This window comes from Anser brachyrhynchus (assembly GCF_964034855.1).
Source record: "Anser brachyrhynchus genome assembly, chromosome: 3".
NCBI lineage: Eukaryota > Metazoa > Chordata > Aves > Anseriformes > Anatidae > Anser > Anser brachyrhynchus.
Window position 1 is genome coordinate 5,262,246 of NC_137696.1, and position 142,798 is coordinate 5,405,043.

The window sequence follows — 142,798 nt, forward strand, 5'->3', positions numbered from 1 at the left end:
CTGCAGAAACACGCTGGATGTTTTGGACTGAATAGTAGGTGGGTTTTGATTAGTGTAAGATGACTTAGACCATTGCAGACTCTCTAGATAGCCATGGAAAAATGAACTGTGTTCACTCAGATTTTGGCACTGTCAACAAATTTGCCAGCCAAACTCAACCAAGATACAGTTCCCTTTCTGTAACTACACGTTGGCCTTCCTTGTCTGCTTAGGCTGTGGACTTGTTGGGGCAGGGATGGGCTGCGTGCACCGAAGGGACTTTGCGTCCTTCGAGGTGCTGCTGTGAAACCAATGCCATTGGTGCAGAGGATTTGATGGGTGAGGAGAACATCTGGCTGGCACCTAGTGCATAACAAGCCAGACCCCTTCCTGCAGTGCCTTGCTCCTGTATTCACTTGAATTAGGGCTGTTTGCTCCCCTTCTGCTGATTGTCTCTAAATAGAAGCATTTTAAAGGGAATTATAAACCAATATTCTGATTGTTACCCTAATGCTTTTCTCTCTCCCCCAGATTGCTTTTCCTGATTTAACTTTTGCTACTAAGCATAACAAGAACTATTCTAGATTAATTTCATAATACAGTAATATATATAGTCTATAGGTTTCCACAGGTTTCCCACTTGGTTTCAACTGAGCTCTTCATCTCTTAGTCCAATTTTCGCTCATTCAAGTAACTGTACATGTGTGCAGTGGTCTGTCCTTCCAAGTCCTTTCTGACTGCTTGCTGTCTGTGTCTTTCAGTCAGGTCACCTCAGAGAAGGGCACCACTGAAAGGCTGCTGCTCCAGCTCTTGCTGCATCCTCCCATCCACCACAGCAGCTCTGCTTCTCAGCATGTGTTTTAGTGTGTCCACTTTCAGCTTTGATTTCTCGTCCTCTGCACCTTCCTAAGGCTTCCAGTGCTTTCCTGTCCTCCAGCTGTCTGAGCAGTGCTTCTCTTGCATGTTTGGGGGGGGGGGTTAAAATGTAATTCTACTTTAGTTTGAGGGCAGATAGGCTTTCTCTTTTTCACCTCAAGACCCAGCATGTCAGTGAATATGGGCTGGCCTCTGAGGGTAAGGCTGTAAGGATAGCCTGGGAGGAGCAGCAGTTCATTAAATCTTCTGTTTCTGCTTAGTTTCTCATCGTGCTGTAATTGAATCTAACAAACCGAAATGTGCAGTGGGCACTGAAAATATGTTTTAAGGTAAAGGCTTAAGGCTGAATGTCAGCATTATACATGCTGTTTTCTCCAAACAAACTTTTAAGCATATGTTTTCACGGGGTTTATATTGTGGCCCAGCTGTTTGAAGGGCCACCTAGGCTTTTAGGGGTCCTACACATAGCAAAAGCAGTTTGTAAAATGCTGTTGTCAGATGGGCTTATTGTTAATATCGTCAAGCCTGGGAGTACTATACAATAAAGTCAAAATAGGTATGTTTTCTTAAAGGTATTTTGCTCATGTTTGTATACTGTTGGTTTTGTTACCCAAGAAAACCTTTAGTACAATGGGATTTATGCATATTTATGCTTTGGAGCTCTAATCAACCCCCCACTAATGTGGATAAGAACTGTTTTATTCCTTTTAATGAACTTTTGATCAGTATTTAGATGGAAAACCTACTGTGCTGTAAGTGGAACTTCCAGCTGCCTATATTTAAGTTAACACTTAGCAAATTAGCTTAGGACTTCCTATAGTGAAGTTAGCTAAACCATTTCTGGTACACTATTTCATTTTAACCTTCTTATGCCAACTCGAGCTGTTATGGATTTTGGATGAAACAACCCAGCACTGGGGATCTGTCCCAGGTGGGATGAGGAAAACCTACTTCCTCTGCCTGCTTTTTAAAAACACAATTTTGAGAGCTTCAGCTTAAAATAAAATTATTTTTTGATTTATGAAATTTGGGCAAGTAAAGAAGAGTTGTTTTGCCTGTGTTAAAAAAGATCACCCAGCTGTCTCACAGAGGAGCACTGGTACCCACTAGGACTGTGGGCCAGACACAACATTTAGCAGCCTCAGCTGTTGCCATCCTGTGCAATATCTGCCCGCACTTCTATGTCTGTGCTTTGCCTTCTGTCCGCATCTGTCCCAGCACCTTTGCTTGCATCAACCTACAGACACTTTCTGGATCCTTTTGGATAGACTATCCAAAAAATTTTCCTGGCAACTTGCATGCTGCCTGCTGGGACTGACAGGGCTGAGCAAGACTTTCTTATAGGTGTTCCTCCGAGTGATGGTGGAGTGGTGTGGTGCTCAGCTGTGGAGTGGAAAGCAGGAGGCTGCTTGTTTCTCTGGTGTTCCTCCTGCTGAGATCATGGAAGAGACGGCCTGACTTGATAGCCCAGGGGTGACAAACATGCAAGTGGGTGGACATGAAGCAAGTGAAATGAGGGAGAAGGCTGAAGGAAGGCTAATTGAACACAGCTGAAAAAAAAAGAAGGAAAAAGCAATTGGATAGGTGCTAGGCGGCAAAGGAGGGAGGGAGCAGAGCTGACAGAAGCCGGGGAGAAAGGGAGAGGAGAAACGGGGTGGGACAAAGGTGCAGGATGCACTGGAGGCCGGAGTAGAAGCAGCGTGGAGGGAGCTGGAGGCTGGTCCAGGGGAAGGAAAAGGCAGTTTGAGGCTGGGACTCTCCCATGAAAGATTCCCACAGCATATATTTTATTGTTTATACCAAGGCAGCAACAACCCTGATACCCTAGTTGCTACTTTTCACTTTCAGCAAGCAGCTGTGGAGCCTACCAAGAAAAATGTGCACCCCCTCCATGTGCTGCTGACTCCTTGGCCCCTAGAAGGGCAAACCATTTACCCCATTACATGCAGTTTTTGCACAGGCAGCAGTGATCTCGGCACGCAGCCCCAGTGGCTGTAAATCAGAGTGGTCCCACTTAATTTCTTTTGATTTCCCTCATCTTGCCATCTTGACTTTTTTAATTATGAAGTACCGCTCAAAACTAAACAAATAAAAAATGCTTAGTATTTTACAATACAAACATAATCTCTCTGAATCCTCTTACACAGAGGATCCAACATCGTTTGGCAAGTGCTTTGAAAAATAAATAGCTAAAATAAACATAACCTCCCGCCCCATTAAAACATCACAGTACCCTAACTTCTCAGCAGGGTTCATCTCTTATGTCTGCATTTCTTGGAGCTATCTGCAGGTTTAAAAATACTGTGTTCTACTAACTTCCAAAGTAACTGTCCCCATCTCTTTTTAGAAAGGCAACAAAATGGTTCAGAAGACAGCAGTCACACCCTGCACACCTACGCCCACAGGCACACACAGCAGCAGTGCATATACTTAAGCTGTCTCTGACACACAATTTTCCTTATTACTAAGTGCTCAGCTCTTCCCTTTTCAGTGCCTTTAAAATAAAAGATTTATATGTGCTTATGTACATGTAGGAGAAGAAAGGGAGGGAAGAAGTGCAGGAATTGATTTGTCTGCCTCCAGATCCCCCAGATAAGCCTTGAGCAATCTCACCAGATCTGGGTCCAAATCCAAAGCCTGTGGAGATTGTCAGTTACTGGTGTGGTGCACAGAATATTTTGGAGAGTAATAGTTGCCTGGATTTCTAGAGGGTTTAATGTATATCCATAACAAGTGTGTCATGTGGTACAGGCATCTCCGTGAGGAGGTGCTTTACAGTTTGTCATGCAAACTGTGACATACTTAGTTTTCTTCAGAAGAATGCATCCTATTTAACACATAAGCTAATAAAATGTACATTTCTTTGAAAAAATGTATGCTCCTCGCTGTCCTTTAGAGTTGTCATTTCTTGTTGCATGCAGTAATACCACCAAATCTTCCAGGAATACTAATCAATTATTTTTCATGCTGTACCTTATGTCAAGTCCATGTGCTTTTCCTAACATGTGCTCTATCAAACCACCGGGTACTGAGTATGACCCATGGTTTCTTTTTGTGTGTTTGTGTCAGTCTGGAAAACTGTAACCAGCTCTTCTGAGTATACAGTTGGTGAGTTTATGCTAATGTTGGGAAGCATCAACATCCTAAAGGCTTTAAGGTTATTTCAGATAATCCTCCTTGATGTTATTTAGATCTTAATTTTTTTTAGTTTTTCACTGCTGACATCAGGCGAGGTATTTAATTAAGACATTTTTTTTGCACTGTTTATTACACTACTTACGTATTTTGTTCTGTTGAGGAATAATATTCAGGTATACTTTTGTGAGATTATTTTGATATTTCTATTTCTAGGAAAGGAGGGGAAAGCATGATATGAAAGAGGTTGTTAATTGTGCACTTACAGAGCTCAACAGAGTCTGTATTATAGTTGGGCTTCAGTTTTAATTTAAGCAAGATTTTAAGTAATCTAGTTGGGTACTTCATTCAGCTATGGCATTTGAGAATATGAAAAAAACTTCTTACAGTCACCTCAACCCAGCATGAACATGAAAATTTGGCCGTATTGTGCACAAACATTTCATGAAATTGCACTGCAAGTTTACAATTAAGTGATGGTTAATGAAGCTTTGTTTTTTCAAGCACCTTCATACTTTCTTGTATCAAACCTGGCCTTCTAGATGGCACTCATACTACAACAAAAGAAGTTGCTGATCCGAAAATATGTCACGGTCAAAGGGACATTTCTTGCTGGTAAAAGATGGCTTTACCTTTGAGAAAAAAAATGGTATGTTTTGTTTCTACAGTCAGCGTGACCACTTTATCTTGTGGGAGCTGTGATTCTGGCCCCCTGACCATCCCCTCCCTCACAGGGAGCCTTGCCCCTCCAGCAGGCAGACTTTGGGGAAGCCTGCATCGTAACATAGGGCAGCTACTCCCCTGGGGATGTGGCATGTCAGAAACTTAATGAATGGAAGTGGATTGCTCTAGGAGCAAACTGCAAAAGATCGAAGCTTTCTTTGAATTGTTTCAAGAACAATTAATCCTACAAAAGTCAATTTCAAAAACATCAGAGAAATGCAATATATTATGTTTACTTACTTAAGCCATTTCCAGCCATCTCCTCAGAGACCCTGAGTACAGTGGGAGAGGATACGAAGATGAATGCAATTTAACGTTTCAATATTTCTGTGTTTTAAACTTTGGCAAAAAGCTCCAATAGCTTGTTTTTTCATCTTTGTTTGAGACTAAAACAGATGTCGAACCATAGCAATTTCCTTCACTGCAACAGCTTATATTTTTGAGCAGCTAAAACATACTTTGGAAGTCTATTTTTCTTCAGATAGGGTACTTTCATCATGCAGATGAGAGTACCTATATTAAAATAATCATTGCATTCTTATATTTTCCTTACCCTTTTCAAATACCCTTGTATTTTTATGTTTTCATATTGACATGTTCTCCAGTACGATTACTGCCCTCCTTTCAGTAGTCTTTGACGGTGCAGAATGACAGTGCTGTCACAAATACTGGAATGCCTGAATAAACAGAATTGGAAATGGCCAGCAGATTAACAATATTTGTTTGAAGTTTACTCTTTGGATTGAAGTAGTGGGGGAAAATATTTACATAAATGAATTTTTGATAGATGCTAAAAATAAAAATCTGCTAAAGAAAATACAGCTTGTGTATACATTATCATGTGATTTTAATTATGCTAGCATTTATGTGCTTTGTATATTTTGACTTAGGGCCATGTGAGACGCATGAGTGAACTGTCACTCATGTAGAGTTAATTATAATTTGTCCATATAGGGGAAAAAAATAGGAAAATATGATAACACTTTTCATTGGCAGTAAGCATTAGTTGTTGTTAGTCCTTTGAGAAAATTATTCTTAGCAGACTGTACAAACTCTGTAGTTCAAAGTGTTCCCTGAAAAGGAGTATATTAACATGTGGCTGGATCCACTACAGGAATGAATTTTATTGACTAAAGAACTATACCCTTTTGCACCACATCATTTATTTCATTTTCCTTTCCCTTGAACAAGAAAATATATTTTGATTCAGTGTTTGGCAATCCAAGCCAGGTTATTTAAAATAATATTCTTTTTGTGCTTAGTGCAAAATGCTATTTTTAGACAAGATACTTTTCCTCTTATACAGTATTACAAACAGAAATTTCTCATAAAATTCTCATACAAAAACAGTTTGTAGAGAGTCTTTAAACCTCTTTGTGCTTCTCCTTTTACCAGTAAGCGACAAATAACTGGGTCTCACTGACACGTAGAGTAACAAATGGATAAAGCAAGCGTGGATTCTGAGATCTATAATTTTTAATAATTTTTAAACTAGCTACAAAATGTCAATCACTTCACAAACTGACAGGAGACATAAGGAATTTCATATTACATGCTGTAAATTATATTTATCTCACAGTTTATCTAGAGTTCATTCATTTAGGTTTTTTTATTATTTTTAATTAAGTCAGCTACTAAACATCTCAGCGATTTGGTGTGCATAGCTCTAGGTAAGCAACAGAGAACTGTACCGATAACAAACCACATGGGGATAGCGACTAGTAAGAGAGAGCCTTATAAAAATTACATTTCTTTGCACCATTTCATATGGTAGTCGTTTCCTCCAAAAGATAGTCTTCAAAATCAGCAGACAAACCCAATATATTACACTTATTTCTTTTTGTCTTTGACATATTTTCAGCCAAGCTTCGTTTGCTGGCAATGGCTAAATGGTGAGTGCCAAATCCCTCTTTTTTTCATAATTAAAAAATAAATAAATGATCATGATTAATAACTATATATATCAACAAGAAAAAAGTGGCACGACTGCAAACTTGCTGGTATAACATAGTCCCAAAAGAGTCCGAATACTGAGCATGCTTTTGTTGTCATTGTTGGTGTGCTACTGCCATGGGAAAAAGTCTTGTTTAAGTAGGAGTCTAAAAGTCTATTTATTCCTCATGCATAAATGCATAAATCACATCACTTTGTAGTGCAATGCTTGTTATAGTAATATAATTCCACATTGTCTAATCATGAAATCATAACAACAGATAATGGCAATGAAGAACCGAAGACAGCAGGTTTAAGTGCTTAAACATCATGATACCCAAAGACAGGAGCATGGCAGTAGCTCTGTGGAATGTCACAGTTTTACAAGAACAATACTGTATATTTAAAGGTTAACAGCACGTTTAGCATTCCAACATTGTTGTCATTCAGCAAACATCATTTAAAAAAAAGGAGGAGAGGAAAAAAGAAAAGGAATCCAAACAGAAACAAGGAAAGGAGAAATCCCAAAAAACATCATAGTGAGCTATAGCCATCAAATCAGCACTATGTACAACCTTTGGAAAGAAAGATATCTAGAAAAAAATAATTACAAGTATCATTTTTGGAAAGCTGACAAACTACACAGGACAACATTTACAATGGGGTTGATATGTGCATGTGTGCAAACCTAGTAGGTAAATACCATGATAAAAGCATGAAGGTACTGCCCTCTTGGACAGCGTTAAAAGGAAATTCACTTTGCTGCATTTAACCACTGCCGAGCATCTTTGTTGCACGCTGGTTGGCTTCATCAATCCTGGTTTTATTGGAATCGGCCTAGGGAAGGACACAGGAGACAAATTATTAAGTGTCAAAGAGCAAACGTACAATGCTTTGATGACACTCCTCTGGTGTTGGCTACATCAGCAGAAAAACTGAAGAGGAGAGAAGAGGAGAGAAGAGGAGAGAAGAGGAGAGAAGAGGAGAGAAGAGGAGAGAAGAGGAGAGAAGAGGAGAGAAAAAGAGAACTGTTGTTACAGTGGTATTAGGGACCCAAATGGAAATTACTGGTGAGCCTGGTTTTGTGATGCTTAAGGTAGCCTTCAAGCAGAGCTTTTGTGATTGTATTCAGCCTCACTGAACTCTCTTAAACACCTTGCCAGCTCTGTAGCTGGTGCTATTTGCTTGCACCATTAACAGTGATGGATGATGGCATGAAAACTGATGATCTGCCATGTGGACTTCACCAGCGAAAAGCTTCCAGTGCTCTGTAAGACTTAGATTCAGTGGACATGGGCTCCATCTGGATCTCTTGGTTGCACACGTGACAAGAAAGGAGTAGGTAGGAGTGGTGCCATTAGTCGTTTCTCTCAACAAAAAGCTCACCAGCGTAGTTGCAAAACAGTAACCTCTCATCTGGGAAGCAGCACAGACAGGGATTAAGCAAAGGAAGGGAGTCTATCACCACTTGGGATTCTACCATTATTTGAAAGAATCAAACTGGAATTTAGTCCAGCGTGGGCTGAACTGTTAATTTAGCTGTCTTCCTTGTTGTAACACTTCCCATGCTTAAAAAACGCCGCTAATGAAGCAGCACCACCTTGGAGGTTTAGGAGTGCTCTTCCAGTGGGCAGAGCCTTTCACTGTGGCTTTCTGTTGCTCTGCAGAAGTTAGTTTTGGAGACAAAGACATTGCTGCAGCTGACAAAAACTGTCAAAGCTCCCTTCAAGCCCATGTTGCTACGTCGATTTATGCTAGCAGAGGGACTAGACAGAAAATGCTTTCAGTGTTTGAAATCAGACCTGTGGGAAAGGTGAGAGTTGTGTTACTGCTTTAAAAGCATGACATCAAACAGCAAGCTCTTTTCTGTGGTTTGATGTCTTCATTTTTTAAAACTTTAATGGTTATTCCCCCTTCTCTGGGGTGTATCCAAATTGTACAGATTTATTTTAAATCTCCAATTTGCCAAGGCAGAATGGTGAAGCAACTTTCCCACATACATTTCAAAACCTTTTAAAAATGGTTATACTGATGTGCAATAAATCATTGTTAAGAATCTTGGGCTTCTCTCCATAATTGATCTGGCAAATGCTATGTAGATGTGTATTTTTAGTACAGCAGCATGTGCCAGATCCTCAGCAAGCGTAAATCAGCATAACTACTCATTATGAACCACACTTCTTTATTTTAGCTATGAATTTGACCTTGTCTATCACGGAATAGTTTCATGTGCTTTTGCCAAAAGACTATCTAAAAAATAACTTAATGGCTTGGAAGCAGTTAAGTTTGTCATGAAATGCATGCACATTGATTATTAAGTATTGATGAAACTGGATGATGTTTCATCCAAGTCAGTGGGAGTCCTTGCCCAGACCTTCCCACCTGGGTCAAGACAAAATGTTCTCAGCCCCTTCTGCTTTCCTCCCAGCCTCCCAATAATGGCTCATTTTAGGGCCAGGGTGGCTTCTGGTGATGATGTCTGGCCCATTTGACCTACTTACCACATCATCATTTTAGTTTTTCTCTTTTTCTCTCTGATCTGAGGGAAGGATAAAGCCTTTTATTTATTGTGTCCCCCATTACCGTGGATAGATCAGATTACTTTCTGCATTATGAGATTGCTCTGGTTTGGATGCATGCATCCAGTTTAACATAAGTGCTTTAGAGGCATTTGGGCTAGCTTTGTGATGTACCCCAGTGTTTGCAACGTGTGCCAGCCCCGGGTCTTTCTAATGATCACGGCTGATCAAAAGCACAGTGCTCCAGCTGGTCAGAAAAAGGAAGCCGCTCCATCAATGCCCTATTGCCTGCCACCATATCGCACTGCAAAGTGGATGTGTATGCACGTGTCGCTTCAGTATTACCCAGATTTCAGTCATTCCTGTCTCTTATAGAAGGTTTTCCTAATTGTGTTTCTTTTTCTAGTATCTCATTACTGCTCGGGCCACATGTCCTTACTCAGAGAAATTCAGTATATTTTCACTGAGACTGAAGACTGTCTTGTTTTTGTGCTGCTTTCATGATGACTGCTCTGTGTACACTGCGAGCCCATCTTTCAGAACTGTGTCGCTGGTCTTCAATTTAACAAATGGCAATAGCTTGCAGTTTCCCCATGGCTGCATGAAATGCTGTACACCTGATGCTGCAGGAACACCACACAGATGTGGAAGGCCAGTCCCTCCATTAGCCAGCTGCTCTCAGCATGCACTGCCTAGAGATTGAGCCCATGTGCTTCATGTGGGGGACCACAAAGGGCCTGGTCAGTGATTTCAGTATCGAGATGTTTACAAGCACGAATTGATAGGATAATCCTTGTCAGGATGGCTGCATTCATGCATACACAAAGCTGTGTACTCTTGTGTGCTGTGTGAGATGAGTTTCCTGCCTTTAAGACAACTTATATTTCACCCAATTCTCTTTGGTATCAAACCCTAGCAAGGAAAGTTATCTGAGTGAATCCCTGACTGCAATATTTTCTGTAATTTTTTGTTGGTGTGCTAGGCTCTGATATAATTACTTGACATGAAAAACAGGCGTGGACATCCTGCTCATGTAAGAAGGTTCGCACATGTCAGAAGGCTCAGGAGTAAAAGCTCTACCCCTTAAGGTCAGCATTAAGTCTAAGCAGCACATGTAAGTCCTTGGGTTAGATCCTCAGGTTGTGTAAATCTCAGCTGAAATCAAGTGTTGTATTGATTTTGCACCAGATGAAGATCTAGCCTGTTATATCACTTCAGCCTGGCTGTGCCTGTGCCTGGAGCTCTGCCAGTATGAATGCAGATGGCTTGCAGATCTCGGGATGTGAGGACGGCAGTGAGTTCCCAGCCGGGTTTGAAGGGTGCTGCTATCTGCTTCAGAAACCTGCAGTGCAGCCTGGCACTGGCACGGTGCTATCTGCCTTTTCAAATGGTGATTTCATGATAGAAAGACTGAGCTTTTGGACTTCACTGGGCCCATGTAGGGTCCCGATATGTGTATGCATGCTGAGAGAGCTGGTGGCTGCACCATTACCATACTGCCTTGCTTAATATGTCCCCATTCTCTTTTTGGGACTGGTCCTCTAAACAAGTGATCCTGTTCTGAATCTCTTGTGGAGTTTCTGAGGGGAGTAAAGTCCAGGAAGGTTTAAAACTTGCCAGGAAGTGCCAGGGTCCAAGCTCCACAGTTCTGTACAACTCAGGGTACTTTTCCTTTCCCAAAGCCCTTGCAGAAGGAGACTTTATTTGGAAGGGGTCTCCTCGCCAGCTGTTGTCTTGCAAAACCAACAGTGCAAGGTCAACCCAACCTGCAGGGAAGGTTACTGAAGATCCATAGCAGCAAGCTCTGCTTCGGCCCCGAGATAGGGAAAGAGAAGGGAAAGGAACTCTAGGAGCTATTTCCATCCCTAGTCCTCCTCCGAGCTGAATTAAAACTACTACTCTGTGTGGGCAGGCTGGAAGACACACCTTCTGCCCCTCTTGGGCACAGCCTGTGCTTGCAGAAGGGAAAACACAGCCCCTTTTGGGATTCTCTAAGTTCTTACCTTCTCCATGATCCTGTCAATCTGGCGATTCTGTGTGTCGATCTCGTTGCCCATGTCCAGGGCCATGTGACGTAAGTTGCCAATGATGCCACTGACCTGCTCGAGGTTTTCATCCATTTCGTTTTCCCGGGCATCATTTGTTACCCTGGGAACAAAAACCAATTATTTGAAGCAAAGAGAGAGGAAGTTCCCCCGAAAGTCTGATTCACCCAGAACCTCCTCTGCATCCTCCTTCGCTTGTCACCTGTGGAGCATGCTGCTATGCTCAGCTTTGAAGAAAAGGGATTAATAAGCAGCTAGCCTGAAAACCTTCACATGCTTATTTTTTGGATGCGGGGATTAATTGTCTGGGTTTGTCACTACTCACTCCTGTTCCTAGACGTGTTTTTGTCTGAGCTTCTCTGTTCCACTTATTACACCTCTCTGCTAGCAATGGTCCTTCTCAAAGGATGTGGTAGAGTGGAAGGATGCTTCACGTGGATCTGTGTGTGATTAGAGCACGTGGAAGTACCGGAGCATGATGGAATCAAAGCTGTACCAGCTACCTGCATTGACCTACACAGGATACCATCCAGTCCTCGCAGACTTGGGGCTCACTGAAATATTGGGCAAGGACAGCCTCAGTGGTGAAAATCCTGACCCAACGTTCTGTCTAATTAAATGTATTTTCAGTAGATGGTAGAATCAGATTCTCTCAGATTCTTTGCCTTAGTAGAAAGATCTTAGCAAAGATCTTTTCTCTCTCCTCTTAGCCCCATCTTTTACAGCTGCTTGTTTTTTAAAAGAAAAACTCACACATGGGCCAGGGCACAGTTCAGTGCTCCAGCGACTGGAGAGGCTTGTGGTGACTGGCACTTGGAAAAGCAAGGCCATGGATCCCGCTCAGAAAATCACTACTTCGAGCCTCTTGTGTAATTTGTGTTCAGAGAGGTGCCAAGAGTGTGCTACAAGCTACTCATGAAAGAATTATGGGATGGCATAACTTTTCTTCACTTCTATTCTGTTAGCATGTCCCAGCCTTTGGTTTGATGGGGCTGCCATCCAGAAATAAAAAAAAAAAAACAGTGACTGGCAGACCCAACAAACTTAAATGGCAACTCCATCCCACGCTCCAGATTGCATGACAGCATTGTTTCTATCACACTGATTTCCCTTTATCACAGCAGCCAAAAAAATAAGTGGATAATAGTTTTTGGAAAGATAATTACTTATTAATCCAGAGTCCTTAATCTTCAGAGATCAAAGCTTTGCCTACTGGTATGCCTTTATCCATTCAGCTGATGGCATTGTCATCTAAATACATGCTCTATACACACTGTAATCGGTATGTACTTATTGCTGGATCCCTATATGTTGCTGGAAGTTTACAGCTTGGTTGCCATTAGTATAGCTGTGTGTTTCAAACTGGCTTTCATCTGAGCGCACAGGGGTTGCCACTGAGGTGTCGATGTTTCCCCACAGTTGTGATCGTTCCCTGGTCAGTGAGGTTTTCTGGATAGTCATGAGCAGGGAAGTGGCTTTCTCAAAAACTATGTACCTCTGGTATAAAGTGTGCCTCAGGTGCTGCACTTGGCTCTGCTTTGGCAGAGAGCCCGAGGCTCTTCTCTTTTTGAAAAGAAAGGAAGAGGTGCTGGATGCTTTGGTACATTTTCTAGCAAGGATGGATAATGAGCAGTACATATCTTGAGGCAGTAATCATAAACCAGTATTTATCTGGCACTTCATTTCTGAAGTATTTGACAACTGTACATTGTTGCCTCCAGGGAACTGGAGTGCAGCAGACAGGGCTGACCAGCTGTGAGAGTCTGCACTCTAACATTGCTGCTGTGCAGTATGCAACTAGGTATTATTTCTATTTTATTATTGCCCAAATCTGGTCAGTCTCAAGCAGAAAGGTTTAGGACTGCTTTTTCAAGCATCTTCTGATTCTTAGGGCTGAAACTCTGACATCCAGGACTCATGGCACATCACCATCCTCTGCGCTACCTCAAGTCCCAGCAGGGCTGGGGGGAGTCACTGGCTGCAGTGGGTCCTTAGCACCTGTCCTAGTGGGTGTTGACCTGTATCTAAGTACCCACCACCCAGTGGAAAACACTGGCTTCACTGCAGTACCCAGCACCGCTGAAGGAGTTAACGAGCATCACAGAACTCATGACCATATGGAAGAAATCTAAATATATCACCGACAAGGAAAATAGAGAGAAAACAGTGGAGAAAAAGGCTCACCTGCGGATAAAGCCACCACTGATGGCCATCTGCTCCCGTTCATCTACAACACGTGCAGGCTGGCTGGCTACAACACCGTCCTGATTATTGCCCCAGGCTTTTTTGTAAGCATCACTTGATTTAAGCCTATGCAAAAAAGATGATGAGTAACAAAGCATCAAGTGGACAAGGACAAATGCAAAACTCTTTACTTCTCCAAGCTAAAAGCTGAATCAAGCAAATGAGTTTTCAGATAGAGGGTCATTGATTGTATACCGATATATCATAATCCTGAATAAAAGGATTTATTTTTTTTTTAACTTTACTGCCACAGCAACTGTGATGGTTAGAGGTTTTGTTTCCAATAGGGTGAATTGCAATTGTCAAGTCTACAACACTTCAGACAGGTTTTTGGATGTTGACTTGGTTTCCAGAAAGGAAAAGGAAAAAAAAAAGGAAAGAAAAAAAGAAGAGAAGAAATACAGATAACTAGAAAACATTATTTCATTTCAGTGACACATACATTGTGACATCAAACACAGAGAACGTACTGGCAGACAGACATAAAAACAAAACTGCCAAGTATAGTGTGTACATCACATCACAGCAACACACCCTCTTAGAGAAAAATGGATTTGGCTAAATTTTAACATTTACCATGCAGAAGATTGAGCTTTTGCTGTTAACATTTATGTGGCATAATAGGCATTTAAAGCCACTAACCTTTTCCACGGTGGTTTGGGGATGATTTTATCATAAAATTCATAGGGTTTATTAGATTTTTAAATAATATATCGGTACTTGAAAATAGTAATCATACATCGACAGTTGATGTACAAACCTTTGTCCACAGAGACAAAAAGTAAAATAGGCAGAAGTGAAATGAGTGCAGGAGAAAAGAAAAGATACAAGCAATCTAGCATCAGAAAGGGAAATTTATCTACATTTTCTTCATGCACCAGCTACAGGCATGAATAAGAAGTAAAGCATTCTCACTAAGCACAGTTGCCCCAATAGTTCATCATACTCTTAATGCATCAGCAGTAACAGCCTTCACAATAAGCAAGACACAGGCAAAAATGGATCATCACTTCCTTCAGGAGCTTTAAACCACAGGACTTTAAAATAGCCTAGCATGTCACCATGTTTATTATTTATGACGGTTAGAGTAGCTTTCAGAGAGCCATTTTTGACTGAGCTGCCGTGGACAGAAAATTAAAATCCAGGCATACCTTCAGTGGCAGATTAGCATGTGCAGCATATTTAGGGTTGCTGTCACTGGGGATGTCAGACTAGATCGAACACTGTGACAGGAGAGGGTGAGTGTTTGGGGTCTGTAGCTATAAATTCTTGGTTTTATTTGAGAAGTGGAGCAGTTTCCAAAAAGCTGTTGGGAACTGCCAGTCCCCATGGTTCCCCTGTTCTTCAGTCATAGAAACAGCCCTGTGGCTTGGATTTGGGGGGAGATACTTGGCATGCTTCTGGGGGCTTTGGGAAAGGACACAACAAACCCATCTCTGGTGTTATGTTCTCTCCATGCCCCCTGAAGCAGCTCAGCATCTGTTGAGCCTGAAGTTGTGTTGCATGCTTTGATGTAGAATTACAATACAGATGCAAAGAGGATCTTTCCCAAATATTTATCTGTTTTGTTGCTGACTTCCTATTACAATTTGTGAAGAGTTAAAAATAGGGTGCTTGGCTTCCTTTTTCTTAGTTCTCTGAAACTACACATTGACGTTGGCATTTCTAGAAATGAGTGAAAGTAGTTCTCTTGCTGCATGCACATTTACAGATATTTGTCTGCTCTTTCGACCTGCACAACTCAAAGTGACACAGTCTCTGCATTTAAAGTGAATGATTTTATACACCCAGAGCTTAATCTCTGTTTTCTTGTGGACTTGCAATTAAAACAGGTGAAGTCTGGGCTTGCTCATGGTCAGCAGCAGTTGTACTTCGACTGTAGTCTGGACAAAGTTTCATGCCATGGGCATTCTGGGTCTTTTAAGAACATAGGGTTGGACTTTACATTTTGGTATGTCTCACCGAGTTGCATTTACAAGTAGCGGCATATAGTCATACATGAAATGGTCAATCTTTTTGAAATATATGCATATAATTTACCACTGGCCAGAAGAGCATTAGGGGATCACGGTAATAGTGATGCCCAGAGCTGTATGGATTTCTCTCCCTCCTACACTCCACTTCTCAGAATATCACCTTATTTGTACCAGTTGGTTCCTGGCACAGTTCAAGGAACAGTCTCTAAAAGCATTTTTCATCCACACTTTGTTTCTAAACATGTTCACTGATTAGCAGTGCTAGTTTATGAAATCTGGCTGCAGTCTGCAAAGGTCAGAATACTGCCTTAAAGCAGGGAGGAGACACCTCTAGAAATGAACGTTGAATGCATGCAGTATTTTTCTGTTCTTGCACGTGTTGATTTTGTGATGCTGCAATCACTGTGCAGTGGTAAATGCTTTAGGGCCGCATGTCAGGTACTAACCCCATCCATGCCACAGATCTGACTGTCAGCTTAGCCTTTCCTACAGTACAGAATATTAAATCTGTTCTAAAAAAAAAAGTAAATAAAAAATCCTGCAAAATGCACGGGGATTTTTTTTGTGCTTCAAGGAAGATCTTTTGATGTATGCATATGCTAGATTTCTCCAGGAGAAGCAAGCCAACTGCCTTGGCTTGCTCCTCTTTAAGATGCAGCAGCTTTTAGAGTGTGGGAGTGTCAAAGTTTCTGCTGCATGCTCTTGTACCTGCACCTCTTCTGCTCTTGGTCAGCCTCCTGCTCTGGTGCAGAGGGAGGGCAGGATGCAGCCTGTCCAAGAGCTCATATGGCTGCAGGCAGGCCCGCTGACCAGGGCTGAGTCTGTGTGTAGCTCTTTCCATTCCTCCTCACCTCTCCCACTCTGCACACCAGGCAGTAGTATGCATAATCTGGGCAGAATATTTATCCCAGCAAAGTATTTGTGGCTGTGAACACAGGAGCAAAATGGATTTTGAAATTTAAGGCAGTGTCTGCATTGTGTCCCAAGGGAATTCGCTTCAAAAGAAATGGTGCCTGATAAGGCAGAAGCCCAGTCCTGCCCTTCCTACTCCAGACCAAATTCCTACCAAACTCCACGACTGATCTCTTTCATTTGGACTTGATAGTTGTGGTGGGATCGCCTGTGAACAAAGTTTCTGTGCCACACAGAAAGGGAGGATGATACTGCAGGACCACTGCACTCTGCCCAGTTGCCTCTGGCCAACCATGTGTAAATGGTTTCACTGAAACCTAGGTGGTAGCTGACTCACTGCATGCTGGATTTGCTGTTCCATGAGGACTTCTGGTCAGTCCACTCTGTTCCCTGTTTCCTACACCCACATAACAGCACATCACATTTTCATTTGGCACTTAAAACAAGCTTTGCATTACTTGGAGGACGGTTTCGTTCAAGAGTGATGGCATGCAAGCAAATTTGATGCATTTCAACATTTCTGCTTAGTGTACATGCTACCCAAATGAGAGAAATTTGGCATGACGTGTTTGGGTTTTCTCAAATTTGGTTGTCTCTGGCAGGATGAAAACCATTTCAAGTTGGGTTCCAATCGTGAAATGTCATGTCTCGTTCAGGCTCTCATCAAGGACAATTTCTGTTGAACAATGAAAAGAAGCATGGTTTTCATCCATAATTTTGAGTAATGTTTATTATTGCCTCTTCTGCATTTTTGAGCTACAATTTTTGTTACTGTTGTTGTTTTTTAAACTTGTTTGTGAAAATATGTTTTAAAATTTAGGGCCTCCAGGAATAAAGTAGCCCCAGTGGTTTTGTTCGTTGGAAAATGGAACCACTTAGTACACTTTGTGTAAAATGTTGAAACTTTTACCATTAAAAGGTGTCAACAGTGAAGCTTTCACTGCAGTATGCCTGATTTTAATGCATCTACAGTAATTCCCAGTCAGTTGTCTATGCTATGAGATGAATGCATTTGAACCAGAATCGTTCTTTCTGCATGCCACATGCTCATCCTGTCCATGTGCCTAGCAAGGATGAGCTTCACAAGGCCTTTGGGATCAGCCTTAAGTGCTCAAAGAGATGAGGCAGGCAGCACCTACTTGTTACATGGACAGACACAAAGACCACAGAATTTTCCTAGGTCCGTCAAATTCTTTTCTGCTTCTTTCATGTCCTTATTGATTTGGTCCATTCCCTCTTCGATGCGTTCCAGTTGTTCTGATTAAACACAAGTATTTTATCCCCACAGAATGAAGCAGATGGAAAAGGACAAAGAAAAAAAAGACAAAAACTTCAGACATTCACTGTGACAAAAAACTGGACACCACATAGCAGAGCCGGTACCCAGTACCTACTTGTTACAAGGACATATGAAAAGGCCACAGCATTTCCCTAAATCTTTTAAATTTTTCTCGGCCTCCTTCATGTCTTGGTTGATATGGTTCATGCCTTCTTCAACACGATCGAGTTGTTCTGGTCAGGACAAAGGGATGACAGTGTGGAATGAATTGTATTTTTGTTTGTTTGTTTTTGTCTTCAACAGAACGTGAAAAATGGCCATGTAGAACTGAATCAATAATGACATTACAATGCATTAATCTCAGCTGATGCATTGTTAAAAGGATGTAAGCCGTACTGGATGCCGAAGATGTTTTTTACTAATATGGAAAGAGTAAAACAAAGGAGGAAGATGTTTGAAATATATTAATTTAAACAAGATGTAATGATGTAAAAAGGAAGGGTTATAAACTTTAAGGTCCATTAACATATTACAATACATCCACTTACTAAGACACCAATGACATCCAAGAGAAAGAAAGATAAAGTGTTATTATTTTGCATTTATTCATGTTAATACAAGAGAAAAGGTATCCTTCCATGGAAAATACCAGTTACTTACGCTTACAAATACCTTGGAATTAGGTGAGATGTGGCAGTGTAACTGCTTGGGTTAGTGGGTGCCTGAGTGAGGGAGCTGGTAGTAATGGGACCAGAGATGGTGCGAGCTGTAAAGAGCCATGTCCAAGGACTCCTTTTTTCCAGAGGTTGAGGAACTTGAGACCTGCAGCTCTGATTAGCATGGGAGGTTAATCTCTGATCTGAGTGTGGCTTGGGGGCTGATTTTCCTTCTCACATGGATGCTGCAAATCAGGCATAACCCCAGCAAACATAGAGGAATTACAACCACCAAAGAAGCCTGATGCTCACTGAAAGAGGATCACTGGCCGCAATGTACATTGTCTCTGTCCCCAAGCCATTTTATGAAACAAAAATAATAGGTGAAGACTAAGGTTTTTCATTGGGGTCACTTCTGATTTGCTCTAGGGCAAGTGCCCGAAGCATCAAGCCCAGTAACCAGCCTCATACAGGCACTGCCTCTCCCGGCTGGCATCAAACAGAATTTGTCTTCTTTCCACCTGAGGCAGACAATGATGTAGGGTTTTCTTAGTGAGTTGGTAGTTCAGAATAATGTAGTGTGTTAGAGGAGCAGAACACCACAATGTAAAATTGTAGGACCAGATCCTCACTGATGTAAACAGATACGGATCCCATGGGATCAGGGATCTTACACGCAGTCTGTGGTAGCTATGGCATTTTACATTGGCGGAAAGCTTCACCATTTCTTTCTTGAAGGACAAACTCAAATAAGTATTACATGGGATGAGAAAGTTACTTGGAGTAGCAGTAAAAAATTTAACTATACCTAAGGAGTCTAAGTAAAGCAATCCCAGTAAAACACAATCACGTTCCTTTTCTCTGTACCAAGTAGGGAAAATATAAATGCAGAATTAGACTTGAGAGGAAAGGAACTAAGACAGCACTGGTTATAGAAGAAACCTAATGTCATGCCTGATATTAATTGAGCCCAGCCAAGATTTAAAAAAAAAAAAAAAAAGGCATTTTAGAAAAAAAAAATCATTGACGTCAGTATGAAACTCCTCTTAACTTGTTTTGGAACAGGAATAGGCCTAATTTCTTACTTGGGTTTCTACTAACAATTGAGGCTTACATTTTCAAAGCTGTCCAGGGGATTTGGATGCCCAATTCCCATTAAAATTAATTCTATTTAATTAATTTTAATGGGAATTGGGCATCTCACCCCTAGAGGGCCTTGAAAATCCTGTCCTAAATTATTCAAGCTGAAATAATTCAAATAGTGGACTTGTGCTGTTGTTTAATCCTTGCATGATGCTGGGCTGGGAGAAGGAGAGGTGCCATGTCAGTATTGCCAGCTGCATCTGCTCTTCAGCTGTCAGTCCTCATTCTCCTCAGCTGGATGTGCCTGTCTCCTGATACCACAGGCATTATGCATCCCAAACCCAAGGAGGATCAGAGTTACCCGGCAGTGTCCTCTAAAAGGAGCACGTACAATGTGAGCAAAGGATCAGGAACTTAATAAGGAAACCTGAGAGATTCATTGCACGTGTTCCGCCAGATAGATAAACTGCTGAGCAAAGAACCAGAAATACAAGGCTGTATTGTTTTAATGCACACGGTAATTCTACATTTTGGCCTGGAGGCTTGAGCAGAAGCTTCAATTCACGTTTGTACCCACAGATTGTGAATCTCATCAGAAATGTGAGCACATGGAAAAAGGTGATATTCTTCTAAGTGCTTGTGCTCCTCACTAGGTCAGAGTCCTGCCTGATCCTGCAGAGTTGGGCAATGCTCACCCTTGCTCTGGGAAGCAGCTGTGGCAGCGTCAGCTGGCTTTTCTGCTGGCTTATGCAGCGTGATGGGAATTGCTAATTTCCATCACAGATTCCCTCCGTCTGCTTGTGAGAACTGTGTTTGCAGAGTCTGGCTGGTTTTCCAGGCACTCAGTTAAAAGAAGGCAGTTTCCACACATGTATTTTGACACTGGGAGGGACAAGAGGAACTGACCTTTCTTCCACCAGCTTTGCTGCCCGCATTTTCCTAACCTTGGCTGTGCAATAGAAAACACCACCTAAGACCGCAGGGATCAGTTCTAGATCAGGTACCACCGGTTGGCTTTCAGTCTTGGCTTCCTTGCTCAGGTGTCTGAGGCCAGGTACGTAATAGAGCCTTCTGAACTTTCTTTTCCTGTTTCCTATTCTGCCTGAGTAGATGAGTGTTAACTGAGGATTAGATTTTACATGATTTAAAGACTTTAAGTTATTGCTCTCTCCAGGAATCTGGCTTAATATTTCCCGCTTCAGGATTTTTCTGTGATGCTTATGGTATTTCTGAAGAGAAAAGGGATCAGCAACTAATTTATCTTTCCTTAAAGGAAACCTCATCAGTGTAAAAAGCCCATGTCATGTTTGTAGCCCAGAAGTCTAGACAGCCCTTAAAACCATTTGCTAGCTGTTAATATAGTGGGCAGGATCGTTAACTTGTTTAAATCAGCGTAGTTATGCTGGCTTCATGGAGCAACACCGATTTATACCTGTCAAAGATCTGGTCCCACAGGCAAGTAAATAGATTCATGAGTCTAACCACAATTATTGAGGCATAAATATTATAGAGGAATTAACTTAACGAGGTCGCTCTGAATTGTTTTTGTATAAATGATATTAAAACCTGGCCTAGAAAGAATCATTGCTGGTAAGAAATTAGATGGCTATCAAAAGCTTAATTTATTGTTTTCAAAGATTTTTCCAGCTTTGTGTATTGTATTAAAGGTTTTAGGACAGACAGTCTGCTGGCATACACTGCCACGAATCCATGTAAATTCTCACCAGCAAAGATCAAGTCCTTTATCTCTAATTTACAGAAGCATTTCTGTGTCAGAGCTTAAACATATTAGATATTTGTTGCAGTGGTCTTTAAATATACCGTGTCTATATGTATGTTTATATACATATATACCTTACACTTATATATAGTATATAAGATAACTGGCATTGCCTCAGTCTGGAGGCAGAATACACACTAGGGGTATGTTGATTGAAATTTCCTTTTTTTTTTTTTTTTTTTTTTCCAGGTAGCTCTACAAATTAGTAGCCCCTTTTGCATATTGATACCATTTATGGCTGAGAATGTCACTTGAATGCAAATGTAGTGGCCATATATCTGCTTGGAGCTCTTACAGCAAACGAGTGGCATGTCTTAGGTTATAAGCAAGGATATTTTTTAACTGTATTCATACCACAGGTGACTGAGGGACCGTAAGCTTGCTCTGTTATTTTCATGGTAGCATTGTGGCCCTTTGTCAGTGATCTTCTGTGACAGCTTGGCAAATCCCTGCTCTGTGACTGAACCCGGGAAGTGGCTGGGAGGGGGCAGCTGTGGCAAGGGCACCCCTGTGCTCCTCTTGTGGTCTCTTGAGCAAACACATCTATAAAAGCATCTGAGCACAATGTGAGATGCAAGACCAGGCCAGGACAAGTGTGGTGTGCTCCACCTTTGCAGCCCATCTGCAATTTATAAGAAATATTCCTCAACTAGTGGCAAGTATTGGGGCCTGGGCTTCTTGAATGTCAGTGAAATGCCTTCGGAGAAGGGAACATGCCCTTTGCCTGGTGTATGGTGCAATGAAGCAATTTCCACCAAGGATAATTTTAATTAAAAAAAAAAAGGACATTTAAGAGTACATTGTAATCATAATTGCATAGAAGAGGGCTGAGTTTGAAAGAGAATCAGCAGATTAACTATTTCCAATGATAGCTGGTGATCCCATTTTCCATAAAGGAGAATCATATTGGAGCAACGTACATTTCTAGGACAGCCTTTTCAGAAAGCCTGAGTCCTGACCTAGCTGTGCTCTGAAAGGCATTGCTAAGTATGCATACAAATGGAAGGAAGCTGGGGGGAAGTGCTTGTGAGCCCACATCTAGTGGTGCTAAAAATAACGATACACGAGACACAGCCTGCTTTTGTGAGGGATTCGTTTGTCTTTTCTTCTGCACTACACTTTCAACATAATTAATGCCATTTTCCCTGTAGAATCTGGAATGGTTGATACCCACCATTTTTTTCATTAATTAGCAAACCATCTCTGACTGTAATCAGCTCAGCTCATAGGTGTTGCTGGAGAGCCTTTAGCAGCTCTGCTTCTGACATCTCACTGCTTATCAATTTTCGTGGTAGGTGTTAAATAGGAGATAAGCTGGGGAATGGGCCTGCACATAAGGCCATAGTTTTGCTCTCAGGCTGAAAGAATTTGTAATTATGTTTGCATTTGCTGCAGTCATTTCTCCAATGCCATAGAAACAGGTCAGCCATAACTCATGGAAAGCTGGAAAACTCAAAACTCATGCAATAGCTGTAGAGAGCTCAGCTGGCAAGGGCACTGTCAGCTGAGTTTTACATGTGGTTATTCCTGGTTATTCCTGGTTATTCCAAAGTTTTACCTCCATACCTCAACTTGATCTGGAGTACAGATCTGTTGGGTAGATTAAGCTCCTCTCTGTGGTCACTGGCACTGCTGGTTGTGCACTTGCAGTTTCTCTGGTGCAGGGAGAAAATTTCAGTTGCATTGACACTTTTTTTGCAGCTCAGCAAAGTTATGGATACTCCTCTGTCTTGTCTTGGATGAAAAAGGGCTGTGTGGCTATTGTTATTGGAAATGTTTCTCCCCCCACCTCATTTTGAATAGAAGAAAAAAAATCCTTTGTAATAAGCTGTGTGAAGATATCATCACAGGCACAAAAAAAACCCAAACATTTTTGAAGGTCCAGATTGCTCTGCTTGCCGATACTCCCATGGGAGTCGGTGATGGGAGAAGGGTATTCCCTCCCACTGGAGGAAAAAAGCTACTGTTCTGGGACCACACCAGTTTTGCAGTCCAGGTTTATCTTCATATCACCTCTGTGTACTGTCAGTTTCATTTCTACACTCTGCTTTTTACCAACATGAATCCAAATTTTAACATTTTTCTAAGAAAGCATGTTTTAAAGAAATTTAAATAAGGACAGCAATTGTTACTCCTCAATAATCCTTTGCAGCATAACATTTTTAGTGTAGAATATAAATATTTTAGTTTAAATTGTTATATGTATATTTAAGTAATTCAACAGGGGAGTTGGACTCAAGGCCAGGTTTAAAAAAAAGGTAAGAATTATGGATGCAGATAGGCTCTGAGAAAGACTTTCTCACTGATGGATAAAATCTCATCCAGGAGCATCCAACCTCAGCTCCTCCCTGTTGGCTTCCTCAGGGAAGGACAGTGTGAAACTGCTTTGGGCGAGAATACCTGGCCCAAAAGGCGGTGACTGTTTGTTTTGCATAGGGACTGCTCCAAAAGCCCACTCAGATTCCCACTCAGTGACTTCAAAGGGTACTGGAGAAGGTCTCTTGTTGTCTTGGCAGCCCCATCCTCTGGGAAAAAGGAGTAGTGAAATTGCTTGTGAAGCTCCATATTTCTGTAGGGTCACAACAGACTGTGGTCTGTTGCACCAAACTGCTAGGCAACAGGAGCTAGCCAAGCTGCCTTGGCTGTGTGAGTACCGAGTTGTGTAGCATTATGTTGGCTTATTTCCTTTTATGATCCCACAAACTTCTGCTTGTGATGTCAAAAAATGAGCTCTGCTTTGTGCTACTGAGCCTGAGGTTAGGTCAGAGAAGTTTTTCTTGTGAGGTATGTTTAACTTAGCAAACAATTTTGTAAAGAAATCTAGAAACAGGGCTTCAAGCAACTGCAACGATTAGATATTCTGCTTGCCACCCACTGGAAATATCAATGTCATGGTTTTTGTCTATTTAACACCTAATAATCTTAAGTGACTTGTGCAGTCAGCTGAAAAGAGATCACATGGCAGTGTTAGCAAATGATTTCCTTAATCTGATAATCTGTTGAGACATCCATGAGTTGCACACATTGCACTAATTACAGAGGATTCAAGGTAATCATTAGTGTATTTTGCCCAATAATAGAAGTCTTTTATCGCTAAAATAAAGTAATAAAAGAAATAAGGAATTATTACAGCTATATATGGCTAAAATGGACAAAACATAATTAAACATTTAACATAGTACAGCAATTACAAAATTCCCAGGGTTTGTAGCATTATTAGGCTGTTTTTTCTTGAGAAACCCATACTGTTATAATCACAAGCTTAATTTACTGAACCACTTAAGGCATGACCATAACCAATTTAAGGAGGCTTTTAAGTTGTCTGATTCCTTCCTGTAAGTATCAGCTATCCATGTCTCTGGCCATACAACATACATTCCAGTTTTCACTGTCGATACGAGTTTAATACTGAGCTTCCTGGACTCCAGAGAGGTCGGTGGGTCCAGCCTCGGTGCCTTTGCTCACATGGACAGTCCTTCCTAACATGACTAGGTGGGATCACTCAAGAGTACACGGGTTTACCAGTAGTGATCAAATAGAACTCCAAAGGAAATAACTAAATAAACAAGGAATTAAAAATAAAATAACCTCCCCTAACAATCTGTGGAAAAACAACAGTTAGAGAAAAGAAACCTACTTCCCCAAGGCTAAACACAAGGGAAGTTAGAGGCACTGCTAAAGTTTCTGCTGATCTGCCCCTGAATTTCCTTACTGGATACAAGTGGATATTTGCAGACTTTCTCTGACAATATTTGTGATTTATTTCAAGTGTTAACACACTTCTGAAACAAAACACATTATTTACACAGGTGCTGTATCTGTTTCAATATAAATAATCTGTTTTTCTGTATTCAGTGATAGTTCTGTTACTGACATTATTCAGGAAATAAGAAACATCCATAGATAACATCTGTAATATTTTTCTTGTCAGGACAAATAGATGAGAAAAAATTGGTTAGTTTAATTTCTTTTCCTTAAAAGGAAAAAATAAAATACAAGAAGCAATAATACATGTACCTAACAACAAACAGAAGAAAATACTTTCTGTTTAGGTCCTGTTATTACTTTTCATTCATTTTAGTGCCAGAGAAGCAGGGATGTAATAGATGAAAAGGGCTTGTCGGGTTATGCAGTCCATTTCCCAATAATGCCATAACGTTGCTTATAATAGTTGTTGGGGCTTGCTGAGCTACAGAGTGTCACCTCTGTAGAAAATTTTTCCTAGCACAGTTTCACACCGTGCCACATACTAAATAATAATGCGGGCTTTTGCGGGGCTGGTTTGATATAGAGTAGCAGAAAATCATACTCTGTTGATTAACTTCTCTTTGGAGACTCCCTTTTGCTGTTGCTGTGGGTCTGCAGCAAATATTAGTTTATCTGGGGGGGAAGGAGAAGCTACCTGCTGCTTTGCGGTATTATGAAGGGCAAAAATGTAATTTCCTGGGATGCACTGAATACATCTAGCTCTGTCTCTGTCACTGTCATCCACAGGCAGGGACTTGTCTAAGTTTAAAGGCTCATATATGGTCACTTGTAATGAGCCAGTTGTTCCGTAGCTTTTAATGTTAAGCTCCTGTTATCCTCACTGACATTTCTGTACAAAAAAAAAAAAAAGAATTTTGCACAAGCCAAACAATTTTAGCTTCTCTTGGGATGCATATATTGCATGGCTTTCACTTGTAGCTAAACAAGTGAGAAAATTACATAGCACCTGCTTAAATAATGTTGGATTTTATATTTATGGAGGCAAATCTTCCCATCATGTAGCTGGATCTCGGCCCAATGCTTGCTGAAAAAAAGATGATTTTGATGAGTTCAGCCTGCAGCTCTCTTTGATATTAATGGGAAACAGATCAAAAGAAGTACAGACTCTTACACAGCTATTGTACGTTCCTTTGTCAGACAGTGAAGCTGAAGACAAAGAGATTCTTGGGTTCTCATGCATAACCGTACGTGTTTTATGGCCCTGGGATTCAGGGTTGCACACAGTTAGTACAGTACTTTGAGAATGGTTTACGTCCTTACTGAAGCAATCTGAACTTACCTCCTTGCTCATCCAACATAACCAAAGTCCTGATACCAGCATCTTTACTCTACATCCCAATAGTGGTAGCAAGGTAAGGAGAGAGAAGGGGAGAAGAAAGAGAGAGAAAGAGAGATCAGTGAGGGAACTCTCAGTCCTCGGCACGGGACATAGGAAGACAAAAGAAAAACAGTGAAAGGAATGACAAGGTCATAAGGGGCTGGTGGCACAATCCAAAGCCCTTATGTGACCGGGCACCATAAAGGGAACTGTGTAATCTAAATTGTACCATCAGCCCTTTAGGATTCACTGGGACACTGAACTACTGCAGCAACACAAAGTCCCGGACCGTGAGATTAAATAATCACTTTATGCGAGAGCCATTTCTATAAAGAGGGTTTGTTCCCAAGTTCTCTGAGCAGGAGAAGGGAAGAAGGGGGTGTTGACACTGCAGATGTATGCTCATCCCACAGGAGAAATAGATGGCACACAAACGTGTTTGGTAATAAGCCATAGCGCTTTGTACATAGTCCTTGCAACACAGAAGTCAGAAAGCTTACCTCCTTAGGAAATCCATTTTAAGGCACGCTAACATTTAGTAGGATTAAATCATGTTTTTTGGCTCAGAGACCAAATAGGTAAGGTTTTGAGCCAAATTTTAATTCATTCAACAATCACCTTTAGCGTCCATCAATGGACTTTGGACTAAGCTTGAAGGCAGGACTTTTAAACCCCTCCATGCCAATCCTATCTTGGCTCCTGTGAAGGCTAAATGGAGTCTTATCACCATCACCTTCGCTGGGAGCAGGGCTTAGGCAAAGCTGAGCACTTCTGAGCTCCATCCTGCCTGAACCAGCAGCAGGCCACCTTTCACAAATACAGTTTTTGCATGCATTATCACTACTCTGGGGTGCGACCAGGTGTCTCAGGTTTCTGGGTGCTGTGATACGAAGCTATATCACAGATTAGATTAGCTCCTTTTTAATTACAAAGGGAAAACTAGCTCCGTTCTGCTTAGAGCAGTGATAACATCTGTGAATAATTAATGGCCTGAATGATATCCTGACTGTTGCATTTCAATAACAGATGAAGTAAGTCCTCTGTGGCCTGACAGCTTGCCCACGGTTACACAGGAACACGAGGAAGAGAAACCTCGTGTCCTGACCATCCCTCCTGTGTTTTTCAGGCTGTCCTCCCCCTCCCAGAAGCATGTTCAGGGCTTCACATTATCCCTCCTGCCATCACTCCTCCTTCTGTCGGGGAGCAGTGGTGTCTCTCCGCCACTGGCGCACTCTGGGGTGCTCGCAGGCTGGCCAGCAGCGCGCTACGCGCTGCGACTCAGCTACCAGCCCGCCGGCAGCACTCGAGGTCTGGCTGGCGGCTGCAGCTGGTGCTTCTCTGCTCTGCTTCAAGAGCACCCCACTCAGTTCAAGAGGGACGTGAGATGCCCCTTGTTGCGCTCTTGTCTGCCTCCCTCTGCACTCCCGCTCTTGTCTTTAGTGTCTGCGTCACTATAGGAACTGGGAAGAGCATCAGATGTGTGCAGCCTGGTTTGCTCCCCCTTTTTCAGTCCCTGTGGGAATTGGCAGGTGGAGAGAAGCCTTCTGCCCTTGGGCCAGCTGTCTGCCGGGTGCTGCTGCTGCTCACTCTCCTTTCAAGCTCATATTGCACTTGCTTGAGTCCCAGCCAGCTTTTATTTTCACAGCCTTTACAAACTTAGAGTCCAAGGGTCTTCTTAGATTTGCCTATATACGGTAAGGAAGCCACCATTAATGATCTTAAATTTTCTGTGGGACAAGTATCAGATCTGCTGAGCAGTGGATGTTAGGTAGCTTGTTATGGTGCTCTCTCTGTGCTCTTGGTGCCCAAGGTGGCTTACCCAGAATGACTTATATGTATTTTAACAAAACATATGTCATGCAAACACAAGGAGGCTGCTCGGGTCCTGAGTCCTCTTGGGTAAAAGATAATTGTAAATTGTAAATACAGCATGGTCTGATATTGCACCTTTCTGAATACCGGACTTAGAAAACCTGCAGCTGGTGGTGTGATAGGTGTTGGCTTTCAGTGAGTCCAACATAGCCAGGCTGAGAAATGCTTGATGCTTGTTAGCCCTCTGACCTTATGTTTCTGCTGGTTTTGAGATCTGAGCAATCTGCCTTTATGCAGTTAAGCTGCCCAGTGACCTGAATGAGACCTATGCTGAGAGAGGAACTTGGCAATTGGACCTTATGGTTTGTGTTTCGTATTAAATCCTTGCACAGAGCTAAAGAGGTGCAATTTTCTGCTACTTACTTGGCCATCAATACCATTTTATTTCATCAGGCAATACTCTATCTCTTAAGAAAGTGACCTGTAGCTCAGCCTGCCACAGCATTAATCCTAATGTGAAAATATTAGAGTGTGCATTGAATACACTTGTCTGCATCTGAGATCTAATCCAAAGCACATTGAGGCTAATAAAAAGATGCTCACTGACAAAGACAAGAGGTGATTCAGACATCAAGTGACAATCTCCTCCTGTTCCAAGTTTTGATTAAGCATTAATTGTTTTTTCACAAAAAAATTAACCATGTGCAGCCAATTTGAAAAAATATATATAAAATCACATTTGTACATTTAAAACAGATCCAGACTTTCCCAAAAGTTAATTTCCATTGTGACTGTTTTTTTAGATAGATCAAAACCAAACAGAGCTATTTGGCAAATGTGCTCATCATCCAGACATCTGAGCAGGAGAGAAACACTCTGGGTATCTGACCCTCAGTGACAACAGGCTGTGCCATCTTTAGAAATATCAATCTTTCTTCATCTAAAGGAATACAGAGGAAGAAAGGTACCAAAGAAATGTATTTGGGGCTCATGAGAGAGATTTCCCAAGCACAGAACACGTTGGCGTTCCCTGCACTAAAACTACCACAGAAACTGCCCTCGGTCAGTGGGAGCAGCTGTCGGCAGACACACGAACTGGTTGCTTAGAGAGCGTGTAGCAGGAGGTGACGAAAGCTGTGTTTGCAAGTTGCCAGCCCAGAAGAATATGTTTTACAATGACGGATCATAAAACCTGGATAACAGGTTCCCGATGAGCCCATGTCATGACAGCAGGTGGGTGCAGGTCCAGGGGCTCAGGAAAGGTTCCCACTCACACAACATCAACGAGATCCTATGTGGGAACCCATGCATGGGCAGAAGTAGTGAGGTCTGTGGTGTTATGAAAATGTCTGCTAATGGTACGCTTTCCCCAGGATTAGGGTGTTTCTGTCTTCCTGTGCAATGGAGGAATTAGTTAAGACCCTCCAATCTTTGCATAGGCAATCCTCCATATAGTTTTCAGCAAATAAGGGTTCTCAAAAAATGGGTTGCTTAGGATAGTTCAGGCCGGAGAGAAGGAAAGTACATCTTTGATGGGGTCCTGCAAAGTTCATGGAGTGCATGCCACTTTAATCCATCTCTCAACATCCTTGTCTCTTTGGGTTCACTTTTGACTCTCTTTCTCTTCCTGCTGCACCTGAGAGGAGAATTTGGGCTGCTGGATTTTGCCACAGTACAGCAAACATCTCACACTCCTGTTCTTTAGAAGAAAATGGCACAGCACGAATTGCTTTTGTTGAGGCATTAAACTGACAGCTTTGGAGTTCCTCTGTTTATCCATAAAACAGGTACACTGCAGATGGTAAAACATTTCATCTTTCCCACACAGCCCTCGAACCTGCTCAGCCCTGACTCTCGGAGTGAGCAGGTCGGCCTGCGTATCCTCACAGACTTTGATTTCCACCGACACTGACATGTGTTGCCAACTCTTCTGCAAAGCCTGGGGTATGCAGACCTGACAAACTTTGCTCACAAGATGACCCCTCATAGCAGGAGGCCATCGCTTTTGACTTTAAAAAATCAGTTACACTAGGGGAAATGGCACCATGTTTGCAGACCCCATACAGCTTATGAAAGTCAATGTCCTTCGGCCTTTGGGTAACATTATGCTCTAGTGTTTGGAGAAAGGTAAACCAACAAGGAGTACTGGTTTGGGTTCAACTTCAACGTGCTTTCTGTGAAGCACACACCCAGTTTCTCCGCTGGACCAGAGGCTAAGCTACTGATCAGAAAGCTAGAATATACGATTTTAAAACTTTGGGCTTAATTCAGCTTTTAGATACATCATCCTAAGGCAGTGTGCTTCAGTGAAGCCAGTTTAACAGCATAATTTGGATTCCTGCTGCAGTCTTTAACATACATTATCCTCAATCTTCTGTAACAGCTTTATAAAACTTTTTTATAGTAGGGTCTCACTCAAAGCCCATTAAATTAATCTACAAGGCATTCACTGTAATTTGCCCAGCACTTTGGAGGGGAAATGCATTGCTGTATTTATTACTGCTATGTCACTGAATTTCCCAAGGAAGGGAATTGGGAAGACTTCTCAAAGGGCCCGCCAGTCCCTGCAGAAATACAGTATGTTTCCTATCCATGCCCACTACAAAAGGCAGCTACTCCAACTGCGATTAAGCCCAAGGTTTGGTTTTCCTAGCAATATAAGGGAATGATGTATCAGACAGAGAACCCAAATTCTAGAAATCCCTTCCTCTGTGTTTCAGGAGGTAGCCTGAAAAACAGATATACACTCTCACTTATGTGAAGAACACAAACTTCGTCTTCAATGAAGAATTTTACTTTAATCAGTATGGATTATAGAGTTTGTTTTGAATAAATTAACACAGGTAATTATAAACCAGGACAGGCTGAGACTGCTAGCAGTTCCCAGTGACACTAAAGAGGCATGTCAACACCCTAAAGACAAAAATGTGGTCAAAGAAACACTTTTAGTCATCCGTAGTAACGCATTTAGTCAACTCCAGCTCCAGGTTCACTGTCACCCTGTTAACACTGTGATGTCTCTCCGTGCCTGACTGAAGAGCCATGTTACTTCACTGAGCCTGTTAATTCACCCTGGGGCTCAGATCCTCAGGCTCAGATCCTCAGCCAATACAGGTCTGCGTATAACCCCCGTCAAATCCTGTGTGCCTGCTTTTCATCTAGCGCAATGTCCCTGACTCCAGTGCTATGCAGCTGGTAGACCCAGCTACACGGGGTTTCATCCTGCATGGCAAGCACTGACACCAGAATTATGAATCACCTTCCTCTGTGCCAGATATGTGTTTCTGTGGAATTACACAGATTAAAACACTTGTCTGAGTAAAACCATTCCAATAGCTAATAATGTCAAAGGGATTTTTCGAATCAGCTTTGTCAAGATTTGGATCAAAATCTAAATTAATAGATTTTTTTTTAATTCTTTGGTCTATAATTAAGGGGCATTTGACTGTGGTAATAATGTCACAGGAAACTTAACTTCCCAATCACAAATGAAGGAGGTAAGTAAGATGGCATGCTGTATGTTCAGTGTCCTGTTCCAAGCAGCATCGTGACGTTATCAGACTTCCATAACTTACCATTTCAGCTCTGATATCTTAGTAAACTTGACTCTAACCCTGCAGCATGTAAGAGGAGAAATAGTCCTGTCTGGATTTGAATGTACAAAACAACTCTTTTGTCTGTGCTCGTTGCTAAGTGCTTTCTTGCTGGTCTTTCTGCACTACTGATCTTGTTGATGTTTTTTCCCTTGCTGCGTCAGAGCTAGAAACTATCTTCTTTTCCACCCTACAATGATCGATTTTTTTAAAGACGATGGTGGTTCCACTAGAATATGGTAGTGGACTCATGGCTTTTCTCCTACTGTATTATTCTGCATTTCGTAAGGTTGGCTCAGAGGTTAAAAGCTTGAACAAGAAAATAATGAGAAAGTCAGCTACAAACTGTGTTTTAGTCTTACTTCTCCTACTTAATGTTCATTTTCATTTTATGTTTTGGTGGAAACATTGCACAGCAATGTAATAAAATGCAGGTATTTGTGGCAGTGAGTAGTGAGTAGTTCCAATGCCATTGGTTAATGCGGATGTAGCTATGTGTTGCATGGCTATGCCAAGCACCACAGAGAAAACTGATTTTTGTAATCCGCCATCCCAGTACGTAGCTGCCCTCGGGCAAAGCAGTGGCCACTTTACAATGTCCACTCACCACTTATTCTGGCTTCTCCTGTTGTGCTAGGGCTGAAACAATCAGCTCCTTGCAAAGCTGGGTTATAAAAATAAGCCGCAGTAACAGATTTGGTCCTTCAGCAAGGAGAACAGCTCTGTTTTCCTCACTGACATTTCCTGCAAACAGCAGCAGGTCTTAGTCTTCAGACTCAGCTGAGTCTTCTGGGGCAAGGAGTGCCCAGAAGGTCCTTTGTGGACATCGGTTTTGTCCCTCACGCTCTGGCCTTATTTCAGCATTGTACTGCTATAGGCCTTCCCTGAGCAGACAGCACTCCTCTGTCTCTAGAGTGGAGCCAAGTCAGGCTGTTTATTCTGTATTTCCCCAGCATCTAGCAGAGTGGAGCCAACCATGACAGGAATCCTTATATATATATATATAGGAATAATGCTTAAATGTGGAAGCATGCTCTTCCTGGTTAAGGAGTACTGGATTTGTTTTATCAAGAGAATAAAGTAAAAAGCATTCTTTCATTGAGGAAGAATATTTTCTATCTGTACTCACTAGACAGGTTCTGCTAAGCAAGTGAGTCTAATTGGATTTCTTTTTTTTTTTTGTCTATTAAATCAGTGAAACACAAGTTCAATTTCAAAGACACTCACCACTTGTCTTTTTAGTCTAAAATCTTTCACTCCTTAACTGCTGCATGCTTTGTAAGGTACCTAGAAAATGGGGTCAGAGTAATCAACCAGCTGTTCAGAGCACAAGAGAATTTTAAAGGTCTTTTGTAGTCACATTAGTGAAAATAATATTCAGCTCATTGTAAATGAATTCCCTTGACTACTCAGGGCTAGTTTTAGAAACTTCTGTATTTGCACAGGAAGATACTGTAGCATCTGAATAAAAGCCAGGTCCAGAGAGATGCTGCGCTCTTCCAAGAAGCACTAGAGTCCTACATAAATTCATTGGTAAATGCAGCAGTCCCAGTTCTCCTCCCACTTTGCCATTTGCTGTGATTTAATACTAAAACTCCAGTGGCATTCACAATATGCTCGTTCAATATGTTAGGAAAACTCAAGCAGTGCATAGGTCACACAAATACAGCTTGGGAGAGACAAGGCTGATATTTACCAATGGCTCGGCCCTGGGCAAATCACTTCCCTTTCCTGTGCCTCTTTTTCTTCCCACTCATCATCTGCGTTGTCTATTTCGATCACAGGCATTTTGGGGCGGTGGGCTCTCCTGCCTTGTGTTTGTGGAGGTACACGTGTAAGACTTGTGCATGTCAGTGAAGTGATTTTAAAGCAGGAGCTGCGTCCAGCCGGGAGGTGATGTGAAGTGAAGGTTAGAAATGGCACATCCAGGGAGTTGAGCAGAGAAGAGGGGCAGATTGCTTGCAAGACAAGAACGTGTTTTGGCTGCAAGGGGCCCAGATCTGAAGTGTTTGTGGCAGGGAAGTGATGCTGACTATGCTCAATGACCCATCTGCTCGTCTATCTGTACACGGAAATTTAATTTTGTCTCCACTGGACTCCATTGATCTCCACAGTCCTGATTGATTTTGAGGCTGTGAAGCCTACGGCTGGGCTTGTGCTTGTTCCTGGACGTGGGACCTGATGTCATGTTCTGCCCGTTGTCTCTGCTGGAGACTCCTCCAGTTGTCAGGATTACCGGGACTGTCAGTACTGATGACCCTGATTAAAAATGTCACCGGTTCCAGAGCCACAGATCGCACGGTGTCTGGAAATAACACGGCCTGTCAGGCAGGAGCAAAGTTTTCCACCACCTGATGCCTGATCGCTCTAACCTGAACTGAGTTTGCTAGTGCCCGGCTTTTAAAGCCCTTTGTTACGAAGAGGGTGAAATGAGGGCAAATTTCTTTTTCCTTCTGGGGGTGACTCCTGCAGGTTGGTGCAGGCTGTGTTAGCCATGGGGGCTGAGCCCAAGTCCCCTTCCCCAGCACCGTGGAAACAACTTCCTTCTCCAGAGCTGTTGATCTAGGACATCTCATAAGCCTTGAAACCCTAATAAATGTTTCAGAGATGCGTAAAGTGGCAATTAACGCTGTGGTGACTGATGCTCTATAAATAGCTGCAAGTGGTTTTGTAGAGGGAGTTGTCAAAGAGGACAGGCCAAAGAGGCAGAGGGCCTTTCTCACCTTCCCCGCTTGCAGCAATATGGCAAGGACATCAGAGCAGTGCCAGCACGAGGCTCCAGGAGCTCTGCAGCAAACTCAGCTGTTTGTCCCTCACTCCAGGTCACCTTCAGAAGCTGTTTCCTTGCCTTATCTCGAGCATCCTGGCTCAATGGATACTCAGATATGGGCAAAACATCGTGCCTCAGCAGCTAGCCTGCAGCTCGACCCTGGGCAGCTGAGGCATGGTGTCTCAAATGACCCTCGCGCCTGGGCAAGGATGAGGAGGGACGGAGTGGTACAAAAAGCCATGGCCATGCCCTAGCAATGTAAGTAAGAGGAAAAAAGAACCTCCTGGTGTGTCAGAGTCTCCATCACTTTTGCTCGCAACAGAAGCTCAAATAAAATTCAGTCCTTACCTCTTCAACAAGCTGCAGCATTCGGCGGGTGCTCTCAAGGGACTGGAAAAAACAGGAAAAGCCACTTAGATTTCGCAAGACAGTTTCCCTCCCTAACGTGCAGGCTCATGCTGACGGTATGTTTTTCCTGTGCTCTTTGCCTTCCCCCCAAATCAGGCCATCAGCAGGTGATGGTGATCTCCTCATCCTCGGTCCCCAGGAGGGCTCACGATGCAGCACTTCCCACCACATCCCGGGGCAGCTGCGGGCTCTAACGTATGCGCTCCCCTCGCCTGTGTGGTGCAGCGGTGGTGCTGGGAACAGCTGGTGTTCCACTTTAGAAACACGGTCTGCAGTGTTCAGCTACTTTTCAGTCACCTAATTGGTGACAATAAATATTGCATAGGTTTGGCAGATTGAAGGGATCCTCAGACAATATTACATTGCTGCTTTTTGCTCTAAAGTCAGTCAAACTGATGGATGTCCTAGTACCTAAACCAAACTCATGATCAATAAATATCTTAATCTAGATTACTTAATCTGGACCAAACATGATGTTAAATTGTTTCATCTCTTTTCCAGTTCTGCTTTCTGCGTAAAGCTGACAGAAAACAGAATCAGTCCCAGAACTCCTCTGCCAGACCAGCTCCTGTTTCTGGCCGTGCCTGTCACCCACACCCAGCCCCAGGGTTCCTGCTTAGCTATCAGCCTCACTTCATCAGCAAGCTGGTCGGCACGCCGCTGCATCTCTTCCAGCTCATTGCGCATATCCGCGTCTTCCGCCATTTTAGCTGTGGGTGTGTTTGTGGAAGCTGCAGATCAAGGAGTTGTGCTCAGCTGCCTGCGAGCCTGGAAGACAGCGAAAAGGGAAAGAAACAGTGTGGTTAGGCGCCCTGAAGCACCGCAATGTGCTTAAATGTCAGTCCCCCAGAAGTGCTTTTATTACGAGTGCCGTCACCCAAACTCTTCCATTCTGGATAGTCATTCCTATACGGCACAGAGCACACAGGATTTTTCAAGGTGGTGCTTTACTCCTGTGCTATTAATCACTCTTGAGGAACAAGGATCTATTCTTACCATGTTCGCTGAGGAAAAACAAATCCTTCTTTTTTCCTTAATGATTCAAAAGCTATACACACCACATCTGGAGATTCAGGGGGCACTGCTTGGTACCAGAAGTGGGCTTCAGACCCATTTATTCTTCCCTAGAATTAAAAGCCTTAATTTGAAGGAGGTCAAGGTCAAGCCTATGCTGCTCGCATCCTATATTTCAACTGCATCGCTTGGAGGGCTGGACACTCAGCTAATGTATCTCCAGTGAAATTAAAGACAATGAAACTGCAGATTTTTATCAGCTAACGACTTGTCCAGGACACTCCAGTTCAGACTCTGAAACAGTATTTACAGCTGGATTGGGTGAAGTTATCTACCTGAGCGAATCCTTCATTTCAGGTGAAAAGACTGCAGGACTTATCTGGTGCTGTCAACACCACTGAGCTCATCCTAACCCGAGATCAGGATGCAGCCCACTAATCTTCATTTGGTTAGGGTTTCTTTTTTGTTATAAATTCGAGCTAGCTCTGATTACTGAGCATGACTTGATTAAGAAAGGCGGGTCCTCCTACCATCTGTCAGGTCTTTATAACAACAACACTGGCTTATTTCTCTGCTCGATTCAAGCATGCCACATTGCAAATTACTGCTCACTGAATGTTAGATTTGTTCATTGCAGAAAAACCTAATCCCAGGTGCAGAGGAGGTGGGGAAGTTGTGGGGGACTGAGAATAAACAGCCATAAAGCACATGCCATCATGCTCAATTACAGAAAGAGGACAAAAACAGCCCCTTTCAGTAAAGCTGCTGTAGGAAAGCAAAATCCCAGAGGCTATTTTCTGTCCAGTCTTTGTGATATGTGTAGCCTTTACAAAACAAGATAAGCCAGGGCAGAGTTTGGCTCTAAAATTTTAACAATAATAACTCTTTTTAAAAGCAAATTATTTTCTATCTGAGATGAATCCACTTATTGCTTTGACAGCACTTTCCATCAGCACAACAGGAGTATGAGCTGAACAGGTACAGCTGGGTGGCCGGGATATTTCCTGGATCGCATCCTGTTTACTTAGAAATGTGTAAGGAAAGCAGACCACTCCTTGCATTTCTTCTGCAGCTCCAGAAAAAAATTTACTGTTTTTCTTATCTACGAAGGGATATGTGACCTTCATGCTTTCACATTAGCCCTGCCCTCACTCATGGCTGCTTTTCCTCTTTGAAGCTACAGCAGGAAGAAATCCATCTCGGAGAGCCAGCCCTGAAGCTACTGGCACGGCATCCTACTTTCATCACTGAGCGCATCGCTACGTCCTTGTCAGAAGGAGGCTGACATTCTGTGAGGGGTCACACAACGTTTAGAAGCCCAAATATATGCTGGAAAAGAAGCCCACCCTGTTCTGCCAGCTGCACGGTCACAGTGGTGTGAAGGACCAAGCTTAAGCAACTCATCTGCAGCCCCAGATGATGCTAATGTGGAGCTTAATTTCATGGCTAATATTCAGACTGATATCAGGCACTTCAAGGATGCTCACAAACAGCAGTAAATAAGCTTTGCAAAACTGTCACACTCTGAGGATTAGGAGGAAAAATTGAATCAGGAATTGGTCTCTCCTGAAGGGCACGTGAAAGAGTGGGTAGGTTCTCAAGGCCACCCCAACCTTCCCACCCTACTGCTGCACGCACATTGCTCGTTGTGGCACATCATGCAGCTTCATGTAAGAAGCTGCTCCTGATCAGCAAATGGAGCCAGCTTGGCTGGGATAAAAATAAGTGATTTTGATAAAGGACCACTGTCCAAACTCCTGTCCCACCTGGCACAGGCTGGCACTAGAGCGGTCACTGCTTTACAAATAGTGTTTTTTCACAGATCGAGGCAAAACTCAGCATTAACGTATCTCTGGCACAGCAATAAAATATTCTCCTCTGCCTGGATCCCTCGCTACACTTGTGCTGGCAAAAGAGCAGCATTGATCTTTAGCAAAAGTCACAAAAATTTAGACATGATTTTGGAGCTGATCTAATTGGTGTATACATCTCACTGTGAAGAGCAGAAACCTGGTCCTGGTTTATGTCTATTTGGTAGTGTTTTCCTCACTGTAAACAGGGGATTTGGTTCAGTCTCTAAGCATATCCCATGTGAGCTCAATGATTACAGACTTGTAAGCAAGTGAAGGTGAGATGAGTGCTTTTCCTGACAATAACTAATAATGCTGTCTGCTTGTCAGTCACCACAGATAGTAAAAAATGTGCAGAAAACTCAGTTCTCAAGTAGATTCCAGCCTGACTTTTGATCTTTTACTTATTAAATTCTGATCACAAACCAGCAAAATTGTTGGGTGGTGCAAAAAAGTAACAAAGGGGTGAAACTTCTTAATTTTTCTTTGGAGTTTTCCTTTTTGGTTAATTAGAAGCATCAGTTGACATTTTAGTGACAGATGCATCCTTTTTTTGCATCAAACTGAAAAAAATGTCAGAGGTTGTAACCAGAGAGATGTTCTGTAGCAAGTGATTGAACTTGACAGGTTTATTGAGCTTGTTTGGTATTTGTAAAGCACTTAGAATGGATTGAGAAATAGCAAAAAGCATTCTTCCAGACAAGTCATTTTACATCAAGTTTTAGTCATAAACAAAAGTACCCTGCAGCAGTGCTGATTCAACTTTACTTAATAGAAAACCATGCACAAGAATCAATAAAGGTTACTTATTTGCAGACAGTATGATAAACTGCATATATGTTGCAGGTGGCTAGGAATGGGTTTAATTATTTTTTAAAATTTAGCAGTTCTAAAGGTGGACTAGGACAGATTAGAGATAAGAAAAGCCCCATATATGCTTAAATTCAATTCCAATTTCATGAAATTCCAGCAACAAACCCTGTTATCTATAAAGTCCCATAGAGAACATATTCATATGTTCTAAAGGGAATTATATCGCTACAGTACAAATTAGGTTTTCCCTCTATGATGATTTTTTTAAAATAATGTGGGGCCTATATGTGGTCCCCTTGATTTATTAGAACATTGAAACCAACGGATGACAGGAATGGCCAAGCAAAGGTAAGCGGTAGTGGAGCTGCGCTCACTGACTGCCAGATGGGCTTTCAAAAACGTGAAGTAGTGGTCTGTCTTTGGCCCGCTAAAACCTGCTGCTATTTTAGTAAAATGGGAACTGACCAAAGATTCTACTGGGGACCTCAGGGAATAAATTCCTTGTGATATTTTGCGTTCTGTTCTCATTCAAGCTGATTTGAATCAAGTATCAAAAGCCTATAATGATTTAAAAATCCCCAGTATGACTGGGCATAACCTCTACAAAACGTGCTCTTTACTTTCAATAAACTACAATTTATTTTGTCTGTGGTTACTGCAGAGGTGACAGATCAGCAAAACAAAGTTGTGATGTACTATCTTAAGGTGCTTAGATCTTAAACTTTGATAAAAAAGTTGCTACAGAAGTTACAGCCACTTGCACGCACTCAGTCAATTTGTGTTTATACTTGCAGTAATTGTATACGCAGATGTAGTTGCAAAATTTCGCAAGGATCTTGGTCTCTCTGTTTCAGAAAAGGGAAACCCTCTGGGTTCACAGACAAACATACGTAATGCTCTCTTAAAAGAAGACAGAAGTCCAAATGTTGTTACGAAAAATGTCATGTGCCAAGCCAAGGGAACGGGGCAACTTACATCAAATTCCCCTTGAGCCAGTCTTGCGTGTTACAGCAGGGCTGGCAGAGGAGCACAACAGGAGACTAAGGGTTACAGAAGAACGTAAAGAGAGACTGGCTAATGGAAACGCATTGCCTATTATACTTTGAATTCTACATCTGCTAGTTTAGTAGTGCTCAGGTGCAATAAAGAATCTCATAGCCAGAACATTGTATATCCTTACAGAATCATAGTGAAGCCTAAGAGAGACCTACATATATCCCCTGAGGAAGAGAGAGACAATGAGTGACCTTTGAAAGCAAATATTTGCTTCACAGTGATATAAACACTTCAGTGCAATAAATACAGGAAAATGAAAATGCTGCAATTTACTGTGGTGAAGGCAACACTGCAATAAAGTGTTCTTTTTTAAGCACTCTCCTTGTTATTAAAGGACACATCTATTCTTCCCATGGATATTTGTAGCCAGGGGATGACTGCATTGGCGTATTCTACTAAAAAAGTCAGAGGTAGTCAATACCCCACTTTATGCTCCTTTCTTGTAAGATTGAAAGAAATTACCACAGCGCTGTGGCATTAGCAGAGCTGCAGAAAAGCCAAAGAGAGATGTTGGTCATCAAGCATCCTAGGAAGGATGTTGAGTTATTAAAAGCTGGATGCCTGTGTTACAGCTACTCCCCTTTCAGTTTTAATCTGGTCGTTGGCAGAAGGAGAAACACACACTGCCAAAGGGAGCGACAAAGTTCAGCTGTGGATAAAAGGGGTCATCCTTTCTCCCCAGGGCTGCCTTGCAGCAACTCAGAAGACTCCCTGGGTCTTGCACAAGACAGGTTCAGCCACAGGACATGGCCAGGAGCAAGGCAGCTTTGGGGATTTATAGGATCTCAAGGCACCCATCCTCTTCCCTGCTCAGCTGCCAGCATTTTGGTCATGCCTTTCACCGCCTCCTCCAGCCTTCCCTAGATGGGCTGGCTCTTTGCAGCTGGCTTATAAGAAATGTCCCAGCATTAACCACGAAGCTCAGTCTAGACCAGAAAGTGCCTACTAACACCAGTAGGGAATGAAATAGCATCAGAAGTGCAAATATGCTGTGGAAAGACACATAAATACCAATATCTGTGTGTGTTGCTGACGGTTCCCCCTGAAACTGTGTTGGGAATACAGTGTTGAAAGGCAGCTTCCAGCAAGAAGCCCTTACTCAGTCTGAAACAACAGGTGGTGAGAAATTATTTGGGTTGGGAGCTTATTTGGGTTGAGCATAGCTTTTATAGATCGTGGGTTTTCAGAAATGTCCCTTACAAGCTCTAATTCTTCTGGGTTTTGACTTCTGTCATCTCCATTTCACCCACAGCTCACCACAATTAATACTGTCTGTAACAGAAATATTTCCTGCATTTGCTCTTATTGTATTTTAATTGATCTGAAAGCACTTGAAAAACAAATCAGCTACTTTTGCAATGAGGAATCCTATTTAAAGATTTTATGCTATTGTATAAAACAGGGTAATGAAAAATTACTCTGTTGTTTGGATTTTACTTTTAAATAGCTCCGAAATAAAATCTTGAGGAAAGACTGCTTTTTGCGTCCCTTCTGCAGCACAGCCTATTGCCTGGATATAAGTTACCCCAAGAGTTTCAGCAAAGTTACCATTTCCAAAGAAACACCTTTGTCACGTCCGTGCTGCCTGTTAAGTGACAGAGCAGCCTCTGCCTGGGGGTACGTCAAGGTCCCATCTCCCTCCTGGTGCTCTCGCACAGCGGCTTGCTTGCTGGTCTTTGGCACAGCTCCACCACCCAGCTGACAGAGGATGGTGACCGCCTTTTCCTCCCTGTTTTTTGCTGCATATTCAGGAGAGAATAATGCCTACTGGTGAGGGCTTGACAGGGAGTGACTTTGGAAAAGACAGGCACTGAGATCTTGCACATTTGAATTCAGGAGAAACTGGTAATTCCTAGTTTGTCACTGTCTTCCTGCATCGCTTTAAACAACTTATTTTACTCTCAGAGCTTGCTTGCGTTGCCTAAAGACACGTCTCTGGAGCTATGTCAGATGCTCTAGGTGTTTGGTTGCCTGCTGCTGGCTGTATCTGTCAGCCTCATGCTGATGTCTTGGATACCCTCTGATGGGACTGCTTGTCCATGTTTAACAACTGAATCTGTCTCCCATCTGCACAATGCGGACAACATCCTTCCTACCTTGTCTTTTTTTTTCTTAGCTATGGAATTGCAGGTGTTTCAGGGCACTGACTGGCATTCAATTTGGGGATGTTTGTGCTACCGGATGAGGGCTTTGGGGTAAATGCTACCAAGCGTGATGTGCACCACTGTGTCAGAGCTTGCATCTGGCTGGAGCAAGAACACCCCCATCAAAGGCCAAGCTGAGGATGTTGAAGTATAATTAGACAAAATTATGATTCCTGACTATTTGCTGAATGTGTTGGAAAAACTAACTGGAAAGCAGTTTTCCTACGGGCTTTTCTTGCTGTAATGTCAAAAAGCCCAATAAAATGATTTGTTAATGTGAATACAGCTACGCACCATAAATGCACTACCAGGGGAATCACTTTTTCCAGTAAACGTGGGCACCCCTGTCCCTGGCAAACCCTGATCATTGGTGGGTAAATGAGTGTGACTGCGCACGTACACGGTTGCAGTGCGGCAGACAAGTTGTGTTGACACAACCACTCCGTGCCTCCGGTTTCTGCAAATCGGGAGGTTATGAGCAATACATCCCACACTTCCTCCAGGCGCTGCAACCAGCAGCAGCGGCAGGTGGAAAAAGTTGCCGTTGAGATCTCAGAGAATAACAGGAGGTCATAAAAGAAATGCCTGGAGCCACCCTATCCCCACACAAAGCAAGGCATTGTTGTCCTGTCCGTTGTCAGACAACACTGCTGTTTTATACAGCTCCAGCATGTGCATGTCGCTTTATCAGGCTCCTGCACAGAAAAAAAAAATATTGAAATACCACAGAGCAGCCATTTTGTAACAATTTCACTTCAGAGAAATAAGAACTTGACTTTTTACCCATTTTACTGCTAATAAAACCACTTTAGAAAATAAACTTTGCAAGGTGTTATCTCTCTGCAGTCATTTCCAGAGCTATGTACCCACACATTTTCTTTCTCTCTTTTTTTTTTTTCTTTCCAACAGCAACAGAAAAACATTGCAGGCAAAAATGTTTATTCTTTCCATTTGGGAGAGCAACCACTCGGAGTGGTGGAGGTTAAAGAGAGAAACCCTCATACCACGAGTGGGCATCACGTCTGGAGGGAGCTGCTGGCAGTGCGGAGGACACTGAACAGAGACCTGGACTGAACAGGCTGCAGTGAGTCTAATTCCCTGCTCTCGCAGGTGACTGCCTCATACAGCTTCATTCATAGTTTAGCAATGTCCTGTGATTCCCAAAGTTTGTTGTGTTCCCACTAGACCTGCTAGGAGGCCGGACTCTGTTAGTCCTTCCTTGGCAGATGGACTGTTTGTTGCCCTGACCGTCCTGGGAGTTGCTGGTTCCAGTTTGAATTAGTCATCTCTGGAAATGGGTGGCCAGAACTTCACAGGGTTTTAAATGAGGACATAAGCATCGCTCAAAGGGCTTAGTGCTTCCCCTTCCCTCCAGGAGATACCTGCTCCAAAATACCCTCCAACCTCACTTGCCATTGCATAGCTGGATCTTGCTGGTGGCTCAGGACAAGAAATCCAGGTATTAGTAGAGAGGATTAAAGAAAATGTTTTGATTCCTAACAAAGCTATTTACATTCTGTGGCCAGAATCTGTGAGAAAAATAAAAGGAATCCGCTCAGCTGCAGGATGAGATTTCCAACTGTGTCACGATTTTCAGTGAAACTGACACCCTAAATTTGCTCACGTGCTCCTCAAAGTACTCACCCTTGCTGCAGCAATGACAAGCAGCCAGTCTCTCTTCCCTTTGATTATAGTCCAACCTGGATTTCTTTATGCTGCTCCTAAGCCACTAAATCTGATTAATGGCCAATTTTAGAAGCTAGGGGTGACAGTCATGCCCCATTTCAAGTTGGAGGAAGTTTCACCACTGCCATGAGCAGGGTCGGACTTGCAGGTGGGGCTACCAGCTGGCAGCGTGCTGCTAGATCCCAGCAGCGTACAGAGGATGAACAGTGGAGCATGTGCATGGGGGTCTGTGTGCGAACATAACACTGCTGTGTCTGGAGTCCTAAATGCTTTTGAGACAGATTTTAGAGACTTTGCCAGTCCCCTTCTGTTTCTCTTCAAAAGGTATCAGGTAGGTGGATAGACAGATTGATAGATGAAGTATATATAAATGTATAGAATTGAATTATTGCAAGACATTTACTGAAAGATCCAGGAGACAGTGAGAAGCAGGAAAATTCTGTGGCAGATTTTCCTGGGAAGGACAGGGGGAGTTCCCACCAGGCTGCATGAGGCCCGCTGCATTTCTTCTTCCTGGGTTTCTGGAAAGAACAACACTGTTCCCTCTGCACAGTCTTCTCAGGAGTGCACAGTGCTCCTGGCCCAGCGCCCTGCCTCCATCTACACATCCAAGCCTCTTCTGTATCTTCTGGTTTAAGTTAATCATTGCCTCCGCTGAACATCCCAAAACAAAATGATCCGTCGGTGCGAGGGCTGGAATCAAACCTGTGCAGTGGCAGGGAAATCAGTGCAGGACAAAGGCAGGCGCATGTTTCCTGGGAAGCCAAGCGGGACTGGCATCCACTCTTGTCTTATGGCACCAGCGCCCACATGCACCAAAGCGTTATTGCCCCTTTTCCTCGTTATTTTAAGAGTTGTTTACTGTCCATGACTGCTAAGTACCGAGGTTTGGCAGGTGGTATGAAACACCTGCTTTCAGTGGGCTCAAGGAAAGGGGCTGGTCACAGCGTGGGATGGTGGTGGGCAGTGAGAAACAGTCTGTTCGCTCACAGCTCCCACGGAGGGCCAGAGCAATCTGATTCAACCTTATAAAGTCACAGCAATACAGACAATGAACCGTGCCTGTGCCTATTAACTACCCCCTGGTGCTGCAGTTAGCGTGTGAGTCAGGAGCACTTAGCTACGTAACATGTAATGCGGCGTGAGAAAATTACAGCAGCTCAGCCCTGTCTGCTCATTCTTTTGCTTTCAGTCCAGCCAGTGGGGATGTTTTGCAGATCAGTGTGGTGCAACCAACTGGCTGCTGTGGGTTTGTGTTCCTGGCTGATGGGTCTCCCTCTCATTCTTCATAAATCAAGGAGCAGACTCTGTGGCAATGGAGAAAGCAAGCTGAGCTTCTGCAAGAGAGCACTCAACATGAGTGTTGTTCAAAAGGCTTCACTCTTCATCGCCTCAACCCGTTCTAAGTTTGCCCTGACTTTGCAAAGTCCATGTAAAATACCACCATGTTGGAAGAGTTACACATCCTTACATTATGTGCAGTTTGAATCAATGGCAGAAAATGTAAGACAGCAAATTTCTTAGAATTACCCAAGAAAGCAGACAGACAACTGGAAAAAGAAATTTTAGGCTAAATGGATGATGGAAAGGAAGCCCTTGAGTATTACAGGAAGAGAAGAGAGCACATTTGCATTGGCCTCCATCAAGAAGCAGTGATGAATTCTGATGAATTTTGTGGAAGTCTGCAAGTCAGGGGGAAATTTTGTGGTAATTTTATTTAATTAAAAAGTGATTTTTTAGATTAATTGGATGGAACAATTAATAACTCAGTCATTAAAACAGTCACAGAATTCTTAATTTGTTTGTTAAAAAATAATTAATTTGGTGCTGTTCCTTCTTTACAAACCTTGGTGCTTTTAGGCTGAGACAAGCTGTGAGTGAAACTAATTTTTTCAAGCTTAGTAGGGAATGGCTGGAGATTTTGGTAGCCAGGAAAATATGGAAAGAAATTTAGTGGGAAAAAAAAAAACGCAAAAAAGGTTGGCAGTGAAATAATTAACACCATCAGCATCAGTGTTGCTGTAGCTTTGATTTCAAAGCAATAGACGGGAGTGAGGCGGTGACAGTGTTTGTTACAGGCTGTCAGCAGACTCAGGAAGACAGCATTTCATTTCTTTCTGTGTGGTTCCTATCTGTAAGGTTATTTTGCAGTCCCCGCCCCGAGCTTTATTATACCAATAAGGAGTTACTTGTCGTATGCTGAGCAGGACTTGATAACCATATGTTGGTTGAACAGGGTGCTGCAGAAGCCCTACTCCCTCACTCCTCAGCATTCAGTCTTCTTTTTATGATCTTTTTACCCTCCCAGCACCATTGACACCTTGTAAGTGCAATATTGCTTTGCCAGTGAAGCACTCGTGCACTTGGCTGCAGGGACAACAGGCTGTGGTCTCACTGTGGCTTTTCTGGGGAGGTTTCACTGGCTTGCAGTGCCTTTGGGTGGGTATTGAAGCACAGCTGCAATGCCAAAGGGCACCTTCCTCTAGCAAGAGATGGTCCTGTAGACTCTGACCTATGCAGATGTAGCTTTAACTTGAACAGAAATGAATGAAAGGCAGCTAATGCATCTATTGCTACATATAAGCATTTTAACAGGGGAATACAATTCTGCGTGCTTCGATCAGAAGGTTATTAGGAAGGTAAATAGACAACTTTCCCCTATAGGCTTATACTTGTGGCAAACAAACCAATTTATCGTGTTTATGATATTTATTCCTTCCCTTCATTTCTCCCTGATGGTAAATGGGTGGCCATGTTTCAGCCAAAGACCCAATATATTTTTAGCAGAAAGACTAAATCTTCTTTAACTAAGTTGTCAGAGTCAAATCAGCAGCTGACAAAATATAAGCATTATGAAACCAGGCTGATGATATCTGTAGAATGGGATGTTTGTCTGGGGAAGGGTGATTTTTTAAAGTTCTGATGAATTCAAAGAAGATGTTGAAGAAAAGATTGCATTCTCTCTCTGTCCCTAGGTTATAGCTGATTATTCATGTGCTTTTCTTTTTCAAATGAAAGAGACAGGGCCTCGTCTTTAATGACATGATTTCATTGCCCATCCATCAATTTGTCTGTCTGTCCATCCATCTGTTTGTTACATCACATGGCATTTGAAGCAGGTAGCACGAAAGAAGGGAGCTTGACAACGTGAGTCTTTCCCTTGAGGCACGTACCCATTTCTGGTAAAGGCACAGTGCCATACGTGAAATAGCAAAGACGCAAGAGATTATAGGCCTGAAGCAAAGCCCTGTTGTGTCAAGGGACTACTATCCAAAATATATATGAGATCTCCTGAGAGTTCAGGAGATCTGTACCTCTCCAGTATTGACAGAGCATTTTCTCTAGAGCAACAGAGCTGTAATAATGGGCAAACAAAAAAAGAGGATTGGTCTTTCCCAGGGCGCTCCGAACTACCCCTGAGTATGTTTATGCTTTGCAGACCAACAGCCATGCTCTTGGCTCAGGATTCATCTCCTGCCACATCCAGGGAGGCCCAGCCCTAACCCCGGCTCTGCTCTCCTCTACTTCGTGCAGTAGTCCCCACTGGGGACTTAAACTGTGGAAGTAGAAGTTAAAGAAAGTCTGAGAGCTCTGAAAACTTACTCCCTTTCAAGGAAGAAAAAGTAGTAGCTACAGCCACATTATAAAAAAAAAGGACCCTACTTGGTTTTTAACAACCCTTGTTCTCTCTTTACATATAGGTGATACATAGATAAACACATGAGTATGAAAAACACAGCTGGCACAACATAACGACACAACACAGTACTTTTTTTAAATGCACTTTATGTGGTAAATAGGCTTGGGAGCCCATTTTTAAACCAATAAACCTTTTACAGATCTATGTATTGTTATTTTGAGGCTCTATTATAGTGTCACAAGGACTAGAAATTCTGCTACCGTTAGACAGCTCATCTCCCTGAAGCAAAGCTGGACCCCTGACCCGCCGACTCCTTCCAAAAGCCTGTAGTTTTGCAGATGCCATTCAGACAAGGGAGAGGAGCTGCTGCTGCCTTCACTGGGCGTGACTGGGAGATGAAATGGGAAGATCCTAGTGTCATATCCACTGTGCGTTGCTGGTGAATGTTTATACCAAAAACAATAAATTGGGAATGACTGTTTAAAATGTATACTTACAATGCACTTGCAATTGTACAAGTCAAATATTGAAAGCATCTGACATTTCTAGGCTAAGCAACAAATTATATTAGCCACAGGAATGCATAATAGCACCCCACGGATATGCAAAACTTATTCACTCATTTGCAAAGGCCACTGCTGCTTTCTGATTCACACCTACAACTAATGCCTGGCTGCTACTTATTTCCCAAGAATCAGTAATATAAATTCGAAGAGGCCAAGGGCACATGCACACACTGGCTTTCCCCAATGCAGGCTATGAGAACTCCTCATTATTTATTACAGGCTCGTGAGGCTGATTTAGAAACCTCTCTTTCCTCTGAAGTCCATTTCAGCCTTCACAGGCTGATGAAAAAATCCAACACGCTCCTCCAGTGCACCGAAGATTACCCAGACTTGCAGGCGAGGATTTAGCTGTGCTAATACAGGAGCACAACTTCTGTCCTTTTTTTTCCCCTTTCTTTTTTTGTTGACCAATCAACTCCACAACAGGCTAGATTGTGCCTCAAGGGCATCGCTTTCAGCCACGTGATCAGCAGATTAACAGAGAGGCTGCAAAATCCTTTCCGCTCAAACTGTTTTAACAGAGGATCAAAATCTTTCTCTCTGTGTAGGGATTTTTATTTAGCTAGTTCTTTTTATTCAGTTTGCACATGTTTGTGAGGGAATTAAGGCCTGCAAAGGCATGTAAAATGGTCTGTTCTGGTTTCTAACCTTTTCTCTTCAATCTGTATATTTCAGTTCCATGTGGGAATGTTGTCCCTTCCCTGGGTCTTACAGTTGCATTGTTCTCAGTTGAATCTAGTAAGCCCATAGATGATGGCCCTGAAAGGTCAAAGCTTTAAAATGTTTTGCAAATCTCCCCCATTTCCCCTCTGAAGTTCATATTCTCATTAAGGGAGATGGATATATTGAAATAGGCAGTGATACAATCTGTAGGGGAGAGGCTTGGGAAAGGTGTGAGCTGGGTGAGTCCTAAGGAGATGTATGAGACTCAGAGGGCTCTGCCGAGCAATAAACCACAGGATTAAATTTGATCATGTAAATAAAATAAATGACAATTGACTGGTTGTTGGCCCCAGCAGCCTGGCTATCAGGAAGCCGATGTGCTAACTACTTTGCAGCATGGAGATATATGGGGAAACCTTTAATAATCAAAGCGCAGATCTCCTCCAAGGTATGAAGATACAACTACTGCTGACGGTAAGAGGGGACCTGGCTGCATTTACCATTGTAGCACAGAAGTGTTTTTACTGGGGAAAAGAGTGCTTAAAAAAAAAAAAAAGCAGACTGCCTTACGTTCATCTAAGGCGTGAAAGCACTGAAAGCACACCTGGAGCTACGCAGAGTGAGGATCACATGGGAAGGTGTACACACAGCATAGCCAAGCGGATTCTTTGGCTACGGCATTTGTTGAAACAAAACTAACCCACTTGCTCAGCTGACAGACGACGAACCACAGCAGCATGCTGGGATGAGAGCAGTTCATGTACAAGCAACAGCAATGGCAAGAACAAACTCAGCACAAAAATAAGTGTTGGCATTTGAGAGCAATCACAGTCTGGTCACGAACAAGTCACAGAATTCAGCAAATAGAGGATTTCCCCTGCATTGTGCTTGGATATTCCCACAGTCTCACTGTCAATATCCTACAGCTCCAGATTTCAAGCTGGGGAGCAGAATGTGTGCAACACTGCTAAGGGCAGAGGGATTTTGCTTCACTGCCTGGCAATGAAAGCTCCAATTCTTTTTCATTTAAATCCATAAACCTTTTTCTGCCACCACTGGGAGCTACATGGGGTGACTTTGGGCCTCTAAGACCAGAGGAGTTTAAATAGCCGTGCCAAAATGAAGGAATAAAATATTCCTTGCAATGGGTGAATAGTCAAAGCTGATCTGATTTTTTCTAAACATTTAAATGATTGTTGTTTTACATCAGAAAAATGGGATTTGCCTTCCAACCTCGACCTTCATAAGATTCACATCTATTTAGATGTGCACTCAATCACCTGAGCATAAACCCGGAGAAGTTCTGAGTTTCAGCTGAGACAGTCTGCTTTTCTAGCCTTCTAAATGAGAGCAGAGCTTTTCCCAAGGACAGGCGACTGTCAGCAGTGCTTCCTCCAGAGCATTGCAGAGATGACTCACCCAGACTCAGCCCCCAGCAGCCTGGGAGTGAGAGGCACCGTTGCTTACAAAGCTGCAGCATGACAAGGACCACACCACAGGGCAAAGTGGGACGGAACTGGGGATGTACAGTTCATAACACTGAGCACATCTGGCCCAGCACAGTCTGTGAAATGAGGAAATGTCTAAGCAAGAGGGACAGCAGCAGACATCCTCCCAAAAGGTGCATCCAGCAGCAGTAAGTGACTTCTACTTACATCCCCAAATGGGGAGTTGGGGATTGGTACACTGTGTCTGAGAGAGCAAACGTCAGAAAATAAGGAAACTGTCCTACAAGGTGCTTTTCCCCTCTTAAGTGGCCATGCGGTCGGTGTTCAGTGCAAGGCAACACAAGCAGATGGTGCACTCAAGTGGTTTGCTGGAACTGATCGGGACATGGTGTGTGTCTCTTCCCTGAGGCCCACTCAGAGAAAGCCCTCTTCTCAGGTTTTGATAGGAATGCGCTTTTCTTTCACTATCAGCCAAAACCCCTTCTGCAGATATGTTTGAGGATTTTTAAAAACGGGAATGTTTTGAAGACATGAACAGTACTTGCTAATGAAATCATTCTTCAGTAAAATAAGTTCTAATCAAGAATATTGACCTCATTTACTATATATTTATAGATACTACTCCTGTGAGTAAAGGCAGTAGGATGGGGCATGAACTCCACTTGAATGTAACCCAATTTCAATCTAAAGCAATCATTGCTTTCTTGTGTTTTATTTAATGTAAATTTCTGGATGAAGAATCAGCAAATCTTCATCCTGGACCTAAGAATAACATGAGAACTTCACGTTGGATACAGAATTTGATTTCTGTAAGCAGCATTGCTCAGATCACGTATTTCACATTGAACTGCTTTCACAGGGCTGACACTTATTTCTCAATAAGGGAATGCAAAGAGGGAGATGGCTTTTTCCTTCACGAAACCCCAATAACACATACTGCAGAAAATCTATGCAGTGTAAGAGATCGTGTAGTGCAGCTGCTGCCTGCACACTTAACCCACGGGTAAACTGGAGACCACAGCTTTAAATGAAGTTACCCTCTCAAGCTTTGAAAATGCATCTAAACAGCACATCTTGAGGACATCTAGCCTGGACACATCTGGTAGGATAAAAGTCCTTTGTTCAAGCAAATGAAAAACAAAATCCATTGTTGAGAAAAAAAATACATAATTTATGTCTCTTGAAACAATTAATGCCTTAACACAACTCTGTAACTGTAACTGTGCCCCTGTAAGCATGGAGGCCAGTGACTGATAGCCAAACCATTGTTTGAATTGCCCCAGGCTTAGCCCTTAGCCCAGGTAAGACGTGCATTGGGCAAAGACAGCAAGCATGGCCATGGTCACAGCCCTTGGGTTCTCTGCCCTCCTCCCTCGTGTGATGAACTACCTACATGCTAGAGAAAGAGCTGCACTTCCAGGTGACCTTGAGCTCAAGAGAAGAACAGGAGCAAGAGATTTATTTAAGGAGCTTGTGGGAGGGGCATGCTCTATTTTTAAAGAAAAATAATCTATTTGTGGAGTTTATTACACTCCTGGACCTGGATGGCTGCCAAAGAAAAAGGAGCACCCTCCTCCTCAGAGGGATATAATGCAAACCCTTCATCAGCCTTCACATTGTCTGCAGCACCTACCTGTTCTCACTTCTAGTTCAGGCTCCGTATTGAGTAATCATGGTGTGTTTGCTGCATTTCTTGAGCCTTCTTTGCTGGGAGCTGCTGTGTCAGGCTGGGGGATGAATACAGGCCATGCAGAGACTCACCCCAAAGGGTGCCAGGCCCAGGAGCTGTGCTGGAGGCCATTGCAGTCTGCCTCAATTAACTTTGCACTCGTAATGACAGCCAGCTCCCGAGCTGCCCTTGGGGCTCCTCTGCTCCCCAGCAGCCCCACCAGCAGCTGGATGCCTTTCCCCTCTCCCACTGCTCGCAGCCAGACCCACAAATCCTCCCTGCAAATGCTGCTTCCGAGGTTGCAGTGAAGAGGCTGAGAAGGTTTACTCTGTGTCGAACACAGTCAGGAGTAAAGCAGGGAGGGCATACTGCAGTATCCATCTTAATATTTGATGCAACGAAGCCCTCTGCCATGGGGATTTGCTCTCAGCTGCCGCAGCGTGTGCAGACTGCTGCAGGAGCTGGCGCTGGAGGCCTGCGGGACCCAGACAGCCTCTCTGGGCAGCAGAGGGTGCAGCAGGCAGCGGGCAGGGAGAGGGGGCAGGGTTGGCAGCCCCCATCTCCCTGGGAGAGGAGCCCTACAGCTGTTAGTGAGGTTTTGTGTTCTGCCATGATTCTGTTCAGAGCCCAGATGCAGAGAGGAACAACGACAGGCTGACAAATTATTTATTTTCTTCCCTTTTCCCTACATCCTCCATTCCTTGCCATGAAGCTGCCTAGAATCCAGGTTAAGTAACGCAGAAGAGCAGAGTCACAAAAAAGACTAATTACATTCTCGGGTTTCATTAGACGTTGAGGGTAATCTCTGTCAGAAACTTCAGACAGGCCCTAGATGAACACAAACCATCATTGATGCCCGGTAGACGTCTGGCAGCAGTCTGTGAGGCAGCCTTAGCTTCACTCTCAGCATTTTAGGCACCTCAGAAATAGAGGCCATGATTTAAAACTTTGTCCTGGCATATGGAAACAGCTGTATCTGTGGCTGATACTGGCAAATGTGGAAAATTACTTTTAGATGAATTCTGTATTTAAGAAAGCAAAGCCAGCTTGCGAGGAAGTGCTCTATACTCCTATTTTTTTCTTCACTGCTGGAAAGCAGGGAAGTGCCTTGGGCTGCATGAACTAAACCATCAACTGGGTTCATTGAGGGAAGCATTTAAAATCAGCAGATCTCTTCTGAGGACTTGGCATAAGAGGCTGGAACAAGGCTCTCCCATTGTAATGGAAAACTCTAAAGATCCTTCTCCTGTCAAGCTAAGGTGAAAAAGAAACTCCTGCAGGCCTTTTCTCAAAGGATTTGATCTCACTTCTGCTGAAGCAACAAAGTCTTTCTTATGGACCAAGTGGTTGCAGATTCTAGCTCATAAATCTCATGTCTTAGTACATCCTTGTCTAACTATAGATATTTATTCATAATGAAAATTATCAATATTTATTCATATTTAATAACCATTCTTTGAAAGCAGAGATTTCCCCTGTTCAGCAATATCAAATAATTTCCCCCTTTGGTAAAAGGGGGCAAGTTCTCAGAAAGAGAACTTTCTACTGAAACATGGCGCTTCCTGGGCGGCATCACAGCATGAGCCTGCCCCATCCAGCCACCTGTCTCCATCATAACTCATGTCATCTTCTGAGGAATGCATAGCATTCTCTGAGGAGGAAAACAAAATAGACCAACCCATCAGTCCTTGGTAAGAAGTTGATCAATGTCAGGAGTGAGATCGTCCACTAGATTTCTCCTAGTTATTTTAGGTAGGTTAGTGAAATTTCTGATGCTATAGGAATCCTAGTCTTTGGCAAGCTTTCCTATTCCAAACCTCCTCTGACTCAAAACAGGATCAAGAATTAAAAATATACCCCAAAGCTTAAAGAGTCTATTGTATTTCCAGGACATTTCAATAGGCCTTAAGCTAAGCACTAATACAAGCTCACAAATAACACCAGCACAACAAATACAATGTTTTATAGCACGGATATGGAGATCGGAGTAGAAGCCATATATCTTCACCTTATTGTATCCCAGTGTAACAACAAAATTCATGTGAAGGCTTGCCGCTAGAATTAATAAACATACTGAACTGCAGAGCTGGAAGCATTAGGTCAGGAGCAAATTAACGTAATTGAGGCAGTGAAGCTTGACTAGGTAAGGCATGTGCCATGTCTGGGCTGCTGAGAAGGCTTCTTCATTCACTGCTGATGAGCACTTGGCCTTGGCTAGCAAAGGTAGCACTGGTGAGACATGAAGATCATGTCATCTTGAAGATCTTGTCCTGTCAGGACAAGCAGCCTTCTGAGCCAACACAGAATTATTAGGAGAGCCCTAGGTGTCTCTGCCCAAGAAGTTACCAAACCCAGAGCCAAATCTGAAACCAGCGTTGTGTCACTTATACCCACTTCAGAGGAAAAGCAATGAGTCATTAAGTATGCTCTCTCCTTCCCCCTACCTTGGAGTAGGGGTCTGACCACGAGGATTTACTGCCTTACTTCTTCCAGACATAAAGACCATAACCACCTGGGAGCACTATCGGCCACCTACTAAAGGCCTATGGGCAAATCCATGGAAATCCATGGCATAAGCAGCTTCTTGCACAGACCCAGGAAAGAAAAGAAGGAAGGAGAGAAGGCAGGAAGGCAAGAAGGAAGGACAGAAGGACAGACGGAAGGAAGGATGGAAGGAGGGAAGGAAGGATGGAAGGACAGAAGAACGGAAGGATGGAAGGATGGACAGAAAAAAGGACAGAAGGACGGAAGGACGGAAGGACGGGCGGAAGGACGGAAGGACGGAAGGACGGAAGGACGGAAGGACGGAAGGACGGAAGGAAGGAAGGAAGGAAGGAAGGAAGGAAGGAAGGAAGGAAGGAAGGAAGGAACCTGTCCTCTGAGCGTCAGTAGTTATCCACTCCTGGAGAGCAAGGGCAATCTCAAACCATGATCAACTCAGAAACTAGACGGAAGAAGATCCTAAAACAAGAGCATTTCAGGTATTTCCAAAATCACCTCCCTGCAAGAAGCTTGGCAATTTCTTCTGACTAATACATAGCCTCGGACCCTTGATGTACCCTTTTGCAGCCATTGCAGTGGGTGCTTTTCTCCTCTGAGAGCCTAAGACCAGAGCAGGTACCCAGAAGGCACCATGAGGGATCAACTACAAATGTGTATCTTGATACAAGTAAAATAAATAATTCAGTAAGACCATCAGTATTAAAATATGATTTCTCCAAGTGTTTGCCTTTTTAAGGAAATATGGTCCTTTTTGAAACAAGGCACAGCATTCACTACTTCAGCCTGTAAAACGTTCAAGGCCATACATCTTTATGCTTGATGCTATTTCCAGAAGAGACAGGAACCCATATTAGAGGCTGCCAAGCACAGCTTCCATATTATCCCAGACATCTAATCTGTCATCTCCAGAAATGGCTCATCCATGGTAAGGCCAATCACTCTTCATCTGCTTGATATCACCCAAACATGAGATGTAAACATTTCCCACTTTGACTATATTTCCAGCTCCAAAGCTATGAGACTAGAAAAGCTTTTTTAACATCTCCAAAGCACAAGCAACAAAACTTTGTCCTCTTCTCTCTCTAGTTCTGATTGTATATCAGTATTTCTTGGCTCTGCAGTCTATAATCAGTCTAAATGCTTTAAGGGGGTTGGACTAAACAACAGTACAAATGTCATTGAGCAGTATAGACTCTTTGGCAGGAGTTAAACTAGACTTCTGCCAGATACATAGACAGACACAAGTAAGCAAAGAAACAAACAACCAAAAAAAAAGTTTTCAATTTCCTTAGAAATGTGCAATACACTGATTTTATAAACTCATCAAATAATGATCAAAAAGCTTACTAAGAAGATTAAAACTCTTAATTTCATAGATAATGGAAGCTTTGCAGAAAATGAAATAAAGCACAGGTACTAAAATTATTCTTAACCTTAAATTATTCTTAACCTAAAATTATTCTTAACCTTTTTGCAGCATTGACAAAAATGGCTCCTTTTCTATATTTGCAAATATATTTTATATATATAAATATATATATTCCTTTTCTATATTTGCAAAGCAAATGTGCATTTTCAGTGGCTAGAGTTCGGACTACTTTGTCACACTTTATGCACACATGCTTGTTAATCAGCTACTAAAATAAATGCTGTAGTATTACCTCTGGAGGGAAGTTGTGTTCTCTTTGTATTGGAATAAGTAGAAAGTGGGTTAAAATTCTCATTTAAAATACTGAATTTCCCCCAGTACTTCACATTCTGAGCTTTCAAGTGTTAACGTGTAATGGAAATGTCCTCATTTCGGAAATGCCAACTAGTTTAAGCAGTAATGGAGATACATACAGAGTGAGTAAATGAATTATGAAATAAATTAATTTCAACAGCACTAGTTGAAGAATGTTTCTATTTGCTGGTCTGATTTATTAAGCAGACAATTTTTCTGCATTCTATTTGCTTGTCTCTCAGTTACCTATAGATAACATCTATACTGAAATATAATGCCACAGGACACAGCAACAGTACAGATTAGTAAACTTGACTGGTAGTTTACTCAAAAATCTAATTAATCACAAGCAATAATTTTATCTACAAGAACAAATGCTTTCTTTTTCACATAAGCAAAAGAGACAGTATTGCTTTTCACAGAGGCAAGAAATGTTTGCAACTCTTTTCTTCAATTTATCTTTTATTAGGTATTAGAAAATCTCATCCTTTAACATCTTACTCCCTTCATTGTTAACCTTTATAAAGTTAATTCTTCACATGGTTTTATAATGTGCTTTTCATAAAAAATGGTGCTTATCTTTTGCTTTTTTTGTGAGTTCTAAGTAGAAAACTTCAAGAACAGTCAGAGATGTTTGCAGTAATGGCCAGCTAAACTGTCATCTGACCTAGAAAGAGAACTTCTTGAATCACAAACACAAGTGAATGGCTTAATTTCCTATGACATCTGCAGTTACATCTGGACATTTCCCTTTGGTCCATCTGTATTTGGCAGTCCTGCAGTGTGTTTAATTTGCTCAAAGAATGCCAGATTGCTGCTGACCGTTACAAGTCCACATGCACACCTCTTCCTGTGAAGAGAGACAGGTCCTGACAATTTCAATAATAGATTTTACGTAGCAGATCCCAAATCTCTATCTCAGGTCAATGCAGCTCACCTCTGGCTTGAGAGGTGAGCTTTTTGATCTCATGCTACTGTGTGCTATGTCCCATCTGTGATTCTTGGGCATGAGTTCGTGAAAATGAGCTTGTCAACCAGGCAACAAAAACTTTTTATACCTCACTGGTTCAAAGCCAGTTTTGCAGTTCTTCCCCATATTACAACACATGGCAGCAGAGAAAGTGATTTCCTAAAATTCAGATTGCTTTTGTTTCAGTATCCCCAGCAACTTAAAATATTTCATATAACTGCATCATACTATAACACAGCCTGCCTGCACTTGCCATTTGTTGCTCTGTTTCACTCATGGCAGACCTGAATAGCCTGTCATCTTCCTTTAGGAGGCCTTTTAACAATGTTAAAGCTTCTGTGGGGGAAGTTATAATCCAGACAAGCTAAATCGCTATCCTGGATATTCTTTGCTCAATACGATTCTTTGGGGGCAGCATCTCTTGTGACTGTTGCTGGAGACGGTTGCTATTTCTGCATAGCTGAATGTGGTAGCTCAGCTGAGAAAATGTGACCAACATACCTACAACTGCAGAGCTGCATTTTTAATAGCATCCTCCTGATGCCTCAAAATATCATTTCACCTGACTCTTTTAGGACTTTTAGGGCTCCTATCAAAAATCTTGTGGACCAAATTACACGAAGTAATAGTTGCCAAAGCATCATTTTTTTTAACTGTTTAATTAAGAATATTCACAGTGAGCAATTTCTGGATTGAAACACAGGCTTTACACTGTTGCCGCATCTGCAGCCTTTGCACACTCAGCATGGGAGCAGAAAGCCCTTGTGCTCCGCACATGAAATTGAAGAAATGCAGCACTGGTGGAGCTTCAAATGTGTGCAAAGAGCAGGCTGAATATCTAGAAATGATTTTCTCTAAAATGATTCAGCAAATAATTTCAAATGAGAAGGAAGTCAAGAAAAATCACAATTTGTTGTGAGCAGTCCCCAAAGTCAGAAAGATTATTGGGGTTTCACTATATAATTTATATGCTGCAAATTCTTCTCTTGCTTCTTCAGATGCGATGTGCCTTAAGAGTACCTCAGCCGTGTGATTACTGAGGTGCTGATGAGACATTTTTCTCAGCTTTGCTCCTGCTCTGGACTGAAAGAACTGATTCAGTAGTGGTGACTCAGTTCTGCTCTGCCATTTTGGAGAGAGGACCTGGCCAAGTTCTCCTTCAGACACGTGATTCATAGCGAAATTCCTAGTGAGCTCAACTGGATGAGAATAGGCTCTATTCCTGCCTTGTATAATCCACTGCATGACTGTGCATATGTAGCTCTTTGCCTGGTTTCTCAGACAGTGAATTAAATTGTTATAAACTCTGAGATTTAGGCAGGGGATGTACATAGTGGCATGCAGAAGACGACAAGCGCACATGAGGCATGGTGTTCAGTGCTTCCTGAACCTCCACCCTGCACCGTGTGCTCGGCCTCACACTGCTCTTGCCTTGCAAAGGAGGAGCAGCTCCACAGCTTGTCTTCTGCGTGCTGCAGCTATGCATTATTAATGCTTTTGCACTTGAGAGGCTTGCTTTTTTAATAGGCCCCTTTGTTGTTGTGTCCAGAGAGTTAAAAAGTGCTTAATTACTGCCAGAAAGACCTTCCTCTTCCTCCTAAAGTGTGTTTTTAAGTCAGTTGTTGTCAGGATCTCCACACAGTGCCAATGAGGTTTGCTGTCCTGATTGCAGTGGTGCTGTGCTGATTTACCCCAGCTAAGCCTCTGGGACTAAATGCTCGGTTGAAATGGGAAGTGCCCTGCCCCTGAAACAATTTCTTTTTCTTGTACCTATTGTTCTGGCTCTTTCAGCTCTGCAGGATGTCTCATTCCAGGCATGGTCTGTCAGCCGAAGAAGGGCTAATTCTGCCTGAGAGGACCTGCCCGTGGCAGGTTTGCAGCCCTCTGGTTGCTAAAAGTCTACACAAGTATTTCTGGTGCATTCCTGTAGGCCTTTATGCCACAGAACACTGATATTCCAAATGCTCATCTAAAAGACTGCAAAAATGTCCTTACTTGTTTTTTGGAATGTCCTTTTTGTGCTGAGGACTCGGTATCAGAACATTTTTCTGTGATGCTTCCTTGTTTTTTCCCTTGCCCCGTTCATAGTTAGCAAAAGTGTTCTTTCACTCCCAGTTCTCTTTACCCACTGAAAGTGGGGATGAGATAGGAAAAAAACATTATTCCTACTCTATGTGAGCTACTTCCTATTCCTACGTGAGCTTTCAAATTACTGTGACTTTTTTTCCTGTCTCTCCTGCGCTCTGGCCCGTAAACCCATTCATCTGAGCAACTGCTTACAAGCATGAGCGTGGCGTTCACAAATCCCACCTCACAGTGGGATCTCATCACTTCTGGTGATGCCCTTTTTATAGTCTACCACTTTCGTTCTGTCTCATGACTTCAGCTGTGAGGCAGTAATTTAACCCCCCATCTGGCGCTATTAATTTGCACTGATAACTTCATGTCTCTTCTAAAATAGGCTTCTATTTCTAACACACTTGAAAAGAGTGCCTTTTTTTAGGCTTTCTAGCTAAATGAGAAAGTCTGGGCTCTGCCTTGTGATATCACAAACAGTGGTTTGCTTTTATTTTTGATGTAAGTGCTGCAGAATGAGTGTGCTTGTCTCAAATACTGCAGTGAGTAGATAGCAGTCATTAATGTTTTGCTCAGCTTTGTGTCTCTGAAACACTAACTTGATGATAACGGAAAACTTGATTAAATTTTGAAGGCACTCTGACTTCTTATGGAAAGTAGATTGTTTTGAGAAATAAATTCTGGTTGCAGGCATGAATGGAAGAGTTTATTGTCTGGAGATCATCTGCATGTACAACATACCTCTTGGAGATGTCACCACAAAAACGGGCTAGACCTTGAAAAGAAGATAAAGAAACTGAAATCTCTAAACAGCTCTGGAGTCCCACATTCTGTACTTGAAGGTCTAATCTCCCAGCATCACAGAATTTGGCCTGGCCACTGGATCAGTGCTTTATCTTGTCACCTGCCAGGCTGGGGAATCTTTTAAAACCTTTGTTTGTAATCTCTTAAGTGCAAGAAAAGACTTTCTGAGAGCAAGGAACAGAATTATAATGAGATCCTAACTGGGAAAGAACAGAGCTCTTGAGAATATGAACAATACAAAGGAAGGTAAGTATTATTCCATAAAGAAATAGGAGTGAAAGTGGGAAAATCATAGCAGGCCAGCAGTAGAGCTTCTCATCAATCTAAGTAGCAATTTAATAACTTTGCGGACAAATGGTTGCGTCCACAATGAAAAACTTGTGGGATTTCACTGTTCAGTTAAAAAGCATGCATTGTCATTCTCCACCACTGGCACTCTTGAAACCAAGACTGGATAGTAGTACTGCTGGAGAAACAGTTAATTTGGAAAAGCCCCATAGTCTTTAGGGGGGCTACTGATGAGTAACCTTTTGTGGCCTCTCAGTGAAAGGGCCAGGCAAAGGAGAAGGAAGCACTGATGGTGCTGATGTGGCCAGGAGCCCAGTCAGCTCTTCAACCCCCCCTGCACTGTGTTTCTGTCTTGCTACTCTTTCCCTGCTTGCCCGTTCATGTTACGTGTGCCCCATGTTGTATAAACCCTCCTCTGTCCATACTAGCACACTGAGCCCCCTGTCCTGAACGGGGCTGTTAGGTACCATGCTGCTTGCTGAGACTGCTGCTCACTATAACCTAGAGAAATTAAGATAGGGTTGAGCAATGCAGTTTTTTTTCCATCACTGAATCTCCCTCTGGCTTCCCTGACTCTACTTTTGTTAAAGCTCTAAAACAGAGGGAGGCTGTGTACAGGTGGCCATGTCTCAAGGAGACTAGATTTTGATTCCAGTCCCTGATGTGCTTTGACCATGTAAACCATATCCTGGCTGTAAATTCTTTCCTTGCATCTCCATCTCCTGGTACGGTGGTTTCCCTCACATCATTTGGGAAATAAAAAGAGAGCAGAAAGCTCAGGCTGGGTGAGGTGAGGTGGGACTGGGAAGAGACCGCAAACTCCCAAGAAACTAAAAGACAGCGGAGTTACTGAGGCCTCCAAGAGGGCAAGAGGTGCTGCTAGGCTCTTCTGTCACATGCTACCACCTATCATCCGGCTTAATACTGTAACATTAAGTGCCCTGGGCACTAATCTGGGAATTAGAGTACTACCATAGCTAACCCTGGTCTTGTGGTGCCTCCAGCTCCCTTGCATTATTATTTGTCAACCTGTCAGAAATGCACATCAGTTATTGTTTACCAGGCTCAGAAAATCATCCTCAGAGTCCAGAAGTTACTCCAGGAGCATTTTGTACCATTTAGAACAGTTAATTAAGAAAAAAGGAACTAGACAATGCAATGATTTAAAAATACCTTGCTAATATTGAAAATTGGAGGCATGCAGATGGCCCTACTGTTACGTTACAAAAGTGGTCTAGAATATCATAAATTATACTCCGTGCATTCCTGGCGCCTCCAGGGTTTTTTCCACTGTCTCTTTCTTGCTGTGCTCAACCCTAAAATGAGCTAAACTGACAAGCCTCCACCAGAGCAGAGAGCCATCCAGGCCTTTCTTTTTCTTTCTTTCTTTCTTTTTTTTTTCACTCTCTCTTTTTTTTTTTTTTAAATAAGGAAAACCTCTTAGGAAAATCAGACTTGAAGGGACTTGCTGCCTTTTCTGGTCTAGTCTCTTGTGACCACCAACATATAATCCCCTTCATGAATTTATCAAGAGGCATTTTAAAACCATTTGCTGCCGTTGGCCTTTCTGTCCCCGCTACCCTTGTTGGTATAATAAAAGATGTGTATTATCAAGAATCAGAAAAATGGGTGCCATATCTCAAGAACATGTTTTTAATGGCAAAAACCTGTAGGAAATCCTTCAAAAGGTTAGGCAACCAATACACGTTCCCATACAGCTGAGCAAATAAAACAAATGCTTCTCTGGGGAGAAGGGCTGTTAGAAGTCAGCGGTGAATTCCGGTTTAATTGGCTTCGCATACCTCAGTTTGTTTCTTGAGGACTTTTCACATACTTGAGTGTCACTTAGGTGAATGCTCTCCGGAAAAGCAAATGTTTGGCTGAAATGTTCAAATATTCATGAAACATGTCCGAGTTGTATATTCAGCTGTCGCCTTGCCAGTTTGGCACTGGTGCTGTTGAACAAAAAGGGCTCAGCCCCGCTCTCGTGGCCTGTTACGTCTGGCCATGGGAGCACAACCAAATGTGACTGTTCCATCTGCCCTCTGGCCTGAGATCGTTTTCTCCTCTTGCTGCTATGAATGTGGTACGAATGTTCTGGTACTATCTGGTGCCTTCCAGCCAAGCCTCCCACCCACTTGGAGGGGACAATCATTTGTACCATCCCCTTGAAGGCAAAGTAAGTGATACACACCCACATTGGGAGAATGTTGCATGGGTCAATTTTTAGGTCACCAACATGAGGCAGTGGAGACTGCTGTGCTCCAACATACATAAAAATATCCTTCCAAAGATATGGAATACTTGTCCTGCACCTGAAGCTGTGGAATGCAAACTAAAAGTTGTTTTAATCTCAGTTCTTTCTTGTGAAGGTAATTGAGGCACTTGACAAAGGTTATATTTATCTAGTGTGTGATACTTCCACCTGAATCCCAATATTCTATGTGCAGACCCTGTGCTTTAATCACTAAGCAACAATATCTGAAGCTAAAATGACTGAACATCCCTAGTCCACGCAAACTGTGATAGCTTTCTCAGTGCTTCCTGCAAGAACAAATCGTTCATGAGAGATGGCTGTGCCTAATAAACAGACAACAGAAACTTCTCACCGAACAATGTGGGTCACCTATGGGGTCAGCACTGCTTGAGCTCTGTGAGGTGCGTGCCCGTGTGTGCAGGTGGAACAGAGGCCAGCCAGGCGGGAGCAACGCAGGGCTGAATCAAACAGTGACTCCCTCGTGCCTACAGAAATGACAGCTCGTCTGAGGCCCTGTGAGGTAAATGGTGAGGTGTCTAAGGATGTGAATGGGAACAAGACTAAACCAAAAATACTGACACGGAGGGGGGAAAGAAAACTTTCATTTGCATCTGAAGCGTGGTGAAGTTAATTTTAGTACATTTTCTTTTAAAAGATACTTAAATATGCATGGAAGACTTCTGTTCCTGTTTTAAAAAAATCAGTGAATGGTAACGCTATTTTGACAGATCAGCTCTTCTGAAGTATACTTTTGTTTCATGACATTTTTTAGAGTAGCTGGAGGAAATGTTTACCTCTGTAGGGCAGATCAATGAACTGGTGTGTGTGCAGTTCCACCGTGAGCTATAATTTCCAGGAGAGGGGAAGGAACCAAAGGAGCAGTTGGCACATCTTCCAAATTGCTGGTTTGTATGAAAAACAAATCTACTTTGTCTGGTAAAAATGCATTGCAACTGAGAAACAGAGTTCCTCTATTGGGGTGGAGAGTAATATAACAAATGAAGAACTTGTGACAAACACCATAGCTGCGATGTGATCAGAGCCTTCAGTTTTCAGCCCACTCTGCAGTAGTGCTCTAGTCTCTTTTACAGGCCGGTGACTGTGAAAGCATTTGGAGATTCGCAGGCTGGGATTTTTAGTGAGAATACAGAACTGAGAAAATGTAGGAGATGGAAGTGATCAATGGGAAATCGCAAACGTGCCCCAGAAAACACTCTTTAGTGCCTCTGCATGTGCAACTCCCTGTCATTTGGTAGCTTCTGAGTAAGAAATAGGAAATCTTGCAATAATTTTAAAAATCACATACATGAAGCATCCTTCTATAATCATGGTCTAAGATATGCGTTTTAGTTATTAGCACCGACACAGGCTCTGGTAACTATAATTTTGCTAGTGAATTCTGCCAGCAAACTCTGGTAGAATAACTCCATCATATTAAAAGCACAAAGTACGCTATAACGTATAAAAATGTATTAAAAAAGTTCTCTTTCTGGTTTAGAAATGTGTACAGTAAGACTTTGCTTTGACTTTGTTCTACTGCACCAGCAATGTGGCTGAGTAGCCAAAGAATTAAAAACACTGCCTTAAAGGACTTGGGGGAAGATGCATAATTTTCCTGTGTATTTATTGGAATGCACAAAAACTTTCCATTACTTCCCAGTGGGGAAAGAATGAATGAGTACTGCTAGGAAATGCAGTCCGTGAAATCAGACCACATCAATTCACCTGAAAGTGCAGGTTTCATTTTATTACACATTCATTTATACAGTTCTGACTTTTTCTGCACACAAATGTGCACCTGGGGAAAACTTGACTGTGTTCCTGGGTTTTACAGCATCGAAAAAGTTCTGCTGAAGTTATATACCAGCAGAGTGCAGCAGAACCCAACCTGAAATACAGCCAGAACATGCAGTATTCCCACTCCACTGCTTCATCATTGCTTGCTGTCACCGTTCGTGAGGCAGACAGCTACTTGAACGTTGTCTGAGAATCTGCGACAACGAACAACCAGACTGGTGCAAATAGGGTTTGGGGGAAAACCATTTCGAGATACTTCTGTTCCTAGAAAAAAAAGCACTCCTTCAGCAAGTACACGGCTTTCTGTTTTAAAACATGAATGGTGAGCCACAGCTCGGGAATTCATCAGCTTGCAGTATAACGCAGCACTCAGGTATGCCAATGCACACCAATCAACAGTGTGGCCCAATAATAAGTTAAATCCCCTATAAAAAGAGAAATGGTGCATTGTTAGCTTAAAAAAAAAAAAAAAAAAAAGCTTTCAAAGGCCAGAAACAACCATGATTAATTACTCAGTATTTCTTTCTTTCTTCTCCACATGCTTGTACTAGAGTACAGCTTTCTTCAGTGAATGAGATACCTTATCTCTCAAGAAAGAAAGAAAGAAAGAAAGAAAAAAGAAAAGAAGGAAGGAAGGAAGGAAGGAAGGAAGGAAGGAAGGAAGGAAGGAAGGAAGGAAGGAAGGAAGGAAGGAAGGAAGGAAGGAAGGAAGGAAAGGGAAAAAGCAAAAGATGTAATGCAATTATTGAATTCTCTTCAATATTACAGTGTACCACTATATTTCAGAGGGGATATATCCACACCACTTTTTTCCCTTTGAAAAACCTGAACTACTAAATGTCGTCTCTGTTACAAGTCCCACAAAATGACGTGCAGGATTTCCTCTTGGACTGCAGGGCTAATCAATACATGCCCATTGCTGGGAGCAAGATGTTTTCCATACCCTGTGCTTATCTCTAGCACCATGCAGCCTGACTGACGAGCTTATTCAGAGCCTCATCCAAAGTTACCACTGGAAGTAGTTTCCTTGATTTCATCTGGCTTTGGATAAGACACCTTGGAATAATCAAAATCAGAAGTCCACATTCAGCTCTCTGCCCATCAGGGTGTTAATCCTTTGTCCAAGTTTGTTTCTTTCATTATGGTGCTCTTTAAAACAAGGAAAAGAAGATTGCAGGTGGGCACAAAGATGAGGTAAGAGAGGAGGAAATAGCAAGCAAAAACAATGAAAGATGTAAAGGCAAATCTAAACTTCATTCTCGAATACCAGGGCAAATGGTCCAAACACTTCCTCTAGGCCACTCCAACCCACTAATGCTCAAGCCATTTTGAGTCTCACAACATCAGCCATAGGATGATCGTAAAGCAGGAAGGAACAACTGTGAGCCTATGGAGTTGAATTCTGTTTGGGCCCAGTAGAAAGCAAAGTCCTAGAAAATGCAGTGGGATGTGGAACAGCATATTGACAATTATCATCTGATGAGAAGCAGCTTTTGCTGGTGGGAGTGCGTATCTGCGTATTTGTGGAGGCAGTAACAAAGGGGCGATAGACGAGAGCTAGGAACACAATTTGTTTATTTCAGTGTTTGTTATAATTCGATGCAGGAGCTGAATCTGCAAAGTCAGTAAGGAAGAAAGACAGAGTTTATCAAAGCTAAGGGCACAGATATCCGTTAAGGCTCAAAAATGACGGGGCAAAAGAAATTAACTATTCTCTGACAACTGATGGCCTTGACAAACTATATCCAATTCTCCCAGGAGTAGATACGTGAGCTCTTGTGCCTGCTCCAAAGTCGAGCTTCCTGGAGGTAATTGTGATCTGCCTGAGCCCTGCATCCTGCTGCAGTTCTCAAGCAATGCGTTTTTCTTCTCTCCGTTAGATGCTCTCAAAAGCTCAAACAATTCTACTGTTACAGGTTACCTGGCACCCGCCCAGCCCAAAGGTGACTGTTTGTAGTGGTGGAAGAAACTTCCCAGGTAGAAAAATAGTGAAGGCCAAAGTCAGTCTACATTTGTTGTGGTTTTACCTGGCTTCTAACCCTAGAAATTTCTGAAATATGTGTGTGCGAGCCTGTGTTTAGATATGTATAAATGAAAGTACTGTGATTATATTATAAAGACTTATGAGAGATTCAGGAAAAATTATCAGAAAAAGAGTAATTGTGTGAAGAGCCAGGGTAAATGTAAACCAATTCCCTCTCTTCCTAGGCTTTCCTACATTCCTGAGAAAAGAAACTGTTAACAAAGTGAGCTCTGCACTCTGCAATATATTTTCCTTTTTTCCCCGAGGGTTGCTACATATGCAGAAGCTGTAGCCTTGTGACACAAAAGCCTAAAAATTGCTTAAGTTGTTAATACCAAGAGGGAAGTATGTTGATTAGTTACCTTGCTCAGTTAAAGCAGTGCAAGCATTAGGCATAGACTGTGCTTTATTTGCCTTAGCAATTTAATCTTGCTATTTGTTGCCATGCCCAAAGCGTATGGAAATGAATGAAAAGCTTTCCATTGACCTGAAAAGCAGCTCCCACCTCCAGTGCAATAAATCGGCAAATTGGAGCTGTGTCTCATTAGATATATTTTGAGGGCTTGGTGCTGGCTGGATTCTGCTGTTCTTTATTTTCCTGCCCCCGTGAGTGCAATGGTCACAGAGCCTGGTCCTGACTGCTCTTGGATATCCCACTCTAATTTTCTAGTTAGCTGTAGAAAGTTAAACTACATTTATTTGGGGGTTGCTATTTAGCTGCATTTTGTTTCGTAACATGCTGAGTTTCTGCAAGTCCTCTTGACTTCAGCGGCAGCCTCAAGCTCTTGCTTTTCCAAACAGTTCTGCTTGCACCTTTTTTTTTTTTTTTTTTTTTTTTTTTTGTGACTTCTGCAGGCTCTTTGTCACTCGCCCTAGGTATCAAACTCTTCAGCGGTGTCCTCCTGGCTGACCCCTTCTGCACTACGCAGAAGCAACAGAAAACCACTGCTGCTTTTTTCCTAGACTGGCATCTCTGGCCATGATGTAGTGACATGCAGGGAGACGGGTGCCCTGGGACGGAGCTGCTTCCCCAGCCGTACCCTCTGGAGCACTCGCAGCCTCCTGGCTGGCCCCAGCCCTTCCCTGGGACCCCACAGAGGTGACTGTCCCACACCAGCCTCGTGTTGTCGTGGTGCTGGGAGAGCTGCTCCATGCCCAGAGCCAGGACGGCATGGGGAGGAGAGGGACAGGTACGTCCTTGTGGATGCTGCAGCCAGGTACGGTTTGCGGGGCTGCTGTGCCACCCCCGGGCTCCACCGCAGACCAGCCTTCCCCCCCCCCTCCCCCCCCCGCCCCCTTTTCAGCTGGGAATGAAACCAGCAGCAATTACTCAAGCCAAGCACGTAAATCTGGCAGATCCCGCGGCCCTCGTTTGACGCAGCTACGCGGCGCAGTGTCTGGACACCCAGCCCGCTCCCCCTTTCTCCCCTTGTTTATTCGCCCTGCAGCAAGCAGCAAAGTTCCCAACTTTGCCAGTAGCGAGCTGCGCCCAGGGGAACCGGAAAACTGGGGTGCAGGGCAGCAGGAAGGACAGAGGGGAGAGGGCCGGGGGAGCCGGGGGTGTCGCATTGCGTAGGGGGCTCAGTGCCCCTGTCCCAAGGCTGCAGAGCCCCCAGACCGAGGGTTATGTAACCCCGCTGCCCTTAGGCCACCCAGCAGCGGGCTGGGAGAGAGGCCGAACGCCGCGCAATTCCGCCATCCCGCCCTATATACATTTTATTATTATTATTATTATTAATAACTTTTAAAAAATTATCACGTCGAGGCACCGTCAGACCCCACAAACCCACAACGCTTTGTGCCCGAGGTCCCGTCCGGGGAAGAGCCAGCTTGGGGCAGTAAGGGGGGGTTGTCTGTCGAGGGGGGTGTGTGTGTTTGGGGGGGTGTCGGAGCCGCAGGGCTCTGCAGCGCGCCCGCCTCCGCCTGCGCGCTGCCTGCGGCGGGCCCCGCGCGGAGCTGCCCCGGGAGCTGTCCGTGGTGCTGAAGGGACAGAGCCCCCGGAGCTAAGGGGCCGAGCCCCGGAGCTGTCCGTGGTGCTGAAGGGCCGACCCCCGGCTGCCGAGGGGCCGGTGCCCCGGAGCTGTCCGTGGTGCTGAAGCCCCCCCTCCCGCCGCCGCTGTCCGCGGTGCTGACGGCGCCGCGCTGCGGGAAGGGCGCTGCAGTGCCCGCGCGGCCGCAGCGCAGCCCCCGGGAGCCCGCAGCCCGCTCCTCCCGGCCCGGGGTGAGGATGGAGGTTTGTTCCCCTTCTCCTCCGGCCTCCCGGCCCCCCCGAGGCACCCCGGCACGGCGGAGAGGCAGAGCTCGGCTCCCTCCGCCCTGGTCCAGCCGGGGATGAGGCTGGCGGCGTCGCACCCTCGCCTTCCTCCAGCCCTGCGGCAGCCGAGAGGCTGCGGACAAAATGCCTAGCGGGTTCCTCCTTAAATCACACCTTTTCTCGCTTCGTTTTCACGGCCCCCTCCCCCCTGCGCAGCCGGTGCCCCGGTGCCCCCCCGCCCGTACCTGGGTTTGTGCAGTGCTCCGCCGGGGTCGGTGCTCGGTGCCGCAGCTGGGAGGCAAGGACAGCCGCTGCTGACCTGCGGGGCTCCTTCTTCAATGGACCGGGAGCCGTGCCCTCATCAAAGATGGCCGTCCGCTCCTACGTCAGCAGCTTTTAATAGCCCTTCCCGGCGGGGGGGTCGGGGGGGGAGAAGCGGAGAGGGGAGGAGGGAGCGGGCGGGGGGCAGAGCGGGGCCCGAGCGGCTTTGAGTCATCGCCGCCGCCGCCGCACCGCGCTCCGGCGGCCGGGAGGCCCCGCCGCCCCTCCGCCGCCCCTACACGGCCCTGGCCCCAGCCCCGGCCCTGGCCCCATGGCCGGGGGCTGAACCGCCCGGGGAGGGGGGAAGGGGGCCTCCCGCTGCAGCCATTTCCTCCGCCAAAGGGGTGGTCCGAAGAGGGTATCCCTCCGAAGTCCCCGGTACTCCATATATGGCCAGTCTACGTGGGCTTCTATTTTTATGTGCAAATTCTTCCTTCTCTCCCTCTTTTTATTTCTCGGAGCATCCTTCCGGGGGTCTGGGTGCGTTGGTCTGGTTGTTCCCCCCTCGCCTCCCCCCCCCCCCCCCCCCCCCCCCGAGTAAGAGCAGCCAAACACAAGGAAATCCGCGGTTAAGGACATGTGCTGTAACCGATCATTTGAGGGACAGGTTCAAAAATAAGAGAGAGAAAGATAAGACAAAAATAATAATAATAATAAAAGCCCAGGCACAGACGTGCATGCACACGGCAGAGAGAGAACATCCCACTGCCACCGAGGAGGAAAACAGTAATTCTGTTCCAGGAAAGAGACTGGCTTATTTATCACGGATTAATTAAAATTTTCGTTCAGAGTGTACCTAATTTGGAGCAAATGGAGCTGTCTCTAGTGTGATTTCTAATGGGGAGGAAATCATTTAATTTCATACAAAATGCTGTCTTTTTGTAAAAGGTATCTCTTAATGGGGAATTTAATGAAGGATGGGGATTGCATCTGAAGTGCGACACTCTTTCGTAACCTCAGTGATCCCTTCCTTTCTATTCCACAAGCCTTCGTGCGTTCGTTTGTGGAACCATCCAGACCTACAGATGAGCAGAGATGCCTCCGTCTTCCTTGGCTGAGCCTCTCTTGTGAGCAATCATCGAGCACTGGCTATGTTTAACTCTGACACCCTGCTAAAGGCTTTTCTAAATAGTCTGCGGATGACGGAGAGTCAAAATATCAGTCCCACATTAGCGATAATTCTACCCTAATCATTTTTTTTTCTCCCTTTTGCCATGGCAGGGAAAACCGGAAGAGAGGGAAGGCTATGCAGCTGTATTTTGGAGCGTGTTCATCTCGTGTTATGGTTGTACGGGGGTGGGGGCGGGACGGGAGGGAAGGCGCGGGGGGAAGGAGAGCTGCGGTGATTCCTCCTCCCCTGCTCTGTAGTTCCCCACAGAAAAACGTGATTGTAGATCGTGCTTTGCAATTCTCACCCTCTCCTACGAAAATATGTCCTTCAGTCTCATTTGGAAGGAAACAGTCAAAAGTTTGCTAAATATACGACAAAGGAATTCTCAGGCAAGAGGGGCTCCCTGCTGCATTAGAGTATCTAATGAGCTGTGCACATGAAAACCGCAGGGAAGGAGAGAACCTGTCAGGTTTAAGGGCTGTAAAGGCAGACTGGCAGCGTAAGATTAACGCTCTGCAGACACCCCCCCTCCTAGGCGAGGAATCTGGAACAGCAGCCCTCTTCAGCCTGACGAGGGCACAGATTTAGCATCATAAATGGCAGTTTGGGAAGGCAAACCTTTCCTGGCTGGCTCATGGGGTAAGAGTACCCAGCACTTCAGTTCGGCATGCAGTGCAGATGGCAGGAGGAATCCCAGAGCACGGCTCGGTCTGAAATCCAGGCTGTCCATGTGCATGCGTTGTGCCTTGCGAGTTTCTAGTGCACACAGAAAGTTAAGAAGAAATTTTCAGACGGCTTGTCTGATAGGTGGTTTTGAAATGAAGTACGATTTTCAAGAGAGCAATACTAGGTCTTATTAAATATTCATATTGATGGGAGATAAGGGAAGCGAAAGAGAAATTATAAACTGTTGTTCTGACTAAGCCACCAGCACTGCAAAATCCTGGCTGTGTCTGGATTCAGCTGAATAACGCCTTTGAGAAGAATTTCAGTCCATTGGATACCAGCAGGGATGAATTTGGCTCCTGGTGTCAAAAGCCTGGGAGGAAAATGCAGTGAAGGCAAAGTAAAATGCAGCATAACTTCGAGAAAGAGGGCTAAAGGATGGCAAAAGGAAGACAGAGGAAGGAGGGGGTGGGAGGAGGAGAGGTAGGTTTCCAGTGAGAAAACTGGAGTCCATTTAAGATTAATTTTCAAGCTCTGCTGCAGCAGAAATCACGTATTTTAATAAAACAACAGAAGGCAGAATCATTAAATGGATCATGAACATTGCCCATTAAGCTTGGTAGGAACAGCTACCTTTCCTACAGTTATTTTTAAGCTGAGAGAGTCTATGCCTCTACCCCAGGAGATGCAGAGGGGGGCAGCCTTTTGCACCACAGCACCGGGATTTCTGTCGCAATAAGTGCTACTAAGCAATTTTAGCTGATTCGCTAGCATCATTGGAGGATGGTATTTAAAAAAAAAAGACACATCAGGAGTTTATTGACTTTATCTGATAGTATTTAAACACTCATTTCACGCTGGGTACAGGAGAGCTGTGAGAAGTGAAGCCTGAAAATGAAGTAGGAAGAGAGAGAAAACCGGAATTTGCTCTAAGAATGATTCAGCTCCCTCCCAGTTATTCAGGCAAATGTTCAGTAAGCTGAACAACTAGTACCTGTGGGCACAGCCCATGAATAATGAGACGGGGAACATGCTTTTGCTTGTGTGAGTGGCATGCTGTGGGTTCCCGTGATGTGGGTTCCCGTCTTACCGGCCAGGAGCCAGCGAAGGGCAGATCCTGCAGCACGTTAGCAGGGAGGAAACAACAACCCTTTTTTGTCCACAATCTGAGGTCTGATCGCAGTGGAAGCTCACTGGCTGCTCACAGAATCACCTTCAGCCTCCAGCCCGCGTGCCTGCATGCTGCAGAGCTGTGCAGTGAGGCAGAAAGCAAGCGCAATGCCAAAATGCTGAGCAGTGCCACCAGGTCCTGGATGTTAATTCCCGGGCTCTCCCCAAGTCGGATGTAACACAGAGACTGCCTTGGTCCCCTCCACCTGCCCCAGGCATTTCCATTTTCTCTAAGCAGAGGGAAATACCCTCTTTATCCAAGTGCTGCTCATCTGTGCCTCAGGTATGTGGATGGGAAATAAATCCTAACTGAACTAGTCAAAGAAGGAGAGGAGAAAAACGCGCCTGCTTTGGCAGTGAACATTTCATAGCCTCTCCGATTTCTGCATTTTCCTGGACGTAGATGTCAAACCATGCCCCAGCCTCTAAAAGGCTGGGCAATTGGACCAGTTTGAGGATTGAGCCCTTTATGCCCAGTTTCTAATCATTTTGTGGAATTTACTGCTGTTTATGTAACTAGTGAATTTTGGCCATCAGTGGCAGTTGCATCTGTGTGCCCCAGGCTGCTTCTAGTCAAGTCTGAGGGAGTAGCTAGGCCCAAGTTACTTTTTTTTCTCTGCATTTTCAGATTCTCTAGATATACAGTTAATCTGTGGGCTTTTCTAAGGACCTGTCGATGATAGGGTGCCCCAATTCAAACCAAGCCAAGATTCCTCTGAGGCTTTTGTTCAAAAGTAGAGAGATTTAAAAGAAGATTTTAACATAAACCCTCGGAGACAAGTCCCCGCTGATTTCCTGCTTACTCTTTCAGACATGCAGAGCCATATCCCAAAGTGCTTTGGTATCTGATTCCTGATGAGCTGCTTGATGAACAATTAGGACTTAAATATTCAGTGGATCTGAGTGCCCGCTGCTGACCCCATGTCCCACAGCCCTGGCTGGGTGCCTTCCCACAGCTACGCAGCGTGCTTTGACCAAGGCATTTCCCACAATGCCAGTCTTTAATATCTATTATCCAACATGTAAAGGGGCAATAGCCACAGCATAATCAAATCTCTGGGTATTATGATTTGGCGTGGAGGTGTGACTGGCCTGAGGTCTCCAGGAGCCTTGCAATGGGGGTTTTAGGCCAGGCTCAACAGCAAGGCATGGGAAGCAGTTGAAAAGGAGGCCGCTGTCCTCAGGCTCAGAGGGATGAGCTGTAGGCCCTCAGGTTCCAGAAGGGAAACATCCCCGCCAACTGGGTAACTCTAGCAAGCACGGCAGAGAGGGACAGAGGAGCCTTCCTTCTCCTAGGGAGATGTCTCATAGCATGAGGAGGCTCCACATTCAGAATCAGCCCCATAGTGGTGTGCTACCAGGATGCATGATAAAGCTTCACCTTATTCCTGATGTGAGAAGAAGGCTCTGCGCAAGTCACACCAGGCACAGAGAGAGTGACAAGGGTATGGGATGTGAGGAAGGGACAATAGGACCTTTTATTCTATGTTTTATGGACAAAAGTGGGTATACACACGTGTGTCAGTGCCTGTGAGAGAGACAGCAGGTAAGGGTTCAACTCCATTTTTCATTACAGCAATCTTTGCTTTAATAAAATAAATCCTCGTTGGATTTGAATTCCTCTCCTGTGCATGTGACTTTAGCTTGGGAACCATTTCAAAACTTGTCTAACAGCCGAATTAAAGAAAGGACAGAAGGCTGCACTGAGAGGTGTGAACATCAAGCCTGGGATAAAACCGCTCCTAGCTGCTGTGCAGACCTGAAGCCACCTAAAGGCACAAGGGGTTTCTGTTTGATCTCAAAACACCTGCTGCTCCTTCAGCTGCATTGCTGGGCATTGCCAACACCATCCAGGTAAGGCCTGTTTGGGTAAAGCTGTTCCCAAACGGGCCTTACCTTCAAGCCTGGAAAAAGGAGGGAGGTGCCAGCCGCTTGGAGTCCAGCTCCAACTACCTCAAGCTGTGAGCTGCAGAAACAAAGTCTCGACATTCAGCTGCAACCCAGCCAGCGACTGGAGCAGGGACCCTGAGCTCCCAGCAGCCATGGCGGGCCGGTGCCTCGTGCACTCACTGCCCTACAGCATCGGGGGCACTTTCTGCCTCTGAAAACAACAACAAAGATGTAGGATAGTAGTTGGAAAACAGACCTTCAAATTTGTCCTTTGAAGGCTTCTTTAATGTCCCATCACTGTTAAATTTAACAGTCTACTGAGTAAAACGATTCTGTTTCTTTTGCCTAATTTTTGTGTGAGGACAGAAATACGGTAGAGCAATGCTAATTTATTTGCAGTTCCCCACATAATTGTGGCCATCTACTGTGTCTGACCACTAAGCTTAAAGTGAGTGCAAGTTAACCTGCTGGTTTATTGTATACTTAAAATGTGGTTATACTTTTGGGAATATTGCTCACTTGCAGGAAACACCAGCTATTTCAAACTGTGAGCAGACTTACAGGATGGAGAAGTGCAATTCATGGTTTGTAGGCTTTGAAATTGGTGGAGCTGTGGTGGGTTCAGCAAGCTGGCTGGTGACAATCACCTGGAGATAAGGGGATGGATAATCCTTCCTTTATGGTTATAATTGCCACACATAAAATACATATATTTACTACATTATCTATTTCACCAGTTTTGGCTGGCGTGAAGTGGTGCAGCACTACTGACTTCATTAGAGTTGCACTTGGTCATACTGTGTGAGGTTTTAAGGGAGGAAATAGAGAACTCGCGTTTGGAATTTGACCCACCAAACCAGCAGATAAAAAGGTTGATGGGAGCAGTCCCCTCTTTTGCTGTGGAGCTTCCCCCGTGCAAGGTTTGTCCTGGAGTAATGAGCTTATAGCACAAAAAAGTGCTATGAGCAATAGGTTTGTTCCTCTCCCTTGCTGTTTCCTTTCCTTGGAGTGTGTGGGAAGGTGTTGACTGTTAGTAGGTCTAGTTCCTGCTCTTCCTTTAAACTGGGTCATCACAATTTACCCTCCTACCGTTTGCAAGTTTCTTTCCCTCTCTCCCCTTTGATATTCTCCTTCTGCAACTCTCCCTCTCCTCCCCTTCTTCCCCTTCCCCCCATTTCCTCCTTACGCTAAACAGGAGGAAAGTGGGTCACTTCATAATTGCTCTTCTCCATTTCAGAGAAACCCAGAGGCATAAAAGAGTACAAACAGGTAAGTGTCACTGATTCAGGGGAGCTTTAAAGATGTTTTCCTCTTGGCTGTCTCCTGGGCTTGCTTCACCTCCTCCTTTCCCTTTGCTTCCAAGGCCCTGATGTAACAGCTAGTGCTGCTGCCTGACTGTGTAGTTAAAATTCAAGTTGAGGCTAAATGACTCAGGAAGCTGAAAGTGAGGTTGTTGGATGGCTTCCCTCTCCCTATTATTTGTATTTTTGGTTCAATGGAATGACAAAACGTTACAAAGGGGATAGGCTGTACTTAGATATGCATGGGAAGGAATAGCACAGTGTTGATGCAATAGTTTGCAGTCATTCCAGGCACCTCTAGAAATAATCCAGAAAAAAAAAAATAAAGGCTTCCCCACGTATTAGCAATATTTATCTGAGAGCTGTTGATTGCCATGCAATAGTATTTCAGATCACCCTCAGACTAAATGACACGAGATGTGCAGCCCAGACAAGCATGCTGATGTGATTTTTAATGCAGGCACTGACCCAGGGACTCTTTTGCCCACGAGACCATGTTACTCTAGGGCTGCCTAAGCCATCCCCTGCTGCTGCTTTCAATGGAAAATGTGATGTTGAGCTGAGTCCCTCTGAGGAGGAAGTTGGAGTCCAGCTCCAGGTGAGCTGTTAAAGGACTTCAGGCCCAGGGGATTCAAAAGCGGAGGGCTTGGGCTGATGGGCCTAATCTGTTTCCCGAGTGTATGCAGACACAGGCTGTGCGGCTCGCTGGTAGCTGTTGCTCCAGATTAGATTAATTAATGCTGTTATGTATGTCAGACAGGCTGAGTTACTGTTCCTTACGGAGTCCACAAGTGTATGCTGCACATCAGAACAAGGTTATTGTACATACCCAGTTGTGACTGTTGGGTAACTCCTCTGGTTTTCATTTACACTCATCTGTGCAAGAAATGGTGCTTTCTCCTTGGCCAAGCCTCATGCTACTGGCTGTGCAGAGCAGTGGAAGAGGCCAAGCTCTAGGAGAAGGGCAGGGACCTGAGGCTTTTTCTTAGTCTTTGTGTACCATTCTGGAAAAAGTCACTTCCACCTTGAAAGTTAGTGCTCTGGGCTGAGGTATGGAAGTGTTACCTCCCCTTGTAAAGGCTGAGCAGCACAGTCCTTGGTGGTGGCCTACAGAAAACACTGTGCTGCTGCGGTTGTATTTTTCCCTGAGAGCCTCTGTTCCAATTGCTTTTTCTCCCCCCATTAAGTCAGTAAATATTTTCTCTTAATCTGTTTACTATGTATCTGGCCTGCACTCAGTGCAGTGGGACTTGGTGCTGCCTCTGTAACTTACCTCTCTGAGGAGAGCCCGGAAAGCAACAGGGCAATTGCCTGGAGAGGAGGTTTCTGTTTGTTGGATGAAGGGAAGATGTGAGCTTGCTCATCCTCTTGGAGGCTCATTTGTCACCGAGGGCTCTCAGGAATACCTGATGAGTCTGTTTAATCTTTGCCCAAAGGGGAAATATATCAGTCAGGGAACCTACTTGAGGGGAAACAGCAAGTGCTCCTCTGGGCAATGATTTGGACTTTCCGTCACATGGCTGTGCATCTGGAATAATTCAGGTGACTCAAAGGAGGCCAGGCTTACTCTGTACAATAGAAAGGCTGAGTTTAGAGATACAGCAGCAAGATATTTGTCTTAAGGTTTTCACCCTTGTCTTCCTTCACCTTTCATATGTTGTAGAAGTAGGTTTAAATTATACCTGGTAGTGTTTCTCACCCTGTTTTAAGGCAAAAATGCATTTTATGCATCAGTCTAACTGAAAGTCCATCTCTGGATTTACAGGTCAATCTCTTAATATACCTGAGCGTGATTGGAAAAAGTGATTTCTCTGCTTTTTGGCCAAAATCTTAAATGGAAGTGAAAATTGTCCTGGAAGCTTCCTGAGAGTTATTTCAATTTCCCATCTTCCCTCCTTGTGTTCTGCAAATAACTTTTTAATGGAGAAACTTGCTGGAGAAACTTGCAGGTGAGGAGTTAATCTGTCAAGAAATTCCCAGTTTCTGAATGTGGAATATTTTTACCTTCTCTCATGAAAACCTAAAACATTCAAATTATTTTGAGGAACCAGAGCTCACTGAGGAATACTCTGTTTCTCTTAACCCAATTCTTGCTCCCAGCATTTTTTAAGGAGTGTTCTTTGGCCTGTATATTTCCAAAATATGCATGATATGGGCTTTTCTTGAGTAATTAGTACGCCTTGCTTTCGCATGGGCATGTGAATAACACGCAGCTGAACCTGGGGGATGTCAGCTTATTGCCTCGTCTACATTTCTTCATTTACTCCCCCTACACACCTCACACAGGTACCAACCATTTGAGCGTGATGATACTTGACAGCCTGCACTACTGCGAAGCCCAGTCCTGGCTTGGCAGGGGGAGCTGAAGGTCAGGCTGGGGTGCATTTAACACACTGGAGGGAAAGCTCTCATCTTGTCTGATCATGGTGTGCTCTTGCTGTGTGAGAAAACAAAGGACTGGACAAAGTAGACGTCTAATCCAAAATCCAAAGGAGTTTTCCTGTGGACTTCTGTGGACAGCTCTGGACTGTGGGATGGTATGGATTGCTGTTAGATCACTTAAATAGTTCTTTATAGATTGTTTCCTGAGCTGGAGAGATCCTTGTTACTGGATGACTGTCTGAGCAGCCACCCACAAGTTAGACTGCACCTCTCACCGGTCAAAATAAAAAAATTTTAAAAAAAAAGACCCTTTATTAAGAGGGGTCCCTCAGAGCTTGCACAGACCACAAATGAGCACCCCCAGGTAGATGTGCTTGCCATGTGACCCCTGTGAAGCCCATTACAGCCCTCATTATGTGGCTCAGCTGCCTTCCCAGCTCCCACCAGAGCCTCCAGCAATGCTGCCTCTTGCTCTTGGCCTCGGAGCAGGCCTGTGGCACCTGTCTGGCTTGTACCAAATCTGCTTCTGAAAGATGTCCAGGGAGACTGGTGCTTCCTCATTCATCTCCCAGCATTTTTCCAAAGCAAGAGGTGAAGTTAAAAGGTGTCTAGAGAAATAATGCATATAAATTCTGTTTGGCTTGTTACTTTAGTGTTGCTTACTACAGTTGAAGCAATGGTTCTTAAGCCATAGCTTGTGAATAATATGTTCCTCATGAGCATGGTGTTGCAGATAACGGGGAGACTGATGTAGACCGTTGCATCTGGTGCTCCCATTGCTCACTGTTGAGGGCTCATGGGGTGCTGTGGGTCTTGACTGCTGTGCTGGGAGCAAGGCTGTCATTGTGGCTCTGTGGCTGGGCAGAGGAGCTGGGGCCTCCTCATGTGCTTCTCTGCAGGCTTTGTGAGTCTTGGTAGAAGAAAAGTTGCAGGGGGAGGTGGGTGGGAAATTGATTTGATATCACCTCTGCAGTCATGTGCTTAGCAAGCGGGCTGGGGTTCCTTGGTTGCTCCAGGAATGAAGGGTGGGGTGGCCCTTGGAGCACCTCCAAGGCAGAGCAGCCTCTTTCCCACACCTTTCCTGGTCATGGTTTAGATTTATCGTTTGCTATTTGTCTTTTCCTACCTCCGGGGGGAGGGGGGGGGGGGAACGACTGGAGGGGTAAGCCTTTGGTGTAGCTATTGGCTGGTTATGCTGGTTATCTCTCTCTCCCCCTAAGGAAGGGAGGGATTCTGCTCAAAGGCTTAACCCCACCAGAGTGCCCAATACGATCTCCACTTCTCAGCGCTACTTGGGTGCTGTCACAGGACTGAATATCCCTCAATACCAAACATGCTTGAGCATTTGCTTTTCCCTTGTTCTTATTCCAAACTCCGTCAGTAGTGGATCTGAAACAGTTATGAGGTGTTTGGAGGAATGATCTGTTCCTGTGGGGTTTTCCACCTCTCTGCACCCATGTAAGCCTGGTTAAGATGTGATTACGTTTATATCTGGCTCTTGATTATAATAGTTGAAGGGGGAGAAGGGGTGAAGCTTCACCCCTGGCTCCAAAGCAGGGGACACATTCAGCTGAGCAGTGCCCCCAGTCACATCTGCTTTCATGCAAGTCTAAATATGAAAGATCCTGGTTGTGTTCCTCCTGTTTTTCTCCAGGATGTCCGTTCTGCCTTCCCAGCCATGCCCCGATGTGGTGCAGAGCCCCTGGGGCTGGCAGGACTGTGGCTGTTGTGCTGCAGAGGGAGCTGAGCTGCTCCTATTTCCAGAGGGCTGGAAGCATGCCCCACAAGACTCCCTTGAGTCTGAAAGGTCTGCAGGGAAGGCCTACACAGTAGTTAAGATCTTGCATTTGGTTTATGAGCTTCCCCTTGTTCCTGTGAGTCACCTGGCATGTGGCCCCAGTGCCTTGCTACGTGCATTGCTTTCTGTCTCGGTGCTGGAGCCTCTCTGCAGAACGTACCCTTCAGCTGATCCGAGATCTTCTGCACAAACCCAGCAGGCTTGCAGGATCGATCACGCGAAGGCAGAAATAGCTTCACGCTGGAGCCAAGGTCCTTTCAAGGCAGGAATCATTCATCTGGGAGATTTCAGCAGTGCTGGTGTGTCAGGAACCTCAGCTATTTGACTTCATTGGGAATCCAGCCCCAAACACATAGTACTCAAAGAAATTAGAAGTGATCTGGTCCTTTGGAACCTGGCTTTCTAGCTCTCAGCTGTTTAAACGCCCAGCTTTCTGCATTATGCCTCCAGCCGCAGGGGGTGAAAATGGACCAAACATTGAGACAGCGCAGAGCTGGCCAGTGCAGGAGCTGCCTTACTGGTGTCAGGGGAGCTGGATCATATGCTAAGCTTTCTGCCTGATTAGCTTTGTGGAGTCCTCCCAGGAATTTTTCTTGGCTTCTCCATTGCTTTCCTTGTTCCCCATGTAGCTGTGCTTCTGTTAGGAGCCGGGATGTGACCCTACATGGGTAGGGCAGTGCTGCTGTGCCCTCCTGTGTTAGCACAGGGGCTGCTCAACAAAACAGACTTAAAACTTCATTGCATGGGGTCATCATTCCTTGCACAGCCTTATTCATATTAAAAGCTGAAGGAAACTCTGGCTGTGAGCAAAGGTATTGGGATTTGACTCTATGTAATGGTCTGGGGGGGGGGATGTTGGTTGTTATTTTGTCTTGGGAGAGGGTCAAGGCTCTGCACCTTTCTGTTTATCTTCACCCATAAACAGAAAACTATACAGCACAGGCTGAAGGGAAAAGCAGCCTGTGTGTATTAATATTTGGCATGACATTTCCTTGGAGAACAGGAGATGCATCTAGTTTACCTGTATGAGAAATTAGCACTGGCACTGTTTTCTTCCTGCACAGAGATTGGGACTGCTGCCATCCTATGCACCAGTCCCACTGCTTATTTGGCAATAAGCTGGAGGAGCTTTGCCTGGTACTGGGTATGAATCCACAGCAGGGAGGAATTCTCCCACACACTGCCGGAGAACAAATTTGTTGCTACATATCCACACAAGGTGCTGAATTCACCTAGGTATCTTCTAACGTATTTTAATTGCGTGTCTCAGCCAGCTAATAATAAATCCCTGCTAAATTTGCAGTGGGGATTTGGGGGTAGAGATTGAAAGATTTTATTGATATTACTGAAAATGGTCCATCTTCTCTGAGTAAATTAATTCTATCCTTTTGGCTGTATTAGAGATCTTTCAAAACCAATCTGCTAGCAACCCTCCCTGTGCTCTCTGAGCAATCTCTGTTCAGACTGCTGCATCCCTAGCCAGCAAAACACTGTGCTGTCTGGAGCCCTTGGCTCCACCTGCCTGCACTAAAAATCAGAATGCAGGGAAGAACGAGGCTCCCAGCAGAGTTTTTGTTGTTGCGAGCCATCCTATAGAGCTAAACTGTAGTTTTGCCCCCGTCAGTGTTTATGGGACAGCATCTGGAGTAAAGCAGTGTGTGACGTGGTTGTCTCTCAGTGCAGGAAAATTCAGTAGGATATAACCTGAATCTTTTAAAGTTACAGTTCTGTTGTTATTGAATTATATATGTTGACTTTTTAAACACTATGGAAAGCATCTATTTTTTCTCTTGGTCTATAGCACTTTCCCAGAGTGGTAGCACTGGGGCTTTGGGAGGGGTGGGTGTATCACAACTTGAAGGTAACTCATATAAATAACTAGCATGGCAGTAGTGCCTAAAGCAAGACTGAGCACAGCTTGTCGTGTGCAAATACAATGACTGAGGTATTCCCTGCCCAGTGAGTCTGCAGTCTAATGCCTGGCAGAAGGCAGTAGAAAATAGTCATTTCTGCTCTATGCCTTCCTGCTTTCAGTAGGCTTTTCCTGTATGCTGAGAACTCCCAGACTGTACCAGGTAATGGTTATTTTTAATTCAGGAGTTCTGGAGGTATTTACACTGATATGCTGCTGGTCATAACTCAGCCTCTCTGAGGAAACAATCTTTCCTGGTGCTGATTTTCTAGAGAGAGTCTTGTAACTGCCTTACTGGGGGATGAAGCAGGTGGGAAGAGACGAATTTTCTGACTCCTCATTACTGCTCCTACTCTACATATTAGGCTAGACTACCAGCAGAGCCATACAGCACAGGTTTCCTGTGCATGTGTGTTGTTGCAAGCGGATAGTGTCCTTGCACAGAAAACCAGTGCTCCACAAACTGAATACAACTGTACATTGAGTGGTCCTTGAAGCCTCCTTCTCATGAGCTGGCTCAGGGCTTCTGCTGTAAGCAAGTGGTCTGCAGTCTCCCAGTGTAGTTATTGGGTGTGTGTGAAGCTGTCCTGTGATACGAATGCTTGGTAGGACAGTGCAGTTATTGCATTGCTAAGTGGCCCGCAAACAAACCAGGAACAAGGCAGCTCATTGGGTCAAGTGCTCACCCAGTGTCCCGTGGGCTCTTAGCATGTCATGGCAAGATGTATGTTCTGTGTGTAACGCAGCCGTGCGTAGGACTTCAAGTAGCAAAAACTCTTCAAATAAGAAGTTTTGTTGTGGACACTAGTTCAGCCCACATGATGAAGACCTGAAGATTCCTTAGGAAAAAGGGGTCAGAAGCACTGGGGAAACTCCCAATGGCCATCAAGCCTAAAATACCAGATTTAAGGAAGACCATGAAGACAATGGCTTCAGGACGTGGGGCATTGGAGTGCCAGTTCTTTGGTGTGGTAGCTCTGAGCCAGTGTGCAGGTTGGGGGAGGGCTGGTCTAACAGTCATTATCAGTCTTGGATCATTGGGTTTTGTCTCTGCAGATGTGTATGTGCACGCAAAGTGTCTATAGCTTATTTTGAATGGGGGCAAGGAAGGACAACGTCCAAACCAGACAAGTTTTTTGTTGGAAAAACCCATCATAAAGGTATGAGTTTGGTTCACAGTTCTCAAACTGCTTCCAGAAACCTGTTTTGGCAGGACAAAATCCGTGATTCATTAATGTAATATTCTTATCTTAAAAAATATTCTTTGTTATGTTAGGTCTGGTATTTTTCAGATAAGCTTACTTATCAGTAGTCAATGTCAATGAAACCCTCAACACTCAATGCTTACCTAGGCCAACCAAGTGCAGATTCCTTCTGATGGCTCCCTTCCTAGGTCAAGATCTGGCTCAAATCTTTCATCCTCTGTGGAAGCTGTGAGGGAACGGGAAGATCACAATACCCGTGTTCTAGTGCAATAAGCTTTGCCTGTAAATATCTATGAATTAGCTGTTTTCATCTGAGAAAGGAGGATTAGATTTATGTCTCAAAATATGAAGTCTTTCATAGTGCTGTGCATTTCAGGTAAGTGAAGTTGAGAGCTCAGTTTTGGGGAATCAACCTACATGCTGCCAGGTTCACCCATTTGTTCTCCCGTGACTACTGGTTATGGAAGAGACATCAGTGATGGTTATGAGACCAGGAAGGCTGCCTGGTTGCTGTTTGCTTGTTTTATGGAGTTGTAGTTTGCTCTTCCATGAGTCAATAACAACCAGGAGGCTTGAAAATATTCTGAAGCCTGCTGCAGGGAACATGCTGGTTTAAGGTTCAAGGGTAGTTTAATGAGAAATTGTATCAACAGTGGATAATAGGACAGAAGTCTCAGGTGGAAATGAACTAAAATGGTGACTTGCCCAACTATCCCTTCCACTTCCAAGCCATAGTTTATCTGGTGGAGGAAGTCCCAGTGTTTTGTTGCTGTTCTCAGAACACATGGTCTAAGACTGGTTTGTTGGCTTGAGGTAGTGGAAGGTGTTGATTTTGGGTAACCTGTGCTGTAGCAGCATTGCCTAACCAGCATCAAAACTTCTGGGTAGAAGAAATAGGACTGTGCAATGTGGTCCTGCTATCCGTCTCTTCAGAAGAAAGTACTTCTCAGAAGCCTGGTGAAAGTAAATAAAAAATTAAAAGGGGTACTGAGATCAAGCAAAATAAAATTAATCTGTCCTGACACCATCTAGGGATACTCGAAATATCACAAGAATCTGAACTCCGCTGGGGGAAATGAGTCTGAAATGACAGGGGTGTGCTGGAGCTGTTCTGGGAACTGAGGGAAGAGAGCTAAAAATAAAACAAAAGAGGGAAAAAAAAGAAAAAAAAAACAAAGCAAGGGAAGATGCTGCAGTAATTTAGCCCACTTTCTGTATTGCTTTTGTATTGGTGTGGGGGAGATGGCAGGCAGCAGTTGGCTGCTTCAGAGTGCATGTTTTTATTGAGTCTTGCAATTTGCAAGTCTTCAGAGGGGGAGGCATCCATTTCAAAAAATTTAACTTGTAAATATTAGGTGAAAAACCTTAAATATTTTCTTCTGACAGTGGATCGTGTATGTTTCTCTTCCCTTGCACTTCCTGTCCTGCTGGAAAGGACTCCAACAACTTCCTAAGGTATCATATTCTGGGGTCCTGTTTGATTCTCGGCATACACAACACACTGCTGAGTCTCCCCTTCCCCTAGGAGAAGCCAATTAGATCCGAACCTGACTGAGTTCTTAATTGCAGGTTTCCTTCTCGTACGAAGGGTACTGCTGTCGTTATTTATTTAGCCAGGAAGGGAAAAGCACCAGTACTGGCACCAGCTTGTAATGTCAGTTCTTTGCAATGGTGACAGCTAGCTTTCCCAGGAAGAGTGGGCGACAGCAAGGCTTTTAATGAGGGGCAGGTGGCTGCTCGCTGTGTGCAAACCCAACTGCATCGGTTGGGCTGGCTATAAGACTACTCAGGATGCTGCATATATGTCTCCTGTCCCTTTCTGAAGGGCTCTGCAGCTCTTAGCTGCAATCCCACAGCAGCTGTAGGAGGGTGATGCGAAGGGAGGAAAGTACTTCGTGCTCTTATACCCACAGCGGGTTTGTGTAAGGATCTGCTGGAATCAGAGCTTAAATGAGCTTTCAGGAAAACCAACTGTCAGTTTCTAACTGATGCTGGGGCAGGATTACTGTTCAGCTTACTTTCTGGGGAAAATCCCTCCTGACAGCAAGTATTTGACACTTCCCCCCTCCCCGTTTTTGACGGTTGTCTGTTTACTTGCATTGATCTCTGAAATGCTGGCAGACCAGCTTACAGAGGTGCCTCTATTCCCTGTGGTTCACTAGAGCAGACTGCACAGGTTACTTCACTTGCAGAGTCTTCAAAAGTCACATGGCTTGGGCAAGTCCATCGCTTTGTTCCCTTAGAGATCTCTTAGGATTCTTTCAGTCATTGGAACTCAGCCCTTCTAGGTGTGAGGAGTTCCAGAGCCCACAGCACTGATGAGGGGTCATACGTGGACAGCCTGGGAAGGCAGGGATGGGATGTTGGTTCCACCATCCCCTGGTAACGTGTCTTATCCTTGTTCTCATCAATCTGTCTCTTCCAGACAGGGCAAAATTAAAACTGGAGCTATCCTAGACCTGAGGCAACCCAAATCCCTGGGCACATCAGGCCGGTGAGGCTGAATTTTCCAACCAGCTTAGAGGTCTGAACCTTCAAGTTTGCTGAATCCATTCTTGAGTCTAGTTTGGTTGAGAACCTCAAAATGCTGGTGTATGTATGTAAAGGTAACTGCTATCTTTGTTATTTCTGTGGGTCTGTGACTCTCCTACAGAAAGCAGAATACCAAAGCCTCCTCTGATACCAAATTACTTAAGTGGGTTACAGGATAACCTACCAAAAGCAACCTCATTCTGCTCCAAGTCATGCTTTGTGGATGAAATTCATCAGTACCCCTTTGTGCTGCTCGCCCAGGCACAGGTTTGTCCAGCAGCAGTGGTGAGTTGTGAATGGCAGATGAAAACTCCAGGCTACAATTGCACTGCTCTAGCAGTCTCTATTTTGCCTTTTTTAAAGTTGTGTTTGCCCTATAAAGGGGGTGAGAGGATAAAATTTTTGTTTTGTGCCCTTACTCATCTCTTCCCATGTGTCGGAGCAGCTGTCCTGTAGGGTAGTGGGCAAGTATGCAGGTGAATATTGATCACCCCCTCTCTTTATAGTAACACAGCAGAGACATTTCTTTACTTTTCAACTAAATTGCATCCATTCTATCCAGTAAATCAGCTGATGAGGAGTACCCTTAGGAGAGAAGTTTTTACATTTGTGAATGAAACAGGCCTTTAAAATAGACATAGAATTTCTGATAAGCGGTCCCCAGAGTCCTATAAGCTTCTTCATTAGTGCCTAAACATCAGGAGTGTTGTGTGGGGGAAGGACAAGAAGGTGGGAGGCAGCTGGTGAGAACAGTGATGCACCCTGCCAACAAAATAACCTGTCTGAATCGATAAATCCTGGACCTCTGTGCTCTTCGACTGCCTCCTTCTTGGATACTGTGCTAAGAAGGAAGCAAAATACTTAAAGCTGTGGTGACCGGAGTCCTGTGGGAAAACAGCAGATATGTCAGTGGGGCTGGGGCTGCCATGGACGGGAAGCACACAGCACCATGCTCAACACATTGCTGCAGTGTGGCAGCATGGATTTGCCACAGCCCTGGCTTGACACGTGCCAGTGCTTCTTGGTGCTTTTTCCTTTGCTCCAGTGTGGTGTTCAGCAGGCGCTTGACTTATTTTTCTGACACCAAGGAGTGCAACGGGAGGAGGACAGCAAGAGTGGGAGGAAGAGCTTTCTGTAGACCCCAGATGCGGGGAGAGGTATGGCATTTCTGGGATTGTCACTTGTTCCTACAGCTGCTCTTCTCCCCCAAGTGCAGCACTTTCTCAAGAAGGAGCTAATCCTGGTAGGCTGTGAGAGCCACTGAGGTGCTGCCGTGTAAGTGTTTGAGGCCAGCAGCACAGCACAATTCACAAAATCCTCAGCTCTCTTCCCTCCCCTCCCACCCTGTCAAAGCCAAGGCTGCTTTTCCTGCAGCACTGCCCTGCTGGCAGCAGTGAATTTCTGCTGCTTGACATAGCTGAAGTCTGTCAGCTGAGGATGTAGTACAACAACTCTGAGCTGCTGCAAAACAACTGCGGTACTCCCGCAGGCCACCAGTGCTGCTTGTTCTTCCCCCTGGGTCTGAGGGAGCAGGTGCGGTGACTATAAAAAGGACTCTGAGGACAGCGGTGCATAAGCAGCTTGTGTGGTGGCCAGCAGGCTTCGCTTTGGTTGGGAGCCACCGCCTGGTCCTGCATCAAACCCCAGCGTGGGGGAGATGAATATTGCAGACCTGGAAGGGCCAGGAGAAGCACGTTTTCCTTTGTGAAGGAAGGGGAATGAGGAAAGACCAGGGCTCTCTTTCTGACCCCAAATAACCAAAATGGGGATATGGTTTTAACCTAGTCTCTGTCTCTTCCCCAGGGCAGTGGTTCTTCCTCACCATGACTTTTCCATCAGCCTCTGTACCACAGCCTTGCCTTCAGGAAGAAAATCCTCTTCCTGGAGCTTGTGATGGAAGCTGTGCTGCCCTTAGCCCACTGGGGTTGCTTTCCCCCGGGGTGGGGTTTTGGCTTCCCTGCCTCCCCAAGGATGGGCTGCTGCTTGTCTTCCCTGAGTGCCTGCTCCCAAGGGCAAAGCAGGGTTATGCTCTGCTCTTTCCAGAGCCATGGTGAGGGCTGTTAGAGCCCTTCCCAAACTGTTGTGCCAATGTGGTCTGCAGGCAGTGACTGCTGCTTATATGGGTGTCTTGTGGGGCTGCTGGGACCAAAAATGCCCCATTCTGTAAACACCAGCAGAACTTAGGCTGTATGTCAAAGTTATCGGTGTCATTGGTACTCTTATGAGATACAGCAGTTTGCTAGTTTTCACCCAAATGTGGCAAAACATTCAAAGCTATTAAGAAAACAAATATAAAAGGTTTTTATTCAATGGCCTCTGGAAATGAATAATATAGAAGTGCGGTCTTATTTGAATATGTTGTTTTAAGTGGTTTTAAGTGGTTCAGTCTGTGCCAGCGCTATCCTAAGATGAGAGGGACAGTGCACAAATGCTCGGGTAACGTGAAGGAAGACAGTCATCTGGTTGCAGAATGAACAGGTCCGAGGGTGAATGGAAGAGCTAGTCATTTCTTGGAGCAAACTTTTTGGACCTTTGCATATCCAAGAAGAAAACTTGGCACTGTGCTGAATCTTAATTCTTATACAGAGGGTGAACGATAAGCTTGAATTAGTTGCTTCAACAGAAAATTTAAAACAGCCGCATATCAGCTCCATGGCAATTTGTTGGAACTGTGATGAGAAATGAAAGCTGCAGTGAGATTCCAATTTTCCGGAAGATCCCATGGTGACAGAAAAGTAGAATATATGACTGACTTACAGTGATTTGTTACATTTCTTGTGCTAAATGCATTATGTGCCTTTGCCATGATGTCTGAGTTCAGGCTTCATATAAAAAACAAGAAAGCTGTTTGGGACCTTCACCTATGGGGAGATTAGTTCAAATTTCCAATAAGTCATTCATCAGCCCTGAAAGATTCTTACAGATTGGTCTTCAATTATTGTTCATACCTCAAAAGGTTTTTAGGACAGCTATTCATTTTAGGTTTGGTCTCCCTTGGAGCCCTCTGTGGATAGACTCATGATAGTGAAAGTGCTCAACTTCATGGATAGATGACTCAAAAAGTGTTTCCTTTTTAAAGAATCTTTAAAATAACTCCCTTTAAATTATAGAACCTGAAGGATTCAAAATGTGAATGCATGTATAAATATGGTGTGAGTGTGAAAATGTGTGGATAAAAAAGACCTGTTTAAAAATGAACAGTCCAGGGAAATTTAACTCCTGGATTTCCTATGGCGAAGGCGCAATATTTCCAAGTTACTGACAAGGAGAAAATGTGCAAGCAGTCAGCAGCTCAGCCCTATCAAGACTGTTTATTGTCAAGGCACCTTTCTAATCAGTGACTTGCAGACTTGTCAGAGGGCTAAAGTGAAGGCAGTGGTGAGGGGTGGAGGTCCAGGAGCCTCAGTGAAGACCAGAGAGCACTGCCTCTGTTGATATCTCCAGTCCCTTCCGCCCTACCCTTGTGGTTCCATGCCTGACCCCCACAAGATGATAGGAGCTTTGATAGGCAAACCTACAGGAAAGTCCTTACTGAGGCAGTTTCCTACTTCCACTCACTCCACATACCTCAGCTAGTGTGAAAGTAGGTACTTCTTGTAGGGCTTGCAGCCAAGCTTCCTGGGAGCCAGACGTTAGAGGCAAGTGAATTTATCTAAAGTAAGCCCTCTTCTGCAGCACGTGTGGTGAGAAGAGATTTCGTCTTTCATGTGTTTGTGCTTGAGAACCTATTACAAACAGGTGAACTCTTTGGTGTAATGCACGGTTATTATTCTTGTGTAGGAGGCAGATGTGGTCAAAAACCTCCCTTTCAAGGTAAATGATCTGCATCTTGTTTCAAGGTCGAATTTTTCTTGTGTGACTTCCAGATGACTTCTATAGTGGTTCCCCCCTGCCAAAAATCAAGGCTTAAACTCATATGTGCAAGTAAAGACAGAGGAATTTAATTTTTAAAACAAGTCAGACATCTATTTGAAATTGTTGGGAGCCAGGTCCCTAAATATCTTTCAAAATCTGGAGCTCTGCACCAGATGGAGAATCAGCATTTAAAGAGTAATTTCACAAAGGAAGTGGAGCGTCTTAGCAAAATGATTTCCTTTAGCAAATAGTTGCACAGCATGAAGAAAGAAAGCAGAGCCAGCATCTTGAGCAGGAAAATCATGCTTACTCTCCCTCTCCTCGTGTCTTAGCTAGGCCTTTTTTGTGCTACAGATGCAGCCGGTCCACACCAGCGTGCGAGGCACAAAACGTACCCAACTGGGCATCTGTCTCCTGTTGGCACTGTGGGGCAGGTCAGTGAGCACCTCGGCGTGTCCCAGGAGAGGCTCAATCCTTCTGCTGTACTTAAGTGATTTCAGTGTAGGTACAAATGTCATAGATGCATTCAACAAGAATTGTTGGCCTGCAGAATTAGCCCAAGATAATGTCCGAGGCTCTTAAAAGCAGAATATTAATGTGGTATGTCCCAATCATGTAGTTGAATGTTGAACTGTCTTCTATATAATGTCCCTGAGGTTATGTGCAAATATAGTGGCTGTAATTTGGGTCTATACCCCATGAAATGTGCAGGAAAAAAGACATTGGCTATGGATGCCTGAGTACCAAAGACTGGAAATGTTCACGGTGAGGAAAATTCAACCCTAGATCATCTTTCAAGACAAATACTTGCCGCTGCAGCTTGTGGGTAATGTGTCAGGAATTAGTGACTGCCTAGAACAAACCTCTAAAGTTTCCTTATCCTGGACTCTGGGGACATGTGCAGTGCACAAACAAGCTTGCGGTGTCTGGGAGGGGGAGAACTTTCTAGACAGGTGGAGCTCATCAATTTTCAAAAAACTGTAACTTCTGCTTAGAGATCAAACAACTGCCATATGGTGCTGTTTTTCCTATAGCACCAACATATTTAGCTCTGCCAGGGGAGGTCTGGGGAGCTGATTCTCAGCGGCCGTGTAAGAGATGGCTAAAACTGGAGCAAAACAGTAACAAGGCAGAACAGCTTTGGAGAAAGGAGGCTGAATAGCAAGCGTTGGAAGGAGTGATATTCCCCCACTGGCTAAGTCCAGCAAAGGGGCACTTGTGGGAGCAGAAGCTGTCTCCATCCCAAACATCTGAGGCCTCAGGGGTGCTCATGATAGAAATATCATTGTGATGGTCACTAGTTTTGGTCACCTCTGGCTGTGGATGTCGTACTGTCCCTGCTTTTGGAGGAGATGGTGAGGGCTGTCATCCTCCAAAAAGAGCCAGCTCTCTGAGGGGGCTCTTGGAGGCAGGCAAAAGCAAAGGTCAAATGGCAATGGGTCACTTCAGGGAAGGAGGTCATGGGGAATTTGACATGTTTTAACTTATGAAAGGCTGACAGCTACCAAGATACAGGTGTAAAAAATATATTTATTTTTTTAGAACTCTTTTTATATAACTCTACTCCTCCACCAAGCTCTGAATCAACACTATTTCAGTTAAAAAAAAAAAAAAAAAGCATGTTACTGCTCTGATTCTCAGTTCTAAGACCAGATCTCATTAAGAGCTGCAGTAACAGCACATCTAGCTAAAAGCAAAATCTGGCTCAAAACCCTTTCACTTCTGCAACACCCATTTTTCATTCAAGCGTTCAAAGTTGATGCAAAACATTTTTGAAAATTAGCTTTTAAACGCACTCTGTAGTAATTTTTCCAGTGCCAACCATTGCACGGTGCATCTGCACTGTAATAAACTTTTTGCAGTACCTTAAATTTGTCTTGTTATTGTCTATCAAGTCTTGTTAATGCTAATCTTGTTCCAGTGCTGACTCAGTTGATGAGCATAATTTTGTGATGTAGGCAGCCCTAATTCGTGATCTTCTGGGGTTTCACAGAGTATCCAGAATCTTCCTCAAAAGCCATTTTGTGACTAAGATAGTCATGAAAAATCTTTGGGCTTAATGTTGAAAGTTACTCTATAAATGCAAAGAAACATTTGAGCATCACAAATGTGGTTTTAATTTTGTTTTATCAATATAGGGATCCATGCAGGAGCCGCATGTTACCCCACGCTCCTAAGCAGCCTATTGTGTCACATTAGGGAACAAAAAAAAACCAAAACACCAAAGCTTATAGCATTAAAGGCAGCCTGAATTTTTTGTTCCCACCCCCTTTTTAGGCTTTCTGTTCCAGTAGCTCATGTAGTCGTACTATACATCAAGTGACTTGAAAGTATCTGTAATGCTGCATCCCCAGCACTGTAAGCAAATAAACTATTTTTGTGCAGCAATCTGTAAGCTGCACTTCAAGAAACGTTTTGTCATCTACTGACAGACATTCAGGAAGGCTCAGCGGGGATTCAGCAAAGAGGCTGGGCACTGGCAGAATGAGGAAACTTGCCTCATTTTCCTTGATGGATTAAGTTCAAACAACCTGAGGAAGGGGCTGATGGCAATGAATTTTCCTGGATTTCAGCATTTTAGAATAGCTCAGCTGGAAGGGGCCTTTAAAGATTGAGTCCATCTGCCTGACCTCTTCAGGGCTAACCAGAAGTTAGCACATTGAGGGCATTGTCCAGGTGCCTCTTAATGCCAGCAGGCACAGGGCATCCGCCCCCTCTCTAGGAAGCCTGTCCCAGTGTCTGGCCACCCTCACGGCAAAGAAATTGTTCCTAATGCCCTGTCTGACCCTCCCCTGACACAGCTTTGTGCTGCCACCACACGTCCTCTCATTGGCTACTGGGGAGAAGGGACCTTTGCCTTACAGAGCTGGTTTTGGTTTGGTTGTTGGGTCTGTCTGTCCCTGCTGGACAAAATCCTCTTTCTTATAGAGAAAAAAAAAAAAAAAAAAAGCCCTCCTGCCCTAGAGTCACCAGTGAACACCCAGGATAGTTGCATTTTCATTCGCTTTCATTTCCAAGCGGTTTCCTGTAACTCTGGGATATAAAGCTGGGTTTATTGAAGACTTATGTTCTTTCTTTTCCACGCTGGTATTTCACAGGAGCCTTCACTTTCTGCTACAGAACGAATTGCTTCCCCCTGCACCGCTGAAACTGCTGTTTGCTGAGTTCCCTTTGTGCCAGGCACTTCCAGAGACTCAGGACTGGATCAGGCCTTTCAAAGACTCTCCCGTACACTACTTCCAAGGTTTCAAGGCTCACCTGCTTTTTAGCAAGCCGGCACTTACACCAATGTTGATGGATGCTTTTTCCCTACTTCTTGCTCTTTGTGAATGAGCTGTTGGCAAGCGCTCCTGACTGCAGCTGCTGATGCCTTAATCTCTCTTTATGGAGATACGGAGGTTGCCTTCAGCGAGTCCCTAAAGTCCATTGCTGCAGTGTTGAAAAGCTTGGTTCACTGCAGGAACAGAGCGCAGTCTGCAGAGGCAAGTTCACTGACCTGACGGTGGAGCTGATTCTGCTGGGACACATGGGGAGCCAACACCCCCAGCACCTTGCAGCACATGTCCTGCAGCTGCAGATCTGGTTGCAGCTGTGTGAGCACGTCTGAGTTAGCTTCAGTTACTGTATGAATGCTCCATCTGGGATAAACCTGCCTTTTGCACCCCCATCCTTCAGGAAAAACCAAAGTGTTTGGGCTGAGATCTCTTTAATTCTTGTGCTCTGCTGCTGGCTGCAAGACTTGGGGCTGCTTTGAACTGCAGCCTAGAAAGGAGCCTAGAGGTGGAGGAGAGCCACGCTCCCTCCCTGCACAGCCAGGCCTGTGGAGGAGCTGACCTCTGGTTCTTCAGTGCAGAGGAAAAAAATATTCAAAGCAGGTTAGGCTTGACCTACATTCAGTCTTTGCAGTGTGCAAGTTCTCCTCTTCCTGCACTTTTCTCGTGGTGACCTTTTGTTCCTAGGAGGTAGATTAAGAAGTGCTCTGAGGTATCACTGTATGTTTTGTAAAGCAAAATTTTCCTTCCAACAGGAAAGAATAATTTGAAGATTATTTCAGTTACAGGAAATCCCACAGTCGAATTAAAAAAAGGAAACTTGTTCTTGCAAAGTCTTCAAATATCGTAGGATTAAATCTCTCTTTAGGGCTGACATTACGGGTGGGATGATTGCCATTGATATCTCATCTGTGCCATGTGCTTCAGAATAGCATGTTGCACCAAAGTGTCTCTTGCCACCAATCAGATCTCAGTGAGTGGAAAAGAAACGTCTGCCTCAGACCGAGTAGGGTGAGCGAAGGGCAGGTGCTGGCATTGGAGATGTCATAGTTACAGCTGGGAAAAGTACGGATAATTTTCCTCTGCTATTTTGATCGCTATGTCTGCGAGCCATGAACAGAAGTGGTTATTCAGAGGGCAAGAGGGAGGACTCGTAGAGTAGCATACCGTGGCCCTGGGCCCAGCTGTGCCAATGCTTCTTTTTTTCTTTCCCTCTCCCTTTTTGACATGGATAAGGACGTGTTCTATCTATTTTTCAGTGAAGAAGGGGATGAAGAAGATGCAAGTGAACATGGACAGAAGTGTTTTTTTTGTTGTTTTTTTTGTGTGTGGTTTTTTTTTTTAGCAGCCTGCCCACTGCAGAGCCAGCTGCCTCTGCGGTCACACAGCGCACTGGCTGGTGTTGTGGTGTTTGCAAGCGTTATTCGTCACAGCTGACGAACTGCAGGGGGAAGCAAAAACATCGTGCGCACAACCAAAGATGTCTGCAGGCAGCAACATCTCCAGAAGGTCCATCTGTAGCAGGAGCCGGCCGTAAAGCTGAGCTGACCTATTTTATCTTGCTGGATCCTGACACAGGCAAAATGTTATCCGGTCACAAATCATTTTCGCAAGGGTACTTAACATCTTCTGGCCATGTTTTGCCTGCTGCCTGCTTGCCTTCTGTTACAATACCTGTCTTACCTAGGTAAAGTCATCTGAGCAACCACAGAGACCTCAGGGACAGGGAGCAGCTTGACCTTATCAGTGGATCTGCCCCTTTCATTTGAAGGATGCTAAGGTTACCAAGTGAAAGGCAGGAGACGGCAGACGTTTGCTGGAGCAAAACAGCCAGTATTTCACAGCGAAGTGCGGCGGGGAGCCAGGACAAAGACCAGGGTGCGACCATGCAGCTCAAGGTCAGTACGATGCCAGGAGGGCTGAGTGGAGGTTACCTGCATGGCCTCGCTTCTGGCATGTCCCAACTTCTGAGAGCTTAATTGTTAATGTTCCCATCTCCTCTGTGCGTGCCTTTCCTCATGTGAAAAAAAAAATAAATTTTATTGTGTGGCATCACATTTAACACCCACGAGGGTCTGAGATCTTTCGATTAGTTTTACTTTTATGGACTAGCAGAGCAGTAAGATGTTGAATACCTGGACCAGGCATGGAAAGGCAGAGGGCGTTTGCCAATGTGTTTTTGGTGTTGTTTTTTTTTTGTTACACAATGATTTTCAGCCTCTGTTTCTCCTCTGGGATTTAACATATTCCCACTGCTTAAAGTGTCTTTCACATCTGATCCCTGTGGGGCCAGCTGTGTCCACATCTGTTCCAAAGCTGCTCCTTTTTCCGGTTTTTTCTCTCTCCTCTTGCTTCTTGCCCCATCCCAGGCTTTCAGCCCTGCTGATCCCATGAATGTGGCCCTGAGATATTCAATTCATTTGTGCTCTGACCCTGTTTAGTTTTCCTGTCCCTCTGTAACACCTCCTGCTTCTGATCATCTATGCGTGGATCTTGCCCGGTGCCCTTCCTGTGTCCAAGGTCTGCTGGATGATGAGCAGTCAGCACAATTTATTCACTGTGGGATACAACTTCTCAGCAGATTTTTCTCCTTTAACATGAAATGGTGGAATCCAAGGCAGTCAGTGTAGGCACTGAGCTTTGTGCGATGAACTCTCCCAAGCGGTGGTTCTCACTTGCACAGCATCTCCCTTTGTCCCTCCGTAGTGGATGGTACACATGCAGAGATTTTTGAACTCGTATCACGAAAACAGTTTGTAGTGTAGATGGGCTTGCTATTAGATGTTGTGATTAACCCCTGGTGATGATCACCCAACTTGGAATATCAAGTTACAGTCACGAAGGAATAGCGAGTCAGAGTCTCTGTTGATACTGGTCTCTGCAATCCCGCTGAAGGCAACACAACTACGCCATTTCACACCACACATGGTGTGTGCCAGTCTTTATCTGGCATCTATAGCTCTAATAGGAACATACGCTTTGCTAAATTAAGAAGGAATATTTTTGTGCTTTAGGAGAAGCACGCTAACAATCCTGACTTATTTTAAGGATGTGTCTTAAGCATTAAAAGGGGCATGAAATAATAATATATGTAATTTACCACTGTGGAGACTGTCAAGTGTTGTCATGCTACTGGCATCACATTTAATACACAGGCTGCCAAGAGGCATCGCTAATAGAATTTGCATTAATATACAAAGCTTCTTTAAAAATTAATTAGCCAAAGTAGAGCATCATGTGCTGAGACTCTCAAACAGGAGAGAAATATTGAAGCCATAGTGAAAGAAGCAGTCTCGAAGCTGCTTGCAAAGCCGAGGGCAGCTGGAAGCATTGCCCAAGCCCTTCCCTCCTGCCCAGATGTACTCAGGATGATGGGGACGCAGACATAAACTGACAGCGTGAAGCATTGCCGTGGAAAATTGTGAAGAAAATCATAGATTTGGAGCGGGCCCAGAGGCTGTTGTGCTGCTGCTGAAGGCTGTTGTGTTGCAGCTGTAAGCTGGAAAAGCTGCAAAGAAATACAAGCGACCTGTTAAGTCCTTGAAAGAAAATGTGATCTCTTCTAATATTTTATTTCCACCTTTTAGAAACACCAGGCTGGAGGCACCAGCACTCCACAGCTTACGCAGCGCGTGTAAGTGTGGGTCACGCGTTTCTGCGCGAGCCCAACACCGTGTGTGCTGAAGGTAAGCATGCTGCAGGTTTGCCTGGGTCAAACTGTCCAACAGCAGCAGCGAGGTGTCACAGAGCTTATCAAGGGAACGTGATAACCCTCACCCAAAAGTCAGTCCTCCGCTTTTTGTGCTCTTTCATCAGCCTGCAAATGCAATGGCAAACCGCCGAATTGGGATGCTGTTAGCTTGATTGATTAATTAAATTAGCAGCAAATGTGCACCTTTGGTGCCCAGTACCTACAGTTTCCTCGTGCTGTGGAGATGGCTAGAGGTGAGTTTTGCTATTCCATGTGGAGGAGAAAAACCAAACTTACTGGTCGCTTTTATTGGTGACCTTTCATTAGAAGCTGAAGGTAATGCTATGCGTGCCAACACTTGGGCTGGTTGTGGCCTGCTGTCCTTTTGTACCTTAGGTTATAAATCTGTACCTGTGTTATAACTCTGAGCCATGACATGGCCAACCAAAGGGACCTGGCCCCATTGCCCACCAGCATCCTTTGCATCAGCTGAGTGGCAGGAAACAGGCCCAAGGTACCTCTAGCAGTGAGCTTCTCTACCCCTTCCGTACCAAGATTTTCCCCCTGGCTACAGATATTTTCCTTCCGTACTACCTGTAAGTGAATGCTCCCTCTCCTGCTATCTGTTAAAAATATTCATAATTCCCAGTCTTCTCATATACTGTCACCTTGAAGATATTTATAAGCTGTGATCCTGTCCCTTTTGAGTCGAGGCAGTGCCATCGTTTCTATTGCAGTCACATATCCCTCAGTGTCTAATTTCAGGGTTTGTAACTCAGCGGTGGAAGTTCGGTCTGGGCTGGAATTTGGAAAGTGAAGTTTCAGATTGGAAGCAATAAAAAATAAAATGAAATATTGCTATTAATGTTAAGCTTACAGAAGGGTGAGGGAGGTAAACATTTTTAGCCACAGTCTGGCTGCTTTTGGTGAGTTAGTTTTTGTAAGTCAAATGAATTGCAAGCAGTGCAGCCTTTCTGCTTTTGCAGCAGCTGCTGTCCCCTCAGCACCTCCATCTGCCCCATGCAGGCGTGCAGGCACTGCAGCAGCTTTGCTGGGCAGCCAGCTCTGCTACAAAGTTTTGTGGGCCAAAACAAGACTGAAAGCTGCCCCTTTTAGGACAAATCCTGCAGTTTGAGTCCACCCCTGGTCAGTACTTGCAGGTTTTCCTCTCTCGATGGAGAGGAATGCAAAGCACGGACCCCAGGAGTGGTTTTCTGCCTTAAAGGAGATGGTTACCGTAAGTCCTGCTGTACTCAATGAGCGTGTGTTTCTCTGATTCATCACTTTAGGTCTGTGCTTGTTCCCATGGCCGTCTGGGTTACTTTCCCTCTCCGCTCCCCAGGAAATAGTGTTATTAGCGATAAATGCTCAGACTGCCGGTAGCGTCGGTGGATTCAGCACACAGATCGAGCTCAAGGGACGTGAGCTTCCCCTCGGGAGGGCTGAGGGGGTGGCTGGCAATGAGAAAACACCTACACGCCGTTCTGCAGCAAAGTGAGACATGAATGCTCTCTCACCAAGTGGGGAAACGCAAAGAGCTCCTTTGCTGACCAGATGCACTGAGTAGCAGGAGGGGAAGGCAGAGCACAGGGAGGATGTCGAAGGATCCTGATTCAAACCTGCCTGGGATGAGCTGGTAGCTGCAATGTGGTTAGAAGCTGTAAACGTGGATATTTTTACAGCTGGACTTTACCTGTTGGGAAATGAGGAGGGGAATCCTTCTCAACCCATCCCCAAAGATGGGTTGAAAGCATTGGAGTGGGTCTGAGGAACAAAATGAGAAACAAGAAACTCTAAGCCTAGGAAGGTTTTGCTTTTACATCTGAGTGAAAATAGATATATTTTCTTCCTTTCTTTGCCTGTGCTGGTGGGAACGCTGCCCTGGTGGCTGGCCCGAGGAGCTCCCCTCACTGTTCTGCTTTCTGCAGCCCTGCTCCCCTGGCCAGCATTGCCCAAAACAAAATGGGTGTGGGATACAAAAACCAAAGAGCTTTCAGTGTGGGAGTCCCCAGGGTTGCAGCTCAGAGTGCCCTGAGCATCTTTAGAAGCTGAGACCACAGACACGGTGCTGGAACAGCGAGCAGCTTCTCCCTGGGGGTGGTGGGCCTGCAGAGACCTGGGGAAGGAGGATTTTGGGGGAGTGAAGAGCGACTGGCAGCTGAAACCATCCGTGTACATTGAGAGGGCAAAAGGAAGGGCTGGGAATGAGATGCTGGGGAAGGCGGGCTGCTGCTTTCTCTGTGAGAGAGGCGTGAGGCTCCTGGGACAGGGCTGCATGTCCTCCATGCGGTCTGCTGAGGGTGAGCGGTACGGAAAGGGTGCTGTGTGTGGAGCAGCTGCTCCACGCTTCTGCTGAGGGTTATTTATCTTGGTTCCTCGCAGTCTTTGATTTCCCCAGAAACAAAGCAAATCCCTTAAGGCCTTTCTTTTTCTTGCCTTCCTCCTGAAACCTGATTGTTTGAGATTCAGGAATCACGTACGTTGGGAGGAAAGTTAGTTAGGGAAAGCAGCTTGCCAAGCAGGGCATGCCAGCCTCTTTCTGCTATGTGCTGCACCCGGAGGCTGAGTCAGGAGCACGTTGGGAAATACTGATCTGATGCTGCAGCAAGAGCCTGCAGCTCCATGGCTGGGGACTGAAGCCATCAGAGGGCCTGAAGCTCCAGCAAAACATGGTCACAGAGGACTTGGGGTGTAGCGAGCGAGAGGTAAATCCTTGCCTTCCCCTGTTCCCGGCAGCGTGAGTTTTTCAGCCTCAGATTTTGCCAGGTCCTGAATTCAGCCCTGTGGCTGGGCAGACCCGGCCTCCTGGCAGCCAGGAGAGAGCAAATCCAAACCAACCCCTGCCCCATGTCTGCAGCAAAGCTGCTGGCGTGGTGTGGTGGGGAAGTCTGGGTGCTGGGGCAGTGGGGCCCCATGGCCCCGGGCTATCGTGAGGGATTTGGAAACATGTTGAGCAGGAGGGCGACGGGGTCAATGGAGCAGGCATGTGAATTATAACCTGGTCCTTAGTTATATCACTGAGGACAAATGGAGGCTGAATATTCCTTATTCCTTTCCCCCAGTCTTAGCAATGCTCTGCTGCTTCTTATCCAGGCAGCTGGGGGCTGCACGTCCCTGGCCCTCCTCTCCTTAGGAGATGGCAGCAGGCTCTGCGGCAGGGGCTTAAGTCCACATGCTAGCCAAAACCCCACTAACACTTCCCGTTGAGTCAGTGTCTCCGTGGAAACATTTTCCAATATAACTTTGGTACTGTAAATACTAGAGATATTTACTTTGTTTCAGGGCAGTGAGATCTTTGGTATTCCAGCCTGATATTTGTTTCCTTAGCCTGGCTTAGCCTTTATTGGCTCCGGGTGGTTGGGCAGGGGGAAGGGAGCAGCCGTGACTCTCTGCTCGTTTCCTCTCAGGTACCTGAGGTATCACCCACGCAGGCAGATGGCTTTGGAGCAGACTCTCTCCAAGGAGCACTGCTGACACTGGACATGGCAGAAGTCACAGCACAGAAATATTAACAGCAAAATCACGCTGCAGATGTTATTGTCAACTCGCCATCAATTTCCTCCCTTTAAAAAACCTGGTGAATACTTGTAGCATAAGAAAGACAGACTAATATGTGGATCTCGTAAACAGAGCACTTGTCAAACACAGGCACTGCTGCTGAGGCACACATTGGCACAGGCATTTCTGCAGCAAAGCACCGAGTTTAGGCTTGGCCTGCCCACACAACGTACTGCTGGGCAGATCTTGCATTAGCCCAGACCAGCCATGGCCTCAGACTCAACCCTGTGTGCATGTGGTGGGGACATACTGCCTTGTGCCTGGATGCCACTGACTTTCTCACCACGAAAGCTTCTCCTGGCACACATGGCTGAAGCAAGAAGTGCTCCTGGGCCGACCTGTGTGAAGCTGAGACGTTGCACAGACAACGGTGATTTACCCGCTCGCGGAGGGACCCAGCAACAGTGCCAGAAAGTGAATCAGGTCTGCCCTGCTCCTTAAATTTAGACTTGTCAGCCCTCATCTCTCTCTCCAGCTTTGTGAAGCGTAACAGGATCCAAGGTAGTTATAAAACAATGTCAAAGGTGTTAAAATGATTACCATAAAAATACATCTGTTTTCTGCAATACTGCCTTGAAATGCCACGGAGCTCCTGGAAACCAGAAGGGTGGCACACGGCTGCTGGAGCAAGTCTTATGCAGACATGGAGAAGAGAAGCCTGCTGCAATGGTGAGATTTTCTTTCCTTTTCAAATCATTATTTTAGGGAGTTAGAAAAAAGCAATTCTATTTCCAACATGGTGCAGATCACTATCTAGCTTCTAAATCCCTCTAACCTGATTAAGGCCGTAAGAGTTTCAACTATTGAAAAATAAGAGTTTTTTCATATAAATGTCGTAGCGTAATGTCCCCAGTGCAGTGAATACAATTAGGTGCCTAAGTCTTATCTCAAGGAATTCAAATAGCTCAGCCTGTAGGAATCAATCAACACTACCAAAGGCTTTAACGTGTGTATGTGTGTAAACATAGACTATGTGTATATATATATAAAGCTTACATGCATATATGTAATTGTAGTTTATGTATATGACCATTTACAGCCAATCTTTAGAAGGGATTTTCTTTTTACCTTTTAGAGATGTGTAGCTAGGCAAACAGCCTGGTCTAACAGTTTGGAGAGGTGTCTGTTACCTTTGTTGTCCTTTGGATCCCACCTTTGCCAAAGGTGAGGCTCGGGCATGTGGCTGGTGTTTGCAGAGACACAGCTCCGTCTGTGATAGTTTTCTTTATATCACATACAGGGTAGTGAGTTAATACAGAAGAATATAGAGATCCAGCTCTGATAAAAGCAGTGTGCATATTTTCCAGGAAAAGCAAGCACTGCAATTTCCTGTGGACTGCGGACCTTGGCGAGTCACCACCCCTACCATGGAGGGAGTTTTGAGCTTCCTCAGGTAGAGGAGACTGTGATCATGTCTTTCCTCCTGTACTGTGACTTACCCACAGCCCTCTGAGCCCTGAGGGAAGAGCCCTGGTGATTTCCATGGGGTTTGGCCTCAGAGCCTGGTGCATCCAGCACGTCTGCAGAGCGTGGCCAAACCCACGCAGAAGAGAGGAGCCGCCTGGGGCATGGGGGAGGTAGCAGCGGCACCAGCAGCAGTGGGTGGGTTTATTCCTCTCCACGCTTTCCCTCCCCTGCCTCCCAACGCTTTGTGGAGTCGTAAAGGTCAGAGCACTTAAACTCACCGAAGGGATTGCTGCACGTAGTATTTGGCTTTTCAGAAATCCAGCGTGATGGCGTTTGTTAAACCTGCTTACTTCTATGCACCAACGGCCCCTGCAAAATACTGCGGTAACAGAATATATTTAGAAGCAGATGGCGAAGCCGGAAGCAAGCACTGGAGAGTGGCTGAATGCTGCAACCAGAGCTCCGTGGGCATGTCTCTGCAAAGCCTCAGGTGAAGAGCTGTGGGACCACAGGTGTCCTGCAAGCCTGGGGCAGGGCCGATGGATGGGCAGCAGAGGCCTTTGCCTGCGGGCAGCAGCAGGAGAGTGAGGAGGGGTTGACAGCTCTGGTAGGGACACATCTGCAGGGCCTCTTGTGCTGCCTGTCCTCCCACACCTGCCCTCACCTCCCTTGGTCAACCCAGGCAGGGTTCCCTGAAACTCTAGGCCAGAGGAACTGGGTTGCTTGGTCTTGTTGCAGCCTCCAGGTGTATCCTGCTGGCCTAACCTGAAGGTGGGAACCCAGTGGACTCCTGTTATAATTGCAAAGTGGCCAAGGCCACTCAGTCATGCATAGTATAAGAGCTGGAGTTTTCAGCTGGTCCACAGCTGCATTTGCATTTTAGCAGCACAAATGCAAATTGTAATCCTGCCAATGAGACAAATGTTTGCATGTGTCCCACCGCATTAAAAGCTACAAGTTTCCTTGAGGCGTTCCTGACTGCAACTGTGTTGTGGGTTAACCCCGGTAGGCAGCCAAACACCGTGCAGCTGCATGCTCACCCACTCACAGTGGGATGGGGAACAGAATCAGGAAGGTAAAAGTGAGAAAACTCGTGGGTTGATATAAAGTCAGCTTAATAGATAAAGCAAAAGCTGTGCACGCAAGCAAAGCAAAATAAGGAACTCATTCACTGCTTCCCATTGGCAGGCAGATGTTCAGCCATTTCTAGGAAAGCAGGGCTTCATCGCATGTAACAGCTACTTGGGAAGGTAAATGTCATCACTCTAAATGTCACCCCCAAGTTTATTCTCCTTCCCCCCAGTTATAATGCCAAGTGGGGCAAGCACAATGTCACACAGCATGAAATATCCCTTTGGACAGCTGTCCTGGCTGTGTCCCCTCCAAGCTTCTTGTGCACCCCCTGCCTAGTTGCTGGCAGGGCAGCAGGAGAAACAGGGAAGGCCTTAACACTGTGTAAGCACTGCTCGGCAGCAGGTAAAACATCGGTGTGTCATCAGTACTGTTTTGGTCACAAACCCAAAACACAGCACCATACGGGATACTGTGAAGAAAATTAACTCTATGCCAGCCAAAGGCGGTACAGTCTCCACCCTTCATTCCTTACCATTTGTGTTGTGGTCAGCTCCCATACTACCCAGTACATCCTCATCAACGACCGCTCCCTTCCTGTCCTTTGGTATAGATACAGATATCATTCCCTTAGTCTAGAGGCCACCCCTATAAAATGTCCACTGACTCCCTTTAGTCCCTGAGCTGGGTTCTGTCAGTGCCGGTGGTTGCTCAGGGCAGGTGTGGTGCGTTGTGGTATTGTGTTGAGATACTGGGCACCAAAGCCAGCCCACGTCAGGTTGCGGCTGCACTTGTGCTGCTTCTTGTGAGGCTTGAGATAATTAAGGATTGCCGCTTGAAAGTTGCAAGATTCTAGCTAATTCGTCTTTTCCCCTGGAAAAGTACTAGGATATATGATCTCAGTGTGTGGTGGCAGCAATGGAGGAGCTATCGACAGAAATAGAGAATACTCCTGAGGATGCTTCCTAGCTGGCAGCTGAAAACTCGTCTGCTGAGCTCCCTTTTGGGTAACCGGAGGAGACTGGCTGTGTTAGCAATGGGAATTCAAAACCGTACCCAAGAATGGAGCCTAGTGCTCTTCCTCCTGGGTGGGAATACCAACTGGCTGCCTGTTTTAGTGAAAGGAGGGACAAAAAAAGAAGGCAACTGTGGGGAGGAAGGGGCAGATGCAAGAGGGAGAAGCATACGGCACTGGAAGTGATGTAGAGGAAACACCACTGCGAGCGGAGGAGAAACCAAGAGCGGTGTTCATCCCAGGGAAGGAATGGGAACCCAGGGTGGGGTGCAGCTCAGGAGGAGGGGAGGGATGGAAGCAATGGGGAGGAGGAGAAATGAGTAGGACGGATGGGTTTCAGTGGTTGCAATGAGGCAGAAGGGCGCAAAGGATTAAAGCAGTGCAAAGGGAAGATGAAAGCAGGTAGCAGAAACTGAGAAAGTCTGTTCTCCAGCAAAAATTACAGCAGGAATAGGCCACTGTGCTTTTGCCATCAGACGATGCTAGGATGTTATTTTCGAGCCTTTAGTTTGACCTGAAAACTCCAGATTATTCACAGGCAGCTTGCAATGGCAGGGCTCTGAGCGTGGGGGTTGGTTTTGTCAAGACTATCTCATTTCTTGTACCGTCTTCACATCTGTGATATTTGCGGGTAAAAATAATTCAGTACAAATACAGTTGTCTGTCTTTAAGAAATCAAAGTTGTTGTGATGCCTGGGGCTGTGATGGAGAGAGCATTAGAGAAGTGTAGGCAGAAATCTGCCGCTGTAGGGAGGCAAAGAAATCTGGAGTTAAATAAAGCAACGGGATCCAGCATCACACTTCCACCCAGCCCCTCTGCACTGCACTCGCGCTAAAGCAGCAAGCGCTCCCGCAGCCCCCTCGGATACAGTAATTAGCGCGGCACCCTAACAATGAACGCGGGGAGCCGTGTTTCGGTGGTGATAAGCCAAGCCTTGCTGCCTGATTCAAGGCAGGCTGCCTCATGCCTAGCTTCCAGCCACTGTCGCAATAATGGATGGAATTGGATGGTGAAAAAACGCGGAGGAGCTCAGATCTCCCCGTGGGGAGACAGGAGCTGCAAAGGCGCTCGTTGCGTGCAGTAAAGCAGTGCCAGCCAAAACGCAAAGACATCCCCCACCGGAGCCGAAGCAGCGAGCTCTCTGGAGAACTCTTGCCACAGACTGCTGCTTTTATATCTGGTCAATAAACATTAGATGCAATAGATGTTTCTTTGTCGATGCCTTTATCTGAACTTCAGTTACACTGGACGCTAGCCGGGAGCCATAAAATGCTTTATGCTGGTTTATTAAAGAGGAACTTCAATTACCGTATTAAGAATTGACCATTCTCACCCAGTATATGAAAATCAAAATCTGTCAGTGCAGCTCAATGATGATTTCTTGTGTCCTGAAGAGGAAAGGGCTCAGTGCTGCTGCCGAGATGCTCCAGTGCATGCCAAATCTCCCGGTACCACGAGGCTGTTTTCACATCTCCTGCCGCGACGTCTCCTGCCTGCAGACGCCGTCTGTCCTGCATCGCTTTGTGAATGGGGGTCAGAGCAAAACAGAAATGTGCTTGAATGAAAACCCAGCTCTGGGGGCTGGAAGCCAAGCTCTGGGCTCCTGCTTGGGATTTTGTTTGGGGTTAAAAGCAACCGTAAGGTAGGATGATGCAATTGGGGATGATGCATTCAGAGGATGTGTCAGAAGCATTGCTGAGCCTAGAACCTATAGAAATGGGGCTGTGTACATGCTCTTCCTCACCTGCCCATGGAAAGCTGGGCACAATCTGCACCTCAGGCTTTGGCAGCATCTTCTGCCTTCCTCAGGGCATCGCCTGTGAGAGCAACAAGGTTCCTTGGTGCATGCAACTGAAGCTGTGGGATTTTGGTGAGGACCAGGCACTGATGGCCAGAGAGGTGAAGCATGGGCAGCACCAGTCCTGAACTTCTGCTCTTTCACACCGGACCATGAACTGGCAGCTCAGCTACTTAGAGGGAGACGTAGTTTTGTGAGTATGGCTGAATGACAGCTGTGTGAACAAAGCAGAAACGCTGCTGAGTGGTTTGTGTTTTATCTGGGCTTCCCGAGACCTTTCTCTTCGGTGACTCAGGATCTTGTCCTTCACACGCTCAGAAACGTGCACACAAAGGATGTTCAGGCAATCTGCTTGTGGCAAACCTGCTTTGTTGTTGTTGCTGTTTGTTATTAATCCCACTAAGCCAAATGGTATAGATTGTGCTGAGGGGGAAAACTGCTAGTTGCTATCCATTTCACGCAAGCTAATGAAGTCCAGGAGCCAGCAGGTGTGTGTACCAGGTGTGTGCCCACCTCCTCACCTGAAACCAAGTACCGTAACCTGAACAGGACATCTCCCTTTGCCCTGTTGTTTTGCAAACTTCCCAAGGGGTTATATGGAGGAGAAGAGAAGTGCAGAGCTCAGCCAGGGGTGTTGAAGTGGCTGCAGGTCCTACAAGCAGCAGGAACAATGAGGAATGACCTTCTCAAGGGGCTGTCATCACCTGCCACTTTCCACAGAGCTCATCGGAAATACTCAAGATCTAATTTTGCCTAAATCCTCTGGTGGTCACAGCCGATGCTCCTCTCTGTGCAGCTCCGAGCATGCTGGGTCCTGCTCGAGAAACAGCATCCAGAAGCTACCGAGTGGCCGGCACGAGTTAACCGGTAATAGCAGCAGGAGCCACTGAGTCTGTAAAGCAAAATCAATGATGCAGGATCTAAAAGCCGTACTAAATAACTCCTCAATAATCATAAATCTCGTTACCAACAGCTCTCAAGCTGCTTTATGATGGAAATGATGCTCTCGCTTTGCAGAGGGGAAAATTGAGGCGTCGAGGAACGAAGCGATTGTTCCTAGAGATGCAGGAGAGAAGCGAGGGGCTGGATTTCTGTGTCGGTGCGTTCTCCGCAGGGCTGCGTTGCCTCCCTCCCACGACTGAGCGGATCCGTGCGGGAGCAGCCTCGCTGGCATTTTGTGGCTCTCCAGCAGGTGTCTGGGGGAGCTTTTCCTGCTGGGCACCAGACTCTTGGTCTGCCCCTGCAGACAGGAGCCTGCCTGAGGGGTTTTGTCTCCTGCTTGGGTTCTGCACACGCAGCAGAAGCGAAGCAGTCTACGCATGGTTTAAGCCTCTGTTTTGCAGCAGGCAATGGGAACAGCAGCGCTCGGGAAGTGCTGATGCTTGATATACACAAGTAGCTGTGTGACTCCATCTGTGCTCGCTTGTCACTGTGTTTCTCTCTCTCAAAAAGCCAGCTTTTCTCTTAACTTACTTAAAAATGACATCTGCACAGGGCACAGGCAAGCCTGTGCAAGGAGCAGTCCCGTCACGGGGTTGCTGATGGGAAGCTGATGCCCCTTGAGAATTTGGGGTTGTTAGCGGCCGTACATGGGTCAGGGCTAAGTTTCCCAGAATGGCTCCTGAGGTGCAGGGAGAAATTCAGGTGGAAAATCCCAAAAGTGCAGGGGCCCAGTTTCAAGCCAGAGCCTTTAACCCGTTTCTTACACACACACACACACACACACCTTTTTTTCCCTACTTATGTGTAAATTGGTTAAACCAGTATTTGCTTCACGCAAGGCAGTGATGATGAATGAACTCCTAAAGCACTGTGGCGTGATTAAACAAGAAATGCCGCCCTGAGGGATGTGCTTCATGGCTTCAGGGTTTATGCTGGGGACAAAGAGGAAGAGAACACAGGCTGTGATGACCGCGCTGACGTTTTAATGAGGATGAGAATTATCTTTTGCAGCAAAAATCCTGACACTTCGGCTAATCACAAGGGCTCTCCTCTCTGCCTCGGCTTTGCGTCGGCAGAGGGCGGCAGAGATTGGAAGAAAACACCGCGACAAAAATCTGCAGCAGTGGCCAGGAAGGGGAGGGGGGAATTATCCCTGCTGTGCGTTTACACGAGCAACCTGCGTGTGCTAGGCGGGTGCAGGTCGCCCCCAGTCCCTCCTGGTTCCCAGCCAGCTCAGAAACCCCAGCGAGGGCTCAGCCCTGCATCGCTGATGAACTTCGAAGGAATGCAAATATATTTCTGTCCTTTTGGCCTGCGCTTTGCACCAGGATCTCGCTCCTGTCAGCTGGCTGGCAGGAGGAAAATGCAGTGGTTAAATATTTGCAGGGAATGGAAGAAAAAAGCAATTCAGAATGACATCCGAGCCCCAGGCCTTGCTTTGAGCTGCCAGGAAAACAGAGCGTGCAAAATGCTCTCGGTGCCTCCTGCCCAGCAGAGGGAAAAGCCTCGAGGCGGGACCTTTCCCCCGGCAGCGATTTGGGTTCACGGCGTGGCGGCAGTTGGCCCCTTTCCCTCCGTTGGCTTCAGCAGCAGACACACAACCGAGACGGTGCCGGGCAGCTTCTGGTTGTCTCCTGGGGCTGGGCTCATGTGGGTGTGCAGCAGGGGAGCAGATCTCTGCAGCAGGGTAAAACACGGCACCAGCGAGTGCCACAGCACCTCAGCATCACCCCGTTTCTCAGGCTGCTGCACGTTGCTTTCTGGGGCATCGCCCAGCAAGACAGGCCAGGAAATGTTACCAGAAACCAAAGGGAAGGCACTGGGTAGCGACTGCCCCAGCTCTGCTTGCTGCCTGCTACCTCAAACATGGGGGAATTTCCTCATAAAGTGATTGAGCTTTACATTTCGGGAACACTACTTGCTGGGCTGTAGAACAGGGTCGTTAGGCCTCCAATTATTTCCACCGTATGACAATTATTAATTTAAATTATAACTTTTGCTTACTAGAAGCCGCAGCAGAAGGAAGGCACCAACGTTGCTTTTCTTTGGCGTGAGCCTCTCACTGAAGCAAAGCTGTCTGCTGAGGACTTGCAGATATATATTTGGCATATCTTTGAAGGATTAAACAGTCTAAAATATCCACTGGGCTGCTGACTGCTTTGGCACGGTGTCTCGACTGTTCAGATATGACTTTCAATTGTGCCTTTCGCTTGTGCTTTGTTATATTTTTTTTTGGCTTAGTTTATTGCTTCCAGGCAAGTTTCTGACAGTTGTCAGTATCCCAGGCAGAAAACCAAATGAAAAAGTACTGAAATCTCAGCTGCTGCAGCATCAGCCTCTGTAAGCGTTCAGGCATTTCTTACCACAAAAGGAAGGAGCAGGGTGCTTCTTGCCTCTCTGCGCTCCGATGGGGCATACCGGGATTGCATCCTTCCTCCTCCTTCCTCTGCATGGTTATTAAGCTCTTTTTTCCCCTCTGCCTCTTTGATGCAAGACTGACAAGCAGTCTCTAGATACGGATCTCCACATGAGTGGGCTCAGCACCATCTTTACCACAGTTTCTTGCTGCAGCTGCGTTTCGGGCTGAAAATGTTGGCAGCAGCTGTGGTAATGCTGAGGACGGGTGCTGGGGAGTTTCTGAGGCATATTCTGTACATGGGCCCCAAGGTGCTGAGCATGAGATAAATAAGCAGCCCTGCCAGGTGACAAGGGACTTAGCACATGGGGTTGAATGGTGTTTGTTGGCATCCTGGAAGATTTTTTGAAGATTTGGAGCAGATTTTTAAATGTAGGGCTCTAGCAAGGATACCCACTCTTCTGCCGAGGGCTCACTCATCCCTGGGAGCGATCCCACCTCTCCCAAGCATGTAAATATATACAAGGAGATACAACTGGCCAAAGCCCACAGGTATACGTATATTTGGGGTGAAAACTATTAGTGGGAATTCCGAAAAGTCTGTTAAAAAGAGATTTTAAGGATCAAAAAAAAATTTTTTTTTTTTAAGTTATTTACAATCTTATCTGGAGCTCAAAAGAAAACGGCCAGTTTTCCAGTTTTGAAGTTTTTGACTACAAACCTCATCAAATATGTATTGAGGAAATATTTCCACATCTTTTCAGCATTCCCCCAGCAGGTCTCGCTGTGAATGCTGAAGGCTCATTTTAAAATTGGTTTCTGTAAACAAAGCAACATGCATCTCTGAAATTCATTTTCGCTGCATATTTTTTGTATTCAGGAAAAGTTCCCTCCCACAGCTGCTCACAGAAAGCAAACCACATGGGGTTAAGAGCCTGGCCTCAACAAATTTGTTTAAAAAAAAAATAATGCAAAGGAGTGTTTCAAAAATGGACGGCGCCTTTTAGCACACAGAAAGAGGTTTGACTATCAAACTTGAGTATTTGTAGTTAGCAGAATCTAAAATTTGTTCAAGCAGCTAGGCTTTAAGGGACACAGACACCATGAAACTCTGAGGCTGGTAAGGGAAGAACCCAGTGGTTTGCAATTAACAGCCAAGTCAACCAGAGGCAGCTGGGAGGGGGAGGGCTGTGCTCCTTTGTAAATGAGATGCCCTCAGCTGGGCAGGAGGGATGGTGGGAGAGGTGCAGGCTGTTTCAGAGAGGTGCTGTCAGGAGGATGGAGGTACTGGGGGCTGATAGGAGGGAGGGGATGAAAGTTGTGATGAAAAGTCTTTTTTTTTTTAAAGTTCTTACAAATAATGTTTGTATTTATTTCATTTCTCCTTAGTGGATGCTATGTTATTCTGGTCCATCAGATAGTAACTGCTGGCACAGACACTCAGAATTAGTGGGCAATGTGAAGTTACTTTTGGTGCACGTGAATGTTTCTGGTTGTCCCCCCATAATGGTTTTACAGCTCAGCAGCAGCTCCCTGTAATGTGCTAGGCTCCTCCTGTTTCTTTCAGCCAGTAGGTTGGAGCTGTGTTGCCCTAGCCCGGCAGACTCCTGTTCTTATAGTCCACTCCTCATCTTTCTGTGGCTCTTCCATCTTCTTTTTTTCAGGGCACCTGAGCTCCATCTCCCCTGTAAGCAGGGTGTCAGGTTTATGCTTACGGGTGGTAGGAGTGGGCTTCCTCACCTCTACTACCCCTTTGGGAATAGCACGCTACTTATTTCACTATATTTTTTTTTCACTATTTTATGTTTCTTGCTGCCTTTTTTTTTTTTTTTAAATCTTCTGAGAGTCTCTAATGCTTATAATGACAATGTATTGTGGCTTAGTCTTGTTCAAGCTAAGTTCATTTTGGGGGATACCAGGGGAGTCCTTCACTGGGGATGAGGAAATCCTCCTTCCTCCAGCTCTTTAAAGCCTCTTTAGTTCTTTTTGCTGGAACTCTTCCCTGATCTGTTATTACAAATGAGATGTTCCTTGGAGCTATGGCAAGTGAGTTGTAGCAGTAGTAAGGGTAAATTAAATTTCCTGGGGTTCAATCTCAAACAATTCATAATCTAGGCTATTTGAGAGCCATTCAAAGGTCATAAGCCATAACCATATTTATTACTTCCATTGTGTTTACACCAGCTGAGGAATTCAACTTTTTGTACTGCCTGTTCTGTATTAACAAAAGAGAATAGATTGCTGTGACTGGAACAATATTTGTGTTGCAATTTGCCTTCAAAAAGTAGTTGTGAATAGCAAATGTATCGAAAATGAGAAGCAGGAAGAAAAAGCATATGCTTACATTTCAATTCATAAATATGTATTTCTTGGAACGGGGATATATGGGAAGAACTACGTGGACTGAATGTGGGAAGCCTGTAAGATTACCTGAGGTCAGAGGTGAGAGGACTTCTCGTCAGATGTATTTTGTTTTATGGCTGTTACAGAAGCTGCACTAATGTCATCCCCAAGTGATGACTTCTACTGTGTGCCTAGACAACATGATCAGAGCTTGTAAGTGCTTCAACAGCAACAGTGGAGGCAAGCTGGTGAAACTACCTTGTGGCTTAGAGAAGCCTCAGGGACAGAGGATCTGCACAAGGGCCACGTTGCATTTTGACGTCAGGTAGAAATGTGTGCATTTGGGTTGGGGGGGGGTGATGTAAAGGGGAATTAGCTGGCTTCACACACATCCCCATATGGGAGAAGAAAGGAGCACAATGGTGAGGTGTTGCAAAGCTTCAGCTCAAGATAGGCCTGAAGAAGTTTATAATCCAGTGAGGTCTCATCCATCAAATGCGTTTTGGTGCACAGTTGTTATTGTGTCCTGCATTACCTGGTGAGTTTTGAATTTGTTACTCGGCACTGAGGCTTCCTCGGGTACTTCCCTTAGTTTAAACCAATCTTGAAGATTTCAGAAGTGTCTTAAACTTTGAAGGAAAATTGTAAAGGGTGACTAAGGCTAGATTACGGCCTGACTATCAGCCAAAACTGCTGTACAATGCCTCTAGTCTTAAGTTGCATGGATGTGCAGAGGTCCTCTTTCCAGCTCCTTTCAGTGTGGCTGACCTCTGCTTAATTCTTCTGCATTGGTTTTCTGCTTTGATTTATTTCTCACTTGTGCTGCCTGTATCAAGAGATCACGATTCTGCCTCAATCTGTTTGACCTCCTACCTGTAAGTTTTCTTTTTCTTGATACCCTTTCTGGCACACAGCTGATCCAGCTTTCCAGAAGGCTCCCTCACCTGGAGAATGGTGCTTTTCTCTCCGCTACCAAGGTCTCCCTCTATCACTTGATACCCTTTAACACTGTCCATCAAATCACCACTCAGCTTTTCAGTGACTAGTCCATTAGAACTGGCTATCCCTCCCCTTCAAGCTCAAGCCCTTCCTTCCTCTGGTGCCGATTTTAAGTTCTGCAGCTCGACTCCCCTTGTGATACCTACTTACGTATTCCTAAAAACTTCTTACACTGATGCTGCATCACACAACTCTCCTACTCGCTCTCTGGTGTACAAGTCTAGACACATACTCATCACCTTGCTTGACGGTGACAATCGTGAAAGGTGCTTCTCAACTCCAGCCAAACCCCTCAGCTTGTTCTTCTCATACCTGCCTTCATCTCACTGAGCTCAAGTCCAACGAATATGGAAACAATTCTTATTGTCCCTTCCAGGCCTTTTTTTTCCGCTCTCCACTGGACAGCTTCCCCATCCTACCTATTGCTCAGCCTTGTAAACTGGGTGTCATTGATTCTCATCTGTTTCTTGGTCTATGTCCAGGTTTCCTGATAATCGTGCTGCCAGCTGAGGATGCTTGGGTGACTTTCAAGTGACTTCTGAAGCAAGAACGTATGTTGTCAGCGTTCTCACAAGGGGAAAGCAAGATGAACAACTGGGGGGAAAAATACCTCCCAGGCATGAAGCTGCAATGTGGAGGTTGGGTCTGGGTGCTGCAGGATGAGCTGCAAGCTGTGGGAACTCGGAATTAGTGAGAGGCAAATGTTGGGCCTCACAACTTGGAGGAGTAGGTCATCTCTGAACACTTCCATAGGGACCTGCATGTGTTTGGCACCACACCTGCCTTAGGCTGATGAATGTTGGCTTTCATGGGGAATAAATCTTGGTGCTTACTTAGTCTTGCTGACTGCCCTGACTAAAGAACAAGCTGTCTTGGGGAGACCTTGAAACAAATGCCAATGCTTTCTTGTGGAAAATCTTGGGGAGTGGGGAATAAATACGGATTGTGGGTTTTACCCCTCTATTTTTGCAGAATCTGACTTACTGTTCTCTTCTGTTGTGGCCAAACTGGTATACCTCCCTTCCTATGTAGGAGGCCAAAACATAATGGGTGCTTCCAAGCTTTCCCTTACTACTGGAGCAGTTGGATGCAGCTGCTAAGTTTGAGGACCAAAAGGATGTTCAGTCAACACTGACTAAAACCCTGCTGTGACTAGTAGTCAAACAGGCTCAAGAAACTTACATCTGTGCTGACTTGTGGTGTCCCAAATTGTGTGAGCTTGTCTAAGGCCAGACTGAATCAAACCCTTCTGACGCTTCTGTACTTGGTTAGATGTGGTTATCTGAGGACAGCAGAGATAAAGCACTAATAAATATTCATGTTCAAACTATTGCAAAATACATGGCTCTTGCTAAGCTTGGTCTCTTTTCCGCTCTTTTTATAGTGGCAGACTGCCAGAGATGTTGCCCGTGTTCTTCAGCGTGTGCATTTGGTTTTTGCTCAGCACCTTCCCAGCTGTCATGAACCCATTTTGCTTACATACAGACCTGTTGCATCCATAGCAAAGAGCTTTCTATAACTTGCTATGTGACTTGGGACTCAGGAATATCTGTGTGGTGTGGATTTGGGGTTAGTGTTGCTTTTTTGTTTTGTTTTTAACCAAAAGCATGTGTTTAGTGGCTGGCTTCTACTGAGAGTCTAAGAGCTTAGCTCTGCCTTAGACCCCTTCTACCCTCACTTTCCATCTCAGTGCACCCAGCTACTCTGACAGAAGCTGGCATCCAGGTTCTTCTCCTGGCACAGTATTGCTTGTTCAGTGAGGCTGCAGTAGCATTAAAAAGAAAAGATGAAAGAGCCCAGCCACTGGCTTCTGGCCTTAGGCTACCTGAATCAGTTGGCTATTCATGCAGAAATGTTTTCTGAGCACTGGAATTCTTTAATGGTGTTTTGACATCTAACACCCAATCAAGTCAGCGTTAGATGCTCATTATACTCTGTTCTCTGAAAATGCCACAAGGTAGTTATGTGTTTGTTTACATGCTGAAAAATAAACATCACTGCCTTTTCCTCCTGGAAAGGAGTACAGGAACAGCAGGGAAGGCTCTGATATACAATAGCGACACCATTTATTGTTTGATACCATCAGCGGACAGCATTGTGGTTGCTCAGATCATACACTCTTAATGTTGAGACAGACTTTGAAAGCCGTAAACAGTAACACAGCCTTGTATCATCTGCAAAAAGCCCTAACCAAACCAGCCGAAGAAAAGAATGGGGGGTGGGAGTAGAAATTCCTGGGTCAGGGAGACCTATGTAATGTCCCTTGGGTATGTTTGGAGCTGCAGAGGGGAGAGCCCCGTGCAGCTCTTCCTGAATGAAGAAAAGCTGCTGCTCGATGTCTCGGGAGGGACAGCAGGCAGCTCTAACCCCATTGCTGCGAAGTGACATAAGGCAAACAGTGCCTTGGCCACGGAAGCCCTCTGTTATTGAGGGCTTAAAATAGTTGTAAATCACAGAAGTATAATTGTTGAATAAAGCCCCCTTCCTGTGCAGATCATGGTGTTTGCACAAAGTGAGCTGTCTCCAGCTGCGTGCAGCTGGGTGACTAACATCAGGTTGCATGCAGTGACACTTCTCTCACCTCTCCCATTATTTTGGTGCTGTGCTGCTGCAGGAAGCCAGTCCCTCACTGAGGTGACTGAGAGGAGCGGTAAGAACCCCTTGCCATGGTTGTGCTGATGCATTCTGCTTTACCTGGGATGCTTGTTTCTAGTAATGCAGTTCTCTGGATTCTTAATATATGAACCCCTATTTCAAAATAAATGAATGGATGACTTTACCTGTGCACATCTTTTGTTCACACAGGGTGATGGCTTCTTAAATTTATAGAGGTTATAACACCTACAGACTAATACTGAAGGCAAAACAAGCACAGCTCGTTCTTACTGTGCCATATTGATGTACGTGTGTGCTTTGCTGTTAGTGTGTAAAGACCACGTGATGTTTTGCATCCAGTTCATTAAGATTTTTGTTGCGTGAATTGCTACTCCTTTAAATGTTTAGCTTATAGTTGGTCTTTAAACATTTAAGTAGTTCACATCAGCAGTCCAAGGGGGTACTAATGACTCTGCTCCCAATTGTGGGGTGTAATCAGCACACCAAGGTCAGACAGAATGTGTGGGTTCACCACATCCTGGGATGTATGGAAAATCATCTGGGCAGAGAGGCTGGATGGCTTCTAACAGGTTGGTCTCCTCCTGGGGAGTGCCCCATTTGACACAAATGTAAGGACATACACAAATGCCTGTTTTCCGTTTTTGTTGTGTGTGTGCCTGGCATTATTTATTATTTGAAAATACATGACATAACTCTAATATGCACAGGAGAACTGAGCAGATGGATGCTGACTGCCCTGTTCTTCACGTAGAGGTCTATCCAGGACTGCTTTACTGCCCAGACCTGGTTATCTTGATGGTACAATGCACTCACAGGCAAAGGACATGTCTCCAGGCACCTCTATGCTGCATGCATGGGGTGTTGCTGTGGTATGTAGCGTGACTGGGAGAGTCCCTGAAAGTGCTTCTCCAAGCTGGAGCCCTCCTATCTGCTTCGGGCCACATGCACACACACATTTGTGCAGGGATGGAGTGGCTGCCTGCTGTGTAGAACAGTAACACAGGTGAAAGGAGCACAAGTATTTCTACTCCTCCATTGTGCTACATACAGTGGAAGCACAAGTTCCCCCCTTTGGGGGGGGGGCAACGCATGAAGGTTGTGTAAGACTTTGCAGCTTATTCTGGCTGGGATGAAAAAGCTCATGGATGAGGCTGATAAGGATTTGTTGAGGGAGCTGAAAACGGCTGTCAGAAGAAAAAAGCACTGAGAGGGGCCCTTTTCAGAGGCTACTTGATAGCAAACCTAACTTCTACATTGTGATCTGAACTGATGGCCCCTTCTGCTGACCAGGTTAGCTTGTTCCCTTCACACTTACTTTCCCTTCCGTTTGCTTACAGTTACCCTAATGGACACAAGCCAAGTTACCAAGTGAGGAGTGTCTCTGCAGTGCGCATGCAGAGGAGAGCTGAGCAGCTGGCTCTGAGGGTGAACTCTCCTGATTAATCTCCACAACATAGCTCTGCCAGAAACAGTTTTACCTTGTAGGATGAACTAGGAGTTTCTGACAGCCCTGCTTGATTTATTTTGATGGCTATTGTTTAGTGAATTGAACCCGTGCCTCTCCTTTGAGAGATGGGTTTTTATTTATAACTGTTTATGGGCATCCTGCTCCTTGCCTGCACTGTCTTCTGCACCCAGCTTTAACACTTATTTTTGTTACTTGCAATCATCTGCAGCCAAGAAGTAGTTTTATGCTGACAGGCGGAGATGATATGCTGATGTTAAGAATTCCAAGACAGCTGATACGTTGAAATGGTATCTCACTTGCCTTTAAAGTCTGTCTTCATACTGGACTATTAAAATGCTAAACATATAGGGAAATTTTCTGAAAGTAAGCAACTTGTCATAAACTAATCATACACAACTGTGTTCATCCAAATGATATGTTCTGTAGCGGTATTCGAAAATACAAGTAGTACCTCACTAGACTTATCTCCTTGCTTTGCATTTGTCTTGGGTGTGAATTCTACGTTTGGATGTGCAGCTAGAGTTGAAGAGGGTTTGCTGCATGTGGTGTCATGAGAGCAGTGGTGTTTTCAAGATGACTGCACAGTCTTTCCCCAGCAAAGTTCCACCAAAAGCACTTCTGCTCTTCTCGTACCTAGACAAACTCAGGCATGGAAATGCTGTATTGCACACATCAACAAGGGCAAAAATCTGTCCTTATTACAAATAGTGCTACCAGAAGGAAAGAACACCTTCTGAAGCTCAGGTTCCAGAGACTTGCAGTTTAAAAACCAGTAAAATTGAAAACAAATCTTGAAAAGTAGCTGTATTCTGGAGCCAGATGGCTCTTGAGGCCATCTCAGCATATTTTATCTCAGCATAAAAATAAATTTTAAAATGCATGCTACCAAACCAGATGCTGATCAAATTTACAGTGTTTGTCCAGGCCAGTGGCTTTCTTTCCTGGGGAACATGAACATCACTACACTGGATGATCAAGGAGTGAACTGCATTGCTAGAAAACTCTGTACTATGTGCAGACAGTAATTAGCTGAGGTCCTGAAACACAAGGGATTTTATCCCTTATGCATTAGCTAACGAGACTCTTCTCATGCTCTATGTAAATATTTTTTTAAGCTTCCAAGGATAATTGGGCAGAGGGTTCCGTAGGATATTTACACATTGTACAGTGTTATTTAATGTGTGCTGCTTTCCTGTTTTTTCAGTGTTCTGGCTGTTCTTGTACTCTACAAAAGAATAGGTTTTGGTTCAGTTCTCCACGTTCTTTGCTGCTTTAGATATCTTTCATAGCATTCCCTCCCACTTCTTAGCTAAACATTTCCAGTATTTTCAGCCTCTGCCCACCCAAAGCTCATCTGTTGTTACCTTTTAGAAGCTCCAAATCAAGCTCACTTCTGTGCTCTCAACTATTTTGCAGATATACCGAACAGAATTCAAGGGATGCTCCATCCTTCAGCAGAATCTGTGCTATTTCATCCTGGTCATAACACAAATCTTGATGTTATATGCTTGCTACAACAAAATTTCAGAACCTCTACACTAAATTACAGCAGCCTGGTCAGATCATTTTTTTAAGATGCTAACTTCTCCCCATCCATATAACTCAGTGGCAGGACAACATCTCAAATGACTTACCTCATGTGAGAGGGCAAGGGTTGGTTTGGATTGGTTTTGTATGTAGCTCTTAATGCAAGAACCTGCCTTCACAAAATTTCTGAATGTTTCTCAAGGTTTGAAAATATACAATTATTCTGATAACAGCTTTGCAATAGTGCGGTTGGGTCATATATCCTCAGTGAGTGAGGGGAGAGGTATGTGTCTGAGAGAGAACATTAAGGCAGCATACTCAACAGTGGTAGTCTGGGCTATTAACTCCTATATTTTCTCTTGACTTTGCAGACAACCAAGAACATGTCTGAAATCTGAAATCCCATATTCCTATCCTTATATTTTAATGCCCTTTCAGTGGGAAGGGCAACCCTATAACTGTCTATGAAAAAGTTTTATCTTGGGGTGAAAAATAGCCTCATAAAGCCAACCCCTTAAAAAGAATGTGTCACAAGTTGCTGTTCTGTAAAATACACTGAGCTCCAATACTTAGAATAATGAGGATAAACCTTTTTCAGTACTAAGCTCTTAACAAAAGTCTGTATGAGCAACGTAATTTACAGAGGAAAAACCTGCTAGATGTTTTATCATAACTGAGATGCATTTACTAAGCACTACGTGATTCCTTTCTTACAAAGGTGTAGCCTTCTTTGATCTTTGTCCCCTTGAAATATGTGTTGAAGTAGCTTCTTGTTGCTGATATGCTTATTCCATAACCTTTCTCTTAAAGGGGGTCAAGAAGACTTCTGAGTTGCCGTCAAGAGTAGAGCGCTCCCGGAGCAATTCTTGCTTTCTTACCAGTTCCTTTGTTGTGGCTTCAGGGGTCCAAATCTAGAAAATGAAGGTAGTTGTAGTTAATCTGGGCAGGGCTTCTGCATTAAGAAAACAGTTAAACCAAGCTATGTTGTAGCCCTCCTTTCTATCCTGAGATGTAGAAGAAAACCAGTGCAGCTTCCCTGCAGGTACCACATCATCTTGTATATACAAGCAGAGCACTCTTGTCACTTCTAATCTGTAATATGCTGAGGGCCCAGCTCAGGGCTAATGGCAGGGAAGAAGACCCAAAGCTGTTTGTTTAGAATGACTGACTCAGGCCCAAGATCCTCTGAGTGGAATACAGTAATTAACCAGAGTCATTGGCAGCATAGCCTTATTTCCCTGAGACCACTGCAGAAACTAGCACAAGTCAGAGTTAGGGAAACGGTAAATTCCAAACAAAACTTCAAAACTTCTTGGTCAGTAATGGTATTTGTTTCCTTTAACATATATACATGTGTGTGTGCGTGTATATATATATATATATATATAATTGTCTCCATGATCCTGTTTCCTTTTCTCAATTATTTGTGAGTGAGTATTAACAGGTCCCTAATACAAAAGTGATACCTTCATTATTTTAACTCCAGGAGGTAAATGTTTAATGTGCTGTGATTCATTTCATTCAGTGTCACCGACATAAGTAATCAGGTAATAAGTGTTTGATAAGGCAAGTTAGAAGTTGGTGCTGGTTCCATAAACAATGACTCCTATCCCTTAAGTGTTCTGTGTGAATATTAAAATTCATACCATGAACATGGTTGCATTTTTATTTAATGTGGTCTACTTTCATCCTAGTTTTAAAGGAAAGCTCAATTTCCATGATTTGTTATAATACACATAGACATACATACAGACATACATATCACCTTTTAGGTTTATCGTTGGTTTGTGGCAATCTCTACTCCATGTCATATCACCTATAAGTTAGTTAAATTGTAAAGTCCTTTCATCAGTTTATTCTTGTTTTGGATCTACAGTAAGGCCTGCTCACAGAGGAGACAAAAAAAAAACTAACAAAATCATAACTAGCTAGAAAACAGAATTGATCCAGGATTGAATCATGTTGGAAACACCTACTTTTCAAGAGATCTTTCTCTCTCTGAAAGAAGCTATTCCTATGTTCCTGACTTTCAGTAACTGAAGGTGAAAGCAAACAAGATCTAGAACAAACCTACTGGAATCAACTGTGAACCCTTCTACAACATCTTTGCTAAAACTGTGAAGCCATTGAATTTTGTTGGAATGCCAAGTTTTCTAATCAGCTGTTCAGAAATGTACAATGTGAGAAATGTCAGCTTCTGAAGACATGACTGGAATGAAGCATTGGCTCTGAGCTGCACGTCATGCAAAATGCTGGGCGCTTTGCTAATACACTTTGACTCTGGGCCAGACTCCTTGCTAGTATAATTGGTCCAGCTTCCACTAATGAAGTGACCAAACTCTACATACTGACCTGCAAAGAATGTGATCTGTCTACCTTTAACATAAACTGTACTTAAGGTTTGCTACTGTACATACTTTTCTGGGTTCGAATGTGATGTCTTCTTTCTTAGTAGCACCACTGGTTATCAGCGAGTTCAGATAAATAACACTGTCCTTAAGGGAATCTGCTGCTTTTTCAATATCAGGTTTTTCTACAACTGCCAGAGATACCTGTAAAAGCTAAAAGAGAAGTGGTTAATCCATTGCACAAACATGTTGCATTTGGAAGCAAAGCATACATCCTCTGATACTTGTTTTACCATCCATTCACAGTGTGTATGTGTTTTCTGAATATATTCAGGATCTGTTTTTCTTGAAGCTGTTTTTTTATATATCAGAAATTTGTGAGGGAAGTACTTTAAAAAGTAGGGGATGACTCTCCTTCTTGGACATTAAAACATTAACTGCTTTTCAAGACTCACTAGACTATCACCTAGTACCACTGGTGTTTCCATCCTGTGGCAGGTGATGAGTGAGTGTCAGAAGTTGTCGTCCTCCCTTCTGTGAAAATCCTATGCTAACCCTAAGAAACTACCCCTAAGAAACTTAAAACACTTTCAAAAGGCAGAAACCAGCAATGTGGCTACTGTGACACGTTTACTATGACATCCAGGGCGGGACTGATGAAGGAGACTGCCAGCAATGCAGATATAACTGCATTTTCTCTCTAAATAGAATCCTAGGTCTGATTAGCAGGTAACACTGGTAAATCAGGAAGACTTCATCCACAATAAGGTAATCAGAATATGGTCACTGAGGCTGATGTCAGTGCGTGATGGGAAAATAGTAAGGTACTCAAGGCTCCAGGAGGGTGCAGAAAATGCATTGGCAAGTACAACAGCCAAACGCATCGACGTGGGCTTTAAGAAATAGGACTCTTCTCGACAGTGGAAGTTGGATATGAGACAAATGGGAAAATCAGAAGTCAGCAAGCCTGATATCAACCCAGATGCTCAATTTAGAAGAGGAAAAAGATGCTTCTACCGACTTGAAGGGCCTTGAATTGGTCTTATCCTTTGAAGAAACACGTGCTTCCTTTGAGAAACTATGGTTAGCAGTTTTCAGTATTTGGGCATCATAGTTAGGTGATCATTAACTTTAGGGGGAAGGAAAGGAGGAAAGGTTTTTACATTCCTTGTCAGTGGTAAAGGACATAATTCTGCAGTGAGTTCAGAGAAGCCACAAAATTCATATAAATTATCAAGTCACCGTTTTGAACAATGAACAAGTAGTAGTACTGGCAAAAACAAGCCCTGCTTCTGAGAATACTTTAACAAACCTTACTGCTTTATACAGACTTTGATGGCAACTGAAGAAATAAATGCTCTACTAACAAATCAGTCCTTTCTCCCCATCTCTCATACCTCTTTTTTCACAGCTTGCATCTCTGCAGGTATCAGTGTAGAAGGTGACCTTGGCTTTGCAACTTTTTCTTTCTCTGCTCCTTTTTTTTCTGATACCTTTAGTAAATTGTCCAGTTTATTTTGAAGCAGATCGATTATTCTAGAATCTGCAAATACCTTAGCAATATCAAGAGCGTTCTTTCCTGTATTTGAAAATAAATACCTGTTTAAGCCATGAAAATAAATCTTGATACTTGTTGTTGTAACTGAATAATGACACTACAGTCAACAGAACTTAATTAGGCATCTAATTTATTAGCCCTTCAATGTGCCAGTAGGCTGCCTGATGTTGGTGTGAGGGCTGGCAGGCATCAGCACTGCTTGCAGAAATAAGGGCTTGCAGAAACGAGCCCTGAAACAAGATATTGAAGGAATTCTTGGAAGTGGTTGCTTTGCTCTAAATGTCCTGATGTTTGCATCTTAATATACTGGTCCTGCAGGTTGTAACCTTGATCTTTGAGAGGTGAGAGCATTTAGCACTTGGGAATGGCTAGTATATTACGGGGTTTGGAATTTAGACAGTTATTGTTGGTATCTGCCCCTGCCAGTGGTTGCTCTGTGGCTGGCAAGGAGTCAAGGGAAAGCCCTGTGGTCTAAGTGGGGCTGAACCCCTTCAGAACCTAATAAAGGAAAAACTCTTCTAAATCTTATGAGATGAGGCCTTAAAGTAATGGCGAGACCAAACTGCCACCATCAGTTATATAGAATTTCCCATGATAACAGAAATGCAGAGTACACAGTGCTTCTACAAGCAGGGTTTCACCTTCTAGGCATTTTGGGAAAGGAAGTCTCATTACGTAGCAGCGTTGCTTCCTACATCATAGCAAGGGCTGAAAAAGCGATGTTAACTGTTTAAATTACTCTTAAAATAGAGATAATAATAGTCATTGAAGGGTCTGCTGTGAGGAGGCAACCCTTCAGTATCAGTTCAGATTTGTCTTTCTGTTAGTCGCTTTTATCTCGGGGAGTAGTATTTACAGGCTAAGCAGCAAGAAATTTTTTATTTAACTAGTGTTGTCTGTGCATACAAAATTACAGGCAGTCTAAATGTGTGGCAGAATACACACTGGCCAGAACTAAAATCTACTTTTCCTTTCAATAATACTAATAACTGCCTAGATTTTTTTTTCATTTAAAGCCACTTACATCTCTAGATGTTATCGTGTGAGGAGTAACAGCTTTATCAGGGATGTTTTCAGCCACAGTCTTGGTTTGGGAGGTTGTACTTATTAATCATGTAATTAATCATGTAACTTTATTTTATAGGTGCATAAAAAGCAGGAAAGCTGACTAGTTAGAATAGTGATTCCATACTGTAGAAAACTAAATGAACTTAACTTTACCTTCATTGTAATCCTGACACCAGTCATAAATTCAGAATACTTCTCAAAACATTCCAATAACTTATTTTTCTTATAAAACCTGTATGCACTTAAGCAGTCCTTTTGGGGAGACATTGATATTTACCGTTGCTGTTTGTTGTTTGGATGTCAGCACCTGCATTGATTAAAAAATGTACCATGTCCAATCTACAGATCTCAATGGCTCTCATTAGTGGGGTTGCATTGCCTATTGCAGGTGCATCCACTGCTCCTCCAGCCTTCACTATCAGCTCAGCAATCTCTAGATGTCCATTATAGCAAGCGTGGTGGAGGGGAGTCCACATGAAATTGTCTGTTGCGTTCACGTCGGCCCTACAAAAGAGTAAGAGGAGTTGTGGCAGATGATGCCAGATACTAAATACAGTAACTTCCACAGCTCTAAGTACAATCAATGATAACTCCACACTGTAGTGGCATATTCAATGTAAATAAGTGTTTTCATATTGCTACTGCTACTTTGAAACTGTTTTAGAATGTGATATGTAGCTTGTCATATTCATTGTAAGCGTGTGCCTGAGTGGTGATCATGGTCCTCTCTAAGCTGATACAGGGTCCTCCCCAGGGAAGTTTTCACACATACAGAGTAAAATAAGCTTTGGGGCAACTTAGTCCTTCTGTTAAATGCTCGTAGTGTTTGTGCTCCAGCTTCACTGAGGATGGCCAAAGACAGGTTAAGGAATCCAAAAAAGAAAACTTCTAGGCCAAGAACACGTGCTCCAAAATATATGGTAAAACTGCTTCCTGCACTATTTAAAAATGAGTTAGAGAAGATCTATTACAGAAAAGCTGAGGATTTAAAACCTTTTCAGCTACCGTGTCACTGGTCTAGATCCTTCTGCCTCCCAGGTTAGTAATGGCATGTTCTGGAGGCTGCAAGGGCTGGTTTTGGGGTGATATTTGCAGTGTGCTGCCTTCAGATGAATCTTGGGGAAAAGCATTACCAGCTCTTTAGCAGCTGGCTGCCTTGGGAGCTTTTCAGCCGGGGTCATGGAAAGGCAAGGCTCGGGGAACAAGAGCCACTAGTGCCCCTTTGTAGCGTTAAAAGGGAAGAAATATGGTTCCCAATGTCTTTGAACAAAGCATGGTCCATGACCATACCTGGATCTGTTGTCTCCCACGTGTGCCATGCGTGGGTTCAGAAGGGGTCAAAACCTCCTGAGGGAGTCCCCTAAAACTCCTGCACAATGAAGTACTTTCCATTGTGTTTAGGACAGCCTAGAGGTCCTGAACTGAATAAGGGACAAAGAGCTGATGTCTGCCCGAAAGACACAGAGGGAGGGAGAGGGAAGAAAAACTAAGAAGAAAGCTGCTTGCCCAGAGAGCTTTTTTGCTTATCTGATCAGATGGTTAATATTTAACTGTAGATCAAAAGAACAGACTAATCTATTCATCTCTTCTTGCTTAAATTTTTAATCTGTTTCAGAATTCTGCCTTTGTTGAGATCATATAGCAGTAAATTCCCCAGATCTAACGGTTTTATCTTTGTTATCTTTCAGTTGCTTAGCTATTATGACTTACTTGTATGCAGATGTCATTTCCTCTATATTTCTCATTTAAAATACAGGGTTCCACTTATTCTACTTTCTCTCCCTTCCCACTCCCCATGCCTGGACCGATCCTCTTTCTGTCCCTGAGTCTCTTTTGTTAACTTCATTCTATTGGAAACAAACTGATTGAAGGGAACAGGAAAGACACACCACTGACTTAAAAATTCTTCAGCATTTTCTTTGGATCAAACATTGGTGAATTTGCCTTATTTCTGAGTCTTTCTGGAACAAGGTAGAAAGTAGATACCACTGATTTATGCTTAAACCTCAGCGTTTTTTATAGCTCTAGATAAATATTTCATTTTCTATTTGGTATGTATTTGTAATACTGAAATGGTCATATTGTAAAAAGTATTTAAATTCCCATGCCAAAATGGAAGTGTTGGAAAGTCCACAATGTTGAAAGATGCAAAGCTAAAACTGTACTGAAAACTTTCCTCTCCTTTCTGATTTCAATCAATTTAAAATCTCAAAACTAGAACATTTTTTTAAACTATTATTGCATTTCTAGGTCTAAATATGATGAGATGTGACTCCTGTACTGTCTAATGAGGTCTGATGAAAGCAGTGGAGATAAATTTGCTAGATTAATTTGATAACTCTTGCATCCTTATCTTTGGAAGACCAGAATATACACACTTACGCAGCTTTACATATGCTGCAGGAATGTCAGTGTAATTACCAGGGTGCATAAATTTGTAAGTGCTGTTAAGTCTCTGCAGGATCTAGAGCAATGACTAGAGACACTTATCCTTAGAAATGAACATTAAAATGAATTCCAGCAATAGGTAGAGAACAAAGCTAACGTAAATATTGTCTTTGAAAAATGTTCACTTAAGCAGTTATCTGAATGTAGGACTATGGCAGTTTGATCATAAAAAAAGAAGAGATTATGCTATTACATAAATATGACTGATTTTTTCTTAAATTGCTTTCATTTTTAAGCTGTTATGAAGGTTTTTCACAGGCGTATCTGTAGGCTACAAAACTGCTGAAGCACTTCTGAAGAGGGGAACAGACTAAATAGCAACGTGCACTTCTGGTGTAAATCCTGCTGCCTCAGCCTGCTGAGGCTGCAGAGGAAAGTGATTCTTGGTAGGGCTGATTCTCTTAAAACATTTGCATGCAAAAGCTCTGGCATGTGGAACAGGGAAGTCTGAGACTTCCTTGATGATTCATCTAGGAGTATCTCAATGATTTCAGGCTAGCCACTTAAGTCAGATTTCCAAAAAATCATTCATCTAATTTTGAAAGTTGTTTTGAAGATGCACTACTTGAGACGTGGATATAAACTAGCCACAGCTTCAGTAGATTAGGTACCCTGCATCTAAGTGAAATGTCAGTAGCTCAGACAACAATTTCAGGTCTGGGAAACTTGCCTTTAGATGTTTTTATTTCCTCATTACTAAAATGTAAAAAAATAATAAACTAAACCTCCGTAATTCAGCATCTTATGGAATTATTATGTTAAATAGCATGCATACAAAAACTATAGTCTGTTGCATCCAAATGTTTATTGGAAATTTATGCTCCCAAAATAGCAATTAAAAAAAAATCTTTGGAATGATCTTACCCCTTTTCCAGAAGGTACTGCACAAAGTCTATGTTCCCACTTGCACATGCAGCCATCAAAGGTGTTTTGTAATACTTATCTTTTATGTCTACTGGCACACCCTCCTCAAATGCTTTCTGTAGAGACAGAACGTCTCCTGCCCTGACAAGGAAGTTAATGTTCATGTACATTTTCCTTGGTTCATCTATATACCAGGCACGGTCGTCGTGCACGGGGTGGGCAGATGGGTGGTCTCGGTTAAAACGGTAGCTATCAGCAATGTTCTGAACAGCCTCAATCATGTATACAGGGAAGCCATCTTCCCTAAGTGGACACGCACTCTTTGGAATAATGCAAATTGGCATGGGGACGGCAATGCCTCTTTTGCCTCTTCGTTTCTTCCCTTTCTTTCCTTTCTTTCCTTTGGGTCCATAAGATGTTATAAGACAGTTTTTCTGCAAGTATTTAGAGCCTTTAAAAAATTCTTCAGTGTTGATTCCTTCAGGGTCAGATCTTTCATGTGCTTCAGCAATAGTTTGTATTTGCTCAGTGTCCACAAAGGCACACCGCTTCTGAATAACTGATATGAAATCATCCTTAGCTACCGTTCCATCTCCTTGGTCGACAGCCTCAAATGCCTTCCGGAGGGCAGCCTGGTGCTCTAAGGACCAGTCGTATAGTCTCAGTGCCCACTGGGGGTTGTTCTCTTTAGCTCCGGGCTTGGACTGTTTTTTAAAGTTATTTTCAATTTTACGCAATTCGGTTACTGGTGCTTTAAAACCACCTTCCTTGGCAACAGCTCTTGGAGTCTTTGCCAACAAGTTTGTCCACGTAGGATCACAGCCTAACAATATAGACATGCTTTCACTGATAATGCAATGGAATTAATAATTGACAATTACTTAATGTAAGAGTCTTGTAAGATATGTGTAGCTAATTAGCACAAGTCTACAATTTTATACAGTCTTAACTATAAATAACAATAGTAAATGCAACCACATCAGTGATCCCAACCTGGAAAGCTAGGCACACATCCGTATTTGTTTTCCAAAGGGAGATTCATCAGGCAACCCATACTCTACTCTGTCTACTCATGAATACATATGGGAAAGGAGAAGTTCAGTGAAAGTTTTACATTTTTACTTAAAGTAGCGACCAAATTTAAGAAGAAACTAAGATTAAGATGTTACTCACTGTTCTGTATGCCAGCCTTGTGATTTGTTAATGGACTGTAAGCTAAATATTTGGACCACAAGAACATAACATAGGATTTTACATGGTCCTATGGAAAGAAAACTGGAAGTGATATGATCATTTGCACAACTTAGAAAATGATCATAGCTTACTTGGAGTATGTTTTAATACCCACAGGTGCTAAGTTTTCCCCATGACTACAGTGAGATCAGGTTGTTAAAATGATCAGCAAACTAAAAATTAATTTTCTGTTGGAAGTTTTGATGCAATATTTCTGAAAACAAAACCAAAACCACTTAATATTGTCCAGTTCTAAGTTATACAAACCCATGATGTTTCTGTTGATTTCCTTGAGAAATGTTTTATTTCATCTTAGCCACACTAGTAGAAGTAAATAGCAATAGCCTATATTAGGTACTTCTCACTGAGAATTGCACTTGTCACGTGATACCCCAGAGAGTCAATTCCTTCACAGATGCCCAAGTGATGTCAGTCTTTCCTCTAACACAGAAAAATAATATATGCAATAGTCATAAAGTAACTTCTTAATGTACCTCTTTGTCCTATAAACTTGCAGCAATTCGCAAATCCTCCCTCTGCAGCATAATGAAGTGGTGTGTTACCATTCATAGCGATCAGGCCCAAGTCTCCATTATAAGCTGAAATAATCCTCAGGATCTAGAAAAGCAAAGACATTATCAGCAAAAGTCATCTGTGTTTCTTAGGAGGGGGGAACTGTGAGAATGATTTACAAATGAAATGCAGTATCATATATTCCCAGTCTACATAGTGAACTTCTCTTCTCCCTTGCCCAGCTGATCCATGCACGCATAACACTCATGTTTTCTATAGTACGTGCTTACTTTACTCAGGAATTAAAAACTTCCTTCAGTTGTAGATATCAAGAACAACCTTTGTTCTTGCAGGCCTGCCATCTTCAAGTAACTATGCATAATCATGTGCATAATTAAAAATGCATAATTTTGTATACTTTAAAGACAGTAGCTGGGGAGACATAGGGAAGAAATGGCCCACCTGCAGCCTTTTGTATCTGCCTTTCTTACCATGGGAAGCTTTCATCCATGTTACACAACTGTGACATGATACATGTTGGGGTAAACAAGCTCTCCAAAGGAGCTATTCACACCAGACAGCCACAGTAACACACACTCTGGGGTACCTTGGCAAAAAAGCTCTACAATTATGAGAGAGATTCTGTCACTTCTGGCTTCCCTTTGATACTCAAAAAGAAGTGGCTTTTAACTGGTAATTACTGTGCTTTGATCAGCTGAGATACTGGACTCCAAATAGATAAATAAATAATGGTCTGGCTTTGCAGCAAGCTGTTCAACACCACAAATGATGATACCTCAAAAAAGCCTCCTTTGGCTGCAAAATGTGCAGCATTGTGTCTTTCATTGTCAAATAGGTTAACGTCGACTCTTCTCTCAAGTATACCACGCACCAGCTCAAGAACACCTTCTCGTGCTGCTTCCATTAAGGCTGTGCGACCCGTGGCCTGCAAGGTAGCAAGAAAACAATTCAGAATTTGCATTGTGTGCTAAATCAGGTTGCAAGAGTCCTCTGGCACAACACCATCTGATTGTTGCAAGGCAGCATAAAATGAAGGCCTCCTTTTAGGTGTTATTGAAAAAAGTAGACGTGTCTAATACTTTCAACGGCGGTTGTAGGAAAACTTTAGGAATCTAGTCTTAATGCTTCTAAACCAGGAGTAGTCAAATCCTAGTGACTCAACTATGTTAGTAACCTGAGTCACCTGAATAGCCACACAAAAATCAATTCCTTATTTGAGGAAATCCTTTTTTTTTTTTTTTTTTTCTGGGTGCATGCTCTCGTGTATAAAGATTTAACACAAAATACCACTTATGTCTTGAAAGAGCATAAGTAACTATGACTTTGGTAAATTTGGTGACTGTCTCAAGAATAAAACACCTCTCAGATCAGGGATAGCCTCCTATTAGCCTAATGGCCCACAGCAACTCTTAAAATCTCTTACTTGCTGCTATACAGAGGGGCAGAGATAAAGGAAGGGCAGGAAGCAGACAATGAGCTGTGGATTTCATTGTACCAAACCATGCTTTATTCCCTGATAACTTTCTTTGGGCCTAGCAAAACATTCCCATTATGTTGCCAGGTATGTGTCTGCCGTATTAAAACCAAAATGCAGGTTTCTCATCATATTGCAGGCATGCAGAGTGCAGAAGGTAGGAATGTGCCTCAGAGGATGTGATAAAGATGTCCAAATATTGGTAATGCAAAATGTTTTGGTCTAGCTAAAAACTAGGAAGGATGCTGCAAATGCTAGGACTACAGCAAAAGCCACGAGTAGCTCTAAGGGAAAGCCTGATAATCCTGAAGGTCTTTTCCAACCTAAATGATTCAATGATTCTATGACTTTATCAGTAGCACAGGGCTTCAGTCCTTAATGCCATTGATAAATTTAGCAAGTAAACAAATACATGACTAAGATGTACAAAAGGGAGAAAACAGTTTCTTACGTCTCATCACTACCTTGATTCCCCTTCATGTTTTTCCTGTTGGACTCCCTTTTTAGTAAATCCTACTTCAACCCTGAAAACCTTGGGGCACATCCAGCTGAAGTACAGTGAACTAGAACTCTTAGGAGTTGGCACACTTACACCTTGTTTTTTAAATATTTGCACTCTAACCTACAAAAATCTAACTCGGGATACATGATTCAAGCAGAAGACTTAAATCTCTGTTCCTGCAAAAAAATGTTGATAAAGAAGGGAATAGACATCCACACAGAGTTATGAGATTGCCACTGCTGTGTTATTTTAATGTGAGGATTTACGGTTATATATTCCAGTCTGGTAACCATTCTTTACTCCTGTATACACATTCTTAGTTACTGAAATATTCATACTGGGTCTCTTGAATTGGGATTTGCTCCTCTTTCCAAGAAATTCAGACATATTTCTTTAATATCATGAGCTTGCTCACAGGCTTGTAGAAATATAGGCTTCCCATCAGTAGTACAGTTGTTAAGATCTGCACCATAATCCAGGGCAATTTGAGTGCAGTGATAATGACGTCTTGTAGGTAAAATGCAGTAAAACAAAACACCTGCAAAGAAAAACAGCAAGGATTATGGTGTAATGGTAAACGATAAGAAAGGTTATTTATGCTATAAACTTCACAGATGAACGGACAGGGACTGCTTCATCAGAGGCCCATTAAATTCTCTCACATATATAAATGTAAAAAGGTTTTCTAGTTTAGGACCTCTGAACTCAGGGAGTTTACCAGAATTGAGTATGTGGCTGTTCATGGGAGAACACACTGGAGGGATCTATGATTTAAAGGCCTGGATTGTTCAGGCAGAGTAATTTTCATTTTTACCAAAGCCCTTATGGCCAATAACTTCTGTTGAGCTTTAAGTATTACCTACCCTCCACTGTGGTTCCTCTCTTCAGAGTGAGCATGACATATATAGCAAGTACGTAACACAGTAAGGAGCCATTTTGTGCTATTTCTGGTCTGATCGGGTTCCTTTTTACTTACCTTTCCCTTCATTATCAACAGCAGTCATGTCTGCTTTAGCTTTTACTAGTAAGTCCAGAACCAAGTCATGGCCTAGCTCAGCTGCCCTCATTGCTGGAGTACGTCCCATTTTGTCCTGGACATCTGGATGAGCTCCCAGCTGTAGCAAGAAGCTGCACATGTCGGTGTCATTCTTGGTGCAGGCCAAAGAGAGGGCGCTGTACCCATCTGTAGGCTCTGTGAAATTAATGAGGTTGGGGAAGCCGTGCTGGACCAGCTTTTCTATTTGCTTCTTGTCTTTCTGGTGGACACACTGGAGAAGTTTGTAGATCTGTAAGTCTAGAAGTCTGTCATCTACTGGTAGCATCCTTGAGTGAGAAAAAATGGCGTCATCTAAGGAAGGAATTTCTGCACTGGGAGAGAGAAAAACATGTAAACACAGAGATGAGATTACTTTGACATGCCAGGAAGAACAGGAATCAAGCTATATTCAAGGCATGAAAATATCTACTTACCTACTTAAACTTGACAGAGCACAGAGCTTTAAGTGAATTTCTCTCATTTAGTATGTGCAGTACACATAGAGACTATATAAACACAGGAAGCACCTTGCAAATTGTTCTTTTTGTAATCAAACTGTTCAGAAGAAATCTCTTTCAAGGTGAAAATTAAGTTAAGCTGTTTTCCATTCAAGGAACTGTTATAATCTATAATTACTTGGAGGCCCAAGGAAACATTGATCACCTGCCATTTTAGTACTTGAGAAAAAAATGAACATGTCCCAGTTACAAGTCTTGCTAAAGCATAAAATAGATGCTAGGATCACTTCGTCAATACCTGAGCATCTTCCTTTGTTAGTAACTAATGCATGAACTTCCAGCTGGGCTGTGTGCATAAAAGCGTAAATTGCATTTCTCTGTGGTAAATCCCTTGGGGAAAAAAGGTGCAGGCAGTGAGATGCTGACATGGGAAGATTCCTTCAGGTAATGCAACAAATACTTGTTGAGGAAAGTGTGCTGCAGGATACCAGCTTTGCATTTTCCTCTGTTGTGATTATTTTTCAGGTTTTTTATCCTCTGTTAGCTAGTCTCAGCACTTGTGGCTGCAGGGCCAAGCAAGGGTCAGGACTATTTCTGGAGCTTGCTTAAGTGAATGGGAAACTTCCTATCAGCTTCAGCAGGCCCTGAATCAACCTGTGCTCCAAAAACAACACTTATAGGACAGACAACAAAAAATGTGGAAAAACAGGGTCCCCTTAGGGATTTTTTTAATTTTATTTTTCCTCAGGGATTTTGTTTTATTTTATTTTTATTTTATTTATTTATTTATTTATTAGCAGTATAGGCTGTAAATGGTACCACTTAGCAATCTGCCTGGCTACTATTGAGTGTTTTGTGGCTGTCCAAGAAGAGGTGAGTTGTAAGAACGATTCAGAAGGATGCATAATTTCAACAGATTTTTTGAGGCACCAGCTGCCTTTCTGGAAAGGAATTCTGAAAGAAAACTGCAGGAAAAATAGAGTGAATAAAGGCTAACCATGTTGGGAACAGGTAAGAGTACTTTTTGTACCACAGGTATACCATGTCAGTTGTTGTTTCTGTAACTACTGCCTTTCGTGTCTTCTGAAGTTCTGGGGCCAGCCTATTTCTGGAGCAACAAAGAGGGGAGATTTCTGACAACTGCTCCTCTTGTCTTTCCCCCTGCTAAATAAGCTGCTTGACACTTTCCCTGTGCAGCATGGCTGTGCTGCCGAAAAGTGCCTGCAGCCCTGAGCCAGGCACTGCGTGCAAAACAGCTGTTACACTGTCCGACACCCCTGGCTGTGGCTGAGCTCCTCCTTGAAACAAAGCTAAAACAGCAGAGGTGTTTCAGGATAGGAACAAGAAAAAGGTAGGGGAGGGCTATAAAATGCTTGAAGCTACTTAAAAGCTGCCCTTTCTAGTCTACGGAGTGTAGTGAAAACATTGTAAAATGTGGATGCTAGAAAACCTGTTGGGCATTGTAACTGTCTTGACCAGCTCTACACCATGCTTTATTTAAATGGCATTATGATTAGAAGATGCTTACTTTCAGAAGTGTTTAAGTGGGCACTCAAATGTACATGCTCACTGTTTGTAATGTAATCTGGCCAGAATAGGTCAGCTGCAGAAAGTGGCTTTCTCTCATTTAAATATGGCATTGCTTAAAACGCTTTTTTCCCCCAGTCTTGTATAACTCTCATTCTGATCATATACAAAGTATATTCTTACAACTAATGATTAGATCATTAAGTGTCAATAACTCAAATCTGTCACCTAAATCCTTACTACGTTGTGTTTCTTGTACGTTGTTCTGTGAAAGGGAATGAATGCAGATTTTTTTTTTAATTATTATTTTTCTGGTAGGGGTTACAACTATAGCAGCACTCAGTCCTAATGTTTAGAGTTCAGAAATAAGGTTACTTCTGGGTAAAGCCCTGGTAGGAAGGAAAACAGAGTACCCTGCGCAGTCTAGCTTTTAGAGCCTGAGACATTAGAAGTCATTTCTGAGGAAAGCTTCCAGACAAGGACGTTTGTCCTGGGCTCTGATGAAGTGTGAACTCTGCAGCGAGGAGCAGCACAAAGGTACTACAGGGAAGGCTCTTACACTATTTATGACTGAAACTCAGAAAGAGAAATGTTTTTAATAATGCTTAGATGGAGCTGACAAGCTTAAACTGTTCTCTTGTACTCTTGTTCTCTATTTCCCACCACCCTGCAGCTGTAAGGAACTAGGTTTCACTTCCAAAATGGGCCGTCCCGCTGCATCTGCATGCACACAGAGAGTCCAGGCTCCTGTTCCTTAGGTGCTATTTAAATGATAAAAACACTGCCTGATCCCTTCTGGTCAGCCTGCACAGAGTGAGCCCGTTCCACAACCCATGGGCCTCACCCCTGAAGGAGGGCTGGGCATAATCGCAGCTCTGCCCCATCCTTTCTGAAATGCCTGTGCTCTGCCTCTGCCCCAGCCAGCACCGTAGGCTGCAGAGCAGTAGGGGCACGCACCTTGCTGCCTTGGGGCTGTGGCACCCCAAAGAGCTGCGGGGCTCGTCTGCATCCTGGCTTACTGCTGCTGAGACCGCCCGCAGGGTGCCAGCCACACGCTCCTGTGACCAGCCCAGTCTGCAGTGCTCCAAGGAAATCAATACTCACTTATTGACACTGTCTGAGGAACTGACGAGATACTGTGTTTGAGGATTTTTCCAGTATTTCTTTGTGCTTTCTGCACAAATACCTGGATTTTGCACAGCATTTTTTCAGGAACTTATTTAAGATCAAAACTTGTCTTTTTTCCCTTCTTTCTCCACCATGAAGCTGCAAACACTGAAAAAACTATGTTCTCCCTGGAAATAGGTTAGTAAAGCTAAGGAGAACAAGAGCTCTGTTGCGATTGATAACATTTTGTTGGTAACATCCAATGAAGGTATAAATGAATATAATATTCAGTGCATACAGATTTGGATTTATTTTATGGATTATCCTTGAGATTCGTAACAGTGCTAGAGCCACATCTTGCACAACCATCACACTCAGTGTCTGAGGTACCCAGAACAAGCATATCCTAGGATGCCATTCTGCAGTGGGCAAGATGACACAGTTGGAAAGCAAGTCTGAAACTGAAGTGCATCTCACATGCTTCAGCAATTACTAGCTGCAAGTAAACACCTGCCATCACTGGTGTTTTCGCTGTCAGTGTCCGCAGCAGTGACACAGCAAAGGGACACAGGGTTACACAGGCACAGCAGCAGCATCAAGAAGCAATCAGAGAATCACCAGCACTGATGGAAAACACAGACGTGCTGCATATGATAAACACCACAAAATATGGTTGAAAAACAACAAACCATGCATCATTCATGCAATATCCCTGTATATATGTCCAATAAGCGTTTGAACTATGTGACTAGGTATTATTTTTACTCCCCAAAACCTTTGCCTCGTTCATGATATGGGACTCACAGCACAACTTGCACTTATTCTACACTTTCCCTTTTGCTCACAGGGCAACGTATTGCACTCCATCCCAATTTTAGTCCCAATTCAGTATGATCAGTGTTTCCTGTTGATTTTGAGATGCTTATCATGGTATTATTTTAATACTTCACACACAGCAACAAAATTATTTCTGTAAACTTAAGTGAAATTATTTGCAACATAATGGTGAAGTATGTTGTTATCTCAGTTTACCCACCAGTGAGATCCCCTACCAAGTTTAAAGTCTGCTTCAGAGCATTAAGAACCAACAATTTACACGAAAACAAACACAACAATTTAACTGTGACAATTAATATTTCTTTACAGTATTTTTTCAAACGGATTGGGTCCTGTTTTATTAGAAATTTCTACAGTAACAGAATCAAAATAAGACAGGTAGGATAGAAGCTTATACCCAGAGTCAGGTAAAACTGCAAGCAAGTGAAACAGCCTTTTACAATGAAAATATAACTACAGCATCCTGGGATTTTCATTAAATAAATGCTGCCAATCATGTGCACTTCATAGGATTTATATCACTTAACCTGTAGGACCTTTTAACAGAAAACAAGGGATTGTTGACACAGCTTTGAGACAGTCGTACTCTGGGGAGCACTTCATGAAGCTATAATCATAAATCCTGGGCTTGTAACATCTGTGGAGCAACAACTTTATCTGTTGACAAACATCAACAGGAGCGCTACTTTCGTTCTGCCAGCTTCTGTTATTGTTTTGGTTGAAAGCATGAAGTCTTTCCAATTCAGATGAACCCTTTTCCCAGTATACCTAGTATGAGGAAAGCCATTTTAATCAGTTTGGTTTCTCACAAATCTTTCCAATCAGTGGTCAAGCTGCATTGGTAGGGAAGGGCTGGTGGCCAGCACTCTCACTCGCTTTCTGTCAAAGCCTGGTGCCTGACCGCTGCTGGAAGCACTTGTGACTCCTTCTTTTAGTTTGCAACATTTTTCAGTTTCAACATTTCAAGTAGAAAGCATCCCTTTAATTATCACTATTCACAAACCAGTAAACAAAATTTTCATGTCTTTTATCTTTAGTGAGAGAAAATAGCTTGGAACTTTCTAAATTTGGCCTGTTTGCATGCTGGCCGTGGAGATAAGCCTGAGCCCTCTGTGCTGGTATAAAAGAAACTGATATGGTAACAGTGCCACGTTATATTTAAAGCTTTATAAAGATAATTACTCTGGATTTTTGGCTGTGACTAACATTTAACGGGAGCAATGTAACAAAATCCTCCTCAAACTGAATCCTGGCATAATGAATAGCCTTTAATGCCGTGTTTATTCTTCTAAGATGTGTATTTTGTTTTCAGCTTGCTGTGCCAGTGTCCGTCTGGGAGTGACTGGAGCCGCAGTCAGGAGGGCGAGGAGCTGCTGGGCACCGCTGAGAGGAGAGGTGAGGGGCAGAGGTGGTGTCAGGCAGCCTTCTTGGGCTGAAACCCAGAGCAGGCCGGGTCTGAGGGGAGAGGGCTGCCGGGACGGGAATACGCAGACAGCAGCCTCACTTGTCTCACCGTGCAGAAAAGCAAACTGAGGTAACTTCCAGCCCCAACTCGACCACGAGAGGGACCAGGCACAAGCGGGGATGCTGCCGGCCAGCTCCGTGTTTGCATTTTCAAAGATCACCTTTTGGTTACGAAAACCCAGCAACCCTCTCCAGGGCCCTGCAGCAGCCACAAGTCTCCCCTCGCAGCACCGGGCCTGTCGCACCCACCCGGCCCCTCAGCGGGCACTCACCTGCGGCCACCACCGACCCCAAGCCCGCCTCAGGGCACCGCGCCTGCCATTATGCCCAGACAGCCACGCGCTGCCCTTGGCAACGGTGACGGGCGTTGGAGGTTGGCCTTGGCAGTTGGCCACCGGCCCTCGGCAGTGGAGCCGTGAGGCAGTGAGGTGAGGAAGGGGGACTCGCCCTGCGTCTGCAGGGCCTGGTGTGGCCAGGGTGAGGGTCAGGGGATGGGTGGGCAATGCCAGCCCCCCTGAATGGGGTCTCTCAGTCAGATGTGACAGCCTCTGGTGGTTTTTTGACTTGTTTTCTTGCAAAGCCTCCTCACCCTCCTGTGAGAGGCAGTGCAACGTAGTTGTGTCAGCCCTGAAGCTTACGCTGGCCGCAAAGGTGAATTACAAGATTTGTGGGTAAACCAACTTTATAGCTATTCACAGAGGGGCTGTGTGGTAGTGTAATGTAAATTAGGCATGTTGGGCTTGAATTGAAGCGTAATTGCTTATAGACCTGACTGGGAGGAAAAACCTATTTATCAACAGGAAAAATGTCAGTGCCAACAGCAAAAAATGCTCAATGCTGTTTAAGTGAGTTGAAGCAGAAGCCCTCCTAAAAAACAAACACCGCTACCACTGGGACTTCCCAAGCTGTCTGGACTTCTTTTCTGTCCTCTGTCATGTCTAATTTCAGCCTCTAAGTGCCACTAGCTAATTGGCCCTTAATACTGTTCTTGGGCTCAGCAATTGCATATCTAGCCAAGACAGGCTGTTGAATTATTTGCAAAACACCTCTAGTATTGGGAGGTTTGAGGTCAAGTCATTTTTTGACATGAAATATGTTTCACCAGGGAAGTGGTGTTGTGCAGCTGGATACACGTCCAACAGAGCAGAAGGGCGGGCGATTCAAGGCACCAGACTGAGTGGTGAGTCACAGCAAGAAATACAGATAGATGTTAATATAAAGCATTTCATTATTTTCCCTGCAAGGAGTGCCAATTATACAGAACCTATTTCATGGTAGCACACAACCTTGTGTCCTGAGTGTAGACAGTCACAGAGGTGCTCTTCTGGCTTCATTGTTACCTGAACAATGCAGTCTATGGAGCTCATGGCACACAGGTTTTACCCACCATGCCAGCACCTGATAGTGAGATAATCAGTAGTAAATTATCTCCTAACCACATCTGTTCCGAATAATATTTATTACTGAAAAGTTTATATGTTTTCCCCTTGTTTTACTCACCGATAAACATTAACCTCAATTGGTCCTACAAGATACATACCTCATCATGATGGGTAAAGCCTCCATTAATGATATGCTCACTTTACAGCTCCAAAGTGGTCTAATTACAAATAAAAAGATTTCACTGCTTAACAGCTGATTCAAAGTGTTTGAAAGCTAAAGGCTGTGAAGTTTGGTTTGGTGCTAGCAGAAGGTGCCAGACTGACAGCACCACACAGCCCCTGTGCAGAACAAGTGCAATAATATAGCTGCCATCCTCAGTACAACTTGCTGTCTTTGTGTTGTGATGGTTTTTACTTGACAATGTGGAAGCACAAGGGTGCCACAAACGTCCCACAGCTGATATCTGGAGGGAGTCTGTGCACTCTAAGGGCTGTTGTGCTGGTTGGCGCTGGAGAGTCCTGCTGACATCAGTCAGAGCTGGGCTAGGTGGTAGCCTGACTTTAGCTGGAAGATGTTTTGGGAGCTGCATGGTTTATACTTAAGCCTTTTACAGCACAGGTAATTATTACTGTTACTCATCTCTCTGGATTCTGATACTACTGCAAAATATCTGCTGCATGGTGCATTACACCCAAATCTCCTCACTCAGATTTACCAGCGTGAAAGAATGACACAAGCTTGAAAATTTGGCTAGTTCTGAAGGTCGTCTGGACTGTTACAGCCAGCTGCCAGTTACACTGGAGGAGCATAAAATCCAACCAGGGCAGTAAATCAGGGTGTTAGTGCTGCTAGGTGTCAGTAAAACTCCCTGCACAGCTCATTGTGCTGCAGCGGGGTGCAGTGCAGCCACTACTGCCTAGAGGATGCCTGTGTGACTGGTGCAGATGCATGTGGATGCAGCGACAGTGACAGATCTGCTACCTACCGGGGCAGCCTGCAGCCTGCTCTGGGGAGTTGTCACCAGGGCCCTTCTGAAACCGCGCCCCTCAAGATAGGAGGAAAAGCCTCGTTCTGCAAGGAACAGTGAACTTCTGGAGGTGGTTATCACCTACGTTCTTCCTAAAACACTGTAACTTGCTTATTTTGGATGTTGTAAATGCAGGCTTCTTGTATGTGCCTGTACTTTAACTTGACTTGAGGTAAAGGTGATCTCAGGGTGACTGGGTAAGCGGGAGGCATTCCTCACCTGTTGGTGTGGCAAAGTAATAAAGGGGATGGTGGGGCAGTCCAGCAGTTTCCCACTTCCCAGCAAGTGCTTCCCAGGTCCTGCATGGACCAGGAGGAGGGCTGGGATCCTAGAGCCAGGTGAGCTTTCCAGTGACAAATAGATGGGCAGGAGTTTGGGTGAAGAATAGACAGCTCTGGAGGTCCTCAGAGTTTGTCACAAACTTGGCATTATTAGCAATATTTGTTCACTAAAAGCTTCCTTTACCAACCCTGTGAATTCTGTGCTCTATGAGACCTGCAAAAGAGGAATTCTGCACCTCTTTCATCAACGTTGCTTGTGAGGGTCTCTCTCCTATTAAGCCCAGGGACTCTGAAATCATTCCCTCTGTTTTTTTAGGTTCACTTGTCTAATGCTATGCCTTGGAGCCCATGTAATGCAGTGGGAGGACTCCAGATGACTTTCAGTGGGAGTGCATCAGGCCTGTTAATAAGTGAAGCTCTGACTCTCTCTTGATTAGTTCTTTATCTTCAAATCATAATATTAAAAAGCTGAGGGGGAAGATGAAAGATAATCTTTTTGTGGCTGTTTTTCAGTTAGCTTTCACACTGGCAGGTTAGGCAGCAATGAAAATATAAACTGCCTTCATTTGTCCCATCTGTTCTCATCCAGCCTGTCACTGTACCCTGCGTGAGGCACTACGCACTGCATGTTCTTAGTTTTCAAGACCAAGGAATAAATGTTCTGGAGTGTTGCTCATCTGATGTTACACGAGGCTAATGAAATATTGAGCACATGCTTCACCACATACACAGCCAATAAAGGAGGAATTTTCAGTTGGAAATACTTCAAGTCATCCGTATCTGGGAGGCTGCTCTCCTGAAGGTGCAGGCTCTCAGCAGCGCTGAGGTATTGCTGCAGCTTTTAGAAATACAAATAGAGGGGAGAACACGTGCTGGAAAGCAGCAGCATCTCTGAGGCAGAGACGGGTTTGTTGCGTGTTTCCTGGAGAAACATCTGGTTTTCAGAGCTGCTTGTTGAGTTCAGTGCTGCTTACTGTAAGGAAGGGTAATCTGCACAAAGAATGTCTAAGAGCATGAAACCCCCTGGTCCCAAGCAATGTAAGGCTGCTGAAATCCCTGAGGTCAAGCAGGGGGAATTCCTATACAAGAAATCAGTTGGTTCAGTTGGAATAAGCCTCATTCCTGTTCCCTTGCTTGGCCTTGCTCAGTTGTGGTTAAATGAGGAGAGCGAAAGATAATCATCTGATAATCTTGCTGTTGACAGGCAGTGGAACGGGTGGGAGCCCTGGCTTGTCCTTTTACTAATGCCAGCTGCAGGGATGGGTCCAGCACTTGGGAAGAGAAATAAAATGTTCCACAGCCTAGAAAAGGTCCAACAAGGTGGCTGTTCCACCACCAAGTGCTGTCTGGAGAAGACCTGGAATAGTCAGTCTGTTTGCTCATTGTCCCTGTGCTCCTGGTTCAGACAGCCAAATTGCCCACCACGAGAGAGAGAAAAACTTTTCTCAGTAGTTGATTGCATCCATTAGGAAAGACATCCCAGGTGTAGCATGTGATTTCTGGTTCAGCCCCCCAACCTACTATACCAGAGCCTTTGTTTTGATACGGGAGACCTGGCACAAGGGAGGCTAATGCTTCATGCTGCTGCCCTGTATCTACCACTGTCACCATAGTTGATCCCAGTTATTCTGGGATCTTTGCTCCTCTAGTTCCTGGATTTTGTGCCATGCCACAAACAAGTCAAATTTAAAACTATTTATGTGTAAACCAGAAATCTTTTCCACAGCAGGTAGAAGGAGACTGCTAATGAAGCCAGCGTGCTCAATTACTGTCGTATGTCGCGAAAGTTTTCCTGTTCATATGGATAGATAGTTTTTCCATCAGACCTTAACCCCTATAGTAGTAGCAAAAACAGAACTCTGGGCTTAGTATGTTCTTCTTAAGCTACAGGTTACTGCTGCATTCTGGTTCTTGTCACCCTGGTGTTTAGCCCTGTGACTACACTTTAGGTTAGTATGTTGATTTATCCAGACATTAGATAAATAGAGTTTATTTAGGATTGAATATTCAGTTGTAAATAGAATGTGCTACTTATTTTTCAAAGTCCATCACATATTGGCTTTGTTACAGATTTATCCCTAACACGTGAATAAGCACTGAACTGCAGTTAGCCAAGCTACTGTTTCATTGCTAAGAATACAACTTGATTACTCATTTAACACTTCCTAACTTTCTAAAGTCACAGCTACATTCAAAGTGTTTCAAGGTCTGTTGCTCATTCCTCATTTTTCCATTAGCCTCTTCCCATCACCTCTAATAAATTACTATTTAGGCTCCTACATATAAGATGCTTTCATCTCTGCCATACTGATTTCAGGTATGCAGTTGCCCTGTAGGATATGCTCCATTTTGCCTCTGTCATGTCTCTAACGCAGTAATTTGGTATTGTAGTAGGAAAAGCTGCATTAAATTTTCTAGGCAATACCTAAAGTACCGTAAGTGGCCCTGTTCTTTCTCTACAAGAGAAATACAGTTACTAGACAACTGTGTGAATTTTACTTGAGGTCCTACATGTTCTTCTGTATGAACAAGTGACAGTTCTGAGCAGGGAGACCCTCCAAAGTTTGCGTCAGTTAGTCGGTGTCATAACATGATTTCTGGGGGCATTACATGGAGCCATGGCTTTCGCAGTTTAAAAAGTTGCCTAGCCCGAGTCACTAAATGATACCAATGCTGGCTATGTAAGCTTGACTTTACTCAGTGCATAAGACAGAAAAAAATCCATCACAGCAGTTGGAAATAAAGCACATACAATCACCAGTGCTTTTTCCTTTAGCCTTGCTACCATGTAACGTGCCTTGGGTGCAGGAGACATTAAAGCATCAACCATAGCATCTACAACTTCATTGCCATTAGGGCTTCCTTCGCTGAGGATGTTGTTGAAAAAGTTTGCCCGCTCTTGAACGTACTCCTTGTTGTAAACTGCCTTTTCCTCTTCGCTGAGTTCATTCCAAATCTCTTCGGCACTGACTGGTGGCTGGATTTTGGTAGAGCGTGCATAGTTTCCTGGCTGAATAATAGAGACCTACAAGCAAAATGTAAAACTTATCAAAATGCAATCAGTCATTCTGAATTCAATTAAATAACATAAACAATAAAACAGATCAAAAGCTTTCTGCAAACAGATTTCTTCCAGAAAATGCTGCTTTGTGGAAATTTTAACCTTGAAAACTTCACTGAAATCAAATATATTCCCGTGAAGCATTTACAGTTGCAGAGGTGCTTTATTCTGGTTTCCTCATTTCACTCTGGTATTAATGTTCTTGTTTTGACTACTCGGCATACCTTCACAGAATGCCCGAGTGCATCGTTGATTTGTATGGCACGCTTAGCAGTGTAAATGTTGTGACAATACTGAGGCAAAGCATTTCAGTATGACTTTGATGTCTCCAAGGTGGAATACTTTGGGTTTTTCACTCGGTGGCAAATCTTGCAATTGGCAAATTTTTGCCCCAATTTTGAACAAAAGGGGATGTTAAAGAAACTTAACAATTTCTGGGGAAAGAAGTGCCGTTTTCCCCAAGTGGGTGTAATTAAAAGGAAATAGGTATGGTTAGTACAACAAGTACAAAGAGGGCCAAAGGTCCTGCTCCAGTGAAGTCATTAGCAAATTTCCACAGATTTCTTTGCATGTAGACTTAAATTCAAAGTGTACAAAGCCTTTGCTGCTCAGCCTGTTTCCTTTGCATGTATTATTCTGCTGTTCTGCTGACTTCCAGGGAATTTCAGAGCAGGCTTGGCACTCACAGTGTGCACGCTTTTCCTGGAATACCTCAGCTAGCTGCTGGCTTGTTAAAACTGCTTGTGGATGTGCAAAGAAAACAAATAATCTCCGTGGCATTTAACTGACCTGATTCCTAGAGACTATAACAAAATGGGAGGAAGAACGGTGCTGAGCCATGTAAGAGACTTGGGGATCTGACAGACATTCTTTGGAAATCTGCATTAATTTCAAACCTTGATGCCCCCAGTCTGCCTTCCAGCCCATCTACCAGAGGCTGGGGCACCATCACCGGTACGTGCCGGGCTCTCATCCTGCCTGGCCACCAGCACCCTGCGTGCCAGCGCCAGAGCCACATGCAAACAGCAGGATGGGGTGCAGGTAGCCCCCTGAGAGACAGCACACACAGCTGGGAATGCCCGAGAGTGCCTCAGGCAGGTTTGCCACGGGGCATCTTGCAGAGCCCTCACTTTGGGTGCTCTTTTCAGCAGTGTTCTGTATTAGCCAAGCTAATCCCAATAGAAAACTTCCCACATTCATTTTAAAGAAAGGCTTTGAATAGTTTTTGGAGCTGGCTAGGAGATCCTATGCTTTTTTTTTTTTTTTTTTCCCTGATTTTCCTTAGGGTTTTGCTAGTGGAAAACACACTTTGTTTCCTGTATGCAGCCAGCTTGCCTGGCCAGAGTTCAGTGGGACAGAGCCATGGCTCCATCTGTCCCTTGCCACCCCTGGGCCACCATCTCCTGGCAGGAAGATGGGAGCAGCAGGGCCAGGGAAGGGAGCAAAGTGAAGAGGAAGCGTGTGTTCTGCAGGCTCTCTGCAGGGTAGGTCCCGCAGCAAAGGCCAGCCAGTGTCCTGCACACTGTGAGAAACAGAAAAATAATTTTCATAGATATTCTGGAAATGTTTGTCAGTCTGAGCTACCATATTGTGTGCTGGGGTTATTCTGGGGGTGGGAACAGTAAAAATCCTAAAATGACCACAGTAATTAACCTGTTAAACTAAGCTCTTCCATCCATTTGAGATTATCCTCAGCTAATCGATTCAAATCCTCATCATGCTGTGTGGTATTAGGATGTGTGAAATCACTTGCATTTTATATCATTTTATATTTATCCAAGAGGGGCACTTTATAGAGGCATAGCAGCAATTTCTTCCAACACAAAGCTTACAAACAGCACTCTACATGCTCTGTGCATGTAGAGAGTACACCAATGTAAATCTTCCAGGGAGGGCTTTCAGTGTTTCAGAAGTGTTTCAGCTGTGGAGTGACTCCAAGGAAAAAGCCCAGTAAAGCTACTTAGTGATCTAAGCTTCAGGTTTGACTATCAGTGTTTCTTAGGTAGAGCACTAAGAGCACTCTTACAGCCTCTTAGGTTAAGAAAATAAAAAATTGCTCTGCATGAATACTGCCTCTTGCAGTGTAGCTGTTCCCAGAAAAAAAATGAGCTTTTAAGCACTGATGTGAGAAGAGGGAGAGAGAAAAAAAACCCTAAGGTAGGTGACAAGCCTTCCTTCTTGCTGCACAGTGCTCACACCTGGGCTCTTTGCTCCTGCAGCTACCCTGGAGAAAGTTTCAGTTGCTTCATATTATTACAGGCTCTTCGCAGAGCGTGGCACTGCTCAGGCAGGCCTGTCTCAGAAAGTTTCTCCACTATAGAGGATATGGA

The 142,798-nt window shown here is 44.2% G+C and overlaps 4 protein-coding genes and 1 long non-coding RNA gene across 9 annotated transcripts in view; 2 read left to right on the plus strand and 3 right to left on the minus strand.

The window, feature by feature from the left end:
- Window positions 1-6,171: 6,171 nt before the first annotated feature.
- Window positions 6,172-68,711, minus strand: SNAP25 (synaptosome associated protein 25). 2 transcript variants are annotated; one of them, XM_080585576.1, is made up of 8 exons: window positions 68,297-68,711; window positions 35,442-35,576; window positions 34,749-34,790; window positions 26,187-26,235; window positions 17,481-17,598; window positions 13,394-13,519; window positions 11,168-11,312; window positions 6,172-7,482 (listed from the first exon to the last, which is right to left on the minus strand). In XM_080585576.1, the coding sequence occupies exons 2-8, from the start codon at window positions 35,511-35,513 to the stop codon at window positions 7,414-7,416; spliced, it is 621 nt and encodes a 206-aa protein (XP_080441702.1). In that variant the 5' UTR covers window positions 35,514-35,576; window positions 68,297-68,711; the 3' UTR covers window positions 6,172-7,413. The 2 variants fall into 2 exon arrangements, with proteins under 2 accessions (XP_080441702.1, XP_080441703.1); XM_080585577.1 differs by lacking the exon at window positions 17,481-17,598 and adding an exon at window positions 17,736-17,853 and having other exon boundaries at window positions 68,297-68,665.
- Window positions 68,712-98,456: 29,745 nt separating this feature from the next.
- Window positions 98,457-142,798, plus strand: part of LOC308192230 (uncharacterized protein) — a 62,543-nt gene continuing 18,201 nt past the window's right edge. Inside the window, exons 1-3 of the mRNA XM_080585586.1 lie at window positions 98,457-99,384; window positions 134,565-134,647; window positions 135,822-135,896. Of these exons, the coding sequence (XP_080441712.1) occupies window positions 99,359-99,384; window positions 134,565-134,647; window positions 135,822-135,896 (184 nt within the window). The 5' untranslated portion in view covers window positions 98,457-99,358. The remainder of the gene's footprint in view (window positions 99,385-134,564; window positions 134,648-135,821; window positions 135,897-142,798) is intronic.
- Window positions 108,509-112,224, plus strand: LOC308192232. Its single transcript, XR_013948662.1, has 3 exons — window positions 108,509-108,589; window positions 111,130-111,198; window positions 112,032-112,224. It is a non-coding gene; the product is annotated as an uncharacterized lncRNA (long non-coding RNA).
- Window positions 113,627-135,365, minus strand: ANKEF1 (ankyrin repeat and EF-hand domain containing 1). 3 transcript variants are annotated; one of them, XM_080585538.1, is made up of 10 exons: window positions 134,989-135,365; window positions 129,264-129,650; window positions 128,626-128,825; window positions 127,087-127,236; window positions 126,272-126,395; window positions 124,545-125,367; window positions 121,510-121,736; window positions 120,004-120,185; window positions 118,676-118,819; window positions 113,627-117,169 (listed from the first exon to the last, which is right to left on the minus strand). In XM_080585538.1, exons 2-10 carry the CDS (start codon window positions 129,607-129,609, stop codon window positions 117,044-117,046), a joined length of 2,322 nt encoding a protein of 773 aa, XP_080441664.1. In that variant the 5' UTR covers window positions 129,610-129,650; window positions 134,989-135,365; the 3' UTR covers window positions 113,627-117,043. The 3 variants fall into 3 exon arrangements, with proteins under 3 accessions (XP_080441664.1, XP_080441663.1, XP_080441665.1); XM_080585537.1 differs by having other exon boundaries at window positions 129,264-129,655; window positions 134,989-135,363; XM_080585539.1 differs by lacking the exon at window positions 134,989-135,365 and having other exon boundaries at window positions 128,703-128,825; window positions 129,264-129,413.
- Window positions 136,815-142,798, minus strand: part of LOC308192224 (D-beta-hydroxybutyrate dehydrogenase, mitochondrial-like) — a 17,300-nt gene continuing 11,316 nt past the window's right edge. For both annotated transcript variants that reach the window (XM_080585572.1, XM_080585571.1), the window contains one exon: window positions 136,815-140,432. In XM_080585572.1, coding sequence (XP_080441698.1) covers window positions 140,085-140,432 — 348 coding nt within the window. In that variant the 3' untranslated portion in view covers window positions 136,815-140,084. The remainder of the gene's footprint in view (window positions 140,433-142,798) is intronic.

What these genes read in the sequence shown, in the direction of transcription:
- SNAP25 (XM_080585576.1), bottom strand. Translation starts at nt 35,513, where the DNA reads ATGGCGGAAGACGCGGATATGCGCAATGAGCTGGAAGAGATGCAGCGG. An exon ending in CCGACCAGCTTGCTGATGAA is followed by an intron (nt 34,791 to 35,441) that starts GTGAGGCTGATA and finishes TGTTTTTTCCAG; the next exon opens with TCCCTTGAGAGCACCCGCCG. An exon ending in TGTGTCTGTCCATGTAACAA is followed by an intron (nt 13,520 to 17,480) that starts GTAGGTGCTGCC and finishes TTTTTTGCATAG; the next exon opens with GCTTAAATCAAGTGATGCTT.
- ANKEF1 (XM_080585538.1), bottom strand. Translation starts at nt 129,609, where the DNA reads ATGCTACCAGTAGATGACAGACTTCTAGACTTACAGATCTACAAACTT. An exon ending in TGTTGATAATGAAGGGAAAG is followed by an intron (nt 128,826 to 129,263) that starts GTAAGTAAAAAG and finishes TTTTCTTTGCAG; the next exon opens with GTGTTTTGTTTTACTGCATT. An exon ending in TCACATTCGAACCCAGAAAA is followed by an intron (nt 117,170 to 118,675) that starts GTATGTACAGTA and finishes TTCATTTTCTAG; the next exon opens with ATTTGGACCCCTGAAGCCAC.